Genomic DNA, 135,753 nt, shown 5'->3' with positions numbered 1-135,753 from the left:
TCTCGGAAATAAAATTTTGCCATGGCTCAGAACAAATTGTTCAAGAAGCAACTAGGGTTGCAGAGAAGTCAGTCATTATTGAACCTCGCGTTCTTATCGCACAACATAATTGATTATACATTAGATCTTTTGGAGGGCATATCAGACGATAAAATGTTATCTTTATACACACAGACCTGTGTGTGCAGTGTAGAGAGACCGTTCTTTCCTGTTAAAGTAAAATACTTTAAAAATGCAGATGACAACACCATCATAAATTTTTATAGTTACAGTTTATTAACTTTGAGCAGGCATTACATTGCGAGTCTGTGGAGCAACTGTGCCAAATATTTAAAAGTGGCATCATAACTTGTGTTGAGCGCTTTGTTCCTACTTGTATTAAGAAAACACGGAAACGAAACCTCTGGATAACACGCAGCGCTATCCATATGAAACGGAAAATAATAGATTAAGAAAACGAAAATAAGAGACGGAAGTTGCAGCAATAAAAGTTGAGATGAAAGAAGCTTTTTGAATTCGAAAAAAAAAAAGTTTTTCGATCAAACTCTTGCCAACTTTCTTAAAAGTTCATCACGCAAATTCTGGCGTTACTTCAAGGAAAGAAAGGAAAAAAATTGAACAAATCGAACGTGAGGGTAAAATCCTGACATGAGTTTAAGATTCAGCTGATACTTTCAGTCGCTTCTTTCAGTCTGTTCATACAATAGACAAAGGCGATAAGATAGGCAAATACGTCAACAGCGATATGAGGACCTCAATGGAACCAGTTATTATCAGCCGTGAAGGTGTTTTACAATTGCTGCTTGAATTAAACGTCAAGAAAGGAAGCAGACTGGATGATCTTTCAACTGAATTTTTAAATCGATATGCTGAGTGGGTTTCTTTTTAATTAAGGGTAATGCTTGCGAAGTCTATTGGAACGCATTCCCTAGTTATTACATGTGAAAACATGTTATTAGTTTTCTTGACACTAACCAGTTACTTTCCACAAACGAACATGAATTTTCGAAAGGTCTTTCTATGGTGACACAGTTAACAGAAACACTCCATAATTTCTATTTGAACATGGATGCACACCAGGGACAAGACGTAATGAGTGTTCATTTTAGGAAAGCTTTTGATAAAGTTTCTCACCCTAAATTGCTTTTTAAGCAAGATAGAATAGGAATAGGTAAACAGATAATAAAATGAATAGAGGCCTATTTATCTATGCGTCAACATTCTGTAAGGATTGAGAATTGCACTTCAATTTCACTGCGTGTCATCTCGGGGGTTCCTCAAGGTTCCGATTTACGGCCAATACTGTTTTTGCTGTTTGTTAATGATATCGGTGCACTAGTTGAAGCGCCTGTTAAAATGAAACTTTTTTCCGTTGACTGTTTGATTTATTCCCTAATAGCTTATGAAGATGACCAAATTCATCTGAACAGACGCTTACAGGCATTTGGTGAGTGGTGTTTAAAACGGGACATGTCAATAAACTATAACGAAACAACAATTACGCATATTTGCTCAAGTAGGAACAAACTTTCCTTCATGTACTCCATCGGAAATCACCCACTGAATAATGCAGCTTGTCTTAAATACTTAAGAGTCAGTATTAAGCACACATTGCAATGCATTCACACATCAATAGTATGTGTTCGGAGCTAAACTAAAAATTATACTTCTTAAAGAAAAATCTGGAATGTACTACACGGGACGTGAAATTAACAGCCAACAAAACTTGTACCACCAGTCTTCGAGTACGCTTGTGTTGCGTGGTACCCTCATCAAAAAGTCCTGAAGGCAAAAAATATAAAGAAAACAAAGACTGGCAGTCCGTTTCGTATGCCGTAAATACCGACGCACGGAGTCCGTTACGGCGTTGTTAAAATTTTGTGAACTACCGTCTCTGAAGGGACGCAGACGTAAACATAGGCTAAAATTTGTTTTGAGAATCATGAGGGGGCACACAAAAATAAACAAGGATTTATACCTACAACATCCAGGAAGAAGATGCGATCGTCTAAACAATAACAGAGCTACCCAACCTTATTGAACACGTACTGATTCTTTTCGTTTCTCCTTTTTTCCTGACACATTTGAAATGTGGAACAGATTGCATAACGCCGTTGTGAGCAATGATGGGTCTGCCGATTTTGAAAATGCGTTAGATGCTTTTTTTGCGATGATATATAGTAAATTTCGCTACATGCATTTATTTAATTTTTGTCTTTTCCACGAAAACTACTGTTTGTTCCTTGTTTCTCTCTTGGTAACTACCAAGAGCGGCCGTGAATTTGTATGTTACACACAATGAAAATTATGTACCGACTATTATTGACGCATCGCCCTCCCTGTAATCACCCCAAAAACGATATAGACAGTATCAAATAAACAAAAATAAATGAATGAGTATTCCCCGAAATTCTACTCCGGCGAACTTGTAATGATTCTTATTCGCGAAAATTCTACTCAGCCAGGCTCACACGAACTCAGCCTCACGGGTCGGTCCAAGTCCTAATGAGCTGACGTTTGAGTTTGTTCATTGAACTATGTGTACATTGCATTAAAGTTCGGACCCGTGCAGTGCATAAGCAAACATTGTATATTTGTCCGGTTTGCAGCGGATGAAAATAAAGACAACTGTACACAATGCAGTTAGCTACATAGACTTTAATTGACCGCTGCGTGAAAGCTTTGCCTCATGTCGATTCCAACAAGTGCATCGGATCTGCATCATATTTTATGCTGATGCTTCTGGCTACCTTGGCCACAACAGTGTGGCCACATTTCGTGCATTTCTGTACAACATTGTATTAATGACTGTGGTGCGGTATAATTAAAAAAAAAGCTACAGAAATTGTGAGAGTTGTCAACTAATGCGTAAGGATTGTTTGGGTCGGCTGTGGCTGCGTTTCTGCTTAGTTTTGCTTCCTTGATCATGCGCGCCTACCTATGCCCTTTCCAGTGGAAAAGAAGGCTTAGGCTTTAGTAGGCAATTGCCAGGTATTCTCGCCGCATCTGGTCCCTTCAGGGCGTCGTGCCAATTGAGTCAGAGCGCCGGGCACGAGCGAGCCTCAGTGGAGCAGAGTGGCCAAAAGGGAACACCAGCTGCCGCAGTATCACGTGAGGTGTTGCGCGATGGGTGAGTGCATCGCCGCGATGCCATATCACCATCGCCGTCGCTCTCTCGAGCCTGTGTTATGCACACGTTCCGTGTCCATGCAAGCTTTCGTTTGCGTTCTGACTGCGCCTCGGTAAGGTCCAATGAAAACGTGCCAAACGTCTCAAGGTACTCGCTTGCCTGCACGCGACAGATAACACTTAATTCTAGGATAAAAAATGACCAACCCTTGCCCTACCGGAAAATGGAGTTAAGCGAAGCTTGTCCCGCGTGCACCTGACCTTCGTCACGGTTAACTAACCCACAGGTAAGGGTGCCGCATTGCTTCGGCATCCAGCTCGCTCCGCTCGGGATCTTCTTTTGGTTGCTTTCGGATTGCCTGGGCTGGGGCGGCTCTGACGGCTGAATCAAACCGCCGTTGGCGAGTTCTTTCACGAGCGAGTTCACGCCGCCGCTCGTTGAACGCTGCCTGTTCCTCGCGGGAACGCACAACGCGTGGCCGTCCCATTCGCATTCTGAGATGGAGCTGAACGTAAACTAAGCCTGCGCACCGCGGGCGAAACGCTATCCCGCCCTTTCCCTTCCTGCGCGTTCTGCCTTTTCCCTTCCCTTTAACTTCTCTTCCTGCCCTTTCCCTAGAGCGAAAAGGCTCTAATTGGTTGCGCGCGTGGCGTTAGCGCGCGCCTATTCAGCTGGAATCCTTGAAACCGGCCATTGCCGCAGCTGCTCTGCTGTGGGAGTAACTGGGTTTTGGCGTGACCATATCGGCACCGAAACTTGTGAGCGAACACAAGCTTTGCTTGAAAATGCATTGATACCCTCAGTCTAGCGCGTCGCTGGCGGCATGTTTAAGCGTTAGGCCGATAACGTGCGCAGGAGTCGTTGGTCGTGAAGGGTGGTGGCGGCGGTGAGCCACTCGGCGGAAGAGATACGTGGGAGAGATGAGGGTTTGGATAAGGGCGGGGGTAGTTTAGGATGGCATTGCCATAGGATGTGTGACGTATTGAGGGGAGCTTGGCCACGAGCTTTGAATAACTCGAATGACGAAGAGCAGCGTTCGAGTGGACATTGGCCGACCTCAAAATTTCAAGTTGGCCCACACCCAAATTTAGAGTTCGCCCAACCTTTTTATACCTTTGTACGTGCAGGTCTACGCAATGCCCCTGCTTCTTGGGCCAGGTACACCATGGGCTATGGAAAACGATAAACGCTATGTTTCCCTTCCGAAAATCGGTGCATTGCAGTAGCAGCATCTGGATTAAATATCGACTCCACGCCCCTTGCATGACATATCAGCGCCTCGTGGACAACATCTACGCACCTTCATCGGGAACGATGACGTCACGCTGTCACTGCGTGACGCCAAGCCTGCCGGATAATAATCTGCGGCCAACTTCGTCGAGCTTCAGTCGACACGGCAACCCCGCCGTGATGATGACGCCCCATATACCTTTGTATGTGCAGGTTAGTGATAAAAGAAACGGATCTTGTAATGACTACCTATGTATTGTAGTGTAGCCGTGTCCACACCTGCTGCTGACGTGTATTAGCGACATCTTTTCAATGGCCTGCCTGTTGCTTAAGCTTTCGGGAGATGTTGAGGAAAATTCAGGACCCCTTACGGAAACAGTGCCGAACTAAATTATTCAAACCCAGAAATATATTCAAACCCAGAAAGATATCTTGGAAAAAATGACTGTAATAGAGGAAAAACGGACACCGTCTGAGGTGGGTATGTTGCAAATACAGACCAGGTTGGCAGCCATTGAGGTCTTAGATGAAATTCAAATGAAGCTTTCAAATAGTGAAACAATGACATCTTTGGGGGTGTATTGGGACCGAAAATTAAATTATGGGGTTTTAGGTGCCAAAACCACTTTTTTATTATGAGGCACGTCGTAGTGGAGAACTCCGGAAATTTCGACCACCTGGGGTTCTTTAACGCGCACCTAAATCTAAGTACACGGGTGTTTTCGCAGTTCGCCCCCATCGAAATGTGGTAGCTGTGGCAGGGATTCGATTCCGTGACCTCATGCTCAGGGACAAAAAATAACCACGATTGAAAGAATAGACCGCCTAGGTAAGAAATCGCTCGATAAAGATCACCCAGTTACCATTAAGATCGGAGACTTCAAGGAGAAAATGAGTATCTTGAAAAATTTGAAATTGAAAAGGCAGGAAATCAGTATTTCAGAGGATTGTTCTAAAAGTGTGCTTCAAATACAGAAAAACCACTGGAATTCAACCGCAGATGAAAGACAAAGAGGAGTGTAGGTGAAGCTTGTGTTGGATGAGCTGAAGATTAATAATGTTATGTATGCATGCAATGAAACTACTAATGTAAGGTACAGGTGTCATATCCATACCGACAGAAACAAATGACTTTAAAAGCCCCGGTATCGACAATTTAGGATTATAGACCTGAACGCCAGACGTATAAGAAATAAATTGGTTGAGTTGGAAAGCATAGCCTTAGAACACGAATCTGACATATTGGTAGTCAAAAAACGTCGCTTCATAAGGATAATTTAGATGCCAAAATTACTCTTCCCGACTATAAGATAGAAAAGATCGAGAACGCAAGATGAAGGGGCATCGCGAATATAATAAAAATATCCTAGCATTCTCTGCTTTGCCAGACGTAAGTGGCATCAAAGCATTGTGGATAAAGACAAAGTCAGATGGCCACACAGTTTTCATTGGGGCTGCCTACAGAGCCCCAAAATTACCGGTGGACGTTCTGGCAAAGTTGAAATATTTCATGGACGCATATCTACCACATGACAATAAGATTCTCTTGTTTGGGGATTTTAATCTGCCAGGGATTGGCTGGCCTTCAAGATTGCCTGGCACACGAGAGGCACCTAGTTGCGAACAGTTGCTAGATCATGCCATCTGTCATTATTTACTTCAGCTTGTAACCAACACACAACTACACAAGGATATGTGCTACGACACCATCCATTCTCGATTTGATCTTTGTATTCGATTGCGTAAAGTCACCCGTCCGCGAGTGCGAAATACTCGACTGATTATCGGATCACATTATGGATTTCTTGTCGTCAGACGCATCACCAGAGACAACGAATACTCATTACGACACAACTTTCCCTAATTTTAGAGCTGCCGATGACGTTGCCGGTAATACACTGTCTTCAGCATTCGCTCGTTGATTTTATGCTACTTCGCGACTCAGGCACCAGTACAGACCGATTATGGAACTTCTTTTCTTAACTAACAGCGTGGTGCATTACCAAGGTTATTTAAAAAATTTATTGTACTAATAAAGGATATTATTGGATCACTAGAGATACACATCATCTTAAACGGAGACTAAAAGGCAAAAGAAAGGTGGCTTCACTAAACCCTGACTCTGAAAAGAAACTTCGCATTGCCCGTATAAGCAGGCAATTGGAGCTCCTGCTAAGGGAATCCAAAGAAAGGGTTTATGACGTAGCACTAACGAAGTTTCTTCGTGAGTTCCCTGGTAAATTTTGGCGTTACATTAATGCATCATGTGTTATGCACCTTGCTGGCGAAGAAGAGAATGGGCTAGAACGTTCTGAAAATTGTCTCCTGTTTTTCATCCGTGTTCACACATGACAATGTATTACCGCCTTTTGTTGATGAAAATCTAAGACCGCATAACCTCGATTTTAAAATTGATGAACAAGATGTTCTGAACCTCTTACGCCATGTTGACATAAATAGGAACCCGAGCCCGGATGGTATCCCAAACGAGCTTTTGTACTGGTACGCTGAATGGGTTTCTGAATATCTGAAAAAAATGTTTCAGTCATCTATTAGTAGTGGATGTTTTGCTGGTGCTTGGAATCGAGCAAAAGTCATACTTCTTCACAAAAGTGGGAAAAAACTTTCTGTTAACAATTACAGACCAATTTTCCTCACCAATACAATTTGCAAGTTACTTGAACGCACCATATCAAAACATCTCCTGCGCTACCTAAATTAACGTAGCCTTCTTTGCTCTCGCCAACATGCATTTCGAAAGGGATTCTCTACAGTTTCCCAACTGTTAGGAATAGTTCACGATCTTGCTGAAACAATAAATTCACGCGGTTAAACAGGCATTATATGCCTGGATTTCGCGAAAGCGTTTCATAAGCTGTCGGACCCGAAAGTGTTACAAGTTCAATACTGTTTTCAAAAATCAAAATCTAACAAAGTGGTTCTCCTTGTAAATTTCTTCTCGTGAATAATAAGTAGATTTTGTTGGTTACCAGTCTAGCACTCTACGCGTCGTGTCAGGAGTACCACAAAGTAGTGTTTAAGGTCCGCTTTAATTTTTTATCTTTGTTAATGATATACTGAAAACCATTTCTGTGCCATTACGGCTCTTCGCTGATGATTGCGTGATCTACAGTAAAAAAGAACATTCAATCCAAGATCATAGTGAATTAAATTCCAGCCTTCCGAAAATAATGAATGGTGTGAGGAATGGCAGACGGAATTAAACCTGAAAACGTCTCTGTTAATGACTAAACCTGGGAATACAAATATTCTTAATTACAGTTATCAAGTTATATGTCCATACGCTTGAACGGGTGAATCAATATAGACATATAGGAGTAACGTTTACATCAGATCTATGATGGAATACCCATATAGATGGCAGTCTCTAAAGCTTCCAAATCACTGTGGTGCCTGAGACCCACCATGCACATTGCTACTCCCGATGTCAAGAGCCTCACATACAAATCTCTCGTAAGGCCAGTAATAGTGTGCAAGAACAGTATGCAACACTTACACAGCAATCAACTGCCTCACGCACAAAAAAATTCAACGCCTTGCCTAAAGATTTATATTTAATAAATACTGCCACATCTATTCCCCAACCCAGCTGTGCGAACAAGCTCAACTACTAGCCCTTGAAGCAAGAACCAGATATCAGAGATTGAAATTCCTTCACCTTATTATCCACAACTACATTAAGATAAACAAATCAGTGTATTTCAAAATCAAAACTATCGGAACATCCAGGCATCGCCACAGTAAATTTATTCCATTACCGGTTTTAAGAAATGACTGGTTTGTGTTCGATTATTTTTCCCGCACTTACAAAGATTTGAACAGTCTCCGAGACTCCGCTGTTTCATCTACCACATTGATCGAATAGCTTCATAATATTGAAAATATTTTGTTTGCTACTGAGACCGAGCAGTATGACTGTATTGCCTGTGTGAACTGACGTTTTTTAGCCTCTATCATGTTCCCTTGTTTTGCTTTGTGCCAAGAGATTGTACTCACCAACGTCCCTGCGTACATATATGTTCAGTTGAATTTGTGCCAATCTTTGCATTTTGTACTGTGTATTATGTTCAAATTTGTCCTCTCGCACTCCGGTTTAGTCCCTCTGGGACTGGCAGTATAAAAAAAAGAGAGGTACAAGGCATTACACTTTTCGCGTGACAGGGGTAGGGAGTTCGCCAAAGAACGCTTACGTATTAAAAAGTAAGTGTTTGCTGATGTCCCGGATCGCGGTATAAATTACCTTTTCAAAGACACAGTGCAAAATGCATTTCGCTTTGAAAATCAACCCTTACCTTTGATAATTTCCGGCGGGAAACGCTTCGCGGTAACCGTCGACGCCGAAGTGCGTCGCTCTTGCTTTTCGCTATGTGCCAGCCTGCGTGTACAGGCGTACTACGTACCAGCTGGCGGATGCGGTTTCGCCCTTGCTGAGCGACAATCGCTTCCCCTACGTTCTTTATTTATTATTTCTATATACGGATCTCAAGGCTTAGGAACACATGCTGTCCCCATGGTCATGAATGCACTCTTTCTAACGCAGGTTAGTTATTTACCGCACACCTGTAGATACCGTTCTAGATAATAATAATAATATTTGGGGTTTTACGTGCCACAACCACTTTCTGATAATGAGGCACGCCGTAGTGGAGGACTCCGGAAATTTTGACCACCTGGGGTTCTTTAACGTGCACCTAAATCTAAGCACACGGGTGTTTTCGCGTTTCGCCCCCATCGAAATGCGGCCGCCGTGGCCGATACCGTTCTAGAGAACCTACTGTAGTTGCGGTGTCGTGCCCCGCTAAACTTCTTGATTCATGGCGTCGGTTTCTGTATGAAACGGTGTGTGCGTTTTGTATCAATGCTTATGTTACCTCACTCCTGTTGATGCTATCGGGAGACATTGAACTTAAGCCCGGACCCACTCTTGACTCTATCGCCAATACACTGTCACGTCTGGAAACAAGCAAAAATACTGTGTCGACAGAGCTTAGTCTCATTCGTTCAGCTCAGTGTAACATAGAGAATCTTGTTGGCCGCCCTTCCAGCCGCGTTGACACGCTGGTTAATAGACAGCGAGAACCTTCTTCTCATACTGAACCTAATGACGACATTTCCAAACATTTATGTGAAATTAAAGCACTAACGGAAAAATGTGACGACACCGAGAACCGTCTCCGTCGATGCAACCTGCTGTTTTTTTGGGGCACAAGACGCAAAAGGTGAAACGTGGGCTCAGTCCGAGTCGCACATACTTTCTTTTTGCAAGGAAAAGCTTGATGTTCCACTCGAACCCAACACTATTGAAAGAGAGCATAGGGTTGGCAGCTTCTACAGCGGTAAAATTCGTTCCATATTTGTTAAGCTTGCGCATTTTAAAAATAAATTGGAAATTCTTGCGCAGTATCGAAACTTAAGGGTTCCTAGTTTTCAATATGGGAAGACTACTCTGCGCGTGTGTGGCAGGCGAGAAGCAAACTTTACTTGTAGGCTCAACAGAAAAAGGTTTCCTTCAAAATCCGGTTCGATAGGCTCCTTATTGCTAAGAAGCAGTTTATCTAAAATGCCGACACTTACTCAGTCACTGAATTGAAGCCATAGCTATTACATATTCTTCCTGCAGCACGCTCTATGCCTTCCTTGCCAACGCCCACCCAGGTCACTTCACTACGTTATTTAAGCATTTCTTGCATGCTAACAAATTGCCACAGCTATCTGCCTAAAAAAGATGTCGAAGACTTCGTCAAGGACAGTAGCACTGATATAGCCGTGATAACCGAATCGTGGCTTAATCCGCAAACAGCTGACGATGAACCTTTGCACGATAAATCACGTTTTACCGCTTACAGGCTTGACAGAAGGGGGCGCACAGGTGCTGGTGTTTTGCCCTTCATAAAATTTAACTTGCCTTTGTATATACTCACATTTCATTGTAACCACGAAATCATTTGCGTTAAACTGTCCGATGACTCGATCACACTTACACTAGTAGCCATTTACCGCCCACCTGAATCCAATTCCTCTGTATTCGACGAGCTGCAGTCTGTGTTACTGGAACTGTTTTCTTACTTTCCTCGTGCCGAATACATCCTTTGCGTGACTTTAACCTGTCTGATATTGACTGGGACAATTGAACTGTAGCGTCACGGCTGTCTAAATACTCTTGATCTCATCCAAATCTCCAATATTACCCAGTCTGTTAGCACACCAACTCGCGCTAATAACACACTTGACCTAGTCTTTGTTTCCAAGCCAGAGCCAGTTCATTCAGTGTCTTGTGTCGATGGTATTAGGTACCACAGGATTGTATTGTTCAACATATCACTTGATGTTCCTGTGCGCCAACCGTCCAAGAAGTACATTCGCGACTACCGAAACGCTAATATGCTGGCCTGTAATTCAGAACTTGAGAAATTGTGTAAGTATTTTTCTCAGTCGGCCCTAACTAGATCAGTTGACTAAAACTGGTTGCTCTAAAAACAAAGAATACTAACTTTATGGACGACCACGTGCCCCTTGTCCGCATTCGAAGTGATTCAAAAAAGCCCTGATATTTAAACATGCTTAGAAGATTATCGAAAAAAAAAATAACTCTCTTTACAGCGCAACCAAAACGTCACCCTCGATAAATAAATGGAAACAGTATTTGGCATGTCTACACGAATATACTAAGCTCGTAAAACGATCCAAAAAGAAAATTTTTCATAAGAACATGTTAAATCTAGTACGTATTACCCCCTAAAATTTTGGACTATTCTAAACCCAAAATTTCGTTCTTCTAACATGTCTTTAACGAATCCTTATGGGTTACATGTTTCTCATTGGGAACGCTCAGGTGTAATGAATGGGCACTTCACGTGAGTTTTTACTCGCGAGCCAAACGATGAACCTGAAGTACCGAGATCGCGATTTACCAAATGCATCCTGTCACTGTTACTTCCATTGGTATATTTAATCTAATTACCAAACTTAAAACATTATGTGCTCCCGGACATGATAGTGTACCTGCCAAAATTGTAAAGGCTACTAATCCCTTTTCTAGTCGAATCTTAGAGGTAATATTTACGCAGTCTATCTCAGAGGCCTCTGTTCTAAATGACTGGATCACAGTGAAGGTTGTACCAGAATTCAAGACCGGAAATGAATTATTAATATATAAATTAAAATTAAACTATTACGGCGTAATTTTATACCTTTTCCCTCACCTATTATAGCGGTATGGCGAATGCTTAATTCTTTATTGAACTGAAATAACCTGCTTGCTTCGCTACAACTATTTGTTGTGAAGTTTTGCTTCAGTTGGCAGTGAAGTTTCACGAGTAAAACGGGTTCAGCAGTGAAATGAACTGCCCCGCATACTTTTGAAGAGTGAAATGCTCAGACTCCGTACATTTTACCCATGTCTGCTGCACACCTCATTGCTTTTACCGATGAAAAGACTCTTCAAGAACAGCAGACGCTCCGGAGGTATCAAATACGACGCCATTTTGAAAAGGTCCCATGACGACGATTTTGTTTGCTTCTGTGATTGGCTGGCGGAGTAACACAACTCCGCGCGGTCCATGTGCCTTTGTTGCCAACTGCTGTTTTTTTTAAGTTCTATTCTACTAAAGTAATCTTTATTTTATACTTTCGCTTCTTTACTGGTTCTTGGCTGTGTTCTTCCTGCGCGAGTCCATTAGACATGGTTCCTTGTTTGCCAAAAGAAGAGGTGTATCGCACAGGCATGCCTGTAAAATACACCTTATTTCATTTCTCTTTTGTGGGTTTCCGCGTTTTTATACCAAATGGTGGGCGGTATTCACATGTGTACTAATAAAGGTACCCCCCTCATTTGGATAGAATAGTTGCCTTGGGTTGCCCCCCCCCCCCCCCCCCCTCCGCCGAAGAGAAATCCTGGGTACGTGCCTGAAAGGAGTAATGATGCCAGTGCTAAGATTCGTAAATGCCATTCTCTGCTTGACATCTGATATTTTCTCGAGGTTGGAAGTGGACAAAGGATCGGCAGGCCTATTGGATTCGGAAGCCCACGGTAAAGTTAAAAATAGCGCAGGGGCACATAGATTGGGCCTCTTTTGAAGCTAGAGAACCTCAGAGCCAGTTTAGTTGAAAGGAAGACGAAGGAACTTGGATCAAAATAAATGGGTGGCTAAAGTGCACAAGTATCTGTACCCAAAAAGCGTGGGCCCGGATTGGAAGAGGCCACGAAAGTTGGCAACCAAGCACAGGGTAATTGAAGGTGTAAATAGCCAACACGTAGTCATAATAAAGAAAGTGGAAGAAACAGATACAGAGAATTAAGCGAAAAAAATGGAAGCGAAAAACACCATGGATATTGACATTTACAAGAATTTGAAGGAAGAATTTAGTAGGGGAAAACTGTGCGATAACACAAAGGGCAGTGCGTTGCTATTTCACGCTCGAGTTGGTTGCCTAAAGACAAAAACATATGGCGTCAAATATTCCCGACAAGATGAGACATGTATATGCTGCAGCAAACACCCGGAGACCACTTAGAACTTCCTAATGGAATGCCAAGGCATTCACTCTGTGACACCCCGAGGTAACGTACACCTTCTAGAAGCACTTGGATTTAAAGTGGGCGGAAGCATCAACCGGTCAGCAGTCCAGATAAGCAAGAGACATTTAGAATATTGGTGGATGCGACTGGATCTGTTACAGGCATAAGTGGCGATACGAGGTAGATAGACAAGTCTTGAGTAAAAACAACTAAAAGGTTATGGAAATATATTGATTCATGCATGTGGCATGTTTATTGTGGATGATGCATGCGGGCGCGACGAAGACGACGAACGCTCTCTGGCTCTCGAGTTAACGGCTGGACTGGCCAGCGCTGCAGTTATCCTTTGCAAATATACTTTATATATAGCCTTCAGTTCTTAACCCTTTGTTCGCGTAACATTTTGGTGGATGGTGCCGTTCTCCGTCCTCGCCACGGAGCTCCGCAGCGGCCGCACCATCCTGCTTGCCGCCATGGCTCCCGATGAGGACACCTCGTCTGCGTCAACTTCTGTGTTCCCGACAACAACGTACGTTACGGGTACCAATCTCCGCAATCCTGGCATATTCTCCGGCCAAGATAGTGTCGACGTTGAGGACTAGATAAGCCTGTATGGGCGTGTTAGCCGAAACAACTGCTGGGACCCTACCATTATGGTAGCGAATGTCCTATTCTACTTGGGCGGAACTCCTCGTGTCTGGTTCCGGACACACGAGGACGAGGTCTCTAGCTGGGATGCTTTCAAGGAGAAGCTCAGCGACCTCATCGGAAATCCCACCGGTCGTCAGCTGGCTGCTGCAAAAGGGCTTGCTACACGAGTTCACTCTTCTACTGAATCGTATGTCTCGCACATTCAAGACGTGCTCGCTCTTTGCCGGAAAGTCGACGAGAAAATGGCCGAGGTTGACAAAGCCGGCCACGTACTCAAAGGGATCGCGGACAACGCATTCAACTTGTTGGTCTTCAACAATGTGTCCACCATCAACATCGTTGTCAAGGAATGCCGCCGCTTTGAACATCTTTTCCTGTGCCCGATGGTGATTACGTTGCCCCACCTGTTCTTGATGTCCTTTTGATGCACAATATCACTGTGCCCCCACTCCGTCGTCACCGTCACCAATAAACGGATCAGCCTCCCGTCGTCAATTTTGGCTTGACAAAGGTAGTTCTACCCCAAGGCATATCGATTGCAACGCTGCGTGCTATAGGAGATGACCACGTCACGACGTTTACAGTAGACATCTGCTCAGATTCTTCACCATGTACACAGGATGCTATTTCTCCTGACGCAACATTTCGTCCCATGATTGCTGCCGACCTGTTGCCTGAACAAGCCACAGCTCTGTATCGCCTTTTGGTTTCCTACCACGACCTCTTCGACCTCAACAATCGCCAACTGGGCCAGACTTCAATTGTTAAGCATCACATAAATACTGGTGATGCCAGCCCTATTCATCTCAGGCCATATCGACTTTCTGCTCCAGAGCGTAAGGTTATTCAAGATGAACTGAACAGGATGCTTGCCAAAGGAATTGTTGAACCTTCGTCGAGCCCTTGGGCGTCGCCCGTAGTGCTTGTTAAAAAGAAAGATGGCACATGGTGTTTCTGTGTAAATTATCGTCATATAAACTGCATTACCAAGAGAGACGTCTACCCCTTGCCTTGCATTGACAACGCCCTCTATTGTCTCCAGGGTGCCAACCACTTTTCATCAATAGATCTTCGGTCTGGCTGTTGGCAAATTTCCATGGATGAAAAGGACCAAGAGAAAACCGCGTTCGTAACCCCTGATGGTCTATATCAATTCAAAATTATGTCATTCGGTCTATGCAACACCACAGCCACGTTCGAACGTATGATGGACTCTGCTTCAAGGTTTCAAATGGTACATGCCTCTGCTACCTAGAGGACGTGCTAGTATTTTCGCCTACATTTGAGACACACCTTGAACGCTTATCAGCTATTCTTCAAGTCTTCCGCGAGGCTAGGCTCTAACTAAATTCATCGAAGTGTCACTTCGGTCGTCGGCAGATTACAGTGCTGGGCCACCTCGTCGACGCTTCCGGTATTCAACCAGACCCGGAGAAAATTCGTACTGTCAGTCGTTTCCTGTACCTCAGTCTGTCAAAGACGTCCAAAATTTTGTAGGACTTTGCTCCTACATCTGATGCTTCGTTAAAGAGTTCGCAGCGATTGCCCGACCACTTACTGCTCTTCTGAAGAAGGACGTGCCGTTTACGTGGGGCACCGCTCAAACTGCCGCGTTTGCCCGCCTCACCAAAATTGTCGCCACGCCAGCTATTCTTGCCCACTCTGACCCGTCCTCTCCTACAGAGGTGCGTACCCATACCAGTAGTCACGGTATCGGAGCCGTCTTAGCCCAGCGCCGCCAGGGTCAAGATCATGTTATCGCCTACGCTGGTCGCCTCCTCAGAGCAGCGGAGCGCAACTATTGGACTGCAGGTCGTGAATGCCTGGCTCTGGTCTGGGCGGTTTACAAATTCTGACCGTACTTGTATGGCACGCAATTCTCTGTAATCACTGACCACCACGCGCTCTGCTTGCTTCCCTCCTCAAGGATCCTGCCGGCCAGCTTGGTCGCTGGGCTCTGCAGCCGCAAGAATATTCCTATGCAGTAGTGTACAAGTCGGGCCGATTACATCAAGACGCAGTCTCTTTATCCCGCTATCCAGTGGGCGAACGACCCGCCGACCCTGACCCCGATGCCGACGCTTACGTTTTCTCCGTTTCTCAGGTGCTACACGTTGCCGACGAGCAACGCCGTGATGCTACCTTGCGCGCCATCATTGATTGCTTGGATTCTTCGCCTACTGCTTCGTCCTTTCACCTGTTTATTCTCCGGGATGGTGTATTATAACGCCACAATGTACGCCCCGACGGTCCTGCCCTATTCCTCTCATTCCCAAGCACCTCCGGTCAGCTGTTCTGCACGAACTTCAATATTTACCAGCGACAGGTTGCCTTGGCGTCTCCCTCACCTACGACCGCCTTCGCCGATGCTTCTTTTGGCCAGGCCTTGCCCGCTCCGTCCGGAAATGTGTTGCAGCGTGTGAGAAATGCCAGCGCCGAAAAACACCATCGACGCTGCCTGCCGGATGCCTTCAACCGCTCGACATTCCTTTGAAGCCGTTCTTTCGCGTCGGCTTGGACTTACTTGGTGCTTTTCCTCTATCCACGTCTGGCAACAAGTGGGTCACTGTGGCGAGAGCTTACGCCACGCGCTACGCCATCACCAAAGAACTTTCAACAAGCTGCGCCACAGATGTCGCCGATTTCCTTTTACGTGACGTGATCCTGCAGCATGGTGCTCCACACCAACTGCTGACTGACCGCTGTCCGACATTTCTTTCCTAAGTCATCGCCGACATCATGCAGTCATGCTCAACCAAGCGCAAGCTGACTACACCTTACCATCCCCAGACTAATGGTCTCACGGAGCGTCTGAATCGCACCCTAACAGACATGCTTGCAAAGTATGTCTTGTCCGACCATACTGATTGGGACCTTCCCGTACCCTATGTCACCTTTGCATATAATTCTTCGCGTCACGACACTTCCGGTTATTCCACGTTCTTTCTGTTCTTCGTCCGAGAACCCACATTGCCGCGACGCATTTCTTCCATCCGCCGCAGCAGAGACCAGCGAGTATGCACTTGACACTATCACCAGGGCAGTCCATGCTCTCGAAATTGCCCGCGCCCTCCTCTTGACCTCCAAAGAGAAGCAACGACGTTAGAACTAACGGCAACTCAGACATGTCCACTTCTCGCCTGGCTGTCTGGCACTCCTCTGGTTCCTCACTCGTCGTGCTGGCCTGTCAGAAAAACTGTCAGGGTACACAGGCCCATATTGAGTGCTGCATGCCGTGACTCCAGTTACGTACGAAATCGCCCCAGTCGGTACCAGTGCCTCACCTGCCCCGAATTCCCCTGACGTTGTGCATGTCGCACGCCTCAAACTATATTACCCTCCTGTTATCACAGATATTTAGACGCACCGGGACCGTGCTTCTGCCGCCGGGGATAGTGATACATGTGTACTGCACGTTTCTTGTGGACGATGCAGGCGGGCGCCCCGATGAAGACGACGAACGCTCTCTGGCTCTAGAGCTGTCGGCTGAACTAGCCAGCGCTGCAGTTATTCTTTTTAAATATGCTTTGTAAATAGTCTCCAGCTCTTAATCCTTCGTTCGCGTAAACATGTCTACATGTGTACTTGTTTATTTTTATCGGGTGACCGCTTTTCAGTGTCTAACAAATGTATCGCTCAGAGTACAGGAGACCAGTTCACGCAAGAGGCCACGTTTCTACCAGAAAGCTCGCCTTCGTGTATAGCGTTCTCCGCCAGCGTTTTCCGGTAAACATTACAGTTATATAAGCTGCAGTTGCCGGGAAGCGTAAAAAGCAGCCATGGATTTTTGAACGCTAGCGCGTTCCACACTTAAGGGCGAAGCGGGAGCGTCCTCCAAATTTTTACCCGGATCATCAAATTTTATAAAACACGTAAGTTTATATTCACACTGACCAGACAGCCCTGTGGGGTAACCGCCGTACACTTACATAAACATAAAGCGATATAGCCTGACTATCTCTCCGTTTTGTCACAATGCCAATGAAGTCGATAGGCTCGATCCCTACTTGCTGTTCTATCATCGTATTTCTTGACTGACGGAAATAACTGCAAATCTAGCTGTGACAGCTTGGCCTGCCCTTGAACTCTCCTGTCTAGATTCCTTTCGCAGCTGGGGTAATAAGTCACAAAAGAGTCTAACAGCTGCAGAAAGCCAGCAGTACCGTCTGGGACACTTGCACATATATTTTTCTTTGGAACAGTCGAGAAGGGCAGACATCATTACAACGGATTCCCCTAGTCGACGCAAAAGCTCGGGGCTCGAGTGCAGTCAAACGAAAAAGCTACCACAAACACAATCTACGAAGACATTCATTGCCACATGCATTAATGTTAAGTTCGGAAGCTTCCAATCGGCAACCTTGAACAGATACCGCCATGGCCTCTTTATGTTTCCGAAGAAAGCACACAATGAGATATTTATCAACACTGCTGATCGCATCTTAAGGTAACAGAGAATGTCATTTTTATGTCAATTTGATTCAAAATATTTTTTAAAGAAACAAAGGAAGTACGGGAGAATTTTATTACAATTCTTCACGTTCACGCCTTTATTTTCTCTTTGTCAGTTGACGCTGCAGTGGCCTCTTCACGTATATCGCTCCAAAGCTCCATCACCGGCGATATTTCTTCTACCTTCTTTATCGCTTCTTCCAAGCGCCACAGCTGTTCTTGTGAAAAGTACCTCTTCCACCCACCCACCTTGGCTTCTCTTACGAAGCAGTACTTCTTGCTGTCTCCGTTGTGTCCATCTTTGCAATTCTCGTGAAGGCGCCGCAGCATCTTGTCGATGCCAGGATTTGAGTTTGTGCTGAGGTCCAAGACAATCGTCTCTTTCATGTGATCCGCAGAGCATCGTTCAAGCAACTCATTAAGCATTCGATTATCCTTTGCCAAATCTACTGCATAGCTGTCTCCCAAGAAGCGTGCAAGCTTCAAAACAATGCCTCGGATGTCTTTCGTTAAGTTCTCATATGTCACGAAAAAGACGTTGGGTATGTCCTTAAGCTCATATCCGGACACCACGTGATCGAAGTAGTTCCCGTAACCTGCGACGTCCTCGCTCAGGAAAGCATCAAAGAACTGGTCGAATGTGCCATCTTGGAAACGGTAAGCGCTGAGACTTGTCGCCATGTGGTAGAATGACACGCAGACGTCCCACGGGTTCCGAGCCACGTAGATGTACTTTGCCTCGCTGCTCATTAACTCATTTCTCAAGGGATAATGCGATGAGATCACACGCAGTGGCAGGCTTGGTTTCAAGTCGTCAGGGTGTGACACCCCCAGATATGTCATGTTTTGTGTGAACTCATCGTAACTTGTGATCGCTTGACCTTTCTTTAGAATAAGGTGGACGATATAAAGGACCCAGTGCGTTCCGCTTTTGGGAAAGGAAAGCAGGACTAGATCGCCTTCTCTTGCGCGAAACTCCAACGCTCCTTTAAGGATTTCAGGGTTGCAATGCGGATCTCTAGGGACCCCATCAATGCTTTGAGTGAACGGCTTCGTTGTTGACATGAGGTTGATTTGCACGCTTTGGCTGCAAAAAATGAACAAGATTATTATGTTTATTATGACACTTTTCGTAACAACACTGGCTTTATTTCATGACCTTACACCATCAAGTTTATATTATCTTCAGCAGCTTTTTTTTTTCAAGAAATTCCACTGACAAATTCCTTGATCTGTGTGAATTTGTGTCCGCAAATACCAATGCACGTGGAGTGCACCAAAAAACAGTATATTTCACAAATATCACTTGAATCTGTCACAACCACAAAAAGAAAAAAAAAGAAGCGATCACAAGCAAGGTTAGGAAGATTTATGAAAGGGAAAATTTTCACCAACTGCACTGTAGCAGGAAGCTACGAGGGAAACCCACAATGGTTTTACAAAACGAAAGCTCATCAGGCGAAAATGAAACTCGTCCTGGTCCGGGTATAAAACCTGGAGCCACAGCTTCTCCAGGGCGGTGGCTCTAATTTCCGATCTAGGCGACATAGTGGGGTGCTACTGGTTAACTCATAGGGTATCACAGACGCCTGAATAGCTTTTGGCGCAGTAAAATCTGTGACAGGCATGCTCGGTCGTTTTTCAGGAATCTGCTGTTTACGTTAGCAGTGCGTACGCACCTCAAGAATAACTGCGAAGCTAGATCAAATTGGTGTACGAGAAGAAAAGGAGAAGGGAAGGAAAAAATTGGCATTGAAGACAGGTGACCTAAAAAGAGTAAGGTACGTGAAAAGCAGAAAAACACACTGAGAGGTATTGTGAGTGAAAGTAATAAAAAAAAAGGCAGGAGTGAAAGTGCAGCCAGTCCTCCCGGCTCTACCCCCTGGACTGACTGTGCTGCACCTCTGTTGACTTGAGCAAGAGGTATGACCGGCTGAACGTCACAAGATATGACGCGAAGAGAAATCCACATGCGTCATAAGAAAGAGGTGAGGTCGGAAAAGTGAAAGAGATAGTACATAAAAGAGAAATTATAAGAGCCCTCTTCCGTTTATCTCTAGATGGTGTCTTGTGCAAGTCAGGAGCGATTTATACAGATGTGTAATCTTTTAGAAGTCATGCGACGGAGTACCTTAACGTGCAGTCTGAGAAATAATGTTCTGCGGAGTCGCAAGGGATTCCGCAAGGCGATGTGTTGGAAGATCAAAGTTGAAAACGGTGATAGTACAATGTAAACCAACCATGTGACGTTATGAGGTGTATGAGTGGTAGAGGAGGTGGAAATAACGATTGGATAGAATACTTACTGTTTGCCTATAGATAAAGATCTGTGTATGAATGGTCTCTCGTTCAAGTTGTGTGCCGCGTTCTGTGTTAACTGAAGTACAAGCGGGAACGAAAGGAGCTCAAAGATTATAAACAGAGAAGGTTAGTATCCGAATAAGCAGCTGTTGAAGCAGCTGCACCTTGTTGTTGCCAATGATGACGCGGTGTCCGGGTATGGAATAAATGAACAGGCCACGTGGCCGACATTTCAATAAGAATTTGTTTGATGGGGTGTTCTTATGTGATTCGTTGTAGTAAGTTGCGACAATGCTATTGAAGTAGGCAGGCAGGCAGTATAAATATGTAAACGTACCATGCCTCCTTTCATTTGAGAGTATAGAAGACCCTCCAGTACTGCAGCAGCTGCGGCTGCGTACGAACTTGTTTCTCGTGTAATGAAGACCAGCGCTAAGCAGGAAATCGGCGCTGGTGCTCAGACTCGGTATTCTGGTCTTACCGCCGTGATAGCAGCTCCGAATTCTCAGCGAATAAACTTTTTTTTTTACAGTTGGTGGAGGTGCGGGGTACCTTGAAACTGTCCAACCTGCCACTTCATCGCCGCATGCTACCCGCTACCATCAACCATACCCGACGACGCTCCTCAGCAGACGCCTTCTTCTGGGTCGGTCGTAAGCGCCGATGTGCTCCGCCAAAGGACCCTGCTAATTTAAGCGGTGCGGATGACAACGACGTCGAGGACTGGCTCTCGTCATGTGGGAGGGCAAGCGCGCAACACATGAGACATGCCACAAAACTGAACAACGTGATTTTATCTCTCGAGGGCGTAGCAGCCTCCGAACCACGAGACGGATTTTCAGACGTCATGGGCATTTAAGACCTCTTTCGTAGACAAGTTTGGCCTACTCACTGTTCGCAATTGTATGCAGAGCAGTGTTAGCGGGAGCGAGCGCAGCTGCGGGGTGGATCATTCACGAGCTACAGTGAAGACGTTCTGGACTCGCTCAACAGAGTGAGGACTACCGTGTTGGAGCGATAAAGAATCACGAAAGTTACTGAGGAAAAAGAGGACGGTGTGTTTAAGGTGCTGCTGGCGGAGAATCCGTGCACAGTGCTTGAGATGAATCCGCGCTCAGTCAGCAATATTTGACCCGTCGCCCTCCTTCCACGACGAACATCTTGCTGGATTGGCTGCCGTTATTTGCCATCAATCAAAGCTTCTCGAACAGACAAATACGTTTCTGCGTGAGGAAGTTGCCCGCCAGCTCTCCTTAGGGCCCTTCCCTCAGACGCAGCACATACAACGGGCTAGTACGAATTTTGTGCCCACGCTTCACCACCAGGTTGAGCTAGAAATCACCCAGGCCCTGCCCGCGCGCCGCGAACAGCTCTCTGCAGTGGTCCTTGTCAGTTATGCTGCAGCCGTCAACAGGCCCCGACAGCTCCTTGCAGTTAGAGCTCCGCCTCTCAGTAACGTCGACGTCGTACCTAGGCCCTGACTACCAGCCGCCGTCCCGTTATTTCACCAGACGCCTGGTACACGATCGCAGACTCATGGCGTTCGTTAGACGATCGGTCTATAGCCTTCGCTTGTGGCTACGCCATTTATATCGCCGGCATTGTCGACGCGCTCAATTTTCTGGTACCACATCTGCCACGGCATACCGTGATACAGCCATGCCGCGTATCCTACGACACCTCTTTGGTCACGTCAGGAGCTAATCGTCGCCATGTCACTTACCCACCGTTCACCTTCTCCGCGTCGTCACTCACCATGGCCGATGCGGCCTCGTCCCGCGGCTCAAGAAGACGAAAATTAATTGTCGTAGTCCACGAGACAAAGACTGCGGCACTGACGAAAAACGAAAGTCCTCACTGTAGCCCATGAAAAATCATAGAAATTTCTGCTGAAGATTTTCGCGCATTCTCTCTCGTAGACACTGTAACCGTTGTGTCTGATATGGACGCATAACTCTGTCGCTCGATTCGCAAAGTCACCACCCTACTTTCCGGGCAGTCCCTTCGTACACGAGACGAAGAAGACGAGTTCTTGATCAGCTGCTAATCATGCTTGGCTCTGGTTTTTCGGTTAAATTTGTGCGTACCGACGCCCCCGTGGCGGGTACGATATTAAAAGCAATGACGGACGTTCCGCCTCCTCTGCCGCCAAGGTTGGGGGCTGGCCTCCAAGCTGCAAGTCGGTCTGCTGCACCCGACCACCTCAACGCGACTCTGCCAAGGTCATCGAGCTGCTCAGACGTCGACGAAATGGATTCTGACGGCGGATATACCGAGGTCCCAAATCGTCGGTTGAAGAGGAAAGTTCGTAGGACATCAAGCGTGAGTGAGCTTAACTAGAATAAGCCGCCCACACAGCAAGTGTACACAATCGCCTACATCCCCGTCGCTGCTACAGGCAACCTTTATTCCCTCAATAGGCAAACTCTCACTGCCTATCTCGAGAGGCTGGCTCCAGGGCAAATCAGAGAGGTCCGAATTATTCCCAGAAGAAACATACTTACTGTTGATGTGACTACACGAAGCATCCTTGACATATTGAAAGCTGTAACTGAGCTAGAAAATATACTTGTCCGCTCATTCATCGTACATGGAGGCAGCACCACGGCCGGTGTTATCTACGATGTCGATACAGATATTGATAATGGTGATCTCCCAACGCTAATCTCCTCAACTGTCCATATCACAGACATACACCGCTTTGGATGGTCGAGGTGCATAAAACTCATTTTTGAGGGAGAGGCCTCACCAACACATGTAAAAGTGGGTTATGTGCGACATCCTGTCCGTCCATACATCCCTAGGCCCTTGCAGTGCCGTAAATGCCAGAAAATTGGGCATGTAAGTGCTGTGTGCATGAACAAGATGACATATCCGCGCTGTGGTGGTGATCACGGTGAGTTGACGTGTGCTGGCTCTGATTTGAACTGCCCTAACTGCGATGGGCCACACGAGGCAATGTCGAAGGACTGTCCAAAATTAAAGACTGAAGTGTCCGTGCTAAGGAAAATGGTACGAGATCGATCTACACACAGAGAAGCGGCTACCAAGGTCCACCGCCGCCAGAGGCGCTTACGTAATCGCAGAAGGAGATCAGCATCGACAACAGGACTACCTGTACTCCAGGAAAAGTCGCCGCGCTCTCCTGATAGTCCTCAAACGTCAGAGCCACCTTTAACCACGTCTACTCTTCTGAACACCAAGGACACTACTATATGGCCTTCCCTGCCATCTCGGAGTACAGAAGTGCAGCCGGAAGCCAGCGTGAACATGAACCTTCATCGTCGGATGGGCAAATCAAGGCAATGCTTGCACAGTTGATTCGTTCCTTGCGAATGGAATGTTGCTCATTGGAATCAAGACGCCCGTTGCCAAGGCTGCGGTGCAAATTCTCGATGCACTAGAACCAGTGCTTGCTGCTGTATAAAAGCTAGCAAACGCCATGGCATCAACTTCAAGGTTGTCACTACAGGAAAGGATAAGTGGTTCCGTAATATTCCAGTGGAACGCACGAGGTCTACGGGGTCGCCTGGGAGATTTCAAACAGAGAGTGCTCAAGCATCGGTTTCCAGTTATCGTAATATGCGAGCCGAATATGACATCGCCATGTAGGCTCTCTGGATACGAACAATTCGCGTCTGGGACAAGTGGAAATACTAGCAAAGTTTTACTATGTGTGCGATGTGACCTCACGTATTCGCTAAACCAAGTTCCGGTGCATAACAGCAACGAGTACGTCTCCATAACACTGAAGCTAAAGCGCCGGATAATCTCGATCATCGGTGGCTATATTTCTCGCAGGGGAAGCTTTGACTCTGGACACCTGAAACTTGTTCTTGACTCTTGCCAAGGACCTCATAATATTGTAGGCGATTTCAACGCGCAGCACCATCTTTGGGGTAGTAGGATCACAAATCTTCGAGGAAGACAACTTCTAAACTTCACAAGCAGCAATGATCTTGACATCCAGAACGACGGCTCACCAACATTTCTTCGTGGCACAACGTACAGCAGCTGTCTCGATTTAGCTATCACTTCACGATGCCTTTCGTCTTCTGCTGCCTGGTGCACAGAGGCTGAAACGTATGGCAGCGATCACCTACCTACTTATGTAAAACTGAGATGGTTTACAAGACTTCCAAGCTCCCATATGCGACACACTGACTGGTATGCTCTTCAGAACAAGCTAGAAGAATCCAGCAACTGTTTAATTTCGCCGAAAGAGATTGAAGAGCGCATTACAGCGGCAATGCACGCAACACGCATCATCCAAACATCAAATTCAAGAACATCCGTTGACGTTATATATGAGGAGCTGCGGGCAGTCCGACGTCGCGCCGAGAGGAAATAAAGGCGAGCTAAATTGATATCAGACTTGAGGACTTCACGCCGTGTGCAAAATAAAATTCAAAGATACTTAGACAAGCTCGACAGACAACGTTGGAGGTCCTTTTGCACCGGCCTGGACCCAAGAAAGCCGTTGTCCACGATATGGCATGTTGTACGAGCACTACCATCTTCTCCACAACAGCTACGTCCCTTCCGAGCTTTGGCTATCGCCCAGACGCGCAGTGAGAAGGAAATCGCTGAAGATTTCTGCATCTACAACATCGGTAGCTTCAGTGCTCAGGTGTGCTCCTCCAACAATGGACGATCGTCTCGACCTCCCATTCACGCTGCAAGAGCTACGTGCAGTGATTTCCTCTTCAAGACACTCAAGTGCGCCTGGTCCTGATGGCATTACCTATTCTACCTTGCGCCATCTAGGCCCTCGAGCGACTGAAGAGCTTCTGTCTTTATACAATCTCTCTTGTTCCTCGGGAACTGTGCCTGCACACTGGAAGACAAGCAAAATCGTGGCATTATTGAAACCAGGAAAGACACCCCATGCTATGCTTTCCTACAGACCTGTGGCGCTTGCCAGTTGCATAGGTAAAACCATGGAACGCATGGTTTTGACGCGCCTGGAGTGGTTTTTGGAGAAGCGTAATATATATCCAGACGCAATGACAGGTTTCCGAAAGGGTAGCTCGTCAATCGACAGCGTCATTGACCTAGTAACAACTGTTGAACATCAGAAACGTCGCCGTCGATTAACGGCTGCTGTTTTTTAAATATCAAGGGTGCTTTTGAGAACGCTCTACGTGATGCAATTTTAAATGCCCTAGAAGAATGTGGCGTCGGGGGACGTATGCATCAGTGGATAGCCAGCTATCTTCAAGACAGAACTATATTCATGACACCTCCAGACGGTGAAACAAAGAACCACCCCGTCTATCGTGGAGTGCCTCAAGGAGGTGTATTTAGCCTAACCTTATTTAACACCGTTCTCATTGGACTGGTCAAAGAACACGCAGGCACAGTCTCGGTCTCTGTGTACGCAGACGACATCTGTATATGGACCACGAGCTTAACGCCCTTGCAAGTGCAAACGAAGCTGCAGCGCGCGGTGTCAATAACGTCGACATACTTAAACAGTCGCGGACTGCTGCTCTCACCGGAAAAAAGTGTAACCATGGCATTTACACGGAAGTCAATGGCCTGCTACCCCGTTATGATTGATGGCAAGATTATACCTTCAGTAACCCACTACAAGTTTCTCGGAGTCATCATCGACCGTGGCTTATCTTCGTCTAAGCACCTCTCTGGATTAAAAAGAAAGCTGGACAGCTTTACTCAGATCATTCGACATATGTCTGGAAAATCATGAGGGCCATCCAAGTCATCTCTTCTGCAGCTCTACCAGGCACTTTTTGTTGGCTACTTCCGCTACAGCGCGCCTGTACTTTCTCGGGTTAGTACAACTGCTGTACGCACACTTGAAAGTGCTCAGGCTGGCGCACTGAGAATTTGCCTAGGACTACCACGGTGTGCGTCTACTTGGGGCACTATTTAAGAGGCACGTGCGTGCCCAGCTCGAGTTTATCTGCAACATGAGCCATTGCGAGTGCATCTAAGGCTACTAACTAGACACAGGAATCATCCACTCACGAACGTCACAAGCGTACGGCCTGTGTCCACCTACTCAGAAGCCGTGTTGTCCCAGCAAGACTTATTGCCGTCGGACTTCGAACCGTATGACTTACCCGAAGTTCCAGTCTGGACGAAGGCAAAGCCAACGGTGAGACTTTCAATCCCTGAATCCCTGGAATAACGAAGTCGAAAATGCCGCTCGCTGGGCTCAAGCATTTCGCGCTATCATACATTGCTTACATGTATGGATATTACGAACATGTTTTTACAGATGGTTCTGTGGCACAGACCTCTTCCGCGGCGGCCTACATGGTGCCAGGAATGGGGGATCGCATAGCGGTTCAAGATAGGACACAGGACGTCGTCTACAGCAGCTGAGTTGACCAGAGTTCGAGAAGCAGTTCGCTACATACTGCAACAGAGTCTCGAGAAGTGGACAGTGTTCTGTGACTCAAAACGAGCACTGCAACTCATCAGCAATTATATGAATGACAAAACCGCATATAGTCCTCTGGTTTATGACATCATGTCTCTGCGTGCTAAGGCGTCTCATTCCGGGCATACCATCGTGCTGCAGTGGATTCCTGGCCATTGTGGAACAGCTGGAAACGAACAGGCTGACGCGGAAGGAAAAAAGGCGGACGCTGACGGAACCATTATAAAAAATCATTTTTCCTTTATGACATTAACGCCTTGCTCCATACCTCCATTAAAACTTTTACGGCGCGACATCGGGACAACCCTGAACATCGACAAAAGCACCTCCATAGACTTGACGCTGGATTACAATTCTGGCTTCCACTTCGGTTGCGGAGAAGCCAGGAAACACTCATTCATCGATTACGGCTGGGTGTGGCATACACCCACCGATACCTTCACAAGATTGGACAAGCACGGGACCCTGAATGTAGCGTCTGTCACACTCTCGAGACAATAGCTAACGTACTTTGCGTGTGCCCTCAATATGCGGCCGAACGAAGAACACTCAAATCTACTATTGACAGCTTGGACACCCACCCCTTTTCAGAAGAAAAGCTTTTGGGCGCGTGGAGGAGTGTTGACTGTGCCCAACATGCCACAACATCACTTTTGAACTTTTTAAGTGAGGCTGGTTTAGACGATCGCCTCTAGAAGCTGTGAGACGTGCCGTCAGTGCGAAATATGTTTGCGCAATAACTTTTTGTAGCAAGATTACTTTTTGCGTGGACAAGATTACTCTTACGTGTATTGCGTCTACAGTGCGCATCCGCATATTGGACAATGTGTATATAGTATCTCATTGTACCATAACATAATCAACCGCCACCTACCTTTCACTATATTTCCCACTTCCCCTTTCCCCCAGTGAGGAGTAGCAGGCTAGAGACACGCTCTCCCGGCCAACCTCTCCTCTTTTCTCTTCATTAAAATCTACTCCTCCTCCTCCTTCGTACACGAAGCGCTCAGCATATTGACGCTTTAGCGACGTGTACGGCGGTGTGGTCACTGAGGATGTCCTGTGAGGATGTCCATCAAGTTTATCGTAATTTCTTCTTGCTCGCATTACGTTATCGTCGGGTGCGATTTCCTTTAGGGCCATAACGCTGTCACTCATTGCGCATATGGGAAAGTTGAACTATCAGTGATGTTTATTGTTTATTGCCTTCATCGTCTCAAATTTGTCCTGACATTGTCAACGAACGCTTACTGTAACTGAACTTGAAAAAGCGCCGCTTCTCAGCAAGACAGCTCATCATACTAGGTCATCTATCCAAGGACGGCGTCTTGCCCGAATCAGTCAACCTTCGCGCCGCCGCTGAATTTTAATAAACCAACGTTCGCAAACTGAACTACGCCATTTCGTTTGACTCTTACTACCGATGGCTAATTCATATTTTTGTCGCAGTTATATCACCCCCTACTACACTACTTGGAAGCAACGGCACTCTTTCCTTGTGGTCATCAGAGTGTTACGATGCTTTCAAGAATCTGCACCTTCTTCTTACTTCACTTTCCATTTTCATGATTACAACCCAACAGTCCCTATGGAAGTGCACGCGGAAGCTAGCTGTGTCAGCCTCGCTGCTTTTTCGCAACGCAAGCTCGAATTCGCTGAAGATGCTGCTGCACACGAAAGCCGAACACTGACAAAAGCGGTAATCAATCACAATTTCACAAAGAAATGCGTAGCCATCGTTTGAGCCCTTACTAAACTCTGTCCTTTTATATATGGCCACCCATTCGATGTCGTGACAGGCACTCTGTTGGCTTTCATCATTGACATGTCCCTGAAGCCGCCTTGCCCGCTGGGTGCCCCGCCTTCAAGGCTATGACATCCGCGTCGTGAACCGAAACGGACGCCAACCATCTGACGCCGATGCACTGTCTCGCTCTGGCCTGCCCCATGAGATTTCCTGTTCCTCAGCGTCCCAGTCCATCGTTTTGTCCATTGACTTTGACTCCATCAGTTCCTAGAAGTGCATGAAGCACCGGATTGCTCCCTTAAAGACTTTCTCGTCTATTCGTCAACACAACTGACCACTCACAAATCACACAACCGAACACTTATTTCTCATATGGCTACTAGTGTTTACTAGTACTTAATACCTCGAGGTCGGCGTTCCGAAATGTGTCCGCTCTTATACACTGCCCCAGAGGGGGCACACTCGGGAGCTTTATAAACTTCCGAGCGTGTTCGGCAGCGGTATTACTGGCCACAGCGGCATTACTGGCGAGGGAACGTACTACGTTCAAAAGTTTGTTCGCTTTTGCCCCAATTGCAAATGCCGCATATCGTCGCCCTGACTGCCGCCGGGCCTCTACATTGCCCGGCCCAGCCGTTTGGGCATATCGGCATGGATCTGCATCGGCCACTTCCCCTGACATCTACTGCTAATCTCTGGGCCATCGTCGCCGTGGACCATCTCTCGCGACACGGCGAAACCAGCTTCCTCTGTGGAGCTAGTGAACGCGACGTTGCCTAGTTCTTCGTTCGTGTTTTATTCTGCGTGACAGTCCACGCCAGGAACTGCGCATTGGTCGCGGGCGTGTCCTCTTGGTCGAGGTCTCTGAGGCAATCCTCGATAAGTGCAACGTTCTTCGTTGGATAACTTCTGCGTGCCACTCTCAAACCCATGAGCTTAGTGAACGTTCCAATCGTACGCTTGGCGACATTCTTTCAATGCATGTCGCCGCTGACCACACAAATTGGGACCTTATTTCGCCGTTTGTTGCCCATGCACACAGCACTGCTACTACGAGAACCGCTGGTATTTCGCCCTTCTTCCTATTGTACTGTGACTACCCGTCGCGCACTATCGACACAACTCTCCCGTACGGGGCGGGTACATGCGAGTATGCGCCCGTTTCTGCAGGCTCGAAGCGTTCTGAGGAGCGCCGTGAACTCGCGCGGGCATTAACCTCAATTGAATAGAAACGGGGCCCCGACCAGCGTGCCTATTTTCTTTGCGGCCTTGCGTGGCTGTCATTTCCTGCCAATATACCTGATCTCTCTTCGAAACTATTACCCAATATGAAAGCATTAACCGCGTCGTTAAGCGCACAATTGTGAACTACGTCACCGAACCCGTCGTGCCATCTTAGGACGTGCGTCGTCACGGATGAAACATTGTACATGTGAATCGCCTCAAGACGTACTACGAACAGCCTATGATGTTGTTGTTGTTGTTGTAGCCTGTGGCACGTGTGGCTCCTACCCACGATGGGGGATTGGCCAAGAAATGGGTAAATTATTCCAAAATAATATAGAGCATAATAGAGCCTATGATGGCGAGCTCTTAGGCTGCCAGGACAGCTTCTTTTTCTTCCACAGGGGTGATTGTAGCGAGGAGGACGAACGCTCAATGATCAGAATCAAGAGGGGTGATGTGGGCTTGTGGGTACATCTTTACTGAAGGTAATTAAAGGCAGCGAAACACAGGACAGAAGAAGGTACGTTGGGCACACAGGCTCACAGCGCCTGTATTTTGTCTTTCTTCGTGTTTACCTGTGCTCAATAATCTTTGCTGTTTATGATCATAACCACGAGCGCGAGTCGTACGATCGCCGCTAATGCTCGCTGTTCAGGCTTTACCTTTCCTTAAGAAACTCTAAATTCCCAGTCAATAAACCACTTTACACTCTGACAAATTCATAATGGCCAGTTATTGTTACAGTGCAGTGAAGAAGAGAATGAGAACGGCTCCAAAGACAACGAAAACTCAAGAACGCCTGACTGGGCGTTCTCTCGTCTCCGCTAGCGTTTTGCATCTTCGTAAATGCATCTTTATACGCGTAACATTATGTTACTTTTTGGAAAGAATGACAAACGTAGGTTTGACTGAATGCGACGTGCGGTGATGCATCAGTAAACAAATGGTATACGGGTAGGGAAATGAGGTGTAATCATGTGGAATGTGTTAGAAGTGTGAAATGGATGGGCATTTTTGGGCTGGGGCTTCCTGGCTGGGCACCTAAGCGCAATTGTATTGCTGAACCTTGGTATGTTCGGGTGCCGTAAAATGTAATCGACGTTGATGTAGAAAGTGCGAACTGTGCGTTGATAGGATCTAATTTAATGTGGAAAGGTAACGTGCGCGTATCATCCTGTAATGAAGCTATGCTTGTAGTTCTGGAAACTCCTGTGATTGAAAGAAGTAGTGTAGGCTGGGTAGATGTAATTGTTGATGTAAGTTGTGATGGTAGGATGTGTGGACCACCGAACAGGTGACGCGTATGCGATGGATGGGAGTGAAACCTGGTGGTGGAATTGTCTTATCTTTGTTGGAGTTAGTGAAATTGATGTCGTGAGCTCAGCTATTGTGCAGTACGAAGAGAGTAAAAGAATGGCACACCTGTAAGGAATGTGCTGCGGTTACGTTTAAGGCAAAGTCTAAGATGCAGCTTCGTTGTGACCCACGTAGGGTTTTTACCGAAGGAATGCGCCCGAGTAGGTCCATTTAAGTTTGCGCCAGAAATTTTAATGACTAAGTTTTCGCTGAGTGTTATCGCACTCGATGGCGAGGGACATACTTCAGAAGCACCTACTTTCTGTTTCTTGAAAAGCTTTCAGTCTTTTTGAAAAGGACGCTTGATAGCTTTTTGTTTCAAAATGTAGCAAAATTGTCCTTTCCCCATGACTTCGAAAACTTACTGGGGTGAGGAAGCAGCCTGAATAATGCATGCACATTGTGGACGCAAGTGTTTAATGAGGGAGCATTGCAGTCACTTACCGTGATAGCTGGACTAACAGAGCAATGTGCCAGAATGTAGAAAGGTACAATCTCATGCACGCTACAGCACCAAATATTGGGAAACAAAACTGGCGCGCTGCGGATATGGGCTGGCGTTACACTTCTGCTAGCGCGATTTCGTTACCGTTCCTCATGTTCTCCCTCTATCTAACAGCACGTGGCCCTGTTTGCGACGTGCAGCTGTTGGCTCAAGGACGTTTTAGTCGAACACCCCTGCCTACAAACCAACGTCGCTTGGCAATCTCCCACAGCAGCGGAAATTGTTTAAGCGAACATCAGCTCAGGTTGGAGGCGGCAACAGAAGGATTCACGCGAGCTTAAAAGAATTTACCTTTGCGTTTACCATCCTTATCCTACTCATGGGCCACGTGGGAGAGTGTACGGAGAGGCTGCGGATAAATTCTACCAACCAAATGCGTTTCATTACCGCCCACCCAAAGCACGGTAACACAACAGCTATATGTGATAGGGTTCGAAATTAAAGGCACTACCAAAGGAACGTACTGACTGGACGAGTACTTGCATACTCCAAAAATTAGGTAGCGCAAGTCTCCCGAGGACTGTCAACAGTAGTGCATTCAGCATTGAATCAATATAGCGACAAAAAGTATAGCCACCGTCGGAACGAGTTATGTAGCAGGCGTGTAATGCAGGTGGACTCCTCTGTCGCGCTTCGCTATGAATACTCGGGGAATTCTAGCGGCGCTAAAATGCATGGCGCGCCGGCATGTGAGAACGTTGAGAAACGCGTCAAGCCTGCTTCACACGATGCGATTATCTGGAAGTGCGATGAAAGTGCTCGTATACGACGGAAATCGCGGTCGTAGGTGCCCATTTGCACTATTCCCTCTGTGGCTGCGATCAACCGGTTGGTGGCACGTCGCACCGATCGCAGCGTTTGCTGCGATTTTTCGTCGATTTACTCAGAGACCCGCGAACGCTATTTCGCGGTATGTTTTGCCAAATGGCATCAGTCGCTCATCACAAAGTCTATAGATACTTTTTTTACGTATAAATGGTGGTTCAACAAGCCTTGCACATGGACCCGCCGGGGTTGCTTAGTGACTGACTATACAGTGTTGGGCTGCTAAGCACAAAGTCGCGGGATCGAATCCTGGCTACGGCGGCCGCATTTCGATGGGGGCGAAATGCAAAAACACCCGTGTACTTAGAGTTAGGTGCACGTTAAAGAACCCCAGGTAGTCCAAATTTCCGGAGCTACCCACTACGGCGTGCCTCATGATCAGATCGTAGTGTCCGCACGTAAATCCAATAATTTAATTTTTTGGGGCCTTGAACATGCAAGTAATTGAATGGCGTCGTGGATTGAGCAAGCGGTGCGTACCATCAGCACCGGCACGCGAGCAAGGCAGATAAAATCTCGTAGGTGAGATTTGGTACTGTGATTTTCATGTGTTTGTCAAGATGCGTTGCTGATCAATGAATGCTTTCTTTTTTTGGTTGGCTTTGGTTGCTGATAGTACATATTTTTCCGTGACTTGCCATTGTTCACACGCACTGCGATTTATAATTAGTACAAAGTGTCCCTCACGAGAAAACGTGGCCTTCGGAGGTAGTCCCAATTATCTGGTCTGTTGCGTACAAGCTACTCGCGATGCACGACAACGCCACAGTTTTAGCGTGGTATGCATTTACATGGATGGATGGATGGATGCAAAACTTTAATAAGGTCCTGAGGTACGCTACTCAGCGCGCTGCAGGCCGCTCCCACGTTGGGACAGTCAGGCCTTGCCCGACCGCCGCATCGTGTTTACAGACGAAGCAATTTAAAGAATACGCAACTACGGTTAAATGCTCCGTTGAGGGGATATGAGATGAGAGCATAATATCCAGCGTTTCAGCGTCTCGAAATATGCGCCACCATTTAGTTTCATGCAGTCCGTTGGCTTCCGGTTTCACGAGTATTTTTCCCGGTGAATTATTTCATTTCAAGGTTCTGTCACTTCCGCTGCGTGACGCGACTGATTAAGGTCGCAAAGCTAACGTGCAAAGTCTAAATAGGAACGAATTTCCTACAATAGCATATTTAGCGCTTCCACTGGAAATAAACAGCATCTACAAAATGTGTTTTCGAAGCGTTAACGCGCTATAAGCATCATATGAACAGTTTTATCTCTTTTTGCTGATGTGTCATTTTTCTGCTGCATAGAGGGAGATCGCCAGGGGGCGCCGAGAAGTGCGGACGTGCAAACATCGGCTCCCGTTTCCTCAAAAGTTCTCGGTGGTACAGTCCGCGAAAACGCTTGAACATTGTGCATCATTCGACGCAGTTTGTTGTGGGGATCAAGCCGATACCGGATTTATATCGGTAGGTGCTTTTCTCGAACTTTTATACGACCTTGAACTTTTCGCGACGCCGGGCGGATCTAACCCTAACGGGTTAACGCTGGTGACGAGTACGGGCTAGGCCTTTGACCTAACTCCGGGGTGGTGGGGCATCATGCCCGAAGTCGAGATTGTGGAGGGGGTAGAAATCACCCCCGAAGAAGCAAGGTGCCCCGGCTGGACCACGGCAACGGGCAAGACTAAGAAAGCAAGGCAAGAAACTTCCAAGTCGACGCCGAGCCCGGTTAAGCAGGGAGGCGGCACAGGCGGCCGCCGCACGGCAGCCCCGCGGAACGCGCTGAAGAAGCTGGCCGCAGCCTCAAGGCTCCCGAGACTGCCACGGGACCATATTCGAGTCATCGTTAGGCCAAGGGGTGGCCTCGACGTGAAAAAGATTAGCACTATTAGGGTAGCACAAGCGCTGGCTATGGCGGCGGCGCTTTCACTCGACGAGGTTGGCGAAGGCATCGTCTGCCCAAATAATGTGCAAAACATCTACGTCGTCTCAACACCAGAAGAAAGGAACGCGCGTGCTTACGCGATGGTTCAAAAGATCCACCTGCGCTAAGGGGTCTTTGTAGTGGCCCCGTACATGGCCGCCTCGGACAATACATGCAAGGGTGTTGTGAGGGGAGTCGACATCGAGTTCAACGATGCTCAGCTCCGCGCAATGATCGTACACCAGCGGAACCCCACCGCGTTGGAGGTGCGTCGCATCAAGACCACCACCACGGTTATCGTCCTGTTCGACGGACTGAGGGTGCCGAACTTTGTCATGCGTGGAGCGGGCATGCTGCCCTGCTCTTTATACAGAAGGCAAGTTGATGTGTGCTACGGCTGTGGGGAACTGGGCCACAGGGCCGATGTATGTCCGACCCTGAGTGTGAAGAAGTGCAGGGGATGCGGAGCCGCGTCCCCCACTGAAGGCCACCAGTGTGAGGCGAAATGCGGCATATGCGGAGGCCCTCACCCAACGGCTGATCGTAATGCGAGCAACGCTTCCCAACGCCGTATGTCGTCAGGCAGAGACGCCGAAGGCGCCGGCGGAAGAAATCTGGCGACGCCAAGAAGGGCGTCAACGCGGCACGCAAGATGAGCCAAGCCCTGACGTCAGCGCTAAGGAAGAGGAGGAAGAGGAGCAGTCTTTCCCGCTCTAGGACGCGCTCCCGCGCACGTGGGCGCTCCGTGCAACGAGGGCGCTCTCAATCTAGGGGCCGCTCCAAGTCCAAGGTGCGCATCGCAGGAGGTCCCACCTGGGCCGACAAAGTGAAACAGACGAAGCAGACGGGCCGGACGCAACACGCCGCCACACAGGAGACCGAGCGGGCGCACGATCCCAGGATCGCGCAGTTGATGAGCGAAAACGCCAGTCTCAAGGAGGAAATTCAGAGAATGAAGGCCGACTTTGGGGCCTTCCGAAACGCCAGCGCCGTCCAAGCGGCCGCGGCAAGGCAAACGTCTACGGAAGAAGGGGCCACAGCAAGGGCGGTCAAGCGCAGAGCCACCTCCTTCCAGGGTACGGTTGAGGATGTGAGCATGGCTTAGGCTGCCATGCAGAGGTCCTTGGACCGCATGCAAATATCATTTGCCGAGCTGGTACAGAGTAACCAGACCCTTCTACTTAGAGTGCAACTGCTTGAGAATGAGCTTGCCAAGCGATGTAACCTACACTACGGCGACGCCGCCAGACCGGAGGCGGTGTCCAGTGACATGATACAAGACAATCAGCAGTCGTGGGCTGACGAGCAAGATGGCACCCCCGCCCACCTCCGGTACAACATACCCAACCATGGCCAGACCGGATAGTAAGCTCATCGTGTGGCAGTGGAATTGCGCCAGCTTCAGGAGGCGCAGGCCTCAACTGGTGCAGTTCATCAAGGCCCGGGAGCCGCAAGAGAGGCCCCACGTCATTTTGCTACAGGAAACTGGGATGGAAACGATTTGCATCCAGGGATACCGAGCTGTCTCCTCGTCGGCGGAGAACGGGCATGGTATCGCGATACTTATTGCAAGGAAGTGCGCCTTCCAGGAGCACGATATCCGTCTTGGCAACGCCAAACTGGAAGCGTTGCTCGTCGAGATCATACCCAACAGTTGGTTGAAGAACAGCGTCTACGTTATCAATGTGTACTGCTCTCCTAGGGACAACCGGCAGACCTTCTACAGCCTAACAACCAAGGCATCGTCCAAGGCGAGGGAGACGCTGCTCGTTATGGCTGGAGATTTCAACGCGCCGCACGAAGCCTGGGGCTATGTGAGAAGCATTCCCAAAGGCTGCAGACTCCTGCAGGCAGCGACTGACAGCTCCCTAGAACTGATAACTCTTTCCCTTACTCCACGCGCATGGGAAACTCGGTCTCGAGAGACACCACCCCAGACCTGGCCTTCGTCAAGAACGCGCCGGGAGCGGAGTGGCACAACTTACAAGAGAACCTGGGCAGTGACCACTACATCGTGGAAATCTCCCTACCGGTCAGCGCGGCCCCACAGAGGGCTTTCAATATAGTCGACTGCGACGTCTTCCGAAAGAGAAGGAAGGACGACCACGAAAAATACGAGTCGTTTGCGGACCTCGTAGCGCAGCTCAAGAAGGACGTAGCTGCGGTCACCAGGACCGTCGAAACGGACCTCAAGGTCGACCGCATGGACGCTCGATTGGCGCACCTGCTCGAAGCGAAGAATTCCCTCACGGCCAGATGGAAGACGCAGAAGCTGAACCGCAACCTCCGGAGGAGGATCGCGGCCCTCAACCGCGAGATCGAATCGCACTGTAAAGAGCTTGGCCAACAGCAATCGAACGAAGTTTGCGCATCGTCGACGGCCAGATGCGTGCGGGAGGCAAGTGGAACCTCCTCAAGCAATTATTGGACGACACGCAGTCCAAGAGAAACCACACTCTGGCCATCGACAGGCTGGTCCACAAGCTCAATAGCGAATGGGCATCTACGAACGAAGTGATGGACGAAGTCGCGCGTCGCTACCTCCCCATCGGGCAGTCCGGGCCATATGATTACCCGGCCTATGGCGGCAAGGTGGACGAGGAGCTCGACTCCCCCTTCTCCGTCTCGGAGGTCAGAGCGGCCCTTCAAGGCCTCAACGGAAGATCGGCGCCCGGGCCGGATGGAATCTCGAACAGGCTCCTTCGAAATCTGGACGACGGCTCGATCGAACTGCTCACCAAAGAAATCAACGATGTCTGGGAGGCCGGCATCGTGCAGGATGCCTGGAAGGAAGCCACGGTAATCCTCATTCCGAAGCCGGGCAAGACACCAGCCATAGACAGTCTGCGACCCATTTCGCTCACGTCTTGCGTGGGCAAGGTGGCGGAGCATGTCATCCACAACAGAATATCGAGGCATGTCGAGTATGATCGAGGCATGTCGAGTATGGTCTGAAGCCGAATATGGTCGGCTTCAGACCCTCGCTGTGCACTCAAGAGGTCATGCTGCTGATTAAGAGGCAGATAGTCGACGTGGTCATGAGAGACATCCGAGTCATCTTGGCGCTGGACATCGCCAAGGCCTTCGACACGGTCAAACAAAAGCACCTCCTCGACTCTGTGACGAGACTGAACCTTGGCGAACGCTTTCACGCATACGTGAGCTCTTTCCTAAGAGATCGCAAGGCCACGATCAAGTTGGGCCAGATCAAGTCGGATGGATACGCGCTGGGAGCCTGCGGCACGCCGCAGGCTGCGGTGTTATCTCCACTGCTCTTCAACATCGCCATGAGAGACCTATCAGTCCGACTCGACCGAATCGGGGCCGTCAATCTCAATCACTCTCTCTACACGGACGACATCACCGTCTGGTGCGGCGGTGGGTCGGACGCAGCGGTGGAGCGGGCCCTGCAAGAGGCCTTGCATGTCACGGAAGAATTCCTCGAGGGCACGGGGCTGGTCCTCTCGCCGACCAAGTCTGAACTCTTGCTGTATCGGCCCGACAGAAAAGGCCGCAAGTTCGACACGACGCTGGACCAGGTACCGTTCGAACTCAGAACGAAGACGGGTCAGCGCATCCAGAGGGTGGATTCTCTCAGGGTGCTCGGACTAGTCCTCAATGCAAAGGGCAGCAACGCGCAGACGATCGCGCGTCTGAGCGCGAAGACGGAGAACACGCTCAGACTAGTTTCGCGAGTGACGAGCAGGAAGGGAGGCATCAGCGAAGCCAACCTCATAAGGATCTGCCACGCCTTCCTCATGAGCCATAACAACTACGTGGCTTCTGCGCTAATCTGGTCGCGGTCGGAGGAGAACAAGATCGACGCACTCATGAGGAAGAGCACTAAACGAGTCCTCGGCATCCCCGTGACGACCAGCACGGAGAAGTTGATGCAACTCGGGGTCCACAACACCCTGAGCGAAATGATCGAAGCACAGAAAACGGCACAGATTGTTCGCCTCTCTACCACCAAGGCCGGTCGTCGAATACTCGAAATGGCGGGTCTGGCAGCCATGGCCGAGGAGTCGTGCGCAGTCCCGCTCTGCGAGGGTCAAAGGGACGCCTTTCGAGTCTCCCCCTTCCCGAGGAACGTTTATCCACAATACAACGAGGCCCGGCGCGCAGCCAGAGCCCGAGCACTCATCAAGACTGCCCTGCAGAACCCAGAGCTCGCGTCCTTTGTCGACGCGGCACGGTATCCCGGATCAAACTCCTACGTGGCCACGGTGGTTGACCCCCAGGGCAAGATCCTGAATGCGGCGTCTATCCAACGCTCGACGGCGTCCGTCGCAGAGCAAGTCGCAGTGGCGCTGGCTATGTGCGAACCCGGGCGCACGCAGATCTTCACGGACTCCAGGTCGGTGGCGATGGCCTTTCTCGCCGGCTCGGTCTCGCCCGAGGCTGTGGCAGTGCTGAGGACCCGCAAAACAGGCACGGCCCATCACGTCATCACTTGGTTCCCGGCTCACATGGGCCGGAACGTCTCCCCCGCTCGATCAACCCGAATGAGCTGGCCCTCGACCAGGCGCGAGGTCTCATCAAGCGCGCCGGTCCGAGGGACCCGGCTTCGCAAGGGATCGACTGAACGACGGACCCGCTGCTTATTTTCCGCGAGATAACTGCTCGTTACCAGCTGGGAGGCAGGCAGTTTCCGGCTCCTCACCCGAAGCTAGGCAGACCCCAGGCCTCGGTGCTGAGAATGCTGCAGACGGGCTCCTTTCCGTCTCGCTCAAGGCTGAGCTACTACACTCTGGGTGTGGATCCCCGCTACCCAGACTGCGGCGAGGAACGGTCCACTGCGTTGCGCCACTCGCCTTTCAACAGGCAAGAAGATTGGGAGGAAGCCGTCAAGAGCGACGACCTTCAAGTCCAGCTTCGGGCTGTCCAAAGGGCCTGCGACAAGGGCTTAAGATCACGGTCATCCGCCCCCGGCGCGGGTGTGGCCCGCGACTACGTGTAGGAGCTCGAAAGCCAGGAACGTTTACCTCAAAAATTCCGTCCTCTGAACTGCTGAAAGCGCTCTTTGCGCATAAACGTAAATTTTGAGTGCGCGTAAAAGGCATTCAGCAAGAGTCCGGCGGCTGGAAGCCTGTGTTGTGGCCGCCTCTGTATACGTGGCGTCCCATCGCGCTGGCTGATGCCTAATTGTGTGAAACACGCGCAGTCGCCCATGTATTTGGGCTTTTAAATAGCAGGAAATAAGGCTCGGGAATTGGGGAATGCTTGGAAATCATATTTCATCGTCGCATTAAATTCCCTGTGATGTGTCTGGTGGTTTCCTACGCCAAGTTTATAAAAGAGGATTTCGAGACAACAGTACTTTGCCGGCTGTGGCTTGGTGCCGCTCTCACAAGAATTTTGCCTGTCGGGCAAAAGAATGGATGCAAAACCGGTTCCGCAGAGGGGACGAGCAAGGGGCGAGGAGGAGAGGAGGAGGTCACGCAGCGGCGGCAGAGTTCAAAGCGTGACGATAATTTCAAATTATTGATGTACTTTAGTGCACCCAGTCATTTCCGGCAGGGTACACCCGTAGTGCGCAGAGCACCTTTTAAACAACTTAGTCCACTTCCACTCTGTCAAGAAGAATGACCAGCGAACCCGTGTATGTGAGCCCATTAATGGCGAACAGCACCTCCCCCTTGCGTCGGCCCGGCATTTTACTATCTTCGGGATCAGCCCACGCATGGGAAATGCTCGCAGCCTGCTTCACCTCTGCCGCTGGTCGGCCCGGTATTGCACTATCTCTGCGATCGGTCCACGTATGGGCAGTGCCTAACGACTGCTTCAACTCCGCCGCGGCTCGGCCCGTCATTGCACTATCTTTGGCATCGGCTCACGTATAGGGAGGAGTGTTTAACGTCTGCTTGACTTCCGCCGTGAGTCGGCCTACATTTCACTATCTTTGGGATCGGCCTACATATGGGAAATGCTCACCGCCTGCTTCACCTCTGCCGCGGGATTGTCCGGTATTGCACTATCTTTGGGATCGGCCCATGTATGGGGAGTGCTTGACACCTGCTTCCCCTCCGCCGCGGGTCGGCCCGGCATTGCAATATCTCCGGGATCGGCACACGTATGGGAAGTTTTTGGTTACCACGCCAACGACACGAAAATTTCCTTGGACGGTAGAGGTATACAGCTTCGCTGCAAGAATCGGAGTGATACACAGTAAGGAAATGAGAGGCCAAAGATGAAATAAAAGCCACAAAGGAAGAAATAGCACAACTAAAAGCGTCGCTTGTGGAAAGTCAAGTGGTAGCGAACCTACACGAACCAGGTACATTTTAACCGCATGTTTCCGGAATTATAACCTGATGCCAAATGTAAATTGTGTGATAGAGGAGCCACCCTGGAGCATATACTCTAGGGTAGTGAAATAGTTCAGAGGAGAATTGCAGTCTTCTCGGATGACCTAGAGGCGCTGTGGAGAGCCGCACTGAGGGGAGATCTTCCGGACCAGCTGTGGGCTATCCAGCAAGCCCGAGAAGCTACCGAAAAACAGGGTCTCTCTGCTGCCCCCGGAGCGGCCTAGACCCCGGCCATCAATTGCAGGATATTTAATAAAGTTGTCACATACACACACAAATCCTTGGAAGGAGCACCTCATTTCTCTATCATCTGAACCCAACTCCCTCCCCATTACCTCTTCGTAGTCCTTCGAAATGTTTCAACAGATGGAAACTTCCCTGTCGCAAAACTGCAAAAACAGCTGCAGCTGCACGAACAGCGACAGATGCAGTATAGCGGTACGCAAATAGAACAGCATGAAGTTTTGCTCCATGGAAAAAATTCAACAACTTCTCACGATCCACGAGCAGCTAACGGACAATATTCCTGCTAAAGGTAAGAAAAGAAAAAAGCCCAAAGCGAACTCAAGTGCCGAGGATCTGGACAGGCTCATGGAGAACGTACCATTACCTCACGATGGAGAGTAAGCGCAACAACCCAGCATAGGAACTCCGTGTAAAACAGTGGAATCACTGGAACTTCTTAAGAAAAAAAAGCCACACTAGAATAATACAACAAACCGCAACAACCTCAACGCATGTTATAGCATTATGGGAAGCAGGCACAAGGCCCACCATGTCCGGATATAAACCGTACATGGCGAACACAGATACACGAGTAGCAGTGCTTGTCTCACGCAGGCTAACAGGAATAGATCGTAGACTGGATGGTAGCAAGATTCAGCACGTATTTGTGGAAGTATTGCCGGCAGACAGGAAGGCACGCAGCGTCTTCGTCGTAAACGCATATAGCCTACCAAAAAACTTGGCGAAAACTTTGGTTACCTCATCAGATCCGCGTGCAAGGAAGCCAAAAACCACACGTTACTTGTGCTAGGAGGCTTCAACGCGATGCAGCTGACTTACTTCACTTCAAAGAAAGGAAATGCCATCCACGCGTTCATTCAAAAATACGTGCTATGCTCCTCAAAGACCCAGACTTTCCTAATAGAGTGGGGAACAGTGTATGAAGGGACACCTGTACAGACCTTACTATGATCAAGAACCTCGTAAAGCCACATAGTGAAATACAGAAGAAACGCTGGGTAGCGGTCGCCACATCCTGAAGGTTGCCGTTTCACTAAAGCATACACGCAAATGCATCTATCAGACCCTGATGACGGATTGGACGGCATTACGGAAAGCGAGAGTGCAACAACAACAACAAACAAAGGGCGATATAACATCGCTGCAACAATGGACGTGCGAGCTCAAGAGTTGATCACACAACACTCGAAGCGCGTACAACTCACCACAGAAAATGCGGTGGTTGACCCACATCGCGTGCATATGTGGGAAGCTCGTAGAAGCCTTCTCAGAAGATGGCTCAAACAAAAACATAATAGAAAACTAAAACTGCGCGTAGCGGCTCTTACACAACAGGCGGAAGAATTTGCGATGGTTCTGGTGCGCCAAAATTGGCAACAAATGTGCGCCAGCTGGAGCGGAAAGCTCGGCTTATCCAAAACGTGGGCAGTAGTCCAGCACTTACTATACCCAACAAAAAGCAAGCAACAAGCTTAGTAGAGTAGTTTGCTGGGCCAGTTGGTGCATGGTGAACATTGAACGGTTTCCAGCAAGTACGGACGCGAGCACAAGACGTAGAAACGGACAGGACAACGCTGGACTTACAACTGAAGTTTATTTCTGAAGTTGAATTTCTGAATTGAAGTTTATTTTACAACTGAAGTTTATTTTAAGTCCAGCGTAGGGGGGTGGGGGGTGTCCTGTCCGTTTCTACTTCTTGTGCTCGCGTCCGTACTTGCTGGAAACCGTTATATGTTCACCAAGAAACAAGCCACGCACACAATCAAATGCGAGCTTTGCAACCAGCCGGGGTCGGACGAAGATATTCTGCGACAGCCAGAGGCAAAATACATCGGCGACCACACAAGGAAACACATCCGTACCAAACTATAGTGGGAAACCAAATGAAGTCCTTGATCGAGCATTCGAAACGCCGGACGCCTGGACAGCTCTTCACTCTCTAAATTGCAACACAGCACCCAGAAAAGACGAGCTCACAAATAAAATCCTCAGAAACCTGGATGAAGCCTTGATAGAAGCTCTAACGACTTCCTTTAATACCCGTTGGCAAGTGGGAACACTAGCAAAGGAATAGAAGTACACTCACATTTTGCTTATACCAAAACCAGGCAAGCCTCTAGGCCTCATCAAGATGCGACCGATATACCTGACGTCGTGACTGGAGAAACTTTTCGAAAACTTCGTGCTCAGTCACCTGAAACACTCACGGGCATGACATGGGTTTCTTTACTGATATAATGTAAGGCTTCCGACCGCATTGGTCGACTCAAGCCATCATCATCATCAGCAGCAGCAACAGCGAGCAGCAGCAGCAGCATCCTGGCTACGCCCACTGTAGGGTAAAGGCCTCTCCCATACTTCTCCAACTACCCCGGTCGTGTACTAATTGTGGCCATGTTGTCCCTGCAAACTTCTTAATCTCATCCGCCCACCTTACTTTCTGTCGCCCCCTGCTACGCTTCCCTTCCCTTGGAATCCAGTCTGCAACCCTTAATGACCATCGGTTATTTTCCCTCCTCATTACATGTCCTGTCCATGCCCATTTCTTTTTCTTTATTTCAACTAAGATGTCATTAACTCGCGTTTGTTCCCTCACCCAATCTGCTCTTTTCTTATCCCTTAACCTTACACCCATCATTCTTCTATCCATAGCTCGTTGCGTCGTCCTCAATTTAAGTAGAACCCTTTTCGTAAGCCTCCAGGTATCTGCCCCGTACGTGAGTACTGGTAAGACACAGCTGTTGTACATTTTTCTCTTGAAGGATAATAGAAACCTGCTGTTCATGATCTGAGAATGCCTGCCAAACGTAGCCCAGCCCATTCTTATTCTTCTGATTATTTCAGTCCCATGATGCGGATCCGCGGTCCCTGCCTGCCCTAGGTAGATGTATTCCCTTACATCTACTTAGGGCACGACTCAAGCCGTACTACTCCTACTGAAGGAAGAAGTACTGGACTACGTCACCACACATGTAAAATGCGTACTCGGACTGGGCCTTAAAGGAACGTTTGACAACATAGTTCGTGATGTCGTCTTATTCAAGAAAAAAAAAACATTTTTACTAATTTCTAGCATTTATTAGGGATGGAAACATCGTCACTTCTATGCAGAGGTCATAAATATCTATAGGGTGTCTTAATGAAATATGATTCACCAAAATTTAAAAAAAGCAGAGCAATGTGTTTCTCGAAGAAAATCGAGCGCGCATTGTTTCGACCCCAAGGAGTAGCTGCCACTAATATTTAGTTACTGAGATTTAATTAGGTCATTGTAATTATCTCTCTCGAGACGTACTACCCTAATTATGAAAATGTCAATGAGGCATTTGTAGGCGCTGCCAAGGGACATACAACTGTGGTTGTTTCAGCGACGTACTAATTGCGCACTAACGTTCTACGATTCATAAATAAACCCTGCGAAATATAGAGAATACCACGCGACTGCGCTCCTACCCACATCATAAAGCAGCGCCCTCGAACAAGCTCCCCCTGAGTTAGCTAGAACAAAATAAAGTAAATAAAGAAAAACATCGTGATCGAGCTAGTGCCTTATCTGCCGCGCCCCAGCCGAAATAATACGTCGCGTTTGGTGTTAGCTGGAAGCAAGGTGTGATAGCTGTTGAAGCGTAGATAAAGTGCATGGATGTGTTTTTTGTTTTTTTTTGTGCCACAGAACCTGTCACCACAAAAGCGAATTGACAACGTAGGTTCAAATGCTTAAAGGTGTGTTTTGTTTCGTCCCAGTCGCCATGTCTTTCTCTAATGAGCAGAAGGAAAACATGATCCTTGTCTGCGGAGCTGCAAATGGCAACATGAGGCAGGCCGCAAATATATATCGGTCATAGACGTGTGGTGCTAGACCAAATGCATCGACTTCATGAAAAAATTATGAAAACCTGAGACAAACCGGCAGCTTCAAGAAACAGTGGCGGATGACTCCACCTTTGAGTACTGCCTACGCACGGATGTTCGAATATTTATGGCCTGAAACTCTCATGCTAGCATGCGGGACATGGCGGCCCAGGTACCAATTTCCAAGTCATCAGTTTGGAGGATTCTACTCTAAATGACGGCCTTTCACCCGTACCACCTGAACCAGCACCAATGCTTGGAACATGGGCACCTGTAGAATCACCTAGATTTCTTACATAGGGTCCTCGGTTCCTCGCAAATTGCGTGTGCGTCACTAGACTTTTTGAGCAGCATCATGTGCACAGATGAAGCCAATTTTAACAGAAACGCTCAGATAAATTTGCATAATGCACACTATCGGAGGTGCTCCAATCCACACTGTGTTAAGCGCAATCGGCACCAGTACGAGTGGTTACTCAATGTGTGGTTAGAAATTTACGCCGGTGCTATAATCTGTCCCATGTTCTTCGATCACACATTGACTGGTTACGTGGACGAAATCCTTGAAGGAGTGGTGGATGAGTTTCTCAGCGATGTCCCGCTGTCACGTCTTCGACTTCTGTGGTGTCAGCAAGACGGGCCACTCCAACACAGCATTAGCCGAGCACGCAACTGCCTAGATACGACTTTTTATGCGCAATAGATTGGGAGGTATGGACCTGTAAGTTGGCCGGATAATGCAGCTGACCTCTATCCACTTGATTTCTTTCTTAGGGATTATGTGGAAGATCGTGCTTACACGATCGAGACGCACGTCAGATTAGCTCAAGGCAAGGATAACGGATGCCTGTCATAGAATTCGAGCGTCAGTCATCAAGAAAGCCACTGAAGATGTGATAAAACGGAAATACTGCGTAGCTGCGAAAGGAGACCTATTCGAACACGTCCTCTAGGCAGCTAAGTGGTGTTCAACAGGGCTTAAGAATTGATAGATAAGGGCAAACTGAAATGCGATGCTATTTTTACTTTTTGTGCGGGAGTCCCGATTGCCAGTTCGGCTTATTTAGAAGTGGTATATTTTTTTTATCAAAGGTTCTGCCTTTTCTCTAGATGAAGGTCGCTTCTCAATGTGTTTGTTTCGCTTTTATTTTTTGGCACGAACCTGTTTTTGCAACACGCATACGCTTTCATGAAAAATAAAACCGTCCGTTATTAAACATATTCACGAAGGTAGATTGCACCACCGAGAGACGCCAGATTCTTGGTGGTGCGTCAAGACTCAGGCGGTGAAACTAAACTGTCTCGTACTATGAGGTTTTGTAAATTCTCATATTCTCCGACATAAATATATATATATACAGAGTGCATAAATTGAGCCAAGCATTTAGACATGAAAGGCGCGTCGGATGAGAATTCAACCGAACGCATACTATTCGCAATAGCTTTAGTAACTCAGACAATATTTTTGTTTTCCCCATAACTCTACTTAATTACGTTTAATTACCCAACTATTTAATTATTGGCTGAGGACCCCAAGTATGATACGCAGATTTGTAGAGCACGTATGGTAAAGGAAACAACTCGATCGGTAGTTTCTAAAGGTGCCCGCCATTCTAGTCTCGCCATTCGGGCTCCTCCACGTCCAATTTCGGTTATCCCGCTTGCGGAAGAAGGTATTCATTATCCGCAAATTATTCCTTTTTGCAAACTCTACTAATAACTCTCACCTGCTATTCCTATAACCTATGCCATATTCCCTCACTGACTTGTATCCAGCCTGCTTCTTACCTACCCTGGCATTGAAGTCGCCCATCAGTACAGTGTACTTTGCTCTGGCTTTAGCCATCGCCGATTGCAGGTCTTGATAGAATCATAGATCATGAAATATGCTAGTGAATAAGTAATTAAAAAAAAACAAGGAACGAACGTAGATAATTATACACAGTGCTGTGTACGTCCCTTCCACGTTCGTCGCTTTTCTTTACGAGCCGGTATTTGGCAATCATGCGTGACCAACTAGCCTTAATTTAAGCTCCAGTGAAGAAACTAGGTGAACAACAAAAAGTAACCTTACTACCACTGACCGCTATGCTGCAGAAGAGAAAGTTCGTTGGCCACTGTGGGCTTTTTTTCTTGCTTCTGTTAGAAGATTGTTAGAACGGTACTCTTCAATGCACGATTAATTGATTCGGAGACTGAGAACCGCATTGCTTTTCGATTAGAGCAAATGCAGAGATGATTGCCCGGCGCTGTCGTAAAGGAGCTATTGAAGGTAATTTCGCCGGGAGAAGTCTGCCGGGGAGAAAGCGCTTTGTAACCGCTTAATTGTTTGAGCTAAGAAGCATCGCACTCAGACGATACTGAATATATTATGAACACGCCAAATCGCCGATTAGTCGGTATCGTCTTCCGGAAATAATGAACCGCCAGAGATTTCAATTGGCCTTCGCATATGCTCGCTCGGCACGCGAGTGCGTGCCGAGCGAGCATATGCGAGAGAAGGGTACGCCCAGGTTGCGAGAGAAGGGTACGCCCAGGTTGTTGACAAATCCACATGCAATTGCGGCATGAGGGCCTGCCTAGCAGATCTCCAGAAAGAAGTATCTCTGACGCTGGGCGTTCTGCGATTTATTCCTAAGTACGAATTCGGAAGACAATGAATGAAAGCGGTGAGTTTTTAAACGTTGTTAAGCACACGCTTTAGGACTAATGAGGTTTTCATAGTGAGCGTTTAGTATATTCTAATTATCCCATGGATGCGCAGTTCTGGGTATTCACGGAGTGAATCTCGACCTATATATACAAGTGAAGCCAAGTTTAGACTGCTTCAAAATCAAGAAAATATAACTTCATAGTGGTGAACGGGCGCCAGCAGCTTACAAATAAAGCACAAAACAAGAACACATAGGTTAAAGGTATAGTGCTGGTCGATGTAACACGAAACATATTGAGATATAAGTGCGTACGCGACAGTATTCTAGAAAGAAGTCTCTCTGAGTCTTTTCATGCTGCTTTTTGCTGCTACCTACGAACAGATAAAACAATGAATGAAAGTTGCGAGTTTATAAATGTTAAAACCGCGCACACGGATAAAAGCAGAGGTCGGAGTGTGCGTCGTTCTCACGATTGTGCGGGAGCGCAGGTTTGAAAAATGACTCAGTAGGTCGGCCGTATAAGTAAAAATTAAACCAATAATAAAGCTCATGCCGGATAAAGAGGACCTGATTGCGTCGATGTAAACGCGCGTCAATAGTTTCGAAGCAAGCAACAGAACATGAACGCGTAGGTTAGTAATACCGCTAGCCATCACAACCTAAAATTTCAGGAATGTGAAGTCACTCGGAGTGAAGCACTGGTTGCTGAAGACTGGTTCTGCAATATACAAATACTTCTGATTTTGAGGCAGCCAGTTTCTTTATTTGCTAATCTGAAGGTTTTCAAGCACCAAATCTTATAGCTTCGTACCTAAAACAACTTGGTGCGATATAGTGTGGCCTTTTTACTTGAGATAGCACTCCAAATATTGTTAACATGAAATTCAGTGTTGTGGTTTAAAACACTCAAGACATTCGCGATAATATTTTTCTGGTACCACCTTGAGAGTGAAGCCTGCTGTGGTGTGAGAGGAGAGTTACGACAATAATTTGCCACATATTTGTTCTATGGATAGCACCTGTATCGCAAACAAAGATTGCAGGTTTAGGTGCAATGTGGCTTCTTCGGAACAAAAATGGACAGAGTACAAGGACGCAAAACACCACACTGTCACGCAAATTTAGCAAAAATTATTTGTAGCAATGCGTAAAGTGTGAAAAGTTTACAAAACTCTATCAGTGCGGCGGGACACATTAACGGGGCCTTATCACTACCTTTGATGTCAGTGACGAAGGAACAATATGTGTCGATCCGCCGATAGTCACTGGCTATAAGCGACAAGGAATGCAACTGACATGTCAGAATGAGACAGATTGAGCTACTATGCTTTTCTCAACACGCGCTAGTGCTGTGTTTGTGTATCCTCGCTATGACTGCTTGGAGAATTTTTTTTTGCTTACTTTGTGCATTTTTGGAATATGTGTAAATGAAGAAATTAGGCAGTTGTAATCATTACTATATTAGATAAGATTAGAAGGAGGGTTCCAAACGTTTTTGGTGCATGACAGAAATACTGCAGTAATCCCTACGCATGAGCGATGAGCATAGAGGGCTAAAGATAGAGGACTAAAGACGTCGTTCTTACTCGTTATCTTCCTTTCTCCTTTAGTGCATTGGGTTGAGCCATTGAAATGGATTACAGATCCCTCGTTGGATACAAATGCGTCTAACTACATAGTAATATTAGCTTTGTTTAACTAAAAGATAGTTTTTTTCCTTTGAGTATTTGGCTAATGTGACCTATATTGCGATATCGCTGTACTGTTTAAGGATGTGTTTTCGTCCTTCCATCGTTTTGTTTTGCCTGAAGCTAAATTCCTATTTTGTTTTTCTGCTTTCATGGTAACAGATTGTTGCGGCTCATGATATCTTCAGCTTCCACTTGTATTTGCATGAATCATAGTTCGCGGTAACGTAGGGGTGCTCACATAATGTATTTCTGTATTGAAATTGTATATAGCAATAGCAAACATGCGCGCTTTTTTAATATTTAGTGATATTGAAACTACGATAAGAACTATTAGGATAATTAGAGGCAATGGAAAATTTCTTTCCTACACACCTGAAATTTATTCTGAAATTACATTCTATTCTCGACTTTTGAGGTAGCAAAACATAAAAAGTAATGAGAGTTCTCGTTTTCACATGGGGCATTTTCCGTGGAAATCAGAATACTGTAATCACTGTAGCTCATATAGGCAGCCCTTATCAAACACTTGTTTCAAACGAATAACAAAGGTCAAATCGAATAAATTTTGGAAATTCGCGCAACCACAGTGAGAAGATCAAGCCGAAACATAACAGGAGTGGTAGGCACGGTGTCCGCCTTCGCTCAGCATATTTAATATATTCTGCCGAAGCTTACTAATGAATTTTTTGGCGCATCGTGTGCCTGCAAAGTGACAATCTTGCATTTCTGCAAGGGAGACAGTACGGTTCCGATTCTTGGCACGAGCACAAATACAACACTGATGATAGATGAAATGCTTACTCTACGCCTCTGGTTTCAACATCCAATGCCATATTTCATTTGTATTTAAGGAGCTGACGACGAACCTTTCTGAGGAAGTAAAGCATAGAGGGAACCTCTCTAATGAAATCTGGAAGTCCCCCGATCCTGTGCAACCAGCCGTTGCTAAATAATACAATCGGGCGAATATCGAATTTTGAAATGCGAACAGTAAGTATCGAATATCGAGTAGTCAAACGCAGGCGCATATATTTACTTAAGAAATGTTTATTTCACTTTAACTATACGTAACACGCTTGTACTGACTAGTGAAGGATAGACACCCAACAATCAAGGACAACGAAGATCAGTTTTAAACACAAGATCACCCTAATTGTCATCAAGGTAACTGCACGAATAGCAGCTTCGAATTTTCAACGACTGGTTGCAAATAAGCGCACAAAGAATGACGGGCTGGTGCATGAATAGCCTTCCTAAAACGATAAATGAATGGTTGTTGAAAAAATATCAAATGCTGCTGAAGAAAGAAAAAAAAATGCGGCTTAAGATTTGTCTGCAGTAAACACAATGAAGGGCCCGTTATAAAGAAAACATCACTGGCTATATGGTAAAAGATAAGAACTGCTACATAAATAGACTGCATCAAACACAAATTTGCAGACCAGCAGTAAAAAATAAGGGGTTGTCAAGTAATAGAGCAGGAGATGGGAACCGAGGGACACAATTTCTGTTAGAAGGAGCCATATGAAGCCAGCAGCTAATGACGAAAAAGGAACCATAGAATAAATTATTGGTACTTTTTGAGTGAAATGTATAAATGGAAACGTAAAGGGAAATAAAAGTGGCGGGAAACAGTTTACTGCCGGTGGCCGCCGAACCCACAACCTGCGGATTAAATGCGCGTTGCACTATCAACTGTACTACAACGGTGGCTGTTCCCACATTCACATTCTTATTACGTGAGTGTACAAGATGCAACTCAACCAGTTGCATCTTGTACAGAGGTTGTACGCATCCGCCGCGAAATGGAAAACAAAGCCTGCATTACCCATTACGTTTCTGAATCGTTTCGAAGGATTTTGTCGTTGTTTTACTTGTTATAAATTTCGATACATTGCTCAGCAGACGGAGGACAGTGACCGTATATTAAAAGTCGATTGTTGCAAAATATTTGGTTAGTTGCGACAGTACAAAATACGCAACAGTGCAATTTCGAATAGGAATTGAATATTCCACGCTAAGTATTCATATTCGAAACTTCGAAATCCTCCCACTCCTACTGAATAATTTGGAATTATATATCGTAGTTGCAGAAAAAGCTTATACAAGTTATCACGAGGTGATTTTGGGCATTCTGTTACCAACCAGTCGGTTTTCTGCACTAGCATGATGAAAATCTGAGCAAGAATAGTTACGTGAAGCGAACACATTTTTTCTTGTATGTTGTAGGAGAAATGTGGAAATATTAAAAATAGGAGGATATGTGTACGGGGCCTTCGCTGAACCTTGAGCTATCACGACTTCTTATTTCCTATTAATTGCCTTTAGACAGTTCCGCAAAGGACAAAAACAGACCATCACTGCATAAACGCGACAATAATGCAAGAAATGAATTGCGGTTCTAATTTTGTGCTGGCAAGGACGGCGTAACTTATGTCACTTGCTTGGCCCGCCTGAAGCACAAAAAGCGCGGTGAAAGCTTTATTTTTTCCAGTCTCACGTTGACTTCGGTGTTTAGGGGGAAAAAACGCACCTGAAGTAAATGCCAAGCGATTGCGTAAGAGCCATTTTAGCAATTTCCACTTTTTATGTGTTTGACAAGTACGAAACATTCATTTCTATTTCAGCCAAACCATTCTTCGGCAAGAAGGTTAGAGTTGCGGCATTGCACGTAAGTACCCATAATTTAATAATATGAACTAAGCGTGAATTTGTGCTTTAGTTGAGTAAACGTTAAGACTGTTTACACTGTTTTCTAAAGTGTAAAACAACCACATAAAAGCCGTCTGAGCAGCGCGTGATGCCGTGTATTAAGGTATATTAGTTCAACAATCTACTTGGGTGGTCAAAATTCTTTCGGAGTCCCCCCTACGGCGTGACTGATAATCGGATCATGGTTCTGGCACGTAAAGCTTCTGACTTCAATTTCAACTGATTTGCGATGTGAGACCTTTGATTGCAAGAACAGCTTACGTAACGTAATTCATGATGACATTACCGCAAGCAGGTAAATAGCATGACCACCATAATACCCATAATACCAAGTTGAGCTGAAAGTGAGTAGGTGCTGATAATGCTGACGCAGTAACCTGTGCATGAACAAGTGAAAAATCCTTGCAGAACCAAAATAATTCTACGGAGTGGTTGCATTAACCGCACAACTTATGATCCTTTCATTCAAATTTGCCTCTGCTCTACGACACCCGCTGCCCCATGAACGTCTCAACCATTAGGCGAACATAAACAAAAAATTCACCAACGAGAACGGTAGTCCCTAATGCGAAATTTGAGCGCAGCTTTGTACGCATTTTCATTTCACGTGTCAATCTTTTGTATTATGATTATATAGGTACACGGTTTCTTTTAGGAAGAAAACGCTGTGAGTAGCGCGCTTTGTTATCACATACAGACGATGCGCACTACTCTGGCCCCATACCGTAGCCATCGTCGCCGCACAGCCCGTCTTGAGCGGCACTACACATTTGTTCTCATGCTTTCGTTCCTCCAACAACGAGAGCGACCCTTCGCCGCGGGGAAATCGTGCGACCAGTACCAGCGGCAACACTCAAGGGAGCTCCGCCCCCTGGAGCCTTATTGGTAGCCGCTCGCTGTCGCCCTTTGCAGGAGCAGTGGTACACGTCACATGCGCTGGTACTGCGGACTGACCTCAGCAGCAGACGCCACGGACGAGCGTAGCCCTCCCCACCTCACGCCACCCTGCTCCCGCTTCTCCTCACCCCCCCCCCCCCCCCCCTCGGAAGCTCAGATGAGATCGCGAACACGGCTCCGGAAGCCGTGACCGCCGGCAACTGAGTGCATGGGCAGGCCGTCTCCTCCGCTGCTCCTCCACATCCCGCATCATATTTTCCCTATAGCCTCTTCCTCCACTTTCCTCCTCGCGTGCTCTTCTTCCATCTAACGCTGCGCTCCGCGTTCCCTTTCATCTTTTGTCTGTGCTCGTTCGCTCGGTTCAACGCAGGAACGGGCACTTAAGAGCTGCGCTCTAGAAGTTCCAGATTTTCAGGGTGACTTTGACGTGTTTCACCATGGCGCAAATTGGTGGGCTGACCACATCTGGCAAAAAATTTAATTTCATAATTAAATAAAACCAGCAAATATACTGTCATGTTTCTGCAAATTGTTTCTTGGGGAAGTCAGAACCATGTAAAAATCAAATCCAGCGGATTTTTTCAAGGTGCGTTAAAATTTTAATAATGGTTTTAATGCTCTGTTCAAGTTAAACAAATTATGAACAGTCGGCGAAATAAATGCAGAGAGCACCTGACCCTTGTGGGCAAAGGTCCGCTGACCTTTGCTTCAACGTGCAAATGCTAGAAAGTTATTTTCATTGTAGAAACGCTCCCTGAATGCAGCTTACATTTACTCCCGAGAAAAAAGTTCTTGAGATCCCGATAAGTTATTCGTTTTTATTGAAAATACATTTACACCTTTAGCACGCAATAACCACCCATTTTTGTATCTTGAGACGATAGCTAGTCCGGAAAACTCACTCTTATAAATGCACGTGAAAGGACATGCACGTGCAAAAAAGGCATTCACGTCGTTGGTGTTCGACGCACTGGCGGAAAGTGCGGCCTCCGCCATGTCACTTTGTCGTGTTTCGGTGAGGCAAGGGTTTACGTGTAATGGGACAAATCAGTCTCACTTTTCGATAGAACCATGTAGTATCAGTATGAGAAATGGCCGTTTAAAACTAAATGATACCTTGTATAGAAGTGAGATGAGATGAGAAAAAAAGAAAAAAAAAACACACAATCCGCGGATAGCATAGGCTACTGTGAACATCTCACCCAAATTTTGCAGACGTGCGCGACAGGTGGCGCTCATAAGGGGAGCGCTACGTCACCTTTTTCTGAAACACTTACTTTTCAACAGAAGCCTCTTCCTCACTCTTTTCGGGCTGCTTAATTTCCTATTATAGCAGATTCTCAAACGCGGCTGCTATTGGCAAATAGCTGACATCAGGCATGAAGGGTGTTTGGATTAGGGCGCGTCTTCCTACTGTTATCGTACATATTCATTGGCGAAGTTTAATAAACGAGCTGACGTAAGCGAAAATCTACTTTCGAATTTCCATAAATATTAATTACTTCCGAAAAAGAAAGAGCAAACTATCGTCTGCTCCCACTCGGCCGCGGCCACTCGGTAGGAATTAACCTTTGGCCACCCTGCTTATCGGTGTCGTAGGCGTTGGTTCTCGCTAATTTAGACTAGTTTTGAACGCACAACTAGCCTCCAACAACACGAAACTTAAATGGACACTAAAGCGAAACAACAAATCAGTTTAGACTAATAAAGCATTGTTTTAGAACACTGCAGGCAGTCATTTCAAAAGAATAGTTTGTTTATTAGATGAGAAAATGAAGGTCCAAATACCAGTATTTGAATTTCGCGCCGGAAACTCGACGCTGGTACGTCAGGGTGACGTTAGGGATTTCAAAGTATGTTTTCGCATTTGGGCCACGTTGGCTGAGTAAAGGTTCTCGAAATTTGCCATGTTTAATATTTGGTTCATTTAGAACACAATGTAGTCAATCTTTACCTTTATATATTTGAGTACGCTCTAGAAGATTCCATCAAAATTCATGACGTCACAGCCACCAGGCGCGGGAACTTCAAGGAGGCGTCGCCACCCGTCTTTCGTCCTTGCGCTTTTTCTGGCTTACCAAGCCTCTTACCCTAGTAAGAGTGGTGTTTTTGGCGTCCTAGAGGGGTAATTTACTGATGCAGAAGAAATCATTTTTCTCTTTAGTGTCCCTTTAAGGTCAGCACGAACATTTGCCAGTGCGCGTTCACTCCTGGCTGTTGCTGGTTAGACGCCTTGACAGACTTCGCTTCGTATTGAGCTATTGATAACGGTTCAAAACGCTCAATTTGGATGTAGCTACTATCTGTCGGTCAAGCTGGGGCAGTGCAAAGCTGGTCTGCAGCAAGTATAACGCGCACTCGAGCCCTGTCGTGAACAAAGCAAACGCTGCCGTATACGCACTACATTTGCATGTAGTACCTGCGCTCTGCTACGTAGTGTAGATACCGTGGCCGTCGCGGGGTGCCGCCACGAGTCTACTGGCTGACCGCACTGCGGCTCACTAAGTACAAACCACGTTTCGCTTTACTCTTGGCGCGTCGTAGGCGCCAAAATCGGACGCACTGGCGTTGACGTGAAGATCTAAAATCTTATTGAAACTGCGCGCTACGGTGACGATGAACAGGTGGAGCACTGTGGGCACGCCCCGCTCCGCCGTTGCCTACCCAATGCAAGGCTATGAAGAAGGAGCCGAAGCACCGCGAAATGGATGTTTTGATTGCCATCACCTCAGCTTGTGCTGAACGCATGGAAGTGCATCTTGTAGCAGAGTATTTATGAAATAGTCTATTTTTCCTCCAAATGTATGCTTCGAATGCGGTGAAGAGTGGTTGAGAGCCCCTTTAAGAGCAAGCTTCAGCTCAAGAGCTCCTATCAAATTGGTGCATGGGAAGGGAGAAATTTTTTTCTGCAACCACTGCAACGAGTTTCATTAGGCTTGTTGCCTTTAACAACAAAATAGCTTTAAACGCTGTAAATGTAGGAAGAAGATTTTTATTTAGGCCTTCAGTATAAAAAAAATAAAAAAAATTGCATTATTTAAGAAAATCTCAAGTACCGTGTTTTGAGCACTGTAGCTGCGTAATAAATACCAATACCACAATTACGTAACCTGCATCTATTAAGTAATATGAAGAAGACAATATAAGCGGACAAATATAAAGAGGACCGTTTTATTAAATAATAATTTAACAGTAGGACTTTTTCGATACCTTTGTAAATATTGTAACGGTTTCACTAAGCTGTCATGTATTTGTCTGCTTTAGTTACTCTAGCGCTTACTACACTACTGCCATACTTGTTTTTGGTGCAGGGATACAGATTTGTAAACTTCATACTTGATTTCTGTTAAACGTGCCAATTAATGGGAATTATAATAATTCCAGAACCTAAATCAAATTCCTCCTAGAGTCTAGAATTGAACTTTTTCTCTCAAATGCAACAAACGTCTTTCATATTGGTCCGGCAGTCGTCTCATGAAAGTATTTCTGCTTTTTGCATTTAATTGAAAGGCGATATCGAAGTTGGCCTGAGCTGAAGGTTCCTCTTAACTCCAAACATTGACTTCAAGCCTTAGCGCATGCTCGCTGCTGCCGCTTTTGGTGGAGCTTTCAACAAAACAACGGTCAACAGTGCGGTCGTCCGGTATTTTACACTGTATTTCCTTTTATTCCCTGTCTCTGTCGCAAAATGAAGCTGCCCGACGACCTCTGCACAAAACCGTGCCTAATATATGGAGGCCTGTTCGCAGTGGATTCCTTGGCTGCGTTTGAACTTCACCGGTGACACGCATACCGAGGATGATGTGCAGATGTCTGGGCCTATGGCCAACCTCTTGAACCAGCTGGCTGGCGATCTCGGATTCACGTGAGGCTCATATATCTGTGTGTGTGCTTTCATGAACAGCAGGTTGCCATTATCCCTCAAGAGAAAAGTGTATAACAGCTGTGTCTTACCAGTACTCACGTACGGGGCAGAAACCTGGAGGCTTACGAAAAGGGTTCTACTTAAATTGAGGACGACGCAACGAGCTATGGAAAGAAGAATGATGTGTGTAACGTTAAGGGATAAGAAAAGAGCAGATTGGGTGAGGGAACAAATGCGAGTTAATGACATCTTAGTTGAAATCAAGAAAAAGAAATGGGGCATGGGGAGGACATGTAATGAGGAGGGAAGATAACCGATGGTCATTAAGGGTTACAAGCTGGATTCCAAGGGAAGGGAAGCGTAGCAGGGGGCGGCAGAAAGTTAGGTGGGCGGATGAGATTAAGAAGTTTGCAGGCACAAGATGGCCACAATTAATACATGACCGGGGTAGTTGGAGAAGCATGGGAGAGGCCTTTGCCCTGCAGTGGGCGTAACCAGGATGATGATGATGATGATGATGATGATGATGATGATGATGCTTTCACCTGACGAAGGCATGTTGTGGGCGAAACGCCGATTTGAATAAAAGTTCAACCTGTTCGCGACTTGTAGATAGTAATGCGCATACATATGAGAAACATTACATTTATAATAAATATGATTAAGGGGGACGATGTGTGCCGAAAAGAAGACGTCGGGAATTATTCGCCTTATATGACTAAAACAGGGCTTAAAGGAGGTGTACGCAGCGGAAAGAACTGAGAAGCTTCGATAAAATCTGTCCTGAATCATCTGAGCGAATGTTTAGCTATACAGAATGATCATTTATAAGCCGTATGGATTTTTTAATACATTCGCTGTGGCCGATATCGTAATTATTGTCCTTGAGCTGGACTATTTGAACAGACGAACCTTCCTAGCACCATAAAAAGAAAAACATTGCTGTGGCTCCATATGGTAGCGTAGCGGAGGCATCGGGTTGAAGAAATTAGACAATCGGAAGTTGGGAAATCGATAACCAAAAGATTTACTGGCACTTGAAGAAAACTTATTTACAAGCTGAAAAAAAAAAGTCGTGTTCAGCAACGAGCGCCTGGATGAGCCTCGTTCACATGGCCCCGAGCAGCTTTTTTTTTTCTCCGCACCGTCATTATAACACGTCTGTTCAAACACTCCCTCCTGGCAGTAGCCATTCACACACAGGCCATCTTCCACCAGGCCGACAGCCAATGAAGAAGCACATACAAAACTGTCGCAGACAGAATAACCAACCGGCAAACCCTCCCCCCCACCCAAGTTCCAGCGGGCACAAAGGCGCAGAGAGGGTCTGGCCGTGGGAATGGGAGACAAGATTTTTTTACTCCCAACTGGTCTCTTACGCTGCTTATCGGTAGTCTGCAGGCACCAGTTCGTGGCGGCTTTCTTTCGGGAAACGTCCACAAGTCGTTCGCGTCATCTTGGCCTGCCTTGGAGTGGCAACTCTCTCTTCCCTTTGTGGCGCTTCTTCTCTGGCGAGGGGAGCTTGTTACGGGAAAATTAGCAGCGCCCAGCATCGCCTGGGAACTGTCCTCCGACTATCTTCCCAGCCTGGCTCTCGCATTCTATTCTTGCGCGTGACAAACAGCGTGTTGTCTACTGCAGTCATAACACCATATTGAACTAATTACCGAAAATTCATTAGTTAAGTTAATTGTTTACTTCACGGCACATATTGAAATTTACGAATTGACCGATTCCAAAATTGGGAGTATACCACCTGCAGGGAAAACGAAGAACCTCTCGCCTACGCCTAATAAGGCCTACGCCGGCGTGCAGTCCGTGCTCCGCGTATCGATACGACCTGCTTTGTGCGTTCTTTCGGTGCTTTATTGAATTGGTTTCAATGCGTGAGTAATAAATCAAGAATACAATATACCCCCCCCCCCTTCCGTATGCGCCTAATGTGAAGATGTGGGATTGTTCCCCACCTGCGGCAAGTTGTTTTTTAATCCACTTTCATTGCCATTAATTTATCATTTCTTTAATTCAATTAGTAAGTTCAAGTAATTTCCGCTATGTTTTACTTGGTGTCTTTGTTTGTTGGCTTCTCATGATATTCTACAGCTTTAGTGGCATGTTGTGAACACTCCACTCCTGCATCAACTTGTGAAAAAAGACAGACTCTGTACTGTTGCTGAGTACGATAACCTACATATTATAGTGTTAAACTGGTTTTATCTTTTCAAGTACCACTGGTATGAGAGATTAGGCGCATTTAGGCTGCTGACCCCACGACATGTGACACCACTGAAAACAGTAGACTGGAAACAGCCTTCTTTGCACTTATTTTAGTCATGTGCACACTACACCAATGAATCAGACAAAATGGCCGTAGTCATGCCAGTCTTCCGTTGCACGCGTCTCTCCCAGAAGGGTTATTCCAGTGAAGCACGATTCAAATAGATCATTTAGGTGAGGTTGCACGGTGTTGAATGAACTAAACTTATGTGTTAAATAGGAAGTACCATGCTGCTCTTCACTGACTGCAGTACGCTGAGTGTCCGGGGATATAAGCCTACAAACAAGCAGTTACCCGAGCCCCGCGGCACTGCGCACAATATACCCTGAACGGTTCCCAAGCCCGGATGCCGCTACCTGTGTGGTGGTTAAGCGGACTTCGAGTATGTCCTGTGGGGCTGCGCCTCTGCCGGTCCCCCTTTCACCCAAGAGGAAATGATGAACCTCATTAGGGCCCAGGACCAGACATCTCAAGTCGTGGCAGTCCAGAGGGCCCGCGAGAGGGCCGTCAGGTTTCACCTGATGGTCCCCGAGTGGGCCTAGCCAGGTGACGTTGAGTTTAATCGCGTCTATTGTGGACCGAATAAAGTTGTTTCACTCACTCACTTGAGACAGGAAACTGTGTTGGCAGCTCCGGTACAGTTTACACATAGCATGATGTGTTACATACAGCCAAGCATCAGTATTTAGAGACTTTCAGAAATTGTTGAAATAATGCCAAAAGGTTCTTTATAATCAGACTATTAAACACTGTATTACAATAACGCATTTTTGCTGCCTTTAAGTTTCAGGTCATGTTAACTTATGAGTAAGCGGGAATGCTAGTGCACCGCATTCTTGCACAGCGAAGTAATGATATCTTTGTGTTACAAGCAAATACAGTTGACTGCACAACTTATTGCGTCGGCGTCGTAAAATAACCGGTGTGCTGCATTTACATTCGAAAATTATAGCAGTGTGGCTGCGTGCAACTCAGAGCAGCACTCAGTCAAGAAATGAGGGCGGGGGAAGGAAGAGGGAGGAGGGGGTAGTGCGGCTCTCACCGCCCTGTTAGTGTACATACCAAGGGAACGTATGAAACACGGCCAGCGAGGGTACATACGTGAAAACACGCACACTATGAGCGGGTTATAACAAGCTAGCCGACGTGACAACGAACCACCTTCACGTCGGCAAGACGACGTGTTGTAGACATTGTAAGCGCCTACGGTAACAAGGCAACCACAACTAGTGACTGCCCCAAAACGATTCAGCGTTGAGCGAACTCGAAGAAACACTTTGAGGTGATCCTACACTCATGTGCGCCTTTCGCTGTCCCTATCCATGGTGACGTAACATCGTCACCCACAGGGCAGCACTACAGGCTTTCTTGACAGAACGTTCGTCTACTTACGTTTGCAGTCCATTTGCTTTTTCATTCAGTTAATAGCAATTAATGCTGCCTATTTTTCAATGCATGTTATGAGAGCACACCGCTGTAAATTGGTACGAAGCACGAAGTGCGGGACGAATAGGTATACTGTCGTGAAAACAAACAAAGAAAAACAAAGCGCCTGGCGCGATTTTTGAATCGTGAGGTTTCGCCTATTTGCCTAAATTTTTATTCTCAGTCTTCGCCTACAGCCTCTGCAGACATTGGTAACAGCACATAGAGATATATACCAAGGCAGTAATTCAGCAGGATGTCGTACTTCAGCGTAGCTTGTCTACGTGGTGTTGAAATGCAACGTGTTGGTATACTCTGCGTTGTCATGTGCGCGCTATAGCAAAGTCCTTTAAGTGGAAGAACACTTCAAGCAACGCGTGTTCAATTTGAGTGGTTGTTACCACTAATTATGTGCGTATGTTTAAAAAAGATAAACAGCAGCCAGCACTCTGTTTGCGCTTGATCGTTTCTTGCGCTAAAGTTAACCTAAAATTATAAGTAGTAGTTCAGTAGTATTCAAGGGAACGCACGCTGGTTCGGAACATTTCAAGTAAATAACGTTTTCTTAATGGCTCAGAGGACGTATATCACATAAGTCTTTTATGCGCGCCCGCCGTGGTTGCTTGGTGGTTGTGGTGTTGGGCTGCTAAGCGCAAGGTCGCGGGATCAAATCCTGGCGGCGGCAGCCGCATCTCGACGGGGGCGAAATGCGTAAACACCCGTGTACGTAGATTTTGGTGCACGTTGAAGAACTCCAGGTGGTCCTAATTATCCCGGAGTTCGCTACTCCGACGTGCCTCAAAATAAGATCGTGGTTTTGGCACGTAAAACTCCGTCATTTGATTTTTAAAGTATTTTATTGGACTTCATAAAGAGTACTACGGAGAGCCGTTAGCATTAATCATACATGTTCTTGGTTTACGCTTCCAGCGCTTCGTCCACTAGATTTGTTTTTGTTTTTTCGAGCTACTTCCATTGTGTGCATGTGTGTTTGTGTATATGCGTAGGTAGGGACAAAATATGCAGCACTGCAAGCGGCTGAGTTTATGATAGGAGGCGTGGAATAGTTTGATCTTTGGGAGGCAAAAGGGCAGGATGGCCCTGTACTTCCACGAGATCGTAATGAGTGTACCTTCTGATGGAGTGTCGCTGCAAGAAATCATTTTCCAAGACACCCGCAAGTCCGTTTAAGCAAGAAATTTCGCAATTTGCGCAGCTACACCGTGGCTTCACCCGAAGATGGCCAGTGGGGCGTGCCTTTGCCAAATGGGGGCTGGAGTGGTATGGTCGGCATGGTGTATAACAACGTGAGTTCCCACAGTAAAGACTGACTTGGCTTTCCGTGTTTGGAATATTTCTACCAGCGTCTATCTTTTGTATTCGTGGGCAGCATATGTTCCGCTAAATACAGGGGAGCATTTCTTGTCAGGCCTCCTCCGACACCGATTGCTTTCCTTTACGCCAAAGACAATTCCAGGCGTCTATTTCATCACGTCGCTGGCGCTATTTCATGCTCATCCCAGTCATCTAGATGCCTGAGCTGCTCATAAGCGCTTTGCTTTGTTACATTTGCTTCTTAAGAAGGCTTAACGCAGAAACAGGAAATTTTCGAAGCCGGGTATGACGGCTCAGACTCCGGCGTATCCATGGCGCGGCTCGTTCCTGAAGAAAAAAAAATTTACCATCAATATAACGTGTGCGCACGCAACTTGCTGCAAATAAACGAAGCGATGATCTTGAAAATGACGACTAATTGAGAGAATTTAGCGTGTGCAGTGAAAAGGTATGGCACTGGCCCAGAAGTTAGATAGTCATGTTTCCTTGACATCCATAAAAGTTTAGTTCTTTTTAACATTGGAAACACGAAATGAATATCACATTTTATTTATAGGTTTTAACGTAGTGGGGGAACTTCATAGTCTCAATGAGAAGTACTGAAGTCCAGGGCTCCACAGTAATTTTTACCACGTGTTCTTTTAACGCTCATTCAAAGCATGGTAACGTTTTTTTTTTTTTTTGCCTTTTACACCCATCCAAAAGAGGATGCGGTTACTAAAAAGAAAGAATGGAAAGCAGGTGCAGTAATACACATTGATGCTGCATGTAGACGTATCATAAATGACACACAAGACGGCACACTTTCTCACGCACACCTGCAACTATGCGATTCACTATCAGAATAAAGCTAGAGCTAAGAAAGCCCTTTCTGACTTAACCATGCACAACTATTGGTGATTGTGCGTAAGTAATACATACATTTTATTACAGAGAATCACAAGTGTACAATATACTAAAAGAACGTCATCTTACAAGAAAACTGTAAAAGGTATGAATGGACCATCGATAAAACTAGGTATAGGCTTTGACGTCCAAATTATTCGCAAAAAAAAGAAATGATGCGCCAGGGCGAAAAATTAAATGGTACGCAGACTTGAAGCTTGAATGAAAATACGATAGAGAAGGCCTGCAATTTTTAAATACGAACTTTCAAAGTACGCTAACAATAATAATGTTCCACATTTTTCAAGTAGTCCTTGAAAAATGTGGAACAGAATCCTTTCCGTTATATATCGTTGTTTGGTAGCTTGAAAAGAAAACATTCTTTATGAGCAAGCTGACTAGCTATGTTAGCTCATTATTTAGGCATTACTGCCTACATAGCAACTTTCATGAAACAAACGCTTAGGGCACTCATCACAGATCATATAATGGTAGTTTTCGGACACAAACTTGCATGCAATATTGTTTGCAGGTAAAAACGTTTCATTACTGCGCGCATTATCAGCATGTACAAAACTATTAGCGTTGGGTTCAATTAGCTTGGGGACATGCAATGCAAGTCACACTGAAAACGCGGTGATGAAAGGTTGAGGAAAAATTATGTGACACAGGAATACCAAGAGTGCGACGGTGTTACTATTGCTGCCAAATCCAGGCATTCCGAGACTAAAAAGAATGTGTAAAACGACGAACTAGAAAGGAAAATGGGACGGCCTGGGTGCAATTATCAACAGTAAATAATACCTGCAATATTATTCAAACTTTGTCTTACCCTTGCATCGTGTTTATTTTTAACCTCTAATAACGCTTGAACTGGCAGTATGCACCAGCTTGTCATTTACACCTTATTTTTATTTATATGTCCTCTGCTTGCGACACATAAGAGCGAAGCCAGCTGAAGATAGGCTGTAATTCTGGCACTTTAAGGGGACCATAAAAAGGTAGATCGAGTAGGCATGTAGAATAAATGTGTTGATTTTCTCCCAGGAAGAAGGCAGGAGAATAGCTTGATCAACTCGTGCGTTGAAGAGCTTCCAATAGAGAGATGGTGGTTCCTGAGATGTCGTTATAAGTGGAGTTGCAAGCTGACACGAAGTAAAAAAAATACAATAGAACAAACATTTACCGGACGAAGCGCAAGATAACAAATAGGCCGCTCATCTTTGAAGGTTGGTATATGTGCTACAAAGCATGATGATAAATAGAGAGGAAAGTTGGAAGGCGATTCAACTTCCAGTTGAAGTCGATGATCTAGTTGCGATCTAGTTGGGATCTAGTTGAAGTCGATAATCTAGTTGGGGTTGGGACAGGGGCGGCGTCACCGCTCGTCGCACCTTGTCGCGTCACTACTCGGGTGAGAGGAGTGGAAGTGGCGTCGGACTCGTATTTTGTTTTGCGGCACTATCTTCGGGATCAGCCCACGTTTTGGTGTATGATGACGCGCTAAAGAATTTGAAATAAATTCCGAGATTTAACGTGTCATAACCACGATTCGATTATGCCGCACGCCATTATACGGGAAAAGCGTTTGTAAACTAATGGTTACAATATCAGGCTTCTGTGCCAGATATATTCTGTTCGAATCCGGCCATTGGACGATTTTATTGACTTATTCGTTTAAGAAATGGCAATTTCGCCATAAAGGCAAAACGATCAATACCATTGCAACATTGAGAATATTGCATGATGTAACGCTCATAGCTCCAGCATGAATGGCCTACATGACACCCATTTCTGACCTACATGACACCCATTTCATGTCATGACCTATCATTTATGTTCGTCATACACTCTTGTCATACTATACCAATTTTAATACACACCAAGATGTAGGCGGTTGCTTCATGACCTGCATGACACGCACGTCATGACATTCTTGTCATGACCTACCATTTATGTTTGTCATGCACCCTTGTCATACTATGTCAATTTTGGTACGTGTGAATATGTAGGCGACTGTTTCATGACCTACATGACACGCATATCATGACATTCATGACAACCATGTGACGATCTACCACTGGTGCTCGTCATACACTCTTGTCATACTATGCAAATTTTGGCACATTCCAAGTTAACGAAACGACCACGAGAGCACCAAGACGTAGGGGGCTAGATAGGTACTGTCAAAGTAGCAAATGTTCGCCTAGAAGAACTTCGCATTTAAAAGAATTCGATGGCCGCGAGTAGCATCTGCTAGAACTACAGGGTCTTGTCGGCGTTGTCACCTTGGTTCGGCCTTGCGTTCCTCTGCTGCGGCATGCTGAGGGCGAGCCCGATGTGCGTCCGCTTCGCGCTCTTCAATGACAGGGTTTTATCGGCGTTGTCGTTTAGCCTCGGCCTATTTCTCAAGCGCAGCTTGCATTTGCTCACAAGGGGCGTTTTCGTGATCTCGCCAAAAAATCCAGTTGCTCCCATAACAGAGCAGCTACGGTAAAGGGCAGGAGAGGGTTCCGCGTGCGCTGCGCCGGCTCCGTTTCCGTTCAGTCCGGTATCGGAAAACGGATGGGACGGCCACGCGTTGTGCATTCCAACGAGGAACGGGCAGTCTTCGACGAGCGGCGCCGAGAACTCGCCCGTGAAAGGGCTCGCCGTCGGTGCGCTGATCCATCTGTTAGAGCCACCCGAGCCCACGCAACCCGACAGCAACGAGAAGAAGATACCGAGCTCAGGGAGCGGGAGGCCGAAGCCATCCGGCACCGTTACCTGTGGGTTACTTAACCCTGACGAAGGTCAGGTGCACACAGGACAAGCTTCGCTTACCCCCATATTCCGGTGGGGCAATGATTGGTCATGTTTAAAGCGAAAGCTTTACTGGCTGCGAACTTGTGATTTCGCCGTGGCGGTGCTCCGGGGAAGCACATGACGTCACAACACGCGCCTCGCCGCGGATATTTCTCTCTCTTTCGCTCCCTAGTCCCTACTGCGCATGCGCCACTAGTAGCAACAAGCCACAGGTGTTCCGCCGCTGTGGAATGCCGCGCCTTCCCTGCACCCGCCGTTCGGTATGACGTCTCACCGCGTTCCTCGTCGTTGCGCTCGCCTCCGCTCGCTTCGCCAGCGTGCCAGCTTCGCCGTGCACTGCAACCACAGTTGAGGAGGCAGTATGGACGGCGACAATTCTGATAAGCAGGAGCTAGGAGGCCTGGAATGGACACCGGAACGAGATGAAGAGCAAACGAATCGCCCAGGAAACAGACGAACAGCGCGCCGAACGACTGGCTAAACGCCGCAACGTAGCTAGACAACCAGACTAACCTGCACTTGCAATCAAGATTAACCAAGGCTAACCATGCTATGCCTTAGCTTTCGCTACGTATATCCTGGCATAGCCGTGCTAAGCCACTGCCAATATTTTTTTTTTAGTCAGCGCATCGTCTGTGCGCCCCCGGTGTTGAGCTGCAGCGCAAGCGTCAAATGCAGTAGCACGTTGTTCCTGCGTTTGGGCTAACGAGTGGTCTTGGCGCGTATGTAAGCTCCTTTTGCTTTAGTGCGATTAGCGTTTCGCCGGCGCTTCGCGAATATCGTTGGAAATTAACAGGCAAAGTCATGTTTGCGCCATGCGAGGAACGCGGTGCGTCGCTGTAGAAGCCCTGTACCATCAGGGGAGGCTCGCAGGAATATCTGATAAGGAAATTAATAGCAAATAGCAAAACGCACGTGCAGATTGGGACACATTTTGGGACACATTAAAGAACATAGCGCTGTCAAAATTAATCCGGAGTTCGCCACCACGGCGTGGCTCATAATCTGATTGTGGTTTTGGCACGTACCAGCCCCATAATCCCCAATTCAAGTTTAATACTTCTGCCACGATGCGATGTGCCATGTGAGGCAATGACTATGCTCAACCCTCTCAAAGGTTATGAAGTATGGTGCATTACAACGGCTCAAGCAAACACCTCTCCTTGTTTGTTCTGTTTACTACGCAGACAAACAGCAGTGATGCTAGCAAGGTAACGTTTAACATCAAATCACCACTCTCGTGCTAGACTAAACGATGAAGAAATTAAGCTTTAGCGGTCAACGTCACCGCTAATTATCGCCAATAAATGCATCCAGCACGGAATGCTTCGCATACATCGATTCCCTCAGTGCGTGGGATCTCCATATTTTTGAAACTGCAGCAATTACGTGAGCATATAAAAGTATATCCGCGACCTGTAAATGAATAAAATGTTTCTAGGTTGAGCTTCAAGTAACTGTATGTTCGCCTCATTCTGCTTTACTGAATTTAGGTTGGTCACGCATCCCAACCTATGCTCAATGTTGTAGAGTGACTGGCTGACTGGCTTCCTTTTCAAGTATGTAACTGCATTCCAGAGAATTCATAGGATACTATAAAAGAAGGCATTGTTGTACGTTTACCAATGACAATCACAAGTATCACAACATTCTACATGTTAGGTGTTTCTCAATATAACGGTTGTGACTTTTGTGCATCGAAGTTAGACTTCACATGGAGAAAAAAAGAGCAATTGCCACAGGCTGGTGTGACCTCACAGAATCATAGCCGAAATTTCAGAGAAGCTGCTTCATTAGGGCCGTGGCATGAAGTATTTCTATCACCTGTATAAATTATAGTACGTAATTTAGAATGTTTCCCGCATATCCTGCTTTCGAACACTTGCTTTAAATTTTTTTAGCAAAGGCCACACTTCATCCGCACAAATCCAAGTTTGCATTCACGTCAGCAATGATGTGCTCCCATCTTTTTAAAATTAGTTGTCCTTGGCGGCAGTTAATCTTCTTCGAATACAGTTAGCTTAACTTTGTGCCATCGGTAACCGACGCTCCGCAACAATCCTCGAGCACTTGTATAATAATTGACTGCAAGTGCCTTAATTACTCCGCACAGTTTCAACTTTGCCTGCGTATTCCCGTTAGCCTGCCCCTTTTTCCCACAGAATATACACAAATTGCTTGTTTAATTTTCGTAAAGTACTGCGGGCGCTTCGTACAACGCATGAAAGAGGGCGAGGAGGAGTGTTCAGTAGTTATTATAAACGCCCACAATTACGACAGCCACGCTGAGCTTTTGCACATGTCACCAATAACATGGACCACGCTTGCACCTATTCTGAACTAAGTGTAACATACACTTCTTTATGGACACCGGGAAGCATTGCCGATGAAAACTGTATAAGGTTTCCGAGCACTCGCTTATATAATTTCTAGCAAAAGCTGTAATTATCTGAGGCTCTCGAAAACTTGCACCTGCATCAGCCACGAAATTTCCGTTTTAACCTTGAAACCTCAACTTTGTGTCCCGTTGAGATATTTGAGGATTCTCTCTGCTGATAATCTCGAACCCATTTTTTTCATTGTTTCTTAACAAGATGTGTATTTGACATACACTGCAGCTTCAACTTTGATCGTACATCACCAGCAGGATGTTTGCAATTTCTATGAAATATAGACCACGTGCGTGTTTAGTTGACCAAGAAGACCATAAAACCCGAATGGGCGTTTTGTGTCAGACAGGAAATTAGATAGGCAACAAATAATCAGTAATTGTTTACCAAGTTCGTAATACATCTGCACATATGCAGCTTTCGACGCACGCGTTTCAATACATGGTCCTCATTTTCTCTAAATATGAAATCACTACTGAAACCTATATGCACCCTAACTCCCATTATCCAATATTACGATATCATACATATAGGATACCATATAAAAACCCGTTTTTCCCACATGTCATACGATGTTATTGGTATAGGAATTATGGGTGATGTCTTTCAGTAGAGGTCGTTAAATAAAGGCTGATGTTCGGAAATCTTTATTTCTGAGAATTATTCACCAGAACTTTTCTCTCCCTTTCTATCTTCCTCAGGCAAGCTAAATCCGCGCATCTCGCCATTTATACAAAGCCAAAGTAACATGAGGGAAGCTATTTTTTGCTCTTTTGCTAAATATCGCCTCCAATGTGTTAGCTCCGAATTGTTCCATGACAATGTAATGTCTTTTCTTTTTGCCGCTCCCCGAAGAGTCGCACCGATTCCCTTATTCGTGCTACCGTTCACAATTAGAACTCTGAAGTCTATACGCTACTGATGGTCGAAAGGTAAATTACTTTGGCATAGTATAAGGCATAACATAAGGTATTGGAGGTGATCTTTAAGTAACTGTAAAAAAAAAACATTGTACCACGGTCGTATGTAGAAAGGAAAAAAAAGTACCGATGGATAATTTTCAGAAATAAAGACTTCCCGAGCGTCAGTCTCAGTCTTTATGTAACCAAGTCTCGTAATATTGCTGTCACTATTCGTTCTTTCAGATCAACGGTGAAACGTTGTAAACGTTTCATCCAAGCTTTTAAAGAGGCAGAACACGAGGGATTTAGCACACTTATTTAGCCCACAATGAAGCCAAACACTCCCAGATAGGCCTTCGCAGCATCTCTAACTTGAATGTCTTGCTTATGTTTTCTAAATATGAACTCATTCAACTATCCAGTTCGCCAAGTACACCGTGAAAAGACGCATACATTGTCTTCGAGCGTTTCTATTCATACTAACCGCTTCGCTGCAAAATGTTCCTCTGGGAGCCATGTCTGACACAGCTCATTTGCATTGGACTCACTGTTTTGATGTGTTTTGTTTCACATATTGCTGTTGCCTACCCACTCATTCTTTGCATCATTCACGTTGATCTCTTTGAGTTGCGTGCCGTCACCTATTTTTTTTAAGCCGAGCTGTTTTTTTTCTCAGTGCGATACCAAGCAAGAAAGACAAAATTAGTTCCAGCAGCCACAGCATTTCCTCAGGCGTAGATCACAATGTCGAGAGATTTGGGGACAGTAATATTTGGTCTGGTAGTATATCAAACTGCATCCGGTAGCTCACAGACGGCGCAGTAAAATCGTGAAACGCTTGCTCCAACAACGGAAAGCAGACCGCAACGGAAATAAGAATATCCGCACGCATGTAACTGTGAAATATGGCGATATATTCTTTTTTCCCCATAGAGGCGTGAAGCAGTGGGAGATGAAACCGCGATTACCTTTTCAATTGTTCTTCAACTACTCGTTGAATAACATTGTGCCAGTCTTAAAACTGCGACAATAATAACAGCTGATTGGATTTTATCACCAAAAGCTAAACCATAGCTACGACAGACGTCGTCGCTGAGTTCTAACTCCGCGGTGTTCTCTATCCTATAAAAATATTGCAGCACATATTATACTGCTGGCTGTATTCTGCCGCGCTTTTCGAAATTTAACATGCGTCGTAATGTTCTGCCGCAGAGTGCTGGAGCCCATAAGCATCTACGTACGGCGTGATAAAGCATCACGCAATTTTTCGTTCAATTGCAGAAATCCGACCTGGCTCTGGGTCCTTTAGTGATGACGCACGGTCGCTCGCAAGTGACCACATTCAGCGCCCAAGTGACTACGGACTACCTGACCATCCTGGCCGGCTTTCCCAACGTCATTCACGCAAGCATCTTCGGCACGTTGATGGCATTTGATTTGGAGGTGAACGAAGCAGTCTCGTCAGTTTATCGAGAGCGAATAGGCTCATTCCTCGTCGGACGCACAGGTCGCGTATGTGCATCGAGAGTTCAGGGAGGCACGGCATTATATTCAAAACAAGCATTCACAAGGCCCACTCACCGGCATATCTATATGCATCTTATTTATTATTCGTGCGCAAATAATGCGGAATTTGCGGAAATCCCCATAATTTTATTGTGAATAATGAATCAAACTATCAAATATTGATTACCCTCTAGAGTACTTCAGAAGTTATTTCTTTGTGGGTTCTCACCCAATAAGAGGCAGCCATCGCTAAATTAGAAGTTTTGGTTTCCATCAATTGACAGCGGGTACTGTAGCTCGTTAGTTATCAGGAGCGTTGCTTGAAATGTAGTTGGCGTGAACAGTACGACGAGAATGACGTGTTGTTCTAATAACGGTACGTGGACTGTTGGTAGGTGTGGATAGCTCTGCTGGTCTCCCTGCTGCTCTGTGTGTTCGCGGCCGTGATGGTCGACATATTCAGCAAACAGAACGGGGGCCCTTCCGTCCAAGACATGCTCTTCGCAAACTGGTGGATGTATTTCTCTATTTTATTCTACGAAGGTGAGAACCACTTCTGAGTGATGAAGTACATGTGCACAAAAATCAACAGTGACAGCATTGGTCGTATTACTGTTTGCACGGATGTCACCTTGCCACAGTGGTTTTCTTTTTCTAGTTTAAATAACTACGGTCCTAAAAGAAAGGTTTTTCACAAACGAATGACAAATATGGGCTGTACTAACAAATACAACGCTGTGCATGAAACACATATTAAGCTAAAGCCCCCAGAACCGCACAATTAAATATCGAAACATAAACGCGAATTTAACTCACAGTGGAAGTAAATGTTACAAGCGGAGCACCTGAGTGCATAATCTGCATAAATTATGCACAACGCATCGCGATGAGTGCCGTACTATTCTCACAGGACAGCACTGTCTGGACGCACGATTGCAATATGTTATAACTTTGTTCAAGCATATGATGGCTAAGTGGTTGAAATTTCTGCTCGTGAATTGCTGTGAGAATTATTGCGTTTGGGTTTAAGGCAATTTATTGCAGAAATACAGCTGAACTACATGCTTTAGTGTAAATTGCAACCAGTGGGGCACTCTGTCTACAAATTTCGGCGCTCTTGCGTCAGGAAATGTATGCGATTTGAATCGACGTACTCGGATAATTTGCTTTATTCCGTAGAATGAACAAAACGACTTACTCCAGGAGGGAATACCTCATGTAATACGATTCCGAATGGGCTGAAGCGCTGGCCCAATGCCGAACCCAGTAAACACGAACGATAGAAAAGATGCGCTCAACGTAGCAGTGACACATTACAGATCCTAACCGGGTGATTGAAGCAAAGTATACTTCGCAATAAAAAAAATTGTAAGCACTTCTGGGACGAAAAAAGGATTCTCAGTTATATATTGCACACTAACATAAAGTACTTAATTAATATCTTCTAACCGCAGCCCAATGCGATATATCCTCTAAAGCTTAATCCAGGGTCCAGACCGTCGACATTACAGGGATACAAGGAGTCTTTAATCAAATCACATTATATGGGTAAGCTTCATGCCTTGCGTTCCATATCTCACACATGGTGTACGTACATTGAGCGCTTCAAACCACCCGAAAGCAGTCATTCTTAGTTCTGCAATGCTTTATTGAGTTCGGCATTGGACAATTTCATGAGCATTGGTTGGAATCCGTACCGCAAGAAAAACCGTGGCTATGAGTGCCTTCCCAATGGCCACTGCAAGGAAGTGATGATGCTTAGCTGCGGCAGTGTGAAATCTGCAACCACTGACTAATGACTCTATATCGCTTCTTCCGCACAGCTTCGCCACGGCCGCCGCGTGGTACGCCATCCAGGATCATATTCGCCATGTGGTGGCTGACGGTGCTGGTGCTTATGAACGCCTTTACGGGTCACATGAAGGCCACAATGATGGTGCGACCCGAACCCGACCGCATTGATTCCATGAAGGAGCTCGCCGAGCACGAGGACATGAAGACCTTCATATGGGAGGGCACCGCCTATGAATCCCTGCTAAGGGTACGTATCGAACAGACGGCACCTTTAGTGTTTTCAGCATTTCCCCAGTTAGACTGACTACACATCACACCGTATTAGTCTGGCGTAACAAAATGTAAATATTCGACAACTTATGGTGTGTGATCGTTACTCGGAAGGAAAGACTTGGCGTTCATGGTGCAAAGACGCAGGAGCAATGCATACGTACTTGCTGAAGTGCCTGAGCCTGAATTTCAGCTTTAACTTAACCAAAACTTTTCATAACCAGGTGCAGTAGCTGAGTGACTATAGCGTATTGCTGCCGAGCGACCAAGTCGCGGGTTCGATGCCCAACCACTTCGGCCACATTTCGAAGGGGACGAGAAGCAATGGTCAACCACAACGAGTTCAGGAAATACGCCTCACCTTTGCTGATCTAGTCTGGAATATTTGACGAAGGAAATGGAAGATGATCACGGCGGTGAAGCAGCACGGCAAGAAAGCAATAGCAAATGTAACCGATGAATCTTGAAATGATGCGAGGTCACATTCACAATGCTTTTATGTTCCTAAGTTCTCTTCGCCATTGGCCAGCCGTCTTCGCTAAATACGTGTCCAGCATAATACTGGTTGGAATCTGCTCTTACAGGAGATTTTGCCCAAGAACATGCTTGCTTTGTTACGGGCCCTGTATTTGACATGGGTGCGCTATGTATACTTGCATTAGCGGGGTGCATATATTGAGTTGATACTATCTACACGGTAGATGCCATACGCAGAAAGTTGCATGCCATACTCTGTTAAACACGAATCATTTATGGGACAAAGCAATCGTCGCTTCAACCTTGCCCGCACGTGAGCCAATCTTCGGCCGCAATCCGTACCGGCATCTCTGTAGCCAGATTTTCTTATCTCTAACGTCAGCGAAATGGTACGCAGATGCACGCGGACACCATTGCAGCTCCGGCCGCGATATTAAAGAGAGGCTGTGCGGCCTCCTGCAGCTTTCTCATATATACGTCTCGAAAGATGCTTGCGAAGTTTGAGCGAATGGTCCGCGGTATTATCTGTGGCTCTCGGTGTCAGTGAGAGCCGTAACCGATCGTGGCAGGGATTCTAGGCCCTGTTCAGACGCCCTCCCAACGTTGCCGCTAGTGCCGCTCGCGAGACCGAACGTGAGGTTGCCGGCAGCGCGAAAATGAAGAAGTGACCACCTGCAAAGCGAGCATGTTGCAGCTGTAGCTAAACGATATGCGGCGTGGTCGGGCGTGAGCACCACTGAGAGTGCGGTCTCACTCCGGTAGGTGAAAGACGAGCGCTGTTGTCTGCGCAAAAACTTGAGGGGAGGTTGTCTATGCGGTACACGATCCCCCCTTATTTGATTCACGTGTCTGCGCCTGGCGTGACCAATGTGTCCGGCGGCCTTCAGTATTTAACCAGTTGAACCGCACTTGCGGACAACCTTCGGAACTGCACAGGGAGAGCATCCAGCAAAAGCGCCTCAAGGATTAGCCATACGATTTGTTTTGGATGATTACAACAGCCGATGGCTGCGCTGCATTCGTTTGAATGGGAGCGGCATACCACGACTAGGACGCGAAACGCGCTACGTGCTAGGAAATTGAGCAGTGATCTAAAGGCTCAAATTAATTTGCAGTAACATGTACGTACGCCTGCTCGTTCTTGCATCTTGTAGCTTTCGTCATCTTTGTCGCAGTGTTTAAGCTTCGCAGCATAGCAAACCAACCATTCCAAACTACAACCTTGTGCGCCAATCCGCATGCTCAGTTTTGGGCACTTTTGGGCACCTGGAACGATTGCTCCTAACATTATCTGCCTCTACGGCCCACAGTTCTGCATACTAGTCTAGTATCGGCTTGTTGGATGTCACAGAAACTTACCGAAGAGCAGCGTCTAAAATTGAACAGGATGAAAACATTCAACGGAACGAAATGAATACCAAAGAAAAGACAACTTCCCCAGTGGGGCTGCTTCGAAGTTGAACGTATTCAATACTGGTACTGGTTTCTATTGTTGTCGCAACTGCGAACACATTTCTGACTCGACATCACGGACTTTTATCGCGTTCTGCATGAAGCCGTCGTCCTCGTCGCAGGGTTCTCGGAATGTGCCGGAGTACCAAGCCGTGTGGGAGATGGTCGCTCGCTGCAACGGCACGTTCGACACCAAGTCGCTCTACTCCAGAGCGAACCTCATCGCTGTGCAGAATGGGGACGCCGTCATCGTCAGTGACGCTACCACGATGCGCTTCCACGTGGCGGCCAGCTGTGGCGTGTTGAGACAGGGCACCTTCTACTTCTCGCGGGAGCAGTTCTTTCCGCACAAGTTTGCCGTGGCGCTCAACCGAAACGAAGATCCAGCGTTCGTCGCCGTAGTTAACCAACGGTTAGTAGCACGGTCATCGCCTCCCAAGAAGTAATTTGCGCTTAAGTTAAATGGAATAATACTTCATTGGACGGGACACACAAAAGGAATGGGCGAATAGCAAACATTAATTGCGCAGCCTTTCATGCGTCCCTTCCGTCTTTCCTGTCATATGGGCTTTTACTCTAGCTGTGACGTCTGCAGTGATCAGCGGTTGAAACGCGATACTCTAAGCGCGTGGTTACACGCCGTTTTCGCGCTACCGACGGGCGCTGGGGACACCAGGCTGACGCTTTTTTTATATCATGTGAATGCGAGAGCTAATGTGACGCGTTGTGACTGCATCTGGTCCCTCGGCGGTCGCCCAGTGCTCACAGGGGGCTCGAAAAGTGCCAGCCGCTACGCGGTCCGAGTACCGCGCTTCAGTCGCTGAGCACTGTGCCTACTAATTGGTTCATGTTAGCACTCTTATACATGGTCGCTTAAAGGCAAACTGCCACGAGAAATTCCGGACTCTGCAGTAACATGGACAACTGGCGGAGTTGGCTTCCACGCATATTTATAAAAGGCGCAATACACGCAAGGCGAAGAGAAGGACCGGACACAAATGCCCGCTACTAAGCGAAACATTATTAAAAGCACACACCCTCCTAACATTTTTTTTCGCGATGCGCAAACACTGCATAAAAGCCACAAAGAGAAGGAACAAGGCAAAATAACCAATAGAAGGAACCAAAATTATCATATAGTTTCCTAGCCCCAGAATTTTAATAGAAGATCAAGTTCTTTTTGGTAGAGTGATGCGGACGGAGCCTCTGATACAGAGATCTGACACGCGCTATATGTAGAATGCCTCAGCAACTTTTCTAATGAACTGATACCTGTGCTGCATCAACACGTTGGTATCATTGAGCACAGGATGACAGGCGCACTCGCGACAATGTATTGTCAAATTTTATTTGTCTGCGCCTTACAAAGACAATAATTGCAGTGACGTTTCACTTGATGAGCTCGGGTTACGCGCAAGCGTATGGGTGCTGTTCCGGAGTTTCTAAGCTATGCCATCTTGCCTGACACATGCACCCTATTGCAAGCCGCATAACATGTTGTTCGGGAGTCTCCTGGTCACGCCAAGCAGGCACATTCTCCCGGTCTTGTTCAGCTTGTGCCCGGCGCTTGCCGACGACCTCGGGGTCGGTCGACTCACGCTCAGCCTGCCGCCGCTTGTACCATTGCTCCGTTCTTCTTGCTCGGCGCTAGGCCTGTTGATCAAGAGACGAACCCGGTACGTTCATAGCGCACACATAACTGATATCTACTGCCAGAGAAGGTCAACCCAGCGCGCCTCTGACTACCCTCCTCCTCAGCAACCTTTCGCTTCCTTTCTCCTTCCCCGCTTCGCTCAACGCAGCGTTGCTTTGCCGCGCGCTCCTCGTGATTTTTCCTGGGGCGCGATTCTCCTCTCCACCTACAGGCGCATTCCTCTTCCGTCGCTCGCTTCCCTCGCGGAGACACCCATAATCTCAGCGATTTCGCAGACGGCGCATGTACGCTTGAGCGCAGACTCGAAAATTGGCCGGACTGGCTCGCACGCTCTCTTATACATAGGACAAAAAATGTGGTGCTGAGAGAAAGCGATTGAAACATAATCGTAAGCATGCTTCACTCTACATTATTGCTTTGCGAAAAGGTCGCGCTCAACTTTGCTCTTAACCCCTAGACACACCTGAGTAACGTTATTATGGGTAGAAAGCCGAACTTCAGCGCCATAGAGTGAAACCACTTGTTGCCACCCATGAATTGTGCGTATCATACTTCAGCATGCACCATCCCGTGATAGCTTTCATGGGCATAACAGATAAACTGAACGATTATGGAATAAAGGTTGAATAAAGTGGGTGTGCGAGTCTTAGGCTTAGCGTAGCATCATAGATGGCTTCTGCCGGAATTTTTTGAGTTCCTGATGTCAGTCGGCTCAGCAAAACTACATTCGTAAAAATGCGTTGCAGTAGTTATTACATAGCGTCACACCATTTTCTACCTTAGTGTAACTGCAGTAGGTAACTATAGAGTTAGTAACGTAACTTACTGTTACGTTACTACTGCTAGTACTATTATTACTGTTACGGACTGCTGTTATTAACGGGTCTACGCTACCAATACCAAATGCACTTCTCGCCTCCTGATGCAAAGATTCTCTCCTCTGCAGCATATATCGGACCAGCTATGGCATATTCCACAATGGGCACAATATATATGTTACATAATAGAAACTTTGAAACCGGCAGTGCTCATTGTGTTCGGAATTGGCAGCTGAGACCGATTAGTAACAGTGACTACCTTGTTTAGTCAGCTATCTTACTGACTCTACCGTTACCAGCTGTACTTATACTAAGGAAGCAAGCGGTGTGACACTAGGTAGTAACTACTATGACCTTTCTTTAAGAGTGTAGGTGATTTAGCTTAAATTAGCGTGATTTCTATTGATATTTTACGTACTGAGTGGGCTTCTAATTAAAGACGCAGGGCGCTGAATATGTTGAGGAAACACGCCTGGCTCGTTTCTGGCTCTTTGTCTACACCGCACACCTTTTCTTAGCTTCACGTTGTGGAAGTTCGTACCGCACGGCGGCGTTGCGGAAATGCGATTGCCCTATTTAGATGTACATCACTTCACCTATCTTTCTTCTGAGACCAGAATCAGTTGGATGAAGGAGAGCGGCCTGTTGGATGCCTGGATGGAAGAGGAGTACGGCGACTGGCAGAAGTGCGCCTCTGGCTCCGGTGAGGACACGTACAGCCCCCTGTCAATGTTCGAGATGCAGTCCATCTTCTTCATCTACCTCATGTTCAGCGCTGCATCAGCCATTGGATTCCTGCTCGAGCTGCTTGTCGGTGGTACAGCAGTTTCAGACTTCTACATTATGCAAACGGCATGAATCAGATGCAGTATTTGTTGTACAAACAATATTACTAGCGGCGATTTTGCATCGGGCAACGACTTAGCCGCTTTATTTTTTTTTACTGCTTGTGCATTACATGAATTGTGTTTAGCGGAGCGGTATCAGGCATATGATGTGTATATCTCGCTGTACGCACATCACGATGATAAGAGCATGCCGTGCTTCAATTTTGGCACCACGAGGCGTGATTGTGGCGCCATCTGGCGATGGTGTCTAAAGCGGATTCTTGGTCAGCACGTGACACTGCTCGAGGCGTGAAAATGCGGCATCATGAGGTGTTCGCTATAAAAGCTGCTGACCAATGTATTCTCTAATGTTTCTTCTCCTAAACCATTGCCGTGTATTTCGTTTTCTGCGCAGCCTCGAAGAACAGCCACATAAACGCCCATTGGGCGAATTTAGGTGCACGTTAAAGAACCCCAGGTGGTCAACATTTCCGCAGTCCTCCACTACGGCGTGCCTCATAATCAGAAAGTGGTTTTGGCACGTAAAGCCTCATAATTTAATGTTTAATTGGGCGATTCTTTTCATGATCACCAAATTGCGAAGCATTGCGGTACTGCTGCGCTCTTTAGCAAGTCGTGAATGTACCTGATGGCGAAATTTTAGCGCAGGAGTGACAAGAAAAGTGTACTTAGAAGTGCGTAGTTGAGAAAGGGTCAACCTGAAGAATGACACCGATGGTACACGAACCACAAATTTATAAGTCGCCTTAGCAGTATTATCATGAAACGGGCCTACACACTCATGTTTAATTACATTCTGAAGTTATGCCGCGCCGCAAACAAGCAAATCGAATTCCTGCGCCCGGAAAAATACAAGAGACTGAGAAGTGTTACGAAGTGAACCGATCTTACATTAGTCGGGTAACGGCGCTGTACCACCCGTATCAGTAGGCAAGGCGGCACATCAAGTGAAGGAATGTTTAAGGAAGATAATTTGACATTACGTTTGCGCCTGAATAGCTGAAGGAGGACGAATTCTCGGTATCAATCAATCAATCAACCAATCAATCAATTGATCAATCAATGAGTGAATAAATGAATGAATGAATGAATGAATCAATTAATGAATCAATTCATCATTCAATCAATGAATCAGTCAATCAATGAATCAATCAATCAATGAATCGTGCACCGCGTGCCACACCCATAAATGACACAATAGTAAGGTTGTGCATGTAACAACCGTAAATAAGGAGTTTTGAAACACGAATATTCAAATCGCCTTGATTGTTTTTACATTGCAGGACTTCCAGTTTCGAAAAAGAAGTCAACGATACGCATCATCATTACACCTGAGTCAAAGGCATGGACCACGGCGCGCCGAACATTTCAATATGGGCCTAGAATGAAACTGTAAACGAGCTACTCACGAGATGGCTAATCTTGAACGCTCATCCGACATGGCGAGCAACGTATATGGTTCGTGTGCGTATAGTGTGTCTTTGAACTTATGCGCTTAGCTAGTAGTTTTAGAACAAAGCTGTTAGTGCGACTATATAGAAGCGTTCAGAAGCAATACGTGCCTGTTTTTACGGCGTTCTGGGAGAACTGCACTATTCACCGAGTTTACATATATATAATAATGGGCCACGTTAAGAATGCTGTACGCAAATATAGTCTGATGAAGAACGGCAGATTGGGAGAGTTGGTGGTTTTCCACAATGTTAAAAAAAGAAAAACAGCGCTAGAAACGTGCACCGGGCAACAAAATAGAGGATTGGACAGAAACAGCGCCGTGTGTGTCCCATCCTCTATTCTGTTGTCAGGTGTACGTTTTTAGCGCTGATTTTTTTTAACATTACCCAAAAGTAATGTTTCACGTTCGTGGATTAATGAGGGCTCAATGACAATTGATAAACCCTTGTTTTCTGCCTGTTAAGAGACGGTATACAAACGCTTGTAAAGTTTCTCGGCAGCCGTGGGAAAAGCAAAGGCGGGACAAATCAATATATACAAGGCGAGAGTAGGGGATATGTCATGGGTGACCGGCAAATGAAGCGTGAAATGTGCAGGCTACACGCAGCCCTTGCAGGACACTAGATTACCACAAGCGTATTGTGCGAATCGCATAGGAAGCTTGACCAATGTCGTGAAAGAAGCCCATGCGTCACAAAATTGCTTTTCATGGAAAGGGCAATCTTATGGGTGATATGTGGCAAACGGTTAAAGGGCATCCGTAAATTATGGGCTCTCAAAAAATTCCTTAAGCAAGCGCTCGAAAGCGTTGTACGACCGTTATAGGCAATGTTTCCCAAGTCTTACGAGAACTGTATGTCACACCACGATCACATGCAGTTGAAATAGTAGCCATGTTAAGGCGAAGTGGGGCGAAAATTCATGCGGTTTGTCATTAAACATGTAATTTCTAAATATTTGCTGAACCGCTGCTTTCTTTTAGTACTTTTATGCGTTATACGAGGTACATACTAGTTTTGCTGGTGTCCTAGCTCAGTTAGCTAAATGAACTCGCGCCTTGTTTACATTCAGTGAAAATAAGGGAAAGGCTATGAGTAATATATAGGCGAAGGTAATATGGTGTGGAATGATTAGTGCTGTTGCTGTAGAATTGCGTATGGAAGTGCTTCGGAGCATTACGACTATGTTTTACAAAAGGCGAAGAATGTAACGCACAGTATGGGAACACTTTTGGAGAAACTGAGATGAAATTTATTCACAAAGCGGAGAACTTCAATCATGTACTACTTCAATCAAGCCTTCAGTAATATGACATTAAGAAAAGGTTGACCAATAGAAATATTTAGGAATTTCAATGCTGTCTTACTTAAGGTGTAACAGGCACATTACGCACATTAAGGATAAGGCAATAGGTTCCTTGTGATTCTTGCGCCGTAATGTCAGTCAGTTTCCGGATAAATTAAAAGAGGTATGGTATTTCACTAATGTTCGTACTTTACTTGATTATGGTTGTATCTGTTGGGGCCCGTACACGGCTTATCTCATGGAACAGCTTGAAAGAGCGCAGAATAGGGTACCTAAGTTTGCTCTTAATAATTATACTACAAAATTTAATATAACAGAAAGTAAAATTAAGTTATCGTGGGAAGCATTAAACGACCGACGAAAAAATCAGTTTGAAAATTTTTTCCCACTGTTTATTATTCGAAAACAGGTATTGAGAGAGAAAGATATGTTAAGTCCTCACTTATATGTTGATAAGACTAGACCATGCACTTTAAGTCCACGAGTTCCCTTTCAGGGGTGACGTCATTAGGTATTGTTTTTTTTTGTTCAATCTATAAGAATATGGGCTGCTCTTTCACCTGACATTGTTAATGTGGAAAACAATGATGCGTTTGATATCACGCTTTATTTGCGTGATCACTTTTTTTTTCTTTGTGATGTAACCCCCCGGCTGTAATGCGCGCATGAGCGATGCAGGTATGGAATAAATAGAAATCAATAACAATACTCAAGTCTTGCTTGCGAAGTCAAGTATGCGCGTATTAAACATATTTATTGTTGATCATTACTTAAGAAGGTGCTTGAAAGCGTTAAACGGCAGTTATCTGCTTTTTCGCAGTGTACCGAAAGAAGTTTACGTGAATGCGGTTTACATTCAGTGGAAATAAGGGCCATATCGGAGGTAGAGGGCAGGGAAGATATAACGTTTCCAGCTTAATGATGCGTTTGTAAGGAATTACTGAACCTGCCACCGAGATCAAACTATTACTATAACAGGAAGGCTACGTTCTAAAGTGGATCGTTTAGCTACTGGCAAATGCAATTCCTAGTGCAACTGCTCGAAAGAATCGGCTTCAATGGAAATGGCGCTGTGGTTCTGCAAAGTTGCACTATTGTTTTTTTTTCTGTTCTTTTGGCGTTCCTCACGACCGCGACTACTGGATGTCCACTTGATTCATTTTTCTTCATTCTATTCTTACTTACACAGTACTGGCTGCTTCCAATTCGCACCGTGCGTGGTATAAATAAAGGCCTCGTATTAGGCATCAAGTCTGGGCGAGCGTGCTTATTTGTTGGTGTATTTCTGCGCGTTCTTACATCATACTGAAGATGAACTCGAAGTGAGTTTTTTTTTTGTGTGTGAAAAAGTAGGGAAGAGCGCCACGTACCACTTGCGTCTACGGCTTGTGCTCGTGCTTAGAGCAGCCCAGCGAAAACGACACCAACTTCGAAACGGTTTATTGGGCTTATTCTTGGTTAAGGTTCAGTTGAAGCACTTCCTGGGCTGGGTGGAAAACTTTTGCACATGTAGCAGCCATGTATCATCTTCTGGACAAGGATACGCACTCAGGAAATCCAGTGACCCTCTCTGACGTCGTATGCGCCACTATGCAAGACCTGCATGGTCGCATATCAGTGAGGTCTCTTGCATCGTGGGCGACAGTGTTTCCTGGAAATTTCTATAGAAGAGGTGAGTTTGGATAATGTTCGGCGATATGCTATCTTACACGGAACGACCGCTTCTGTTGCATAATCCGCCATTTTTTCAGCTCACGGGGGCACAGTAAAAGAAGCAAGGTGCGCGTTTTGCGAAGCGCTCTTTAGCGGCCGGATACAGCTCACCTCGAACTTGAACATTCACTTAAAGTACGTACGATGTAAAGGCTGTGGACATTGGTGTAAACATTCTATTCTGTTATTATTCAGATCAATTTACTGCCAACTAAAATAAAAAAAATCTATAGCCCAATGTATTATTTAAAATATTGTTATGTTCACAGACAAAGATAATGTTCAGTATCCTGGCAAGGGAAGAATTCATGATCGCCAGTCAGCCTCTATAGTGTGTTCAAGAGCACATTTATCTATGTTAAGTATTCACAGGGGACCCTGGTCATGACAAGAATAAAACTCGATTCCAGTGCATACGGCAGGCATTAGCAAATACTGACTGGAAGCTTACCACTATCGTTGAAAATAAAACTGCACATTCATTGCATTCTACCGGTCCTAGCATATGGGAGCTTCTTTGTTAAAGAAGCTCGACAAAGAGCGATGGAACGAGAAGTTGCAGACGTAATGTTAAGAGACAGGAATAGAGTGGTGTGGATCAGAGAGGAAACGGTGATGGCTGATATCCTGGTTGACATGAGGAGAAATATATGAAGCTAGGCACGCCATGTACTGCACTGGACAGATAAGCGGTACATCGTCAGAGTTACATAGTGGGTGGCAAGGGAAAGGAAACGCGGTCGAGCTCGAAAGCAGAAATTGAGGGGGGGTGAAAAAATTCGAAAATTTGCAGGCATAAGTTGTACTCATATAGCGCAAGACAGGGGTAATTAACGATTGCTGGTACAGGCCTTCGTCCTGGAGTGGACATAACGATTGGCTGATGGTGATGACGATAATATTCATAGAACATGCGCCAACATAATGTGTGATGTGAAGTTTGATGTGAGGTGAATGCAGTTATAAATAAAAAAAAGCAGATGCAATACACGCATTGAAATCTATGTTGACACGTAACTTTCGTAAAGCCGTTTATAAAACGTTATGCAACTGTACACCTCCGCACAGCGTTTTGGTGCATAGAAATTACGTGTTAGGCGGCAATACGTGGAGACTCCCACCACGCGCCCCACCCGATCGCCCATTGGAGTGTTCGTGATCGGCCCATTTCGCTGTGACGCTGTCTCCTGCAGAGTCGGCCCACTTGTCTATTGTTTGACGATGTGGTCATAGTGCTGTTGCACTATCTTCGGTACAAGCCCACTTCGCTCGGTATGAAACCGACCGAGAAAATGCGCTTAATCAAGGAAATGAAGTCACAGAAAGCGTCGTTTTAATTACGGAACAAAAATACTACGTCACGAATCAAAATTAAAGCAAATTAAATGTTATACGAACGTGTGCGCCAATTAATGCCTAATAATAAGTGTGAAGCAAGAAAAATATTAGATGGTAACTAAAGAAACACAACGGTAAGAAAAGTGTGCAGAAACCATCGACGATAATTGTCCGTGTATGCGTATAGCCGAACGCCTTGCAGAAAGCTGTTCGGTTTATTAAAGGAATGATGCGCCTTTTATGGCGAACATTTGATCCCCCGCCCTCGGGCTCTTTAGCAGCACCACACCGTAGACTCGCAAATCCACCATGGCGAGTTATTCGATTATAATGTACGCCGTAATGGGGAGCAACGGAACAATTTCGACTTGGCTGTGGGTTTTTGAACGGGCATCTGATGCATGGTACACGAGGCACTTTGCATTCCGCCCCGATCGGAAGGTGGTCGCCATAGTGGGCGCTAAAGCACGTGACCACGAGGTTAGCAGCCCTAAGCCATGGCCACTGGTCTTCCAGTACGAGTGAAACGACTATACTCATGCAACATGAAAGCAGCCGTACGCGAGCTGGTTGAGCCTTTAAAAAAAAATAGGTAAAAGAACAACCTCCAGCAAGCAAACTCCGCATTTTTCGATTACCCAAGTGCTGGACAATATAAATACTGTGTTCTGTTCGCTTTGATGTAAGAGTTCGCTGCTCCGGGATGGCGCCAAAAAAAAAAGAAATAAATACAAACACCGAAGAGCCGGTTAACGCCAAGCATTTGCTCTTTCACGGGATAACAGTTGCTATAGTCATAACACAGCGGCCGTCACGTACGATGTAAAGGAGAAAATAGAAAAAAAAAACAAGTGAGGCAAAAATAATCGTTATGTTACCTAGCTCAGGTCTTCGACTTTCGAGCATACCGACATCTGGAAACGACCGCTTCTTGCGCTATTTTACTACTTCTGTGGCAGTGATGACAAATATACTCGCTGCTGATTATTTGTGCTCATAAAAAAGAAATGTGTGGGGCAGCTCTAGGGTTGGGTTTGAATTGATATAGAGAAAGCAATATTCTTAAGAACTTCAGACAAATCGCTGCCCTTTTACCATTGAAGACTTTCACAGTTGATTAATGGGAACCAGTTAGCAAAATCGGCTCGTGAAATGAAAGGGCTCGCTCAAACTGAGCTTCACTTACAATTTAAAACAGGCATCGTGTAACACGTGTCCAGGCAAACACGAACGGATTTCACTCGATGACCGCAAGCCTCACTGTCATATCGCAGGTATGATAACGAGTGCCGGCAGAGGAAAGCGAGCGCGCGTGTGCCAAGCTCGCTTCACCTTGTAGCTGCACCCAAAACCCAGATTACGCGACCTCCAACACTTTGCACGCATGATGAGGTGAAACACATAAGGCAAGGTGCAAAAAGTCAGTTTGTCTCTTATGTTTGGCGCTTGCTCCCGGCCCTACTAGCTGTGTTGACATTTACAGCACAAGCACCAGTGCCCGTCAAACGACGATGGTATATTTATGACCTGCAAAAGCAGTGAATGCCTCCGGCGCTAAGGTCGGTGACAGTGCACGCAGCTGCCCACCTGGGTAACCGAATGCGAGCGGGAGGACTGAGTTCGATCTAAAAGCAAGCGACAAAATTCTTTAGTTATGGCCTGTACCTTTCGCTTCTCCATCAGGGCCCCTATTTCGAAAGCCCTTGAAACCCCGACATTGACTTCGCAGGAAATGACATCGTCGGACGAAAAGCCCATATACAGACTGCCGCTTGATCGATGTCAAACAGGAACACGATCAATGTGAAAGAATTGCACACACATCAACTAGGTCAGCGTCCTCTCAGCATAATCGAGCATGGCGCACGTGGCGGTCGTGCATAGATATGTCAAGGCTTGAAGGCGATAAACAGCCGCCTTCACACCGCGACCCGCTGATTAAAAAGCGCGAAGATAGAGGATCGAGGGCCTGCACGATTATCAGCGGAGCTGCCTCGTTCAGGCCTGCCGCGAGGCAAACGCAGGTATCCAGTCAACCGGAAGCCGGTTGCCCGCCCGATTTCATTGTGTCTAGCGCGATTTCTGGGCACGTTTCAGCGTAAACTCTGAAAGGGCTCCACGCCCTCCGCGTCGGCAGTCGGAGGCTCTCTGTCGAGAATGCAAGCGCAAGTGCTCTCCGTAAGAGCTTTCGCAGCCGCGAACACCCGGCGAGCCTCCAGTAGCGCCGTCGCCGGCGTTAAGAAGGGAAACCATGCTTTTGGAGCGAAGCCCTTCGAAGCGATACCGAGGGTACCATCTCTGCCACTGATAGGCAGTTCGTGGATCTACTCTCGCCTACTCGGTAAGTGTGCTCCCGCGTTGTGCGCGGTATTAGCAGCATGAGCGAACGTTACGTGCTGTCTACGCGGCTAGCTGCGCGACCTTAGTGCCGACACGAGCTGTGCGGTGTAACGAAAAAAAAAGATTTGCCTCGGCACGGGCTGAGAGAGGTCGGGAGAGTGGAAGACCAGTATTTTACCGCAAAGCTACAGCTTCCTCTTTCTGTACTACACTGAGATGAAACGCACGCTATGCTTACTGTAGTTCCGTGCTGCATCATCGCGCACGAAATTACCACCCGATAAGTCGCAGGACCACGTGCATCAAATGGACGTCCAGTCTGGCGGCTGTTCTCGCGCCGCCATACACACTATGCACCCACAATACGGCTTCGTGTTAAATAACCTGGTAAGGTATTCGGCTCTGTGTCAAGTGTAAAGTAAAGGGTGGCTTAAAGGGGCCCTGAAACGATTTTGACCATTTTGTACAAACGTACTGAGTCATTAGAGTAGGCCCTTGTGATCATTAATTGACGCATCTAAGTGCTCCGCGTAAAGCGTGTAATTTATTATAAAGATTTAAAAATCTACATCGTTGCCGATCACAGCACACTGCTCGGCGGAATTTTCAGCCGCCCCTACCCATATGACGTGAATCACCCAATTGACGTCAGTAGGGCGAGCTATTCGATTGGCTGCCCAGGGTGCGTCATCGATAATTTTTCCACCTTTATGGTGTACAAATCATGTTCGTAATAGGTGGAATGTTGAAAGATACATTACAAAATAGTTTCATAGAGATAAGAACCAGAAGAAATGTGGTTAACCGAGGGGCCCGATTTTTATTAATCATATCACGAGAAGCCAACAAACAAAGACACCGAGGTAAACATAGGGGAACTTACTCGTACTTACTATTTGAATTGAAGAAATGATAAATTAATGGCAATCAAAGTGGATGAAAAAACAACTTGCCGCAGGTGGGGAACGATCCCACATCTTCGCATTACGCGTGCGATGCTCTAACCAGTTGAGCTACCGCGGCGCGGTTTCCCCCTCCACATTCTTGATTATTTATGTGTTACTAGTAGAACTAATCTTGGGAGTGTCAGCCAGCGCCACCACTCACAAACCTTGGCGGCGGATGTGGAACATCCTTTCTGCCGCAGGCGTCACGAGTACGTGATCTTTCTGGGTAAAGGCAACTGGTCAATAAACCCGTACATGCTTTAGAGACAAACTGCTTTATCGCGCCCTATCGCCAAGCATAATTTGACGGCGCTCAACAATGTCAGCGGGGTTTTGCACTGTAAGCCGCACTTCGCATTGCTGCGCGTGCTTAATCGGGCAACCCGAAGGAACAATTTGACGTCAGTTATGTTGGTTTACACGGTTGCTTTGAAATGTAGAAACACGGCACTCGATTTTCGTGCAATTAGTACCCTTGAACCTACAATGTAAACATCTGCTGCAAATTTTGTAAGCAATAGACGTTTACCTAAGTAGTTCAATTGTTTGATTGATTGCTTTGGTTCTTCTTGCAAATGATGTCCGCCTGGGAAGATAATCATCCTGCAATGAAGTAGTTCGAGTAACTCTAGTGGGTATCTTTTTTTTTTTTGCTAAAATGGTCTTCGAAGTACAGGAAAGAAAGAAACATTGTATACCGAGCGTATTATGAGTACATTTTACTTTTCACTGGGCTGCCTTGCAGAATTTCGCTGTGAATACCGCCCCCTTGACACGCAAATTCACTGCTGCTAGTATGTGAGATAGTGCTACTTGTTACGTCTACAAATTTCGTGATATTGTATATTACAGTCATTACAACGTGATAGGTCACAACTTAAAGCTAAGCTTTCTTTTGCTTTCCGCGCGCAGTTGCAGGTGTGGATTGACTCGCGCCTGCCGCTGGGTGCCTTGCAACACCACCATATGGCGCTCGCCTCCGCGCATCCCATTTTGTTTTTGTACGGAGGAGTGCAAAAACAAAGTTCACTAAAGGGTTCAGAAACTTTGGTTAAAAAAAATAATCGTGGTAATTTTTTTCTTTTTTAACATAGGTAAGACATTAGGCAATAAAATAACAAGAGCTTGGTGGCGCAAGCCACCGCTCCAATCCAAAGGGGACGCTCATAACATCCATCCATCCATCCCTGCTGGCGCCGCCGCGGCAGCGTTTCAGTGTGTGCATTTGGCACGTGCTGTGCTTGCTTTTCCATGCGACAAAAATGTAGATGCTGGGCTGTGGAAGTCGCGCTCTGGGCTGGGATAGTGTAAACATTACAATCGTCCACAGCCTTAAGAGAGCATTTGGAGCTGGCGTCTCAACAGCGTGCTGGTCACGTATGCAGAAGGAGCGCGTAAACGGGCGCCTGAAAAAAGGCTCCAAAGTCACATAATAATTTCCAAGTAATATAATAATTTCATCGTTACCATTGCATCATTAAATGCTTTGTGCCATTAAATATTATCCAGCGTTAGCGAGCGACTAATTTAATATGGTGTCTTGTGTGTTTGCTTTGTATTTACATATCCTACTTACCTCTAATGGGAGGTCCCCTGTACAGTCTCTTGATTATGAGACCGCCATCTGTATGTATGTATAATCCCTATTCGTAACATTATTATTATGCTCAATAAAGTGCTCTCAAAACATGTGAAAGTCTGCGCTCAGCGTCGAGGACACCCAGTCCCGAAAGAAGCATCGTGCTGAACTGGAGTACGTTCGCTACTCAGTGAAACATGGTGCAGAACGCTGCGGCCACGATGCAATGTGCCATTCGAGGCAACAATAATGCTTAAGCCTCTCAGAGATTATGAAGAATGACGCAGAATAACCCCTCAAGCAAACACATTTCCCGGTGCGTTTGCGTACTACGCAGACAAACAGCAGTGGTGCACGCAAGGTAACGTTTTGCATCAACTCACCACTCTCGTGTTGGACTAAACGCTGAAGAAATTACATATTCGCCGCCAACACCACCGCTAATTATTGTCCGTCAAAGTAAACGACATCCAAAGCTTCGCTTACGTCGATTCCCCCTTGCGTGGGATCCGCAGAGTTTTTTTTTTTTTTTTTACCAGCATCAATGTTTACTGTCTTCGTTAAACCTACTTCGCTTGTATATTATGAACATGTGATCACCGCTGAGTTTATTTATTTAGCCCTTAATTCTTCTTTGCACCTTCAATTTTCTAGAATTACTTTGTCATTTTGCTCAACGTCAAACTTACGATTGTCCAAGAGTTGCATTGTCCTAAGTCTTGTATTTACGCACTTGTGCTTACTACGCTATATTGATTGTTTTATTATTGCTATGGCCTCTTTGTACTTGAATATGTTGTCGTTTATTTTTATTTTTTTTTTACACAAGGCACCTAGTAGTGATACGTTCTTGTTAAATCGTGTACGCCTTTAAATGTTTCCACAGCCTAGTCAAGCTGCTTGCTAGCGCTATTGGCCAATGGTTTGCACCAAATTTTTTTATTGCTGAAAATAATGTTATATGTGTGTATATAGACAATGAGCAAAAAGAACAAGGCAAAAGCGAGAACCCACGTATCGACAAGTGTACTTGCCTTTTTCAAGCGACATATGCTTTCTTCGGCACAGTGTATATAGGTAGGGTTCGTCTAAAAGGGGAGAGTGGGTAAGCCGAGTGGGCGAGACAATGGCCGATTGTGTGTTAGCGGCGAGGGTGCAGAACTGATAGGCGTGCTATTGAACATCGGTGGAGGAATGTGAGATAGCGCCGTGTGTCAGCCCGCTGACGTGTCACTATAGGTTCCTTTTCCGTGAAAGGGACCTGGACGGCGGGGGGGGGGGGGGGGGGGGATAATCTGCTCCGTTGGAGGTCAGTGAACTATCGTCTCTCTGCAAGAGAGAATAAAAGAAGCGGCAGGAAATGGTGCTCGTGAAAAAAAAAATAAGAAAGAAAAGAACCAAAACACTAAGCAACCCAATGGAAAATAACGAAGTGCTGTTGCCTATAGTTTGCAATTTAGCATAGCGAATAGATTCAAAAGCTCCCTTTGAAATGTTTATGTATATTGGTGGCAGTGTCTTAAACTCATAGATGCGGTTTGATTCTCTGCATTTTCTGTCTCACGCAGAACAGAAATTTGACTGCAGGATGTAGAGTTCAAGTTGATGCAAACTGTTACCTGGTTGGTTGAAATGCTTGGTGACGGATTTGGGAAGTTTTCTAGCTGCGTTCGCGCGATGTCCGTTTAACCTGACGTTCATTGATTGTCCCGTTTCACCGATGTGTTGTTTCTTATAGAAGGAACATTCAAGCATACAAATCACACCGGAGCTAGTGCAAGTAAAGCTAGCTTTCACTTCGTGGTTATAATAAGTGTATTTGTGGTGCTTTTAATTTTAATGTCACTTTGAAAGTGTCTGCAGGTCTTGCACCTGAGGCGAAAACGTGCTATTATTACGTGTTAATGTTGTTGGCTGACTTTTGCGTGAACTAACATGTCATTAACATTGCTGTTGCGACGATAGGTCCCCCTTGGTATCGCCGGGAAAGCTTGTCTCAGACGCTCGTTACTTGATAATATTGGGTGGTATTTTCGTAGGTGGTATTTTTCGTAGGTTGTATTTTCACGTTTGAGAGGGCATTAGAATATTTTGTTATAAAGGCTCGTGGTATCTCAGATTCGGGTGCAGGCTGTTTCTTTGGTAATTCCGGCTGCCTCTCCAATCTTGACATGACGGCATAAGCTCTGTCGAGAGGAATTCGTGGACAGCTTCTTTCTGCTAGCGTGATTTAAGGTAATTTAGGTCGCAGATGTAATCGTTGTCTGAGCTGTAGATTCTTCTTATTCGTTCCGGTAGTCCGACAAAAGTTCCATGCTTGCATTGTCGCGGGTGATGACTGTTGTAGTCCAAATATTGCTGGCTATCAATAGTGTCGTTCTCAGTTTTCCGTTTTCTATCGCTAAAGGCCATCGTGTCAAGGAAGTTGATTTGACTAGGAGAGGGGTGAGCAGTAAATTTATTACTAGGGTGAAAGCGATTGAAACGGCTTATTAGGTTGGTTGACGTACTTGTGCCGTGTTCCCATATTCTAAATACGACCTCAATGTAGTGCAATAGGGGTTGGGTTTCAAAGGGTATGATTTCATCATGTTTGTTTCAAGTTGTCACATGAAAATGCTGGCATGCGTGGGAGCGAATAGTGTTCCCATGCTTGTGCCGAAAGTTTGCAGGCAGTGAATAGAATCGAATTCAAAATACTTTAGCATGAGAACAAACCTAAGGAGTGCGAGGTAAACTTAAGGAGCGTGCGCTTGGGGATTGACTGCGAGGGATTTTAATACGGCTTCAATTCCTTCACTCATGGTATGTTATGTGAAGCACAAAAACATCTGAAGTGACTATGATAGCGCGGTCGGAAAGGATTTGGTGGGCGTTAATGCCGTCGATAATTCGAAGGAAGTGGGACGTGTCTTCAACAAAAGTTGAGAGGGAGGTGGGGATGATGTTTGACAGGTGGTGATTTAAGAACTTAGATAGTGACTCGGTAGGTGTGTTGTTATCAGGCACTATAGGCTGACCTGGGATCTTGGGTGTAAATATCTCTTCTACGGGAGCCTTATGTAGGAAGAAGATAAAAGCGGGCAGCTTTTTTGTCCTTTGGCATCATGAAGCGATATTTAGATTGCGCGATGAGTTCCCTGGACAAGATCTTCGCTATTTTGCTTTGCACAAGAGTGCTGTAGTTTGAAGTTGGGTAAGAGTCGAGTTTTCTGTAACGGGTGTGGTTGCTGAGTTGTCCAGAGGCCTAATTTTTGTACTTTTCTACAGGCCAGATTACGAGACTGCCGCCTTTTGAACTTCATCTTTATCATAGGATGGTACGACGAATTCAATCTAGTAAAGCCCATAGGTAATTTGGAACGTAACGTGTGATAAATTCCTTTCAATAACTGACCTTGTCGCCTGAATGGTGTGAAAATCGTAATAAATATATGCTTTGCAATTTCACACTACGGAAATGCATGAAAAAGCAACCCTTCGAGATAACAGACGCACGCATCGTTGATAGAAAATCTAATAATTCACTTCGAAAGCCCCGTGATCCTGTTTCAAGCCCGCTTACAAATGAGACACTGGCAATCAGTAATACAGTCAATGCTCAAGGGCATTTTAATGACAGTACATTGATAAGGAGCTCCATAATTGCCCGACCTCTCTGTTACGGCCATGGTTAAGGAGTGCATCGGGAGCCTTATGAAAGCCTTCTATGGCTGGATATACAAAAGTCCAATAAGTCCAGCCGCTTCCCCACGCAATGCATTGGAAGTTCTATCAAGGTGATTTTCCAGTACGTCGATATCATTATACAAGAAATTATACTTTAATTTCCGTGGTATATTTAAGACCAATGGTCCTCTTTAACTAATATACTGTTCTATACGGCTGTCATGCCTGATGATCCATATCACAGTACGTGTCTTTGGGCACCAAGTTCTCCGATGAACTCATGGTTGCAGAACAGCAATTACCGCCTGCGTGACTTAAGACAGATGTCGTTCAGGTGGGCAGATTTGTTAAGTGAACAAATTGAGGGAGATGAATGGCACTGAGGGCTATTTACCTGCCTAAATTACCTACCTACCTGTCTCTCTAGAAACAATAACAGAGGTTCAGACATGCTGCATGCAGGCCTGGCGCCATAACCCGTGATTGATGAATGAATGCCCTTGTAGTCGGTCCTCAGGTAACATCATTCGCTGTTACAGACAACATTGTGAATGTTCAGCTACCTTGATCCACATACAAAATAAGAAAAAAAGTATTTTGCTTTGTCTAGATGTGCGGCATAAAAATGCTGAAGTCAGATGCCAAAACAACAGTGACATATCTGTGCGAGCTTCCTTCAAAGAACATGCTATGGGAACGTTTTGGCCAGCGAGCCCCGTGAACTCGTAGTTAGGTGGTCATATCAAAGCCACTGACAGTAGCTGCGACATACATTTCCGTCAAGTGCCAGCCTCAAACGTGGTCCCTTAGTGGCTTGAGACGCAGCTAATTTCATACGACTTCCACACCATGTTGGCTAGAGTAAGGCGTATGGAGTATGCGAATCAAGAGGTATGGCACAAAAAAGTAATGGGTAGAGGCATCGTATTACTAACATGCACCGGTCGTTACTGCTGCCCATCTATTCGGTGCTACGTTTCTAAAACTGGCGTCTATTGATTTCAACAGAAATCGTATTTCATTTACAGGTAAGCACCATCCAGACCAGAGGCACAAGGCATCCATGGAAATGTACAAGAAGTATGGGCCTATCGTTGTTGAGAAGCTGCCCGGCCGTTACTCCTTAGTGCACCTATTCGAAGGCGTCGACATTCGTAACCTATACCAGGAGGAAGGCAAGGAGCCGTTCAGGATGGGTGCAACGGCCTTCAAAGATTACCGAGCGAGCAGACCAGAATACTACGCTGACGTGGGCATATTAAACCTGTAAGCTTCAGACCTTGTACCACAGGTTCAGTGGTAGATAACAGCATTCATGTGTTTCCAACAAGGTGCTTGTAGCGTGTAGCCTTTGTTGCTTTAATTGCACGTTGGATACCACGGGAATAACACTTGTCTAGAGTGGTCGAGTAGTTAGTTTGGTCTCCATCATTTGGCGAAAAAAAAAAGCACAGGACAACTCGGCATAAGTACCCGCATGGCCATGCCTCATGCCACATGCTCTTCCATGCGCTATGTAGGAGGTCCAAGCTAGCGTTAGCCAAGGTGTTCGATGAAACAAATTATATATAAAAACACTGTGTGAGATAAGACAATCTTACGGTGTTGCGTTGCCAGAACGCTGGCCACCTAACAACGTATGTTTTATAATTTAATCTTGCACTGTGTATTTCTAATATCTTTTTGTTGAACCGCTTGACTGCTGCTAGGTGGGACACATGGTAGGACAAACAGATCTGGAATCCAGCAGCTACCACTAGGTATCATCTACGGACACTCGCGCTGTCTGCAGATGGCCACTCTCGACTAGCGTGATTCGCACTGTAATTTGAAAGGGCGTTAAAGAAAGCTTCTCGAAGGAACCCACAAAGAAAAATGCTGTTTTTTTTTACGTCTCAGAAACTAGTTCACATAGGGGGTGATCATTTAAATATTACAGAATTTTTCAAAAATTGTCTACAACAGATAGCATAATTCATGTCACTGCGCTGGATTATTCGAAGAAACGGACCTTAGTAGCACGCGAAATCGTTATACATATTCAGATATTTAAGAAAAACTCACTACTTACCTTTTTAATTATATAGGTTAAGAAACATATGAAGATTTACGAATTCTAGTGGGTGACATTGCCAGGCGTATTCACTTGAAATTGATCTTCAGGACGACAGCGGTTTCAACATATTATTTCCCAAAGTGTGGGACTTAATACATTGGCGTCCCACTTACTTTTTTGCTTCAGTGCATAAAAGGGCCTTTTGTAAAAAAAAAAAAGTAAGTGAAACAAAAGCGCATTTTTACGGTGAGGGTTATGCCCCATATCTACAAACTGATGTCATTCTGTAAATTCATTCCAAGTTGATAGGCCTTGCAATCTCACGGGTTACAATTCTCAAATTGCAATATGTACCTTAACGTAATTAATTAAGACGTTAATTAGTATACTTTTCATAAGTATTTCAATTTGTGTTTGGATTTCACATGCTAGTAATGCCAGCGTCTTGGAAGAATCGAGCTCGAGTTCTACGATTATGTCATTTGCGACAGGTGATCTTTAAAAAAATTTTGAGAACTCAAAAATGGTCACCCCGTATTTTTTATGCGCATATGTGGGATTATTTAGATCTGAGTGACCTTCTTAATTTTTGTGTGCGTGTCCATGCAGTGCGTTTTAATATTTTCGCTGTATTGTAATCTTGCTTTATTACCTTAATATTACAGTGAACACCCTTACTTAATGCTGGCTTCACGGGGTGTCTAAGGTACACTAAATAAAAGAATAAATAAATAAATAAGTAATAGTAATGTACGGCAACGAGAACCTTGCCACGTGCATGAATAATAAAGTAATGTTTCTTTCGTTCTGTCATCGCTAAACCGCTTTACGATATTCACATGAATTATGGTATACCCGCCGTGGTTGCTCGGTGGCTATGGTGTTGGGCTGCTGAGCACGGGGTCGCGGGATCGAATCCCGGCCACGGCAGCCGCATTTCGATGGGGGCGAAATGCGAGAACACCCGTGTACTTAGATATAGGTGCATGTTAAGGAACCTCAGGTGGTCGAAATTTCCGGAGTCCTCCACTACGGCATGCCTCATAATCAGAAAGTGGTTATGGCACGTTAAATCCCATAATTTAATTTTTTGTAATTATGGAATCTACGAGTTCATATCGCGAGTACACTAGATTCCTAGTCACTATGGTTACACGGGAAGTCTAATCATGGCAAGTTTTAAGTGCTAAAAGGAGTTCACTGCTCCAGCGCAAAACGCGCCTTTCTGCATACGAAGTTTCTCGAATCTTATCGCTTGTTATGTCCGTAGTCTCTTCTAACAAAACCTTCTGTAATGAGATTGTATGCATGATACGAATTGTGTAGTACTTTGTGGAAAATACGCGGGCACCAGCGATAACGCTGGAGGCTTCGACGACACTAGTATAAAAGCCACTACAGCGTGACAATACCTACCGCTAGGATTTCTTGAACGAGTTGAGTGACCGTAACACTTCACCTGCGACTGCGTGCTTGTCGGGACACCTGCTCTACTACCGCGCGGCCGTTGGCCGCAGCCCTTAAATAACTTTAACTCCACTGTTGAAGACTCACAAATATGGAGCGCAGCAGTAGATAGCTGAATGAGCAGAGCATCAACATATTAAAGCGATAGCGTTAAGGGCCCCGTGTGGCAGAAAATCCGGCGTCTGGCGTCGGACGTTGTTTCGGCAAAAAGATTTCGAACCGCAGCCGTACCCAAACCCTCCATGTGGCGCAAGGAATCTACTGAACGCATTGAATTTCTCAAGCTAAAATAGGGAGAAAAATCGTAATATACGACTTACACACAAGCTACAGATATGATAGAGTCGGATTATATTTGACTGTACGAGAAAGCAATTCTGTTACGCGAAAACTCCAAAGAAACCCACTTTTCAGCGTTTAACCAATTATAGACCGGCCACAGTGTCTGCCATTTGTACGTGCCGGCACTCGAGGGTATTGGGCAACGGTGGTATTGGGGGCCACGGAGCGGTGTGCCCGGTGTCTTGCAATACCTCGAGGTGGCGATCGCCTTCGCCGCACCGCGGGCAGCGCAAGTGGCCGCGTTTCTACCAGAAAGCCCGCCTTCGCGCATAGCGTTCGCGGCCAGGGTTTCCCGGTAAACATTACGGTCACATAAGTCGCAGTTGGTGGAAAGCGTGAGAAGCAGTCAGTGAGCTTTGAATGCTATCGCGCTCCTCTGTCCAGAGGAAGTTTTAGCTAGGGCCCAACTCCGACGCGGCCTATTCAAATGCATGTAAAACGCAAAACCGTTTTTCTTAGATAATTCCTGGACCGATTTTAATGAAACTTGTTGCATTTGAGAGATAAAGTGAAATTCTAGTGGCTGTTCCAAGCGGAATTTCGATTTAGGGCCTGAATCTGAAAAGAATTTACACCGATTCGAGAGTTCGAAAGAAATGCATGCACGAGGTTTAAAAATTAACAGCTCTGCATCAAGAACAGATATCGCGATTCCGTAAACAGCATCCATTAGATCGCTCAAAGCGGACAAATTCGATTTATCTGTTACGTGAATTTGTTACGTTGTGTACAAGGGTTTTGCAAAAGCTGCATTTCCATATTAGTGAATTTTTTTTTTTAGATTCACGTGTACCATATCATTTTGTCCGCTTTAGATGTACTATCAGGTGTAATTCACAGAATTGTGACATCAATTTTCCTTGCTGAGTTAGAGAGCTGTAAACATGATTGTTTCGTTTTTTGAAGAAGTTCAATTTTCGCCAATTTTTCAAAACAATTGACGGTCTAACTCAAGAATTCGAAACCAACAGTCACGAGATTCTAAGTTTTTCTTTTAAATGCAACAAACCTCGCCAAATTTGGTGCAGTGGTTGCCGAGAAAAACGAATTCTCCTTTGACATGTATTTAGTAGGAGCACCCAAGCCAAAGCTTCTTCTTAAAAGACGACACTTAAGCGTCCTCCAGCTTTCTTTACTCTTTCCCACTTTCGTTGTGGTTCGTAATAAAATACTGCTTTCAGCATATGTTCGGTAGACAAAAAAAAAGGGGAAAGTTGACCCGCCGTGGTTGCTTAGCGGCTTTGGCGTTGCGCTGCTAAGCACGAGGTCGTGGAATCAAATCCCGGCCGAGGCGGCCGCATATTGATGGGGGCGAAATGCAAAAACGCCCTTGTACCATGCATTGGGGGCACGCTAACGAACCCCTGGTGGTCTAAATGATATCGGAGTCCCCCACTACGGCGTGCCTCATAAGCACATTGTGGTTTCGCCAAGTAAAAACCTCAGAATTTAAAACAAAAAAGTGTAATAGAGCCAGGGAGCTTACATAATCATCGCCAAAGGCAGAACACGTGAGAGCTCGGATACGCACCCATGTAAAGAAATGCGGTCAGGGTAGAACTTCCTGCGTGATGAAGTTTGCAGAAACCCACGTTTTTTTCTTGATCCCAAAAACTTGCGCTTGCATTGCGCACAAATAGTAGTTGCTAAGGTAGTCACTTAATCAATACGGTCGAGTGTCCGTAACGGCTTTCGAGTATAAAACAATTCAAAATGTTGGGGTTTGACGTACCAAAACCATTTTCTGATTATGAGGTACAAAACAATCGAGCGCTGGTTGAAGGCAACCGCGAGGACTTCATTACTTTTCATTGCATCGGGAGCATCGTTCCGAGCTTTTGCTCGAATAGTCTCAGCTCAACGTTAATGATCGCTGGCATTACATGCTATTCAGCTTGACGGTGACAATTCGTTGTCATGGAAATCTATTCATTCAGAGGTTGTTTCGAAATATTCACAAAAATTATGAAAATGGCGGCTTCCAGACCGGCTAAGATCAGTGGTTTTTCCCTATACCACGAACAAATGTGCGCCCAATAAAAGATGACCTTTGCTAGACGGAGTCTACGCGGCTGATCCCCAATACGACTGCAGCTGAAAAGCCTCTTTCACGAAGTTGGAAGTTTAATGTTGGGCATAAACTGCGCGTTGAAAAACTTCGAGGATACTTAAGAAGCTTCACCTTTAAGAGTGGAACGTGAAAGCATTTAAAGATCCCTGACTCCTTCTGACGCTTCACGGCAACTGCAGCGTAAGTAACCGTCCTGTTTATCGGGAAACACTGGCGGCGAACGCTTACACGAAGGCAGACTTTCTGGTAGAAATGCAGCCTCTTGCGTGGGCCGATCCAGGAGGTAGCCCACAGCCACGCCAAAAAAATTACAGCGTTTCAGGTGTCTGTTATTGTTTCCCACTTTTAATATTTCGGTCTGGGAATATTTAACCTGTAAGGTATGCGATGTCGGTGTTTCGTTTCATGACATTTTTTTATGGGTTATCATTCTCAAAATTTCGAGGAATAACTTTGTCAAGAATGTAAGACAATGTATGAGCAACTTTAGTGATAGAATGGTATGGTAATATAACCCGCATAAGCCGTATGTTATACAAGGCGTGGCATAGGCATATCCCTAAATATATGCGACATTCTTCGCTCACAGACAATCCGCCGACAACGCCACCGCATTTTCTGCGACACCGGGTCCTTATTGCTATCCCGTTATTAATAAATCGAATTAATTTTCTAACCGGTTTAGAAACTTGAGGAAGCAATGTTCGCAGAGATATCAGACGTAATCGTTTAAAGAAGCAGTTCCGGTGAGGTGACGTTTATTAGATGACCTAATACATATGCGCAGATGCCTTCGTCGAGGTTCAGGATGGGCTAGCGAAAAATTTTGGCACAGACGCACCTTACGATGACTGTCGACAGTAATGTGTTAGCATTGAGTCAATACAGCGGCACAGCGTATAGTCACCGTGGACGAGACTTGCGTATGAAGTGTGTGCAGCAGCGGGTCTTTTATTTCGCGATGTGGTTAAAAACACTCAGCACACTCTAGCGCCGCCGCCGCGAAGCCTGTACGTGGCCTCCGAAATCCATGGCGCACTAGTACGTGAGAACGCTGAGGAACGCGTGATGCGGCAACCAGGCTCCTCTCTCGCGCCTTCTTTCTGGACACGCTGCATCATCTAGTGGCAGTGTCGAGAAGTCCGCAGGTGGTCTTTAAAACGAGAAGCATGGCGCGCCAGTGCATGCGAATGCTGAGAATGATTCCCTCGTTTGTCGTACACTTGCTTTGATACATACATACATACATACATACACACATACATACATACACACATACATACATACATACATACATACATACATACATACATACATACATACATACATACATACATACATACATACATACATACATACATACATACGTACGTACATACGTACATACGTACATACATACATACATACATACATACATACATACATACATACATACGTACATACATAGCCCCCGGAAAGCACGTGTAGTACCCAAGGAATGCTAACGCCTTAAATGTCGACTAGGATAATTCCGCGGAGGTCCGGACCTACCAGGTAACCTAGTTTAAATAAGGGGCATTCAAGTCGAGCTACGCTCATGTGCCTGAGAAGAAACGTGCCTGGGCAAGCGCTGCATCCAAACCTCCCTCCACAACTGGTCCACCATCATTGCGACCAGAAACTATGACCAAATACACTTTTCAAGACATCACCAAGAAGCGATGGAACTGGCCCGCCACCTATGGTGTGTGCCGACTTGTCGCGGTATTCACAGTTGCGCTCCACATGAGTCGAGCTTTAGTTTGTCAGATCGAATAAGTGAGATTTCATCATGTCTAATACTCCAGTAACAAGGGCACCAGCGAACTCCGTTGACATGAAACTCCCTAATGAAGACTTACGACGCTGGAGTTGCGGCCATGCTATACGGCATAATGCGAGCTTTCGACGGGTGCCGCGCGGGACAGAAACGGCGCTGCGGCGCTCCCTGTCGCGTGCAACTGTACACCATATACAGCAGCCATTAAACGTAGCTTTTCTTAACGCACTATTTAATCTAATAAAATACCAGTGAGAAAGTTTGCTTTATATTACCGCAATACTTGTTTTCCAAGCATAGCGAAGTTGAAAGCGATGCTGGCCACACTGCGCACTTGCTTTCTTGCGTGGGAATCGTGGGTCACGTTGTCTGACCCGTGCGCTTCGAGTTATGATTCTGTGCTTGTGTAATCGTGCGTGCGTGGTTTGTTCGTGGTGAGCTCAATTGCTTCCAGATGAGTGACGAAGCGTACGAACGAACGAAATGGCGGAACGACATTTCCCCATGCGCTACGGCGAAGCATTGGTGTCGAGAGTACAGGCACTATGTCCTTAAAAACGAATTAAAAATTCCCATTATGCGGCGTGTAAACGAAGGCAATAATAATACTGCTAAAATTTGTAAGTGAGCCAGTTACGACGATTTTATGAGCGCGGTTTTCTTCGCAGCTGTAGCTATCTGGGAACGAGAGTACTCCATCCAGCCGTAATGGTCATTGCCGAACTCCCTTTGCCGAAATCTCCATTTAACTTTCTTGGCGCAAGGCAGACCAACTGATGTAAGGACGAAGGAAGTTAAATGGAGTTCGCGGGTGCCCGTGTGATAGGGGTATACAGCAGTTATTGTCATTGTACCTGTGTCAAATTAAAAAACTGCCACAAAATACATTCAGAAGGCGATGAAAGTTGACTTCTTTAATGTATTTCACTTCACTTTAGTGCCTTAAAGATCCAGAAAAGGAAGCTAGCAATGTGGACGAGATAAGAAACGGAAGGCGCCGATGTTCCAGCTGAGATTAAAAGCAATAAAAGAAATGAAGACCACTCCACTTTGTGAGTACCGAATGGCAGCGAAAGCTGACAACAGTCAAAGCTCTCAAACGAAAGGGCTTTCGCTGCCATTCCATCTTCATAAAGTGGAGTGGTTGTCATTCGTTCGTTGAGCATCGCGGGAACGTTCTTCGTCGGTGGTCGTTTCGCACCTGCCTCGTTTACGTTCTCGTTGCTGTTCCCTCCGGCTCTTCTTGTACACATGTTGTTCTTCGGTTGTACGAACTATAAGTGTCCGCCCCATCGATAACGCAGCTGTATTTGGCGCCGATACCTCTCCTGCTTTTGTACCGCGATAACTTTGACGTCACGCAATTCTTGACGGCGAGCGTTCTAATCTGTTCCGTATTTTGACATCTGCGCCGCCACACTGCACCCGTACGTGATCACACTCAAACACTGAAACCCATAAGCATGGGTTTCTTTAGAGATAGCTAAGTCCGTTTCCGTTGCCGGACGCTGAAAAAACTACGGAAGTTTAGTCATATACAGCTTTCGCTGTGAAAACGAATTGTCTACACAGCATAATGCACAGGGCCGATAACCGATGCTCCATTAGAGTCAGCGATGAACAAGGAAAGGGAAGCGTCGTCAAGGACGGCACATGTAGTGTGGCGAAATGAGGAAATTTGCATGCATACGATGGTGTCAGATGGAAGAAAGACAGATGTAATCCGATATCACTGACCGAGGCCTTGATCTGGCACTGAGCATAAGATAAACAGATGACGATGAACGGATGCTACGTTGAGCGTGGGTATACGATAAACATGAGCAAATATTAGAAGTAGATACTTTAAAATAAACTTTAGCGTCTGTTTTACATAAACAAATGACTGCAACCAAGGCAAAGTGCAGCAGCGTGAAATACATGACCACATGTCATTTCACTCGTTGCATACGCGCAAGCTAATTAGGCCGTAAAATAGCGTGAGATAACGACACATGCGAGCGTACAGTTGTTTTCCTACAATTTTTTTCTTTAGCCTTAGTATGCTTCTGTGTGTAGAGATGTAAGCTTTGAGGAAATTTTGAAGGCGTTAATTTAACCATGGGAAGAGCTGGTTTACTTGAGAAAATTTCGGAAAGACCGGTAAGATATCCAAGCCTATTTTAGCGTAAGTAATAATTAAAAGCAGCAGACGAGAGTTCGCGCAAGAACATGTTTTCAAAAGTTATGGCAAGATGTTGGCATTCTATAAAGAATAGACCTCTTTTTTGTGCACTGAGAGATTGTTAGTAGCTTTCAGAATTCTCATCTTCCTACCGTGACAGCGGTGCTCTCCTAGCTTGTTAGGGAGAGCACATGAGACAGAAAGCATGAGCATGAGACAGAAAGCAAACGCAAGCTGTTTTTTTGCCGAAGAAAGCTGCTGGTGCAATAATTTCCTTAAATACAACGGGGTAAGGACGGAAATGCGCTTTTCTGCCAACACAGTGGAGGTCAGACGGAAATACCCGAGAACGCTGCGTCCTTGCACAGAGACCAAGAAATACAAGCGCAGAGCAGCTACTCAATAATGCTGCACCGAAGTGCGAAGCCCGCGACTCCCGTGCATTTTGGCACTGGTTAAGACAACGGCAAACTCTGTTCTGCGTACCGACTAGGGATCTCGTTGACAGATTCGACAAGGCATCTGACGCGGCTTTTCGAGCCATTTTTATATCATTATGAATGAAAAGCGCTGCCAGGACTGCAACTGTCGCTTTTCATTAGTAGAGGGTCAAATCCTATGTTCAGGGATATGCGACGCCTGTCGAATTTGCCTTTCTGAGTAATATCCGATGGCTATCATATCATGAGAAGCCAACGAACAATGAAGGACAACATAGAGGAAATTACTTGTACTTGCTAAGTGAATTGAAGAAATGATAAATTAATGACAACGAAAGCGGATGAAAAAACAACTTGATGCAGGTGGGGAAAGATCCCACGTCTTCGCATTATGCCTGCGACGCTCTAACCAATTGAGCTACCGCGGCGCCGTTTCCTCATCCAGTTTATTGGGTATTTATGTGTTACTACTGCAACTAACCTTGGGAGTGTTAGCCAGCGCTGCCACTCACAAACCTTGGCGGCGGATGTGGAACATCCTTTCTGCCGCAGGCGTCACGAGAACGTGATCTCTTTGGGTGAAGGCAGCCGGTCAATAAACCCACACGTGCTACCCGAAGGCATAAATGTTGCCGGATTCGAGGCCCTCGTTATATGATGAACGAGAAGAAAGGGGGTTGTTTTGCACTTGCACTTACTTGTACAAATACAAGTACAAGTAAAGGATCTTCCACATCCGCCACCTAGGTTTGTGAGTTGTATAACATAATTTGGAGTTATACATTAACAGCTCTCCCAGGGTGGCGCCTATTTGTCGCAGAATAATGGGCATAAGCAGGGCGATTATATCGCAAGGATACCTGGTGACCGAGATAGTATGTGCGGAACTATCATATGTCTATCGGTAACCCAAGTGAGGTTCCTGAACATCAGTCAGTGCGGAGCAAAACACCACCACGCATTTACTCGATCGGCTCGGAAGCTCTATTTCTTCCTGTGAGGCAATGCAGTTCATTTCTCGAGGCTTACCTGTAATGTCAGGTGGGAGACCTGAAAGTTCAAACATTGTGAATTTGCGATGTAGTTGGTCCCACGCATAAAGGGACATTACTATTTTTCCGTAATATTTTTTTTTGAGATTTCAGTACAATTTTTGTTGCATTCAATTTCTGATTTATATCTTCCTGTTTGTTTTTGTTGCTTCTTCCTAACTTAATGTTGCTATAAGCTTCGGTTCTCATTATTTACTCAATTATTTATTGCCAGTTCTTTTTATTAGGTTGTATTTTCAATTACTGCTTTATTTTTTCGCCTGTGTTGCATTTGTGATGCAATAGTGTCTTTTTTTTAAATCAGTGGACCCTTCAAATTATATCAAGAGGAGTCCTAGAGCTCTGTGGTATATCATCATCTTCGGAGTTGAGTCTGATCCAGAAGAAGCGAGTTTAATTATTTATTGTGCGTGATAAAGAGCTACAGCTCCCGCGGCAGAAGCTTTTGTTGGTTATCCTGGTATGCTGTTTCAAGGAAGGACCCACTGACTCACGTGAATTGTTTATTCGCATCAGCTTACTCTGCTGTCGCGCGCAAGTTTCGATGTCGCTGCGCGTCGTCTGAGGCAGGAGGCCGAACGGAAGCGCCGGCGTGCCGAGGCGCCATGAAGAAGTTTGCGCGACGCAGTAGGTGCGCGCAGGAATATTGTAGGAGAAACGCGCAATACGAATTCAGCTGCTTAGCCGCTGAAAGAGTGCGCCCTCTGCCAAATGAGCACACTGCACTCGAACAAGCGCAAATGGTTGACGTCCAATATCCTCCGGCGTTTGAGTGCAGTAGAAGCCGCGGAGTGCAGTGCGTGGTAGAGAAGGAGTGACAGGCACAAACAGAGAAAGAGAGAGAGAGAAGGTTCTGTGAGAGGAAACGCGGAGAGGTTGGCCACATGAGAGTGTGTTTTCAGACCCGCTGCTACACATAGCGTGCTAGAGATTATTAAAACGGAAACATGAGGCCCTTATGCGTTTATAGACTTCGATGGCATCAACTGAGAGCAGTGGAAACTGTAGCAAACTACTGAAAACAGCAGTGAATCTGGCTGCAATGTCTTTTGCTATGTATGCGTAGTACCGAAGGCAATGCTAGTACCTCTGTTTTCAGGCTATGCCAGCCTGCACCGTAACATTTACACGCAGTTACGAACATCCGCTGAAATTCAACGCAGAACTCTAAAATGAAGCATGTGGATGGCGGCATGCTCTTCCCCAGTGTAAATACTTGTGAATGCTTTCCTCTCGAGCTCCATATCGTTGCTCAGCGTTACGCATACACGATAGTTCTAAGACTGCCACGGTAAGCGACATGATCAAGTACTTTCATTGATAACGTATTGTGCTATCTTTGTTGTGTTGGTTTGCGTGGAAAGCAGAGTGCTGTCCACACGTCCTCATATAAACAAGGTTAAGCTCGCGTGCATTTCACAGGACAGTGTGCCGCGCACAGGGAGTTTGCCCTATAGCCGAGATAGAGCTGACGTCACATTTGTGACTTGGTAAATTGACAAAGTCAGGGCACAAGAAAGCAATATCCTACGCCTGAAACACAGCATTCTGTAATGTTTCACATCAATGGCATTCATTTATCTTCTTACCTCTATGGCTATACTTTCTTTTTGTTTCTTATGCAGTCAGGGAAAAGACTGGCTTAAAGTTCGGATGAGCACGCAACAGCACACACTGCGTGTACGAACAACAATGGCCTACTTGCCTAGCATGAACAAAATCGCGGAAGAGGCTTTGGACCTGCTCGATCAACTCATGGATGAGAACGGCACAGTGGAAGACTGCTTCTCATTCCTGCAGCGATGGGCTCTGGAAAGTAAGTCCTACCGAAGGTGGGCAGATGTGTTCACAGCGATAAATGGTTCCAGGTTATAAATTTTGTTCAATGAGAAAAGTTCTATAGGATTATGAAAAACATGCAGCTGGATCTACAGCGGTCGTTGCCAATTCTGAACGTCCCTCACTCCTGCGAGTTCGGGTGGTGATATTTAGCAGTGGACAAGCTCTGATATAAGAGCAGCACCGTGAACAAGTTGGATTGACCAACCTCGCCCTAGGTAAAAGCATCAATTCTAGTCTCACCAAATTTGGACAGAGGTGTTCTACTTCAAAGCACTGAAAAGATTTTATTTTCAACAGACACAAGTCGTGTTATGCAAAATTACGCAAATGAACGAAGGCTTTCTGTCCGTGCACGAGCCAGAAATTTATCTGGTTATTGTACTGGATGCACCGCAGTACAATAGGCTATAAGTGTCCATTGTTCAGAATAATGGAAGCAGACATTCGTTTCGTGAATTATCTATCGGGTATTAAGGCCATTTGTGCTTATCAGCTTCACAAGATGTGAAGTCTGCCTATGTATTAGACAAGCGGGCACAAAGTGCATGAAAGGTACGTCTGGCAGGCAGTAAAGAAAAACATACGAAGTCCCCTGTACTAAATTTGTCATCCATGAGTATAATAAAAGGCTTAACCAAAAGCTGTCTAGGAGGTCTTGGCTGTACACGGGCCTTATCACATGGAAGCCCAGATCGTTCAATATTTGTGACAAGTACGTTCTTAGGTAAGCTCATCAGCTAAATTTATAGGTGAGCCGCTTAGTATTGGCGGCAGCCATGGCGTATGGGTTGCCTTATATCATCCACCGCGACGGCCAATAGACGGAGCCGCAATCCTACAAGGTGCACTTAATAGATGTTTTTGAGGAAGTTTTTGAGGAAGCAAGCTGAGGGAAAATTGAAAGCGACCTACACACGCTGCCATTTGATGCATGAGGCTCTGGAGTGCCCCCTCAGTGAGACCAGTGGAATTTCCATGGTATGCGCACGCAAACACTTGGAATGCAAAACATTGCGAACTGAGCTTGCTTAAAGACACCCTCGCCAGAACTCGAACGGGCAGCGTGAAGTGAGTGAAAGCTATGCAATATGCTAAGATTATGCACTCGCGAAGTCCGTGCTTGCATTAGGGTTATGCCAGCCTGGCTGATCATTTCCTAGCATGCCTTCTGACAATTAGATGTTGTGAGTGGACGATATGGGTATGAAGAAAACATCCAAGAATGAACCATTCACTGGTTTTAGGTTTGCGCACCTTTGTTACCACGCAGGCGTCGCGTTGGCCTCCGTTGACGCCCGGCTTGGCTCTCTGCGGCATCCGCTTGACCCGACTCTTGACGGCCCCGCCATATTGGACGACATGAGGACAACGTTTGCCTGCATGCAAAAGTTCGGATACCGGTTTCCATACTTTCGTTATATACGCACGCCGACCTGGCGACGTTTTGAGAAAGCCATGGATGACTTCACTGTGTAAGCGCGCTTCAGATTTTCTGTTATTTTGCGTTGAAAATAATACGTGAGAAAACAGGAGTGAGAAGCAGCCTGTCAAATCAGTTTACAAAGAGAAATCAACTGAAATAAATTACAAATCGTATAGTATAGATATTCAAAAAACAGTTGTATTGTAAGCACAGTTATTGGATTTCCCAACAAAAGACAGACAGTAGCACTTGACTTTTTTATGCGTTATTTAGTCCTATCGTTTCGTACTCAATGCGCATTCAGGTGCGAAAATGACATATTATGTAATAAACTGATTGCTGTCAATATCGCAGCTATCAAGTCCAGACAATAGGACGGCACGTTAGACAAATCTCAGCTGCCTGTTTATTATTGTGCTCATTTTTAGGCGAATATTCCGACACATTGAAGCCGCAGCTCAGCGGATGACTGCTGGAGAGTCCGAGCATGAACCAACTATTCTGGAACACATGCTTAGAGAAAAAAAGCTAACATTTGGAGAAATCTTAACGTTTACCAGTGACTTCAACCTCGCAGGAGTGGACACGGTGAGTTTTTGGAAACATTTAGCCACCCGTTCGGCACTATGCCTTAAGGTGACTTGCTGCCGCCATTTCGTTGTTTTTGTTTCAAGGCGCTATAGTTGAAGTTCGTGTTAAAAGTGTCTGTAGTTATTTTTGTTATCGCCAATGTCTTTCATTTACGCACCACGGCCGCATACTCAACAACGGTATTTCGGCGATGCTAATGTTTTTCCTACAAATAATGCATGTTGTTAAGAACGGCCAGCTGCAGTGCAAGTTTGCCAGCCATTTACGCCAGCGGTGGCAACCTCATCTTGGAAGGCCGCCGCCAACCTCTAGCCACGGCGCGACTAAGTCGACTTTGTGACGGGAATAATACGCGCGTCCTCCACTCTCCGTTGCTTCAGCTAAGATGCGTTTGACGAAGTAGGCTTTGTGCTGAAACCGCCACCGTTACGCTCTAGCCTCGTCGCCGTTGTGACTGAATGAATTCGGCGGGCCAACTATTGTTACCGAACCCACTAACGCGGATCTGATCTGCTATGAGTGAGGGAGCTGCCGCGGGAACGTCGTCGGAGACCTCTTCCCACGCGCCGACAAAGACGCAAGACAATGGCTACCCGGGCGCACTGCGAGCGTCCGCTCCGAGTTCTACGAAATTCGTGTGATGTCGGTTTCGGACCGAGAACCTGTCTGTGTGTGTGCGTGTGTGTGTGTAAACCGTCCCGCGGAGAGGTGGCGTGTTTACGATGACTGGACGAACGTTTCCGCCACCTTGGAATCGGGGGAAACAGCTGTTGTGCGGATGCTCGATACACTTAAGCAGTCATGTTGGACTGAGACACTTTCTTACGCAGTCATGTTAGACTGAGATACTCTCTGAAGCAGTCGTGTTAGACTGGCGTACTTTCTCTCGCAGTCATGCTAGACTGATGATCTGCATGTAAATACTGTAAATAAACCCGTATTCCTCGTTCTCGATGAGAAGCAGTCCTTGCCTTCATCAACGTCCTCAGCGTGGATAAGTTGGACGACGGCATGGGCCAGCTACCTTCTAATTCATGCCGGACTCCAACTTTGACAACGGGTTACGAGCGATGAAATTGAGCCCGTGATCCTAACAGCTGGCTGACAGCGGTGAGATGGACTTTGCGACGTGGTGCTCTATCTGCGGTGAGTGCTTGGTTCTTGCTTTGACTATCTAGGCTTCATTTTGTAGTTGTTCTGTTTAGAACTGTAGGGAAGCTTGATTGTTGATTGTTAGCTAGGTTGTGTTTTCCTAGGTAGGTTTAGCAAGCAGGACCAAGGCAGTAAAGCAGCAGTCATGGAGTTAAGGACACTGCTGACAGACGAGTTGTTGATTGTTGGTGAGGAACTGGGCCTAGATGTACGCAAGGAAATGCTAAAATCGGAATTATTGCACCTAATTTCCGAACAGGCCAGTGAGGAAGAAATTGAAATGGGGTTTGAACTTCTGAAAAAGAGTGAACGAGAGAGAAAAGAACAAGAGAGAGAGGAACGCGATAAAGATGGCGAGTTAAGAAAAATGCAACTTGAACTTGAAAGCAAACGTTTGGAGTTGTCCCAAGGAAGTGAAGGGGCTCTGGGACGTTCAAGTAAGGCAGAATCATACCGCATGGACAGGTTATTAAAGCCATTTGAGGTCGGGACCGACATAGGCTTGTTCCTAAGCTATTTTGAAAGGACTTGTGAGAAGCTGAACTTCGGTCCGAGTACATGGCCACAGCGGTTGCTGTCTATGTTGCCGTGTGAGGCTGCAGAGGTAATCGCCAGACTCAGTGCGGAAGATTCATATGATTATGCGAAGGTCAAGGCCAGTCTTCTGAAGAAATACGGCCTTTCCGCCGAAGCTTTTCGGCAATGGTTTAGAAGCACAGGCAAGAAAGATAGCGAGGAGTATCCGGAGTTTGCATACGGCTTAAAGGCCAACCTAGTCGAGTGGCTGAAAAGCGCGGAAGCGTACGACAACAGAGACATGATCATTGAATGCATGTGTCTAGAGCAGTTTTACAAAACCATCCCCCAAGCTGTGAAACTGCGGGTGCAAGACAGAGGGAATGTGAACACTGTGGAAAGGGCGGCTGAATTAGCCGAAGAGTACGCAACCCGTAGAAAGTTGAGCGCCGAGTACGGAAATTGGGACGGTCGAAATGGACCGCGGAAACCAGTTCCGTTCAAAAAGGGTTCGCAGACTAGACGATCGGAGCCTGTAGACGTGGAGGAAAAGCCCGCAGAAAAGAGCGAGGAGAAACTTAACGGGGAAATGGCACAAAAAGAACAGAACAGAAAATTCGAATCCTTTAGGCCGATCCGCTGTTATAAATGCCACAAACTGGGACATATAGCTGTAAACTGCGGGAAGCCTTGCGTAGTTTTTTTCTACGTAGAGGAAAAAGACGAGAATATGGAACTTTTAAGCCGCTATCTTCACGACCTGCAAGTTAATGGCTAACCATGCCGAGTGCTAAGAGACAGTGCCGCCACGATGGACATTGTCCATTCGTCTTACGTGACGGTAGATGACTTGACCGGAGAAGTAGCATAGATCAAACAGGTTGTAGAAGAACACAGCGTGTGTCTGCCCATGGCCAAAGTCAAAATCAGTGGACCATTCGGGGGGCTAGTGACCGAGGCTGCAGTTTCCAAATTTTTGTCACTGCAGTACCCTTACATCTTTTCGAATCGTTCTACTCACTTACTGCGTGAAAAGTGGCTTAAACTGGGAGAGGGCATAGTAAAAGCATTGACCCGCGGCCAAGCTCGTAAAATCGCGTCGCTTTCGGCTGAAAATGCACAAGCTGCTCCAGCGGAAGCAGAAAAAGGCATAACTTCAATACCTGAATCCGTGCTAAGCCCGAGGGACAACAAATCAGTGGAGGAGAGCCTGCCAGCTGACCAGCTCAATGAGAGCGTAGCACTAGAGTGTCAAAGTTCAAGCCTGCAGGACGAGCAAGCTGACGCAATCGCAAGCGAGACAGGGTCGTTATAATCACCGGCCTCAAAGAACTTTGATCAGCTCTTACGTGTGGATAGAGAGTCACTGGCAGCCGAGCAAAAGAATGATGAGAGCTTAGCTAAATTACATCACACAGCTAAAGAAGGCATTGCTAGGCGCAACGTGACGATACATGAGAGAGGAGGATTGTTGTATCGGCACTACAGAGATCGAAAGGGTAGGATTTTAGATCAGTTAGAGAGAGAGAGAGAAGTTTAATGATACGAAATGCTGAGAGGTCGGCCTGAGGTATATTCCTCTAGCCAGCTACTCGGCATTGGGGGAAAGGAAAGAGGGAAAGAAAGAGGGAAGAAAGAGGTGCATGATGGGTGACGATGACGATAGAAGGAAGATGTAGAACATATGGCAGTTAGTCGTACCTACTAAGTATAGGGAGGACCTTTTGAGTCTCTGTCATGGAAATGGGTGGTCCGGCCACCTAGGCATAAACAAATCAAAGGAAACATTGCTTATGGAATACTACTGGCCTGGCTGTTTCATAGACGTAGAAAACTTTGTAAGATCATGCGACGCCTGCCAGCGCTCTGGTAAATCAGGAGAGACATGGAAAGCTCCACTGAAGGTAGCGCTCCTTAATAACAGAGCCTTTCAGACGACTTGTAATAGACATGGTAGGGCCTCTTCCGAAAACAAAATCGGGCTACAGGTACTTGTTTACCATGCTGTGTCCGGCTACAAAGTTTCCAGAAGCAATCCCTCTAAAAGAGCTCAGCTCCACCGAAGTAGTAGACGCGCCTTTGACAGTGCACGAGTTGAGTTTCCAGCCGAAATTCAGGCGGATCAAGGGTCAGTATTCACGAGCGTACTGACTTCCACATTCTTGCAAAAGTGCGGGGTAAAGTTAATACAAAGTTCTGTCTATCACCCTCAGTCAAACAGTGTAGAGAGGTGGCATTCAGTGCTCAAGTGAGTTTTGCGTGCGCTCTGTTACGAGCACAAGGAGGACTGGGAGAACTGTCTGCCGGCAACTTTGTTTGCTTTGCGAACGATTCCACATGAAGCGACAGGGTTCTCGCCAGCGGAACTAGTGTATGGGAGGACACTGCGTTCTCCACTGAGAATGTTAAGAGAGATGTGGGAGGAAAGAAGGGAGAGTCCAACAGTGGTTGAATACGTGCTAAATTTGCTGGAACGCTAAGCGCAACCCAAGAACTTGTCGAAAAGAACATGGGAGTAGCTCAAAAGAACGCCAAATTCTATTACGACAACAATGCGAGGCTTCGTACGTTTAACGCCGGAGACAGGTAATGATCCTCAAACCTTCAAGAAAGAACAAGCTTGAACTTCACTGGGATGGGCCCGTTAAAGTGTTGCACAAACTTTCAAATACTAACTATGCTCTGAAAATGCCTGATCGCAGGAAGGAGGTGAGGATATATCACTGCAATTTGATGAAGCCGTATGTAGAGCGGAGCGGAGTCGTTAACTATACCCTCAAAGAGCAGGATGGCACTAGTACCACGTTTAAGGATTATAGGGCGACCTCCAACTCTGAAATCGGCCTAGAAGAAGTAGTAGAACACTCGGTGAGCTCGCACGCTCTAAGACCCGAGCAGCTAGATGAGCTAAAAGGGGTGTTAGGGGAATATATCGACAGGTTCAGTGATCGGCCAGGTAGAACCGAACTAATAACGCATTAAATAGAGCTGTCATCAACCGAACCCTTAAGATCAAAGACTTACAGGGTGTCTACAAGACGGAGAGATTATGGAGGCAGAGATGCAGCGCACGCTAGAGTTGGGAGTTATTGAGCCCGCGGACAGTGACTACACGTCACCGTTAATACTGGTAGAAACCCCTAACAAGGACCCTCGTCCGTGTGTTGACTACAGGAAGTTAAATGCCATCACTAGGGATCAGCTGTACCCGATACCCAACATTGAGGAACGAATTGAAAGAGTTAGCGCTGCTAAATACATTTCAACTATAGATCTCGTGCGGGGGTACTGGCAAGTTCCCCTTTCACAAAGTACCAGCCGCTATGCCGCATTCATCTCACCTGTAGGCACTTTTCGCCCTCTCGCACTGAGCTTCGGGCTGAAGAACGCGCCGTTTAGCTTCTCTAAGTTAATGGATACTGTCCTAAAAGACTTGCAGGAGTTCGCCTTGCCATACCTGGATGATGTAGCAATTTTCTCGGACAGCTGGGAACAACACGTATTGCACCTCAAACAGGTGTTCCCACTGTTGAGGGAAGCTGGCTTAACAATGAAAGCGGAAAAGTGTATATTTGGTTGTTCACATGTTACTTATCTGGGCCATGTTGTCGGCCAAGGCACGAGACGGCCGGCCGAGCTGAAAATAGCTACGATTGGACAATTTTCTCAGCCGCGCACGAAAACAGACCTTCGTTCATTTTTGGGACTTGTGGGGTACTATCAACGGTACATTCCGAATTACTCGCAAATGGCAAGTCCATTAACGGACGCCCTCCGAAAGGGAGCACCGAGTAGCGTACAGTGGGATAAGGACAAAGAGAACACTTTCCAAAGTTTGAAAACGCTATTGGTTTCTCGTCCTGTGCTTAGCGCGCCAGACTACACAAAAGAATTCATAGTTCAATGCGACGCAAGCGACAGAGGTATGGGCGTGGTCCTTAGTGAGGTCGACGACGATAACGAGGAGCATCCTATCCTCTATGCCAGCCGTAAACTAAATGTAAGAGAGGAAGCCTGCGGCGCTTCAGAGAAAGAATGCGCTTGTTAAGTTTGGGCCGCCCAGAAGTTGTCGTGTTACTTGTACGGAGCGAAGTTCATCTTCGAGACCGACCACTGTCCTCTGACGTGGCTCAATCAAATGTCACACAAAAATGGCCGCTTGCTCCGATGGAGTCTCACTCGCCAAGAGTACAACTTCTCCGTTAGATATAAGAAGGGAAAGTTGCATAGCAATGCGGATGGTTTGAGCAGACTAATTGGAATCCTGCGTTTGAGGGTCCCGCCTAAATTTTAGGGTTACTCGTGTTAATATTGTTAAGCCAAGAAGATCCCTTCTCATTTAGCAGAATTGCCTCCATGATTGCTGAATTTGTCGACACGAAATTATTTCAGAAATTGGCATAACGAAATGCAGCATTTTTGTTTCTGCACTTATGTTTTCTTTGAAGCCTAGCGGGTCTAAAGTGAGAGCCAATGTACGTCATCTGGGCGCAGAGCCATGTTGTGGGGTTCATTTTGCAGTTGCCTGTTCTTGTTGGATGTTTTGGGGCGGTGACATCATTGCACAAAGACATCTACCCAAGTCTTGCCAACGGCACTACAATGAATTACGAAGTGATCGGCCGAGAAATCGACCCCTCGGAGGTTTCCGTCAGGAACGGGTGGTGCGACATCGCCCCACGAAGAGCGACCAAGCCTAAGTCTAACCTCAACATGGCTGCCAACGTGGCAGCCTCCGGCGCCAGAGCGAAAGCAACCAAGCCCATGTCGGCCCGTAAAGAAATCATCAAGGCAAGTAGAATGCCCTTACTCCCGCAAAACGAGACCAAAGTAGTAATTCGCATCCGCGGCGGACTGAACATCGCCAAAACCGGACACGTGGGGATTGTGCAGGCCATTCAAGAAGCAGCCGGACTCGAACCGATGCAGTGCGACGGGGACACGATTTGCCCCAACCTCAAACAGAACATCATGGTCGTGAGTTCCCCGCTACCCGAAAACGTCAACGGATATTTGAAAATTCAGAGCGTCACCATCGCCGGGCAGACGTACGAGGCCTTCTCCTACCAGACTGCACCGGACGACAGGTGCAAGGGAGTCATTCGCAACATTCCGCTCCACCACACGCAAGAAACGATAACCAGGTCCATCGTCAACCCGAGAAACCCACTCGTACTGGCGGCGAAGCGCATTAAGGAAACCGGGACGGTGATCGTAGTCTTCGAAGGGCACAAAGTTCCCAACCACGTGATGTACGGATGTGCATGGGTAGAGTGCTCGCTCTACAGGAAGCAGATCGCCATATGTCAGGCTTGCGGCAAACTAGGGCACCGAGCAGACGTATGCCCCACACTGGAGAAGCAGACTTGCAGGGATTGCGGCCTTCCAGACCCCGGAGAAGATCACGCTTGTGAAGAAGTCTCTTGCGCGCTGTGCGGCGAGAAACACCCCACGGCCAACAAGGAATGCAAGAGCAGATACCAGGTCCCGTACGTAGTACGCAAACGAAGAATCCAGAACAAGCAGGCAGCCATTGCGTCCAAGAAACTTCGAGAAAAAGCGACGAGTCTCTTAAGGCAGAACGGCGCAGGTGCGGCGCAGCATCCAGACGGACAGCGCGAGCCCAGAGGACGCTCCAGATCCAGAGGGAGCTCGGGATCCCGATCGGCCAGCAGAGGTCGCAGGAGCCGCTCCCGCGCACCCGGGAGCCGGGGCCGCTCCACCTCGGGCGTGCGCTTCGCACCCGCGGCCGGAGCTAACAGCTGGGCCCAGCGAGTCAAGGCGACAACGGGATGCCAGGCCTCGGCAACGGCAGGGACGCTGCCCACTAACTCCGGGCCACTGAGGGACCAATCTCAGGTGAGCTTGCAAGCGCGGCCAGAGAATACTGTACACAAAGACATCTTAGAGAGAATCAAAGCACTCGAGCACGAAAACGCTCAACTCAGACGCACAATGACAGAACTGGCTAACGAGAATAGATTGCTTAAAACGCAAATTAGCTCACCAACTGCACATACACAGGACATGCACATGGACACTTCACCCAGTCCGAATCCCTCCAGCGTAGCGGAATCAGAAACGACTAGTGAAAGCCCACCCGCGGGCATACCAGTTACCAAGAAACGCAAGGCCAAGACCACGGAATGCGACACGCCTGCCAAGGACATAGACGGTAAATTGGACAAGATCCTTAGTACCCTAGGTCAACTACAATTCGATGTCGAGTCACTAAAGAAGGGGCACGACAGACTAGTAGAGGCGGTCGATGGCCTAACGAGCAGGGTAGAAGTGATGGAGAAGGGCTTCGGTGCCAGGATCGAGGGCCTCGAGAGGACCGTCTTCACTCACTCCACGGCACCGGTCAACTCCCCTGCCTCCCCCATGGTCAGAAGGAACACTGCAACAAGCGATATCGTCACAACCAAAATGGCGGTAAAGTCCGCAACCATAGAGAAAGCAAAAATGGAGAAGGCAAATAAGCGAGAACCAGCCGAAAGTCATTAGGCGCAAACGAACAATCAAGGCAAGCTTATAATCTGGCAATGGAATTGTCGCGGGTTCCGAAACAAAAAATCGGTCTTGCAACAGCACATCAGACACACTACAGACAAGCCGGACATCATACTCATTCAAGAGACCAACACCGACACACCCACACTTCCGGGATATGAAACAATTGCCGTTCCACCAACAAAAGCCTGCAGCGGCGTAGCGACGTTTGTCAGTAACAGGCTTGCGTGGGCCGAAATTGACAGAAGTAATCCGGACAGCAAATGCGAGCACTTGTTCATCGAAGTCTTTCCCAAAGGCAAGAAGGCTAAGAGCATACTAGCACTGAACATGTACAGCAGCCCGATCCACAGAACGCAAAGTTTCAGAAGACTGTTGAAGAAGGCCAGGGACAAAGCCGGGGACAACCCACTGATTATTGCCGGAGATTTCAACGCCCCAAACGTAGAATGGGGCTACGGCATCACCAGCGCCAAAGGCAGAAATCTGGCCACCGATGCGGAAGAGATGGGCCTCAACCTTATCACGTCCGCGCTCTACCCTACCAGGATGGGCAACTCGGTCTCGAGGGACACCACCCCAGACCTCACGTTCGTTCTCAACACCGAGGGGGCCACCTGGCATAATACCGGCGAAGACCTCGGCAGCGACCATTACATTGTGGAAACGTCAATAGCAATCGCCTTGAAACCACTACGAAAGTGGAGATACACGGATTGGGATGCGTTTAGACAGATAAGAAAGGAACGTACCGACAAGCCCGCTACACTAGAACAGTGGACGCAAGAACTAAAGGAGGACGCCCGCAACGCGACCAAGGAAATAGAAACAGATGTCCAGACAATCGGGATGGACGCTAAGCTCGCTCACACGCTGGAAGCGAAAAGATCCATACTGCAGGGATGGCGTACCCAGCGACTCAATAGAAGACTTAGGAAAAAGATTGCACGACTGAACAAGGACATTGAGCACCACTGTGTGGTACTCTCCAACCAACAATGGGACGAAGTATGTGCAAGGGCCGATGGCAGCATGACATATGGAAAAACTTGGAACCTACTCAAACACCTTCTTAACAAAGGTCAAACCAGGAGCTCCCAGACCAAGGCGGCTGACAAGATAGCGAAACGTGAACTCAAAAACTCCAACGAGCAGGAATTTATGGCAAGACTTGCCGAAAGATACGTGCCACTCTCGAGCAGCGAGGAAAACGAGGCCGAGGCATCCGGTTCCCCGTACACGGTAGCGGACAACCCCGACCTCGATGAACCCTTCACCCTGGAAGAAATCAGGACCGTCCTTCAAAACTTGAATGGCACATCGGCCCCAGGTCCGGACGGTATTAGTAACAAGGCCCTTCGTAACTTGGACGAAGACTCCGTCCAGTTCCTAGCGGATCAAATCAATCAGGTCTGGGCTTCCGGCAGGGTCCCACCGGAATGGAAGAACGCCACCACGGTTCTCATTCCAAAGCCCAACAAGCCCTCGGGCGTCGAGAACCTCAGACCCATATCACTGACATCGTGCGTGGGTAAGGCGGCGGAACACGCCATTCAAAACAGAATCTCCAGATTCCTCGAAACCAAGGGACTGTTACCACACACCCTCATCGGATTTAGACCCGGTCTATCAACTCAAGACACCATGATTTTAATCAAGCACCAAATCATTGATGACCCCATCAGAAATGCCAAGGCCATTCTTGGGTTGGATCTAGAGAAAGGGTTCGATAACCTCTCTCACCAATACATTGTGGACACCATTTCCGAACTCAACCTCGGAGCTAGGTTCCACTCGTACGTCAAGTCATTCTTGGATAACAGGACGGCTACGCTCCGATTTGCCGACCTCTCCACGGAGACACTCTCGCTGGGGAGCAGGGGCACCCCCCAAGGCTCGGTCATCTCCCCTATGCTTTTCAACCTTGCCATGGCGGGACTTGCTGAGAAACTAGGGCAGATCCACGGGCTCGAGCATACCATATACGCAGATGACATCACCATGTGGGTGTCCAAAGGAACCCCGGGCATGGTGCAGGACATCTTGCAAGAAGCAGTGAACGCCATAGAAGAATTTCTAATTCCCACAGGACTCAGATGCTCGCCTACCAAGTCGGAGCTGCTCGTACGCAGACCCACGCAGAAAGGCCGCAGGCCATACTCGTCAGACTTCGACTATAATCAAGAAATTATCGTACGAACCACTTCGGGACACGCCATACCGTGTGTCGACAAAATCAGAGTCCTGGGTATGATCGTAGAGACTAAAGACGTCAATGCCTCTACGGTTCAGAAGCTCATCACCAAAACCAACAACGCTATTGGGCTCATCAGAAGAATTGCCAATAGACACAGGGGCCTCAAGGAACATAATCTCATCAAACTCATACACGCGTTCGTCACCTGTCACTTCGCATACGTTGCGGCAATGCTCAATTGGACACGATCCGAAAGTGACAGACTGAATGCCCAAATCAGAAAGGTCACCAAGCAAGCCCTCGGCATTCCAACCAGCACCAGCAACGAGAAGCTGGGGCACCTGGGCATGCACAACACCCTGGAAGAAATTGCCGAAGCCCAGCAGCGCGCCCAGCTTGCTAGGCTTTCGACGACGCCTCCGGGGCGCACGATCCTAGAGAAGCTAGGCTTTGCACAAGGACACATAGAAAAAGACTTTGCGGACCTCCCACGGGACATACGCGCCAGGATCACGGTCCGCCCTATACCCAGAAACGTACACCCCGAAAACAACAGGGGCAGACGACAAGCGAGAGGACAATTCCTTCTTGACCAAGCCTTGGCGAACCGTGAACGCTCAGCTTTTGTGGACGCGGCGGCATACACGGGAAACAAAGCTTTCGCAGTGGCGGTTGTGGATGGCCGCGGATCCACAAGATATGCAGCCACGGTAATTGCAAGGAAGCCTGAACAGGCCGAACAGGTTGCAATCGCTGTTGCGCTCACCGACGACAATCTTTGCCATATCTACAGCGACTCCATAGCCGCTATCAGAGCTTTCCAGAAGGGCACGGTCTGCGCACAGGCTCTCAAAATTGTTTCAAAGAAAGAGATTAAGAAACACTTCATATACTGGTTCCCGGCACACTTAGGACCAAAGCTCGGCGACGTCCCCAACCTTAACCAGGCGGCACACGAGGCTGCGCGCGCGCTTACAGACCGCGCGGCTTCACCCGACCACTCGGAGAATAAGGACGCGCCCACTACATACAATGAAATCACTAAACACTACTACCTACAACGCAGACAATATAGCACGCCACACCGCATGCTCACTCGAGCTCAAGCGGTTACACTCAGAATGCTACAAACAGACACATACCCCACTCAAAACAGATTACACCATTACATGCCTGAGCTCTACGACAAGTCTTATTGCACCAATTGCAATACATCCCTTAACGTTTATCATTTACTCTGGCCGTGCTCGCAAGCTCACGTAAACTGCGAACAGGACAAGCGCAAGTTTGAAGAGGCAATCCGGAGCGAAGAACTCGCTCCCCAACTCTGGGCCGTCCAGCAGGTCCACGACGCCGCCAGGAAACTCAACCTCCCGGTTCCGTCGTGGGAGACGCCCACTCCATGAGAGCCCAAAGCTCTCGTGGCCTGCAGGACCTGAATAAAGTTGATTTCCTTCCTTCCTTCCTACTGCGAGCCAAGACATCACCCCCTGGCCACCAGCCGTTCTCTTCCTGCCCATCGGTTATCTGCGCTAGACAGTCGATATTTTCCGGCAATGGATGTGCTGTTAAGAACGGCCAGCTGCAGTGCAAGTTCATCATCATCATCAGCCTGGTTACGCCCACTGCAGGGCAAAGGCCTCTCCCATACTTCTCCAACAACCCCGGTCATGTACTAACTGTGGCCATGCCGTCCCTGTACACTTCTTAATCTCATCCGCCCACCTAACTTTCTGCCGCCCCCTGCTACGCTTCCCTTGCCTTGGGATCCAGTCCGTAACCCTTAATGACCATCGGTTATCTTCCCTCCTCATTACATGTCCTGCCCATGCCCATTTCTTTTTCTTGATTTCAACTAAGATGTCATTAACTCGCGTTTGTTCCCTCACCCAATCTGCTCTTTTCTTATCCCTTAACGTTACACCTATCATTCTTCTTTCCATAGCTCGTTGCGTCGTCCTCAATTTGAGTAGAACTCTTTTCGTAAGCCTCCAGGTTTCTTTCTGCCCCGTAGCTGAGTACTGGTAAGACACAGCTATTATATACTTTTCTCTTGAGGGATAATGGCAACCTGCTGTTCATGATCTGAGAATGCCTGCCAAACGCACCCCAGCCCATTCTTATTCTTCTGATTATTTCCGTCTCATGATCCGGATCCGCCGACACTACCTGCCCTAAGTAGGTGTATTTCCTTACGACTTCCAGTGTCTCGCTGCCTATTGTAAATTGCTGTTCTCTTCCGAGACTGTTAAACATTACTTTAGTTTTCTGCAGAATAATTTTTAGACCCACTCTTCTGCTTTGCCTCTCCAGGTCAGTGAGCATGCATTGCAATTGGTCCCCTGAGTTACTAAGCAAGGCAATATCATCAGCGAATCGCAAGTTACTAAGGTATTCTCCATTAACTTTTATCCCCAATTCTTCCCAATCCAGGTCGCTGAATACCTCCTGTAAACACGCTGTGAATAGCATTGGAGAGATCGTATCTCCCTGCCTGACGCATTTCTTTATTGGGATTTTGTTGCTTGCTGTATGTTTTTATTCCAATCTCCTGACGTCAACTTTGCGTAAATGCCTATGCAAGCTTCGGGCGGTGACCCGCCGCGTTGCCTGAACAGCCCAATCAAACGCTCTCCTCGTTTATAGGAGGTCACGTTTTTTGCTTTAAAAAGCAATGACACTGCCTGCATTGAGCTGTCTTTCTTATCTAATTGGCTGACAAGAGGCGACGAGCACGCTAAAGTAGAGAGGGTTTCGATGGGCGGAGCCAGCGCGCTGAAGATAGATAATCGGATGAACAGGGAGGTGACAGCGTCTGCGATTGGTCCGCTTTCCCTGATTTAGCTTACCGTGGTTTGTTTAAAATCGCGGCGGCGTGCAACAGAAGGTTAAAAATGCAACGGAAACGGATCGTGAGCAAAGAAGAGTTGGCAGAGCGATGTCGTATACATGCCGAAAGGGCTCGATAACGTTATACGGCCACGCGAAAAGTTTCGTTATACGCAAATAAACCCATGCTCTACGGCACGTGGGAATAGCCAGTGCCTGAGCGGTCGGCGGCGGCCATCTTTTATTCCTCTCGGAGCGGGGCAGCCTGCAGCTATTCAGAGAAAAATAGTCTTTTTTTTTTTTGGGGGGGGGGGGGGGGGCATATTAATGTTTTTTTAACGCGTACGCGTCACTTTGACGCAATGAGTTCTTGCGGTATTGTGACGTCGACTGAGAGACAGGTGAGGTGGGTGCCGCCTGAAACCTTTTCACCAATAACAGAGGTTCATGGCGAAAAGGCGTCGAATCAGAAATAATTATTTTTCTTTTGTTCGGTCGAATCATGCATAATCAGCGTGTACACGTCATCTCAGATTGGGAGCTATCGCGGTTTTTGTGACGTCGCATGACAGACGGGCGAAGTGGGAGTATTTTAAAAGATTTTGACCAATCACGGAGGGCTGATTGCACAATTGTAATAGAAATGTTTGGAATAGTTTTACGTTATAGCCCCCACGCATTCGTAAATGAAGGCGGCATGTACTTTTTATTGGCGAAATTCATGCAAAAGGTTGCGTGCTGTCCTAGCTGTCTAGCGCTTAATTCTTCTTCGAGGCTACTGCGTTCTTGGAAAAAGCCGGTGTCTCAACAGAGGCGTGTAAATATGTGACCTGCTAAGGTCACAGAACCGCTTGGCCAGATTTGTGAAGCTTGCCAAGGAATATGCTGCTCAACACATTGCTGAGAACTACATTGTAAATGCTTGCTTCATATAATCACCCTTGTAGACATCAGCGGCAGCGACGTTCCTTCTGTTTCAACTCGCGAAGAATCCACGGGCTCAATCGAATGCACGTGAAGAAGCGCTAGCCGTGCTCGGTGACAAGTCGAATTCTGTTGAACCACGTCAGCTGGAGAAGATGTCGTTTATAAAGGCCTGCCTGAAAGAAAGCATGCGGTGAGTGGTGAGATTCGGATACCTGTGTGCAGAAAGCTTTATTTCTGGTCCAAAACTGCACAAATACATTATAGCAGGAAGTACAAATGCATCAAACTGACCTTTTTCTTAGTGCATGTGTTCACACACATCTACATATGCATTATGCATAAGCTCATGTACAAGAGCGGACATATATCTCTGCCTTAGTGGTGAAATATCTTAATGGTGAAATTGGTGAAAATACACCAATTCGGCACTTGGAGTAGCCATGGATCCTGTAACAATGAAAATATAATACAACCGCGAGAAAATTAGCACTTTAATAAACTTAGCTTTAATTTTGTGGATTGGCATGCACGAAATGAAATCAGGCATTCTGCGTACACATAGAGTTTAAATAAAGGCCGGTATGTCGATTATCCCTAAGGAATAATTCATAACTTAAGGTAAGGACAGAAAGGACTTAAGGTAAGGACGCATAGCTGACAATTCAGAGACAAAATATAAGGTACAGCATTTTAAGTGGATATATACAGACGCGCACCGCCAATAATGCACAAATAAATTGAAACACTAAAAACCGGTTATCACGAAAGTTGAGTTAGTTCTGCGAAATATACAGGCATCAACTAGCGTCGATTTGGAAGGTCATGTGATGGAAAGAATAAAAAAAAATTACAGCCTAGGACGCCGAAACACAAGGAAATAAAGCTTACACGTGTGCCATCATTTGTCTCCGTGTTTTTGTATTATAATGCAACTTGTCTTGTACGGTCGCTATTCCCAGGTTGATCCCAAGCCTGCCGGGAATCTACAGGAAACTGGACCACGACGTCGTCATGTCAGGCTACGTTGTTCCCGCCGGGGTTAGTTTCACTATCAGATAAGGTTTGGGGGCTGAGTAACCAAACTTGGCAAGGAAAGGTCAGCACGATAAATAGCAAATGTTATCAGGCAAGCTGCGTAAACATTCGCTAAAGTTATTGGTGGCTTCACTAGGGTGTAAGTATGAGCTCGCTTCAATTTAAAGTATGTAGACATTAATGCTTCAGATATTACACTTGGTCTTTTCCACAGAGGACATAATTTAAAGGCTCTCGTGTACCGTGCTCTGGGTTTACGTTAAAGAAGCTTACGTGAATACCCGCTCTATGGTTTTTCCCACAACGCCTCTGTTGTTTGGGGGCACGAAGCCCCACAGTTTGTCTTATTTTTCCATCATTAGGTGCCTATATTCGTGGACGCATTTGTGGCTGGCCGTGCTGAAGAGAACTTCTCATGTCCGGAGCTGTACCTCCCAGAGCGTTGGCTGAAAACAGACCAAGAAATTTTGCCCCACGACGGATACGCTTCTCTGCCCTTCAGCTTTGGTCCCCGCATGTGCCTCGGCAGGAGGATAGCGGAACTGCAAATCTGCACGCTCATCGCTAAGGTGCGGTATTGGTGCCCGCGATTTTCCACTCTGTTTAGACGTGCTCTTCACCATAGTGCTTAGAAAGCGCGGGATAACAAGCACATGCGTTCGTCCGCGAATTCTGCGCATCTTGTAGTGTTTGCGCATGTGCAATCGTAAATCCCGAAATCTAGAACGCTGATAATTAACGTATTCACATTGGACCTGAAAACAAAGTTTAAGATTCCGGACCCCCCCCCCCCCCCCCCATCCCGCGATGTTATCCATTTACTTAAACACGGCTGGGATTCACCCTGCGCTGATGTACTTCCATTGTAAGCGCAGTCAGAACACCTGCCAAGTATTCAACGCCTTTTCGAGCCAAAGCAAACGCCGCTGAGGTTCACCCGACAAAAGCTTATAGCGTTCAAACTGCGCTGACATCTTTTAATTGTAATGGTTCAGCAACTTGGAGTATGTTCATTGAGGTTTGGAGTAAAGTAATTGTTACAATCCTATGCAGCAGAACCTCAGGGACACACGTAAAACATAAAGGTAGATTCGAACCGAAGCAATGATATATGCGAGCAGTCCTAAGACGTTTTCGCTACAGTGTACTCGGGATAATTTAGACTTTCTGGGAACACAGATACGTATTTGAACCATCCAGCACTCAGTGACATATAAATCAAAATAATGCTGCGACATTTTACGCAAACGGGTGGGCTCTTGAGCTGATATTGGACCACGAACAGTGCGCGATCACATTAAAAGAACGGTTACCGAGAATTCGCACCTATTTCATGAGAATCAACATAATTTTTTAGCAGACTGCGCTCCTGTTGCTACATTACTTTAATATGGTCCTTCACCTGCTTTTAGAACTGTCAACCAATGTGTGGATTTGCGCTGGCAGAATTTGAGTAATTCGACATTCTAGCAGCGCTTACGGCAGGAGCAGAAAGAGATGACGCACACACACGCGTGTTCTATGTCTATGTCCAGAGCGACGCAAAAGTTTCCGAACGTTAACTGTGCACTTCCGCTCATGCTTTCTCTATCGTGCAGATTTTGCTCAAGTACAGCATTGAATACCCGAGAGAGAACCTCGAGTATCATGGCCAACTCATCAACATCCCGAAGGACCCTACGGACTTCCGCTTCAAGAAGCTCTGACCGCCGGCTCTCCGAGACTCGAACTAGTTGTCTGAAAGGGATAGCCGTTACCTTGTGAATTACGGCAGCACACGGTGCCATCACGTTGGCGCATGTTCGGTCTGTGGCAGACGCTGAAAACTTGAGCTGTCTGTCGTGCACAAATCAACAGCACCGAGAAAATTAACGTGACATCCGTAGCTGCGCAGCGAAAATAACCGCTGGTTATCCCTGTATTGCAAATAGGTTCGGAGCTGGCCCCCGTACCAGTATTGCACCAACTGTCGTATTGGCCTATGCGCCTTAATTTCCGTGCTGCGTCTGCTAGCTGCAACTCCGCAGGGTGGATGGGCGAAGTTGCGTTCAGGGGGTGCGTTAGTTGCCCGCCCCACGTTAAGCTTTCGAGCCCTTAAAGAGCGTTGGAGAGGCAGTGGAAGCGCGGAAAGACTCGCTCCCCCAATTCGACACTTCGAATCATGAACTACGTCATTATGTGGCATTGTCTGCATAGCGGTTACGGAATTCAGAGGCATAAAGTTGAAAGCGTCACCATACACTTTTCAGGCGCGTAGCCAGAATTTTTTCCTGGGGGAGGAGAAGGCAGAGGCTGAGGTTCTATTATTCCCTGTTAAGTTTCCCATGCTTGGTGCATAATAATACAGCTATTACGTTGAGAACGCCCTTGATCTGCCTGAAGATGTGTACCATCCTATACATGTTTAGGGGGGGGGGGGGGGGGGGCGTTCAATGGATATGTGCCCTTGTTCATAGGCGACATGCCAGGAATAAACGAAAACAGAGCTCCGGTCGAAAAAATTTCTGGGGGAGAAGCTGAAGCCCGGCCAGCTCCCCCTCCCCCCCTCTATCTCCGGCTACGCCCCTACCACTTTTATGCTTCTCAGACGGAAAGACAGCTCAGGCCAATAAACGCGTTTTCAAGAGATTCGTATTCTTGACTGGTGTGCTGGGAACGTAACATTTTCTTTTTTTTTTTTTGCATTATCTGGTTAGATGCTCAAAGCAGCATCTCTGTATCGGTGGAGACTAACCATCTCCTCAGATGATTTGGCGCAAAGACTTATTGGCTTAAACGCAAAGGCAAAGGTGTTACATCGCGTGGTAGGTTGGCATGTTGAGCATGCGCCGTATACATTTCTGTTAACTTGCGCTATTCAAAACTGACTTCGTGGGCGCTTTTCGTTGTCTGTGACTTTATGCAATGTTGTATAGATTCGATCGATGCGAATTTTCAAGAAAGTTTAAGCCCAGAATATGACTAAACGACCTCCAAGACAGTTCCGCTGGCTCCTGAATTAATGTCCTGGCTAAATATTAAAAAAAAAACAATTTGTCAAGGAATTCGCAAGCTTCACAAGTCGTCACATCTAACTATTAAGGTGCCAGTGGGTACAAAGACGTGGTTGGAATGGTTTTAACCACATAGTAGATCAACTGGCTCGATTGTCTGCCTCATCTGAGACATCTGTTTCCATTCAGTTTGATCAGCGCTCCCTGTACCAAGCACTGAAATCTAAATTCCGGCGGTACATCCGCACCTACATTGGCCCGTGTGCTTTACTCCCATGTAACCTTAAACGTGAGCATGAAGTATTCCTTCGAAAGTAGCGGGCTCCAGTGGCCCTTACACGATCCGTAACCTGGGCTTGGAGATCAACAAACGTTGACCAAGGTACATGTAGTTGCAATCTGCGAACCTCTTGATTAACTTAGACGTTGGAGTGATCGCCCTGTAAAGGCGAGGATGCATAGTTAGACTATGAATTTTTTTTCTACTGCAGAAGCTTGCTTTCCTGACGGGGTTTCCTTAATAGCTTCGCGGCTACAAGACGGGTAGAGCTCAATTTTTCCCTTTCATGCCCCAAGTGTTTGAATGCACTGGAAGCGTCAGATTCTGCTTTGGTGGTGCCCTGGAACGCATACAATCAGACTTATAATTTAAAAAAAAGGCTAGGCTGAAGCCATACATACCTGGAACCTACGCCCCTTGGCTTACGGACAAAAATATTTGCCGAGACATCGCTGCTCGATGCACGATGCAGGGTTACAAGCTTTTGTATGATTTTCATTTGTTGCTCATACACCTCGCGGCATATCTGTGCGATGGCTATCGCAAGGTAATGCGAGCTCTTACGTCTTGAAAGGTCGCACTGGAAGAGTGGTTGGATTATGTATGTCACCAGCCTGCATCATTCGTAGGGTCAGCTTAACTACTGACATGGTGGAAAGCGCATTAGCTAGTCCGGAAATGCACCCATGACCACCGAGCAAAACAAAGAACCCAAGGCAACTGAATCGCGGCCCGCTCACGGCTACTGCAAGGGCGACGTAAAAGCCTACTGGCCGGGATACCGCTTTCGGGCCCTTTCTTTTGAAAACAATAAAACGCTAAAATAATAACAAATGCATAGTGCTGGTGTAAAGGTCTTATTCGAACGGCTTTGGACTAGCGCATTAAGGCATGCTATTAAAACGCAATCGGAAAACTTTGCACTTTGGCAGATGGATGACTACTATTAGCTATTGAGGCGCGAAAGAGGAGTCCCGCTGAAGCAGGCGCCTCATACGTAACTTTTTTCAACGGTAGCGATAGACACTTTCAGTTGGGCGTACATAGCACGTGCGCACGTAGTACACAATACGCTGCAAACGACGCGCGTCACAACACTTTAGTTTAACGTGTCGCGATACGTTTTGCTCAACTAGACGTGTCACATACGAGGCGCAAGCGTTTTCGGATGCTTCTCGGCGCCATCAAGCGTCGGAAGTATACTAAGTTTCACTAAGGGTGCGTGTGGCCTCTGCGATCAGCACGCCGGACGACCGCGCAGGTCGTGGAAACGGCCACAAGCGTCGAAGTCAAGCCGCGGCTTCGGCTGTATGCATCATAGTTTCTGACACTTACTAGAAGGAACTCTGGCACTGCGATAGCTAAGGCACCATGGGAATTAACGGTATTACACGGATTTGTCTGATCTTCGTGCTCGGCGCTTCAGACATCTTTGTGGCTTCGTTTATTACCCTTACCTGGGCTTAAATTGGACAAAACTTTAAGCAAATAGTACTTTATTGAAGCAGAAGGTAACAAGACTCTGCGAGCACGCATAATCGCTGTTAATTGCAGTGGCTTCGCTAGTCCACGAGTCCGTGGCGCAGTGCTTTCAATATCGGGGTTCTGTGCTAGAGGTCGTGACTTTGAGTCCTGCCGTCGGACAATTTTATTGATGTTCATTTAGTTATTTATAACGCAGTACTTTCTTAAAAATGATAAGCTAATTTGTAAAGTCATGAAGCCTTTTAAAACTAGAAGGATGAAGTTCAGGCAAATCCATGTGCTACTCATGATTACCACGCTGCTGGCTGAACTTCCCTGCGTGTAGCTACCGTAGGCACTAGCGCCACAGTTCCCTCTAGTAATTTTATGAAACTCTAAAGGAAGCATCGTTTACGTCTCGCTTGTGTGTCACGCAGCAAACTGCGCTTTACGCCCTCAGCAGCTTGTTACGGGTGTACGCAAGCATTCGTGAAATAGTTACGTTTTCTCCTGTGCACATAGGGAGGCTTCATTGTTACGTCCGTCCAACTGAAATTGTCTATTATCTCATGTCGCTATATTCATTCAATGGTAACGCAATACCGTGAACAGTTATCGTAAATTGCGTCCTGCCGCTTTCTTTAAAATATTAACGTAACATTGGCAACCCGTAGTGTATATCGTGTTCAGTCTATATTAAACAGCCTGCTAGCAGAGTTCTGCAAAATTCAGGGCCGGACTCATATCACGATGAATATCAGTGATAATGCGATTAACAATGAAGCAAGACACATAATACTGCCACTGACAAAGACGCGTCATTTGTGAGGCCTGTATGCAGCCAGGCTTCTCTCCCACATTTCCCTCTGGACCGATTGTGTGATTCAGCGGCGTCGCCACGAAGAACGCGTGTAGTAGTTTTGTGAATATACATTCAGAGAAGTTTCAATATAGTAGGGTGAGTTCTATTACGCTCAAGCAGATTATAAATCTGAAACAATTTTTCGTCATCGAAAAGCGGTACTTTCTAAGGGGCACATAGTTACCTAAGCTGGTGCCAAGGAGGTTGATTGAAAAGCTCCTCGTACCAATTGACCCAAGTTGACCCAAGTTGACATCAAAGAGGCTCATTGAAGAGCAGGGCATACCCAGTAGCACATACCCAGTGACCCAAGTTGGAGTCAAAGTGGCTCACTGAATAGCAGCGCGCACCCAGTAGCACACACCCAGTGACCCAAGTTGGCATCAGAGAGGCTCACTGAAGAACAGCGCGCACCTAGTAACACACACCGAGTGACCCAAGTTGGCATCAGAAAGGCTCATTGAAGAGCAGCACAAACCCAGTAGCACATACTTTGTGACCCAAGTTGGCATGAGAGAGGCTCATTGAAGAGCAGCGCGCACCTAGTAGCACACACCCAGTGACCCAAGTTGACATCAACGAGGCTCACTGAAGAGCAGCGCATACCCAGTAGCACACACCTTGTGACCCAAGTTGGCATGAGAGAGTGTCATTGAAGAGGAGTGCACACACCCATTGACCCAAGCTGGCATCAGAGAGGCTCATTGAAGAGCAGCGCGCACCCAGTAGCACACACCCAGCACCCAAGTTGGCATCAGAGAGGGTCATTGAAGGGCAGTGCGCACCCATTAGCACTCCACCCAGTGACCCAAGTTGGCATCAGAGAGGGTCATTGAAGAGCAGCGCGCTTCCAGTAGCACACACCCATTGACCCAACTTTACATCAAACAGGCTCATTGAAGAGCAGAACATACACCACATACGCAGTGAACCAGGTTGGCAAAATCTAGATGCAACCATGGGGTCATTACGGCAACCTTGGTTACGCATAAGGTTACCAGTAGTGAGCGTCCTCTGTATCCAAGCCTTGTGGGAGGGACTGCGGTACTGCACGAGCACGGCATTGCCGCTCAAAGTCAGCGCAGAAGACTACTGCCATGACACTGCTTTGTCAGGAGAGACTGCGCCATTACAATGATTGGCAATGTGGTCGTGACAAATGCCGCGAGGGGATCTCCACAAATTGCACCGCAGACTTGCGCTGATTACTGGAGGAGAATGAAAAACCGTTTGACCCATGAGCCGCTATCCACCCACCCGTCCAGTCCTTCCTTCCTTCCGTTAGGATACCTCGCGCCTTGCATGTGCCACCCGGCCTCCCCACAGAAATCAAACACCTCTGCTCCCAGCCTTAACCAAGCATTCTGCTTTCTTGGCCATTAGCCTGGTACGGAGTGTATGGGTGATGCCAGATTATATACAATACGGTTCAAGCTGGCACAAAACTACATTTCACAACCTGGACAACCCTACTGGCCATCGAAGGACTATATACACACACACGCATATATATATATATATATATATATATATATATATATATATTCGTACACACATTTGCACGTGAAAGACTTGGTGGTATAGCTGCCGCGAGGCGTGTATAGGAACTGTAAAGATAGCAACGGCGCGGGTATAGGAGGATACTCAACAGTCTAACTATAGCAATGAAAAGAATAATATATGCAAACACGAGCAGGCGAGTGGGACACAAGCCTACCTGGTCTAAATCAGGAAAGGAGTCTAGGGAAGTGGGCAAAACTACGGCACAAACATGCGAGTGGGCGTTACTTTACATTAAGACGAAAGACGATGGCTCATCAGTAAAAAATGTGACCTTCCGGCGTTAGGGCCCCAAACTTGGGGATCGAACCCTCGACCTTTTGCGAGAGTCGAACCCACGACCTTTGGTGTTACTTAGGGCGAAATTAAATAATTCACAGTTAATTCAGATAGACGTCAAGCTTCGCGCGTTGCCCCGCTCCCAGAATGCTTAGAAAAATGTTTCCTTTCGTTTAAAGAAAAAAATAACGCAGTTTATTCCGAAGGGCGAGGCACTGAGAGCGACACCATGTTTTGGCATTGCGCTTGAGCTGAGTGGACGGTGTTCTAACTATACGCGGGAGCGACAGTCTGACGTAACGCAGCAGGCAACTTTTGCTTTGCAGAAGGAACAACCGCTCTGGTATGTAGAAGCCTGTTCGCAATGCTCGCATGAGCGCCGCCAATGGCTTTACAGGCATTTTCCGAGATGGTGCATGAGGTGTGGCCGACTGGAAACAGTCGGCGCTAGTCAGCGCCCAGGGAGCTTGATGTTTACTGCTCAGACCAGAGCATACACTAGGCAGTTTCAGTACAGCGCGAGCTAGCGTTCAGCGAGCGCAATCCATTGCGTGCACCCTAGTGCGCGTGCGCAGTACGCAAAAGCAGTGAGTGCGTTTTGCGGCCGCACACAATTTTCGGAATTTAGCGGGAGAAGCGTAACGCTCGCAAACCACCGAAGCTAACAAATAGCGTTGTTGAACATAACGGTATACCCATGGCTCCCGCCTCACCGTGAATGCTCGTGATGGCCACACGCGCTCACTCTCGCTGATCGCCAGCAACTATTGAAATGAGCTTTCGTTTCATCTAAATTCACCTGAAACGCTAGTTATGAGCGCATAGCGCGACCAACTTATCAGATCGTTCAGCGATTCCGGCGTCCCTAAGCGTTACGACGCGCGTCCGCATAGCAACACAATGGTTGCTAATAGATTTTCTTGGCGTTTTTAGATAACCCAATTAGATAACACAAGCCGCACAGTCTAGACAATATTATTTGTTTTTAAAGCAGACAAAAGTGACCTATAAAGCTGATCCAAGGAGTTTATGCAGCGCGAAGCCTTGTTAAATTTCATGATAGATGGACAGCGATCCTCCTTACTAACTTTACCTTTGAGCATCGCCATATTTCTTTTTATTTGTTTACTCATACTGTTGGCCTGTCGGCCGTTACAGGGTGAATCAAAACCAGCACTTCAACAGTTGGTACATGACATGAATATTCCAATAATACAAATAGCAAAAAAAACAGGTCAATAGCAGTATTTCGGCAATTAGTACAGTACATGAATAGGCGAACATAAACGACCAAGAAAGATGTATAAGCGAATTATTCTGCACATACTCCGATCAAGAATACAAGAGTATAAATGCAGTGGAAAACACTTAAAGAATTCACTATGTAATTAAAATAGAAAATATGATTTATTTTATTCTTTATGCGCAATACAAACGTTTTACTCTCATTTATTTTCATTTTCCATTTGTCGCACCATTTTTCTATAGCCCTAAGAGCGTTTCCGAGTAATTGCTGATCTTCGTTGCTATTAATTTTTCTACATAAGCAATCATCGGCGAAAAGTCGCAACGTGATACCATCGCCAATTGCAGAGGAAATGTCATTAATATATACTAAAAATAGTGCAGGACCTAACACAGACCCCTGTGGGACAGAACGTCACGTTCAACGGCTTTGATTTAATGTGTTCCACTACTACGTATTGAGTTCTGACCCGGAAGTACGCGGTTATTCATTTTACTATTTTCGCCTTTATTCCCATATCAGTCAGTTTCACAATCAATTCTGCATGTAGCAATCTGTCGAATGCTTTCGACAGATCAAGACAGATGGCATCTATCTGTTTCTTATTCTTTAATGTGCCGGCAAAGTCATGGATTGTTTCAAGAAGCTGTGTTGTTGTGGAAAGGCGCTGTCGGGATCTGTGTTGGCTGGGAAAGAATGAGTTCGCATTTTCGATGTATGTGTAAATTGACTTGGCTACAACATTTTCTGGGAGCTTGCAGCAAACGCAGGTCAGTGATATTGGGCGATAATTTTCAATTATCTGTCTATCTCCAGATTTGTGCACAGGTATAACCTTTGCCGTAAGCCAGTCAGCAGGGACTTCGCATTCCGCAAGTGACGCGTCAAATATAATTGTTCAGTAATGCGCAACCCAATCCGCATACCTGCGTAGAAATGCGTTCGGTATGTCATCGGGGCCTACCGATTTTCTGACGTCAAAGTTTGTTAGAAGAACTACAATTCACTCATACGAGACTTCAACGTCTGGCATCTCTTCCGAGCGAAGCGAGGGAGAGAGTATGGATTCAATACTGGACAATGGCGGAACAGAAAACACCGAGCGAAAGAACTCGTTGTAAGAAGAAGCAATCACTGCAGGATCAGTAACTACAGTGTTATCAACTACAATCCTATGTGACTCGTTGTCCTTTTTCGACGTATGACGCCAAAATTTATCGGGAGACGACCTCATGAAATCTGTCAATGTTTCTTTGTAATATCTACTTTTGGCTTCAGTAATCATAGCACGCAGTTGTGCAGACAACGCAGTTATTTTTGCGGGGTGAGTGAGTGAGTAAAGACTTTATCTGAAAACAAGGTATTGACGGATGACCTTGTTGTTAGGCAGCCAGGAGTCCCTGGGCCCGGGCGGCTTCTTCAGCTCTCTTGATGACCTTGGCCTGCAGGTCAGGGTGGGAGCTGAGCAACACGGCCTCCCACTGCTCAGTATTACTTATTTCGTGATTTGTATGGTTTTCAGCTGGGCACGACCACATAATAAGAAACAGATCCGCTTTTAGCATACAATGCTTACATGTATTAGAGTATTAGTCCCGGTAGTAGTAGTGATAGGCTACGGGGTTGGGGTAGGTGTTCGTCTGAAGTCGTCTCCAAGCTACTTGTCGCTCGTTAAGAGATTTGTGTGCTGGCGGGTACACTGCCCTGGCTAACCTGAGTGCTGAGTCATTTCCTGGTAACTGACCATGCGATCCCTCTCTGATCCTAGCGCGAGCCGTCCGGGTGCTCGGTTGGCGAGTCCTCGAGCGGCGGTGTGGGCGGCATCGTTGCCGGGTAGGGAGGAGTGTGCTGGTGCCCAAATGATCTGGATTGGTCGTGGTTGTTGGTTGGTGTCTACGATGTGCTTTACGGGAGCCGAGACCCGACCTTTCGCAAGATTGCGTACTGTTGCTCTGGAATCGCTAATAATGTAATGACAATGTGTGGAGGCTATTGCCAGAGCGATAGCCGCCTCTTCCGCTGTTTCGGAGCTTGTGGTGCGAATTGAACCACCAGCGCGTATTTGACCTGAGGAGTCCACCACTGCAATGGACATACAGTTGCATTCTGTGTATTCTGCTGCGTCGACATAGACTACGTTTTTGAAGGCGTGGAATTTCTGATGTAGGACTTTGGACCACTCAGCCCTCCTTTCCTTGTGGAATTCGGGGTGCATGTTTTTAGGGAGTGGAATAATTTTGAGATGGCACCTCTGATCGGGAGGAATGTCTACTTTAATGCTTTGCAGCGACTCGTAGTTGATGCCGAGATTGTGGAGGATGTTTCGCCCGGCGGCACTCTGAGCTAGTCTTTCGTATTGAGATATAAGGTGCGCTTCTACAAGTTCACCGAGGGTGCTGTGCACACCTAGGGCTAGCAATTTAGCGTTGGCCGTTCTTATAGGTAGCCCAAGAGCCTGTTTATAGGCCCTCCGGGTAATTCCCTCTATTTTCTCTCTCTCAGCCGCTTTGAGGCAGAGGTACGGGGTGATGTAGGTGATGCGGCTGAGAACGAAGGCTTGTACTAACCTTATGAGGTTGGCTTCTTTCATGCCAGAGTGTCGGTAGGCAATTCTTGAAATGAGTCGCATCGTCTCTGCTGAACGCATGCTTCCAGTTTATGAATTGTGTTGCCGTTGTGCCCGTGAGCTTCCATGAAGAGGCCTAGTACACGGGTGGTGGTCACCACCGGGATCGTGCCTCCTCCGGCTCGCACAGTGATTTCTGGGGGTGGCGCAGTGTCGGATTTGCGGTTTGTAGGGGCTCTGAGTAGGAAGAGTTCTGATTTTTGCGGGGAGCAGGCGAGGCCTTTGTCGGTAATGTACTTTTCAACCGTGTCTGCAGCTTGTTGTAGCGTGGTTTCTATATCTCCATCGCTACCTTTAACCACCCACAGGGTGATGTCGTCGGCATACAGACTGTGGTGTAGATCTGTAATCTGATTAAGCTGTTCCGGTAATTGGACCATCGCTAAATTGAAGAGGAAGGGGGATAAGACTGATCCCTGCGGTGTGCCGCGACTTCCAAGAGGGATCTTGTCCTATTGTAGTTCTCCTATTCTTAGTTCCGCTGTGCGGTGGTTGAGGAAATTTTTGATGTAGTTGTAGGTCCTCTGGCCCACACCTAGGTACTGCAGATTCTCTAGTATAGCCTGATGCGTTACGTTGTCAAAGGCCTTTGTAAGCTCAAGGCCCAGGACAGCCCGGGTACCATTCTTGGATATGTGGTCCAGAACTTGCTGATTAAGCTGAAGCATGATGTCTTGCGTGGAAAGTTTTGGACGAAAGCCAATTATGGAATTCGGGAATAAGTTGTTGTCCTCCGCAAAATTGTGGAGGCGGTTAAGTATAACGTGCTCCATGAGTTTTCCTACGCGTGAGGTCAGAGAGATCTCTTTCGTTATTTTCTGTCTCTGGCGGCTTATTCTACGTTTTAGTTGGATGTTTTCTCTGTTGATCCGAGGGTTCCATTTAATTTTCCTTCTTTTACGAACCGGCACGAATTTGCTAATACAATGAAAAATAATATGCTTCAACGATTCCCACATGGTAGTGATATCACTCTGAGAATCAAAATTGTCCAGTACGAATGACAAGCAGTCAATGATACTTGTGTCATAAGCTTCAAAAAAATTGGGAACATATGTAACCGCCTCTTTACGTTTTGACATTGTTTCGTTATGTGCTATCTGATCGAAGACAACTTCACGGTCTGAGATACCCTCCTCAACCGACACTTCAAACTGGTCAAAGCACCCGTCAAGGAATACCAGATGCAGGATAGATGGACTTTCCCCTGAATTTTGAGTACTTTGACGAACAAGTTGTGAAATGTCATGGGTGTATGCAGTGTCAAGGAGCAAATCGCAGTGTGCCTGTTCGCGCGACTCTGTTGCGAATGTGTCCCAGTTAATTGCAGGTAAATTGAAGTGACCGGTTAGGGGTAGTCAACAGTGGCGCTTTTTGTTTGCTTCTAAGTAACTGTGTATTGACTCTAAGAACGAAAGAGGTGAGTTTGGCGATCGGTAAACTGTACCGTCAAAACATCGACGGACATCGTCGACTGTTTTGTTTCTTAATTTTGCACAGACGATGGTTCGCTCAGAGGCAATGACGTAAACTCTGAGCTTATGAAAGACAAAAATAGAGCATTGCAGGAAGTCTAGAACGAGTTCAACGCGTGCTTCGCTTGGTCTACGAAGATGAGCCAAACGCCAATCACACAGCACCGAAAGACGACATACGACGACGCGCTCCTCAACAAGCAACAGCCTTATCTTGTCTCGCCGAAAGAACGTGAGGCGATTCTAGCCTACGTCAAGAAGATGCTAGATGATTGTGTCATTCAGTCTTCGTACATTCCATGGTCCTCCCCGGTCGTTCTTGCCCCCCCCCCCCCCCCTAAAAAAAAAAAAAATATACGGGACGCTTCGTTTTTGTGTTGATTATAGGCGCCTCAAGAATGTCACGAAGAAGGGCGTTTATCCGCTGCAACATATCAATGACTCTTTAGAAAGGTTGTGGCGAGCTAAGTATTTTTCGTCTCTCGATCTCGGTTATTGGCAAGTAGAGGTAGATAAACGAGAGCGTAAATAAAACTGTTTTTATCACTCCATATGGCCTTTAAGAATGGAGAGTACTTCCTTTCGGGCTCTATTGTGCACCAGTAACTTTCCAACGAATGGTAGACACCATTATCGCTTCTCTTAAGTGACAAAACTGCCTCGTCTACCTCAACGACATGGTTGTTTTTTTCGGCGTCATTTGGTGAGTACCTAAAACGAATGCGGCAAGTTCTCGAAGCCATCCGATCGGCTAAGCTCCCCCTTGAGCAACACAAGTGTCACTTCGGCTACAAGGAGCTGAAGTTTCTAGAACACGTTTTCAACACGGAAGGAGGTAGCCGCGATCCCG

At 46.6% G+C, this 135,753-nt stretch overlaps 1 protein-coding gene and 1 non-coding gene across 2 annotated transcripts; one reads left to right on the top strand and one right to left on the bottom strand.

Moving 5' to 3' along the window:
• Positions 1-85,163: 85,163 nt before the first annotated feature.
• Positions 85,164-124,744, top strand: LOC126537890 (probable cytochrome P450 49a1). The gene is made up of 9 exons (XM_050184992.3): positions 85,164-85,509; positions 92,732-92,969; positions 104,719-104,909; positions 106,206-106,407; positions 106,787-106,946; positions 121,104-121,273; positions 122,043-122,121; positions 122,481-122,687; positions 123,717-124,744. Exons 1-9 carry the CDS (start codon positions 85,326-85,328, stop codon positions 123,822-123,824), a joined length of 1,539 nt encoding a protein of 512 aa, XP_050040949.1. The 5' UTR covers positions 85,164-85,325; the 3' UTR covers positions 123,825-124,744.
• Positions 86,459-86,531, bottom strand: TRNAT-CGU (transfer RNA threonine (anticodon CGU)). Its single transcript has one exon. It is a non-coding gene; the product is annotated as a tRNA-Thr (tRNA).
• Positions 124,745-135,753: the final 11,009 nt, after the last annotated feature.

The sequence above is a fragment of the Dermacentor andersoni genome, chromosome 4 (assembly GCF_023375885.2).
Source record: "Dermacentor andersoni chromosome 4, qqDerAnde1_hic_scaffold, whole genome shotgun sequence".
NCBI classification, from domain to species: domain Eukaryota; kingdom Metazoa; phylum Arthropoda; class Arachnida; order Ixodida; family Ixodidae; genus Dermacentor; species Dermacentor andersoni.
This window is presented reverse-complemented; position numbering and strand designations above follow the sequence as displayed.

Excerpts from the sequence above, each read along its gene's own strand:
- LOC126537890 (XM_050184992.3), top strand. The coding sequence starts at position 85,326 with ATGCAAGCGCAAGTGCTCTCCGTAAGAGCTTTCGCAGCCGCGAACACC. Across the intron at positions 104,910-106,205 it reads GCAGCGATGGGCTCTGGAAA|GCGTCGCGTTGGCCTCCGTT; the intron begins GTAAGTCCTACC and ends GTTACCACGCAG. Across the intron at positions 122,122-122,480 it reads GCTACGTTGTTCCCGCCGGG|GTGCCTATATTCGTGGACGC; the intron begins GTTAGTTTCACT and ends TTCCATCATTAG.